Raw genomic sequence first — 134,999 nt, 5'->3', positions numbered from 1 at the left:
ACCAACGACGAATCTATTTTTAATATTACCAACCTTTTGTTGGTGAGGAAACTCTACGCTTATGATTTAACGCTACTACTTTGTGGTTCTTGGTGTAGTTGAAGATATTCGAAGAATCGTTTCACGTTCTAATTGTCTAAACTATCTTATTCTTTATTGTTTTCGTTATTTTACCCAAGTTTGCAAAAACAAAATAGAATTTTTCGGTGCATACCTACGTATACACGGTCTATTTATTTTGCCAAATTATAATTAACATTCGTTGTATGTAACTGGTTATCCGAAGAAGCAATTAGATTATTTGTTGTGCTTAATTATTATCCTGGTCAGTCCGGAAGCTTTCGTAATACTAGAAAAATCCAGGAAAGTGTTAAAAAATTTTTAGGATATCGGTATAATGTTCCTAAAATTGAATGTGAATAAATGAAAAATAATTATTCATAATTCAAGCCCTTTATCCAGTCAATGCTATTAAACGCTTGAAAGATGGGTTCAATACAGTTTTTGACTTCTAGGGCATTTAGGCTCGGGTTTTTTTCAATAAGGTAAATAGATATGGTGAATTTTTGTAAGTAGAGTCCACTTTTTGGTCATAGAAAATTGAAAATATATTTTCCCGCTTAGTTTAGTTTATCTCGCATTGTAGTATTTTTTTTTGGAAAGTACAGATAGAAACGAATAATTCGAAAAAAATATTGAACTGAATATTATAATTTTGAAAATTTTAATAGAAGAGCCAAAAATTACAATTCACAATATTTCAAAGTTTTTGAAAAGCCACACATTTTTTTTGCATTTCGTTCAATTTTTTGACGCACAAAAATTTAAACACTTTTATGGTTGAAAAAGAAAATAAAATCGTATTATTGATCATATTATTACTTCTATTAACAAAATACACTAATTAAATCATTGTTTAATTCAAACAACATTACAAAGATCACTGTTCAAATTTCAATAGTTGATTTATTTAATAATTAAAGTAAAATGCATTTCATCATCATCATCAAGCTTTTCAATCCTTTTGATTATGGCTATCGCTTATAGCGCTGCAAAATTCTTTTTTTGAGGTGGATTACTCCTCGTTTTCAATTTTTGTTTCCTTCATAGTTTATCGTTTGTCTTGGACTTCTATTTTGGATTTTTTACTAGCCAACAAAAATTGAAATATTTGTTTCAAATTCTCATTTTGATATTGAACGCACCGTATAAATAAAATCATCAAATTTTCGGTGTCTTATGACCAAAAATATTGTATTTGTAATTCCACGTTTTGCACATGTTCAGAAACAGGCATCAATTCTGAGACACCCTATGTTTTTTTACAATAAAATCCAATTTATGAAGTATTTTATTATTAACAATAGTTTATTTTGAAGTAATTAAGGGCATGTTGAGTTAACAAAGTAATGACCTTATTTCGCCGAACGTAAACACCTAATTCAATTATACAGGACAAAAATGGCGTACAAAAAATACAGATGTTGTAAAATTGTCGAGCTTTATTTATAACCATACTTTAGAAGACAATAATTATTGTTATGAAACATGTGTTTTTTTTAAAGCAGTCAAAATATTTGCAAACATCGGCAAGAACAAGTACCAATAAAAACCAGATGTGACAATTTTTTTTTAAAGTGATATTTCAGTTCTTTGTGATAAAATATAATTTGTCGTGCTTAAAAATTGAAGACGTGTGTCAAGGAAACAGGACTATTATAGTAATTTCATGGTTAATCAGAAACCGAAGGAAAAATTCAAATATTCCAATAAATAAGAATTATTTGTTCACCCTTGTGAGATTTATCAAAAATTTTTGTTAGAAAGCAGTGGCTACTCGTGGTAAAAGTACTTTGAAAATACGAAAATATTGTGCGCGTATTAAATTTAATTATTTCTCATTTGTCCGAGACTCAAAGAAAAGACATTTTGATTATAATTGGTTGTGGAAAAAACTCAAAGGAGGTTTGGGAAATTGTTTATAATAAATACCAGGTAGAAATGTTCAATATAGTGATGAAAAAAAGTCAGATGTACTTCTAGAGATTGAGGAAAGAGACAACTCGAGAACCTGCCACCGACAATGATGTAACTTGTAAATCATCTATTTTGAGAGTTTTATATAAAGAAAAATACCACCCTTACAAAGTCCAGTTGGTTCAGGAATTGAATGAAAATTATCCTGATAGAAGGCAAGAATTCTGTGAATTGATGATTTGCAGTTCATACAAAATAGTTTTTTCTGATGAAGCGACGTTTTATTTAAACGGTTAATAAACAGAACTGCAGATATTGGAGCAGAGAAAATCCTCACTGGATTTGTGAGATTGACACTCAATATCATAAAAATGTAAAGGTTTGGGCTGGTATCATTAATAATGAAATTATAGGCCCTTTTTTTTTGTAGGCACAGTTAATTATGAGATTTATCTAGATTTTATGATTAACTTCTTAGTGTCTACATTATATAGACTTTTTCCGGATTCCGGATTCCATTAATCATCCAAATGATCACTGCATTTTTCACGTACAGCTAGAAATTATTTAAATAAGGTTTTCCCAATAGGTTGATTGGAAGACGTGGAACGATCGAATGTCCAGCTAGATTCCCCGATTTAACTCCTGTCGATTTTTTCTATCTTTAAAATCTAAAGTATATTTTAATAGACTAGACAATATTGCTGATTTAAAATTAACTAAAGAACCCCCGAAGTTATATAAAATGTTGTACGGGAATTCCAAAATTGCCTCAATTATTGTCAAGTGAATGGTAGTAATTTTAATTTAATTGTAAAGTTTTGTGACATTATCGAAATTTTACATCTTAAAAATTAATTTTCTCAGTTATGATTGCACCACATTAAAAAAAAAACTTAATATTTCTGAACAGAGGACTAGAATTGCTAAAATTGAATTTATTCCATACATACTCGTATGGACTATATTGTATATCGTTGAAAATGAAAAAGTTCCATCTATCGTGTATTGTGAAGAGCTGTCTCGTTTACAAGGACGAGTTATTGTTGTTGGATTGAAACGTATGTAAAAACACAAAGTTTTGATGTTAGTACCAAATTCAAAGACAAAAATATTAAAGACTGCAATAATGTACTATTGTATGAATGTTTTTTTTGACTAATGCACTATTTTTTTCGGCTCCAATATAAAAACCTGGCCACAAATTGACCTATAGGGATTAAATTATGGTAACCAATTTACATGTCGGATTATTGGAGCTGGTAATCTTTGCGATGAGTTTACCACCGCAGATCATACTAAAAATTCAGATACAAAAAACTTGTTTCAACTTCACAATTCTGTATATAGTCGTGTGTCATAAAAAGTGTGCTATCATTCATTTTCAAATAAACTATAGACTAGATACTATCAAAGTACATACCAAACAGATTAGTCTTTCATGATGAATGATACATTGTGGGATACAAAAGCAATGAAGTTCTCTAGAGAATACAACAAACATTTCAACACTTTTCGCGGTATATTGTATTCATAATGATAAAAAAAATATATAAAGAATGTGAATCAAAATAAAAATTTTCCGTCAATAATAATATCCAATTGTTAATTTTTCTTTTGTGTATCAAGGTCTAATTTAATAATGAAATTTAACGATTTAGCACTTAATTCTTGTATATACAGAGACTAGTTGCTTTATTAGTTTTATCTTATCGTTCTATTAAGTGCTACATGGTAATTTAACGAAGGGTAAGTAAAGAGTAAAAGGGTGACGCCATGTAATTTGATATACAAGAGAATTATATGTCTAAGGACTGCAGGTATATATATTTTTGATGTACCAATTTGCTGTTACTGTATGTTGATCTTCAAGCTTAATAGTTTTCATTTATCTTGTACCCCGAAAGAAAACTGAAAGATCTTTGCTTTTTCGCTATTGTTGGCGAATTTTAGTTAATCTGCACAAGGCTCTCCTTGAGAGAATCATATTACGAAATGGTATGCATGTCGACTATTATTTAAAATTTCTAATGTTTCCTATCCCAAGATGATTATGCGAGATTGTTTATCCAATTGAGAATCCAATCGAGATTTGTCTTAATCGATTGATATATCTTATATCTTTTGACATTGACATTGACAGAGCCTACCAGCACGCTCCTATAGTTTCTTGGTACATCCAAAAACCCATGGTATTCCTAGTATTAAAAAAGATATCTTATAATCAATTTTTATTCATTTAATTAGTTAATTGAACCCAAAAAAACTGTGATACTAATATACTTAACGGCAACGGAAACCACAGATTATTTATACATTATGGAAGGTAACTGAAAATGTTTTCACAAGTTTATAGCCCTTCACGTCTGGTAGAAGATGGTACATGACAGATTAGTTGCGAGGAAGCTGCACAGCGAGGAAAGCATTTGGAGAGAGTTTTTCAGCCGTTTCCAATTATTACAAGCAATTTAGACGAGTTTTAGATAAGACTTTAAATTAAATGTATTAAATTTTTGGTGGTACTGAATAAGTCTAGCAACAAATTTACGGGCATCGATATTCGAAATTTCGAAACTCAATAAAATTTTGAAATGCGAATGACTCGAAATCTATGAGGGATTCGAAAAAAACTGATGTAACGAAAAATGTAGAGTACAAAATTCAATACAAAAAAGTATCTTAGATATTTGTTCCTAACCTCAAAATTTCCACCTTAAAATGGGTTTATACACTCAAAATTATTTTGGATCGCGAATAACTCGAAAACTACGAGAAATTTGAAAAAAAGTGCTGGAACAAAAAACATACTGCATAAAATTCTCTACAGATTGATCTGTAAAAGCTTTTTTTCCCAATCTCGAAATTTTCACCGTGAAATGGGCTCATGTACTCGAATTGCGGATAAGATAACTCGAAAACTATGAGGATTTCGATAAAAAATGTGGAGCATAACATTCTGCATAAAAAATGTTCCAATTTTTTCCTAATCACAAAATCAATTCTCTGTAACGTGCTTTCACTAATACAACTTGAAATTTTCGAATAAACTGACTCTGACTGATATTTAAGGACATATTTACGAAAAAACGGGACATTTTGAACTTTCTATGTATTTGTAAAATTGTAAGAATAAGGATACATCATCCTGAGATTGTTTTTCTATAAACTTGAAGATTCTAAGCTCCAGAATCAGTACCAACATTTTTGTGAAAGAGAAACTATTAAGAAGTCTGTAAATATTGAAATAATAATCAACCTAGAACGAAGATAGTATTCATGAACGCGTTTTTAAAAAGTTATTTCATTTGAAACCAAGAAGTAGTTCATGTATGTTTTATACATGAAAATATTGATAATAATACGAACGACAAATCTCTCTTGGATTTGCTTGTTTATATGGCGAGTAATGAAATATATCCATTGAAACTTTAGGTGCTTATGTGGTCAATATACGTCTTCAACTTAAGATTTTCGAAAATTAACCAAGTCGAATATTATGCTAGCTTACTCTAGTAGAAAATAGAGATCTTAATCATGATAATGCATACTGATGTAGAAGTAGTTTTCCAAGAGTTAGAGCAGTTTCCATATGCGCTTGGAACGTAAGCTGGCTTGAAATCGCACTGGCTGGAATACCCGAGCGGATGCTCCGGATTTCGGCGTTGAGGATTTACTCAAAAATAGTGACTCCACCGAAGAAATGACTGGAATCCTTTTTTGTAAGAAAATTTGGGCTCTACATATGTAACTGGGACTTTTTTTCGAGTTATTCGCGTTTCAAAATTTTTTTGAGTTATAAGTTCTAAAATTTTGCAAAACCCGTGCCCGAAAATCTCTGAGAATCTAAAAATCAGAAGCCCCCAATTCAATTTCGAGTTTAATCTTATTTTACCTTACTAAATGGACTCCGTCGAAAACAATGATGCTGAAATTATTGAATTCTTTTTAGCTAGAACTCATTTGAAAAAAATCATAAAAATTGAGGTACTAGAAGCGCTGAAAGGAAAATGACCAAATTTGATGAATAAATTCATAGTCAACTCTTGACTTTTTTGTCTTTTTAAATAAAATTGTTGAAAACATATCTTTGTTTATTCTTGTGAATGACAAAGTTTTATAAGAAATTACAAAGAGTAAAAAAAGTTTTGAATCAAATTATTCCTGGCATGAAAATAAAACTTTTCAAATAAACTGACAGATAAAAACTTCTGTGAATGGTTAGATCACCTACTTAACATTAATTACTTATTGCCCTTTAAGGGCTACAAAGAAATTCATTTTTTTCGATATTCTTGGCCCTAAATTGAGGCTCTATAACTCCACAGGGATGCAGCTTGGTATAAAGATTAATTGTTTCCAATTATTATATTTTTGACTTCTTTATACGTCTCTCCTCTGTGTCGATTCTTACGTAAGACAGTCTGTATAATAATAAAACGATAAGGGGACTTTGGAACTTTCGTATATGAAGTTTAACTTACTGACTTTCCTAATTTTATAACAAATGGTAATTTGGAGTTTGAAAAGATACCAAGAAGTCTGTCATTAGCTCATAAAATTGAAAGATATATTATTAAATTATCCGCATACATGATACATTTAACAAAATTTAAGTAGAGATGTCAGTTATATAATTTCCAATTATTCCGCTTTTCAAATGCAGAGAGATATTTTTTTATCAACTAAGGACTGACTCAGAGAAAGTAATTAACGAAATACTTGTTTGTAGCTTTATTTTCTTATACAAAATAAAAAATAAATCGAAATTGTTTCTCAAATTGAGATTATTATAATACAGAAGAGAAAAACTTCATCTTAATTCATCTGGTTGTTATTGTTGATGTCCTCAATTGGCCAACAAGAGAGCCACAGTGTGCGTGCACGTTCGCCACCAAAGTTAAAGTAGGAAGTGTGTCCGCATAACAACCGCGTTATGCCCCGAGCCCCCCGTCGGCCCCCTAAAATGCAAGTGGGCCGTGTGCCACTTTCTGATACGCGCTGCCGCCAGCTAATCGACACTATACGACCGAAACAGTGACGGAGGATTTTTATGCACTATGTCCACTCGAATTTTACAAAATCTTTCTTTTATTATTCGAAAAACTTCGCAAATATTTGAAACAAAAATTAATTGTGTAGTTCATTCAAAGATTACCTAAAAATCGACAATATTATCTGAAAGTTGTAAATAATACAGTGAACAATAACAGGGTCGAACTCTCAAAAAATTTTTTTAGTCTTTCTGTTGTATTTGGTTGGTTGTATTGAATCAACCAATTGTAGAGAGTTTTATAATTATTTACAGAAATATCTGTTGACGTCCATTTTATAACTATTTTAGCAAAGATGTCGTCCTCTCTTAGCTTATTAACCAAGCTTTTAACAACAACATGCAGATTTAGGTTAATGTAGATAAGATGTTTGAAGTATCTGAAGTTATACACATTGCCGTTTATCCAGATGTGATCTGGAGGGCTTAGTTGGTGCGAGCCCCGTGTCAGCTTCGCATATCCCAGCTGAAGGGATAGGCTGGTAGAGCTTTCTCAATCTTCCGGAAAAAGGTCTTACTCTAGATGATACCATAACTAATCCATTGAAGAGGAAGTTGTACTCTTTCATCCGTAGATTTAGCTGTAAAATACTTCAATTCTTATTTTATCAATTGGTTCTGTATTCATCAGTCGGCTGTAATTAGTTTATTGCAATGGAGTTACTGGCTAGGATGAAGACCATTCTCTTAGAGAGGAATGATGTAGTGAAATAAAACTTAAAAATTTGCAATAGCAAGTTTGAGTTCTACCTGAAGAAGTTTTGGTATGTTAACAAAGACTTCGTTCAGTACACATATCCATCGTAATCTCCTTCATATATAACAATAGTTTCAGCTACTGTGATAGTTTCATTGTTTAGAATAGTAATGGCGGTCGGTTGACGACAACGAGCTCTTGATGTATTACTTCATGTTTTTTAAACTGGAATTATAGACAATATTTTATAATTTAAGCGATATCGCAAATTCTTTTCCAACTACGAGCGTTTTTAAAAGATTTTTCTAGCCGTTATGACCTCGATTAAGTGGGTCTTTGCCTTATCTTTTCAGCATACCCCTAAAATTCATTTTAGTTTTTGTCCTTATATAAAATAATTTCAACATTGGATACTAAGAAGTTACAACGAGAAGACAAACTGTGAGGCTTCTCAAGTGTCTGAATCGCGCCTGTGTGAGTGTTGGGCACTCATAGATAACGTGGTCTGCTGTTTTTTTCTCTTGAATTCACCAGTGGAATTCCAGGTCGTCCGTGATGTCCATAGTCTGGAGACAAAAGTTCCATCTATGTTAACCTTATCTTATCTTATGCAAGGTATTTATATTTGAGAAATATATCGCTAGCTTACATCAGATCTATGTCTATCGGGTAGCCACACACCACCCCCTTCAAGCTATCAATTTTCATACTCAACTATTTCGCTACTAGTACTCATATTAACCTGGTTAGTTACTTTCATGTCTCCTCAAAATCATTAAATTATTCACTTCTTAATTGTGATGTAATTTCGTAATTCAGCCAAATTGTTAATAAACCTGATTAGAAGACAACGAAAAAATAAAGGTAACTTCAGAGCTAGGACACCAACACGAACCTTAGTTTGGGATATAACTTATTGTCTAGATAGATAATGGATGTTCATTTTTATACTTTTCTATGTCTAATATCCCACATTCCAGACTTTTTAAAAGGCTTTTGATTAATGGATCAGCTGTAAACACTGGGTTCTCTACTATCACATCAAGAAAGTAAGACACAGTAGATCCTTTGGGTCCTAGTATATACGATACACCAAAATCCATACATACATACATATATAAATGTCCAATATCCAAAAATAATATTATTTTCAAATTCATCTACGCCATTGACTATATGAGCATCACGAAAATATATTCTGATCAATTGGTAGATATCCAATTGTTTGTGTGTTTCTTACTAACTGAAGTTCAATATGCACGCTCATTGATTCACCTACTTTTGGTTTTGATGAAGTGCCGATATCTTCTAGCAATGTTTGATACTACGTTCACTAAAATCCCAAATATGTTCCATGCTTATCAAACCACTGATTTTCGATTGCTCGGAAATCGACGATCTTGTCGTTTTATGGCTGCTCTGAGACATCCTGAGCTCCTGGTTTCATAATCTCCTTGAACCCAAACCAAGTTAACACTACAACATAGATATGGTGAAAACTGTTATTATCGATACAGATAACTCAACCATCCCATTACTCCCAAAGTTGTTTTATTCAATTCACAATTTGAGGCTAGTTTTTCCAGCCTATTGGGACATCAATGACCAAAAATTTGAAGATTTGAAACATCATTTTATATTTAAAAGAGAAAATTTACTGCTATTATAACAAAATTATTGTATTTAGAAGCGTATCTAGAACTAGTGCTTATGTGTAACTGGGGCCATGAAATCATGCCCAATAGCTGCACTAGAAGAGATTCTAAATCTTCTACATCTCCACATAGTACTGGAGAGCGTGACAGGGAAAACATCACTTAGAATGTTGAGAGACGTAATCACCCAAGAAAAACTATCCCTAAATAATGACCAAACCTGGGACATGCCTCAGGATAATAACACCTTACAAGAAATGAACAAAAATGCCTTTAAATGATATAGGGACGGAACTAAAATAGCAGACAGAACTGGAATATGATCTCAGAACCAAACTCTCTAAAAGCCTAGGTAACTGTCTCGCTAAAGTAGGGGCCGACAAACCCTTTAAGGGAGCTGAACCCTTTTGTGGTATCAACTACAGAACAATAGGAAAAGCACTGGAAAAGAAGGTGGATAGGAGCAAAACAAATTACTGGGACAACCTACAGGGGTGAGACAGACAAAGACTCTTCTAGAAAACTATAACAATAGAAGATCTGCTGAATATATCAACCGAAGTAGGAGTAGTACAAACGGGAGTCGTATCGGGGCTCTGTCGCCTCAACAAATATCTGATGACACCAGACTTAGCAGATAATGCGGTATGCAGATTTTATTGCACAGGGATGAAATACTACGGAACTAAGCCCTACAACTGGGAGCGTATGAAATAGAAGACGAAGATCTTCTTCTTCTTCCTCTTTCAATAGGACCAGATCCTGTTCAATCCTGTACGTTTGGTCCTCTTCCTGGATGTAACTGAACTAAGCCATACACCTGGGAGCGTATGAAATAGAAGACGAAGATCTTCTTCTTCTTCTTCTTCCTCTTTCAATAGGACCAGATCCTGTTCAATCCTGTATTTTGAAGAAAAATTATATCATATCACACAAGATGTTTTTTAAGACGCGTTCTGTATACTTTTTTTTTATTATTCGCTCCTTTTTAGTTTTATTGCACTTAAAACAAACAATACAAATACGATGACTAGCTCCATTTTTTCTTCTTTCACGATGATATGAAGAGATATAGGCCAGCAACTAAAGATTGCTAAAAAGCTGAATCCGGTCCTGTTTATTATGAAGAGGAATATATGAAATAAAAGTGAGATATTTGTAAACTTTTATATTAAAGATAGAGGTGTTTATAATACAAAATCAACACAAAACAACAATAAAAGAATAACAATATACTTAAAGACTAAAAATGATTCATCTACCTATTTGCTAATTTGTACAGGACGTTAATTCAGCCAGGTCTTTTTAAAAAATGTACACAACAAAGAATAAACGTTATACATTTATTTTTATAAAATCAAACATTCACAACATAAATTTCGAAATATTACAAGAGTTTAATAAATAAGAATTTTTATTAATCGTGTAATCCCTTTTTAAAACTAAATTAAAAGTTTTTTAGGAATTAGTATTGAAATGATGTTTATAATTTCATTCAGAACCAGCGCAAACATTATATAAAAAAATATGAAAACCACTCTCTTTTTGTTTATATTTATTACTAGAAAAATATTATTTTTAAGACATGCGTTAAAATTTGAAATCTTTGGTGTTAAATCGGAGAATTGTGAGGTTAAACGCAGTGGATTTGTCTAGCATATTTTTATCGTTAAAAACATTTAAGATTACAAACAGAGGTATCAAGTATTACTCTGGAAGCTAAAAATGATATAAGCCCAACAAAAAATTGATGTTCTTATTTTGTAAAAAAATTAATAGTTATTTATGTATCAAGGGTACGATATTTCGCCGGTACGATAGCTTTTGGCCCGACGATTCATAAGTCTCCCGAGGGGATAAACCTATTAGTACCCGTGGTGTATTTACTAATTGATATCACAACAGTTCTTTCAAATAATAAATATTCTTTTGAAATATGAATTGGTTCAATAGGTTTTCTTTTTACTTGCGATATTACCTAGATATTATTGTCTCGATTTCAACGATGATGAGATATGTATTAAAATATTTAATGAAAAAATGAAACTAGATGTTGGAATAGTTGCAGAAATTTCAAAAAAAGCTTAAAGCGCAAAGCAAAACTTTTTTCGAGAAAATCTAGAAACTGATATAACAAATGGTATCGATTATTAACAAAACTGTGCTGTGGGTTATATATTTAATGGTATAGAAGACTAAAATGGCAAATAAAAATTTTGATATTGACAAAACAAAAAAAAGAGATTTTACCATGGCATAAAAATGAAATGAAGAATTTGAAACTGAAACTGAAAAGAGATTATATTTCTTTGTGGTCACATGGCTTAGGAAAAAAATTATTTTTACCCTACAAACAAGGTCACTGATCTTTACAACGTTACAACGTCTATATTATTGCAAAATTTTTATGTTTTAACTACCTCAAAAAGTACACTGTTCAATGTCGGACCCTTCTAGCAGAAGTTTGGAGCAAGTATGATTCCCCGAAGCATCATGGTAGATGAAAAAGTAACTCAGCTGCTGGTATTTAGAAAACATGATATATTTTACCTACTACACTTCAGAATTAGTTGAGGGCTCAATATTTTACAATGCAAAAAAATGTAAAATCACTTGCCAATTGAAATCAAATCGATATTATGTTTTTCCGCGTTCCGCAATAATTTGAGGACATATTTACTGGAAAGTGCCTTTGTAAACGACTTCTACTCTAATAATAATATTTAAATCAGGGCATGCTGTATACTGGTTTAATTTTGCTATGGACTCATATACTAATTATTACCTAACATTTTGTTATTAATTGTGATTTTCTTTTGTATATTGAAATTTTGTTTTATTTGTATCTTTATTTAGTTATTTTTATGTTTGTTTTTCAGTTTTTACAAGTTTCGTCTACAAATTGTAACAATTTTTGCTGCAGGAGATTTAATAATCTCCGTCTATGCTACCAAATCTATGTCGCTTTTAATATTTTGCAACTGGAAATTGATGAACAATAAATCCATTCAACTAATAAAGATCATTAATTTTTTTTGTTTAGTGATTGGTTTAATTCCAAAGATTGGCCAAAAATATATTTCAATCACAATTCTAATATTCGACTCAATTTCTTTGACTGGTGTACGACTCCCATCGATATCAGTTTGGTTTTGCAATTTAGGTGTGACATCTCTCGACTGTATCAATTGACTGATTGACGACTTGATAATAAATTTCTAAATAATTATATACTACACGAATACCGGACCAATCGTTATCGTTAATTGTGTTTTTCTCTAGTTGATTGATGAGTGAGAATTTGAAAACATGGTTATATTTATTAACATATAATTTCAAATTTCTGGACGTTCGATAATAGTTTCATAAGTTGAGTTCACACTTACAGATTATACTTTGTCGTCATCTCTCTTGTTACAATCGACTATTTCGAATGGCTGACACTTTATTAAGATAATTTATTTTGTAAATGAGATGGAGGTTATGTTAAATAGTGTTTCTGAAAGAATCTAAGCTGAGCTTTCTCCTTGTACTGCAATTTTCACGATAATAAGACCCCCATTAATGTTTCAACCGATAGAGATATGAAAAATATTCACACACCCTTTATATCGTTGGGTTGTTTTTTCCTCCAAGCATTAATTGAAGAAACAACAACAATTAATAGAAAAAAATGTGGAGAGCAACAAGCTCATAGTATTGGTATTCGTCGACTATGAAAAGGCATTTGACTCCATAAACCACCATGAATTTTTTAAACGTATCGCAAACTGCCGTATAGACCACCGCTATATTTCTATATTTTAATTTAATACTGAGTTTTGTCGAATGAATTTAGAAACATCCTGTATATAACAATAAAATGTATTTAATTAGCTCCCATTTTGCAACATTTTTTATGAAACAATGGTTTGGTTAAATAGACTTTTTATCAGCTCTGGAAATGATTCAGTTTTTAAAAAAGGTTACACATATATTTTATTAGTGCATCGAACACACCCTGTACATTTGTGTGAAAAAAAATCTAGAACGTACCTTTTTTACAATATTGCATAATTTATATCATTTCTATACATGATTATCACAATCGACAAACTAATTTAGTTAAATCAATTAATGGAAAACATCTAGAATAGTTTTGTGGACAAAAATATGGTGTGCCTTCAATTTAACCACATTTACCACTTTCAAAAATATATTTTCTGCACAAGTATAAAATTGATCCACATACTATAGACAGCAAAAATATATGTTTTAAGTTAAAGACAAGGCTTTCAAAAATTACTTATCTGGAAAAAACGTTGGTAATTGTAAAAGGAAGAAGAAAAAGCGATATGCAAGCTCTATGACAATTTAGATCCATGGAAGCTGATTCTAAAACAAAATATATACACTGGTCCAAATTTCCCATATAATTTTTCACACCATATCCTATATTTAGGAATATTTATTGAAAATTTGGTTAAACAAAGACATCAAAGACATTTTTTGCAGCGAAATATTAATCAAGGTGGGTAAATTATTGAAAATTGAAATAATATTTCTAAGATATTCAATTTATTCATGAAGAATTTCATTTTTTCGCAGCTATAAAACTTTGGCAAGTCATGAAATAAGTCAGAACCGAATGGTAATAACTAGTAGAAAGAGTGTTTAAACTACAGAGGGAAAAATAAACACTTGACATCATCTAGAGCTCCATATAATTAGGGAAACCAATTAAGTCAGCGATTCAAGATTCAAGGTTAATACTGAAATACGAAAGAAAATCATTGTATTTGAATGTGTAACATAAAAGATTCAGACTCCTCAAGCATCATCTTGCAAAAGCTTTTTCTATGCCTTGAAATCTTTTTATACGTCGGGCAGACTTAGAGATCTGTTAATGTTCAGTTTAAAGAGCACATAGCTCATTTAAAATATGGACGGATCACACAGCCGTAATCATGGAATAAATATAAGTAATGTGGAATATTTAAAAATTGTATACAATAATTTTTTGATGGATTTGAAAGCTTTGAAATTATTAAATGTAACAACAGTTTAAATAGGGACAAAGGGTCTATTCCTTACAGCCCACTTTATAGTTTAATAGTTAAGAAATAAAAGTGAAGATTCCCGTCAAAGAGATTTTCCGGCTGAAATTAATTATCGTGGGAGAAGGTTGATTAGTGGGAAAATTTAGTATAAAACAGGTAAGTCAAGTTAGTCTCTGAAGATGATAACTTGGTTATCGAAATGCGCGTCAGACAGTGTAATTATGAGTGTTGGTGTAGTGGTAGTGTAAACAGTGTGTTCAGAAAGAATATCACCAACGGTTCCGAAAATTCTTGATTTCTATATATGTAAAAAAAGAGAGTCTGTAGATTATCTCAGATCACACAGTCAACAAGAGCAACTATGTTTGAAATTGGTTACAGTAGATAATGTAAAGATAAAGATTGATTATTTTGGTGTGATTAATAGAAAAAAAATTCAGTTGGTGACATATGATCTATGATATTTGTACCAGTACTAGATTTCATTACTATCAAGCATCTTTTTGTCATCGAAACAAGTGTCCTTTGTACGACGTTTAATCTGAGAAACATTTTGAAGTCATGGGCTGTTGAAGCTGTACATTTGACGAATATGCTTATTGGAATGATAAAGCAACTAAATATCATTTGTCAAAGCTTCTTCTTACTACTTACGTAAATATTTGAAGATTCTAAATATATTCGAGATCGAGAAATATCCATAATCAAAATAACCTGTAAACACTGTCTTAACTTTGATGTGGCATGCTTCCACTGATCAAACTGTCAGTTTATTTCTAGACCGTATCATTACAAACAAGTTCCTGAAGATTTATTGGTGGCACTCATGTCCTACAGAGATCACTAGGAAGTATGAAGGAAGTTTTGGAAATAACCTTATTTCTTGCTCACCTAGGTAGATTGGGGAAAATTGAAGAACTTACCGACTTCACTATAAACACTTTTTGATCTATTTTTTGTCAATTTCTGATATCGTTCTGGAAGTGACTTTTTGACACCAGCTGGGAAAATTTTAAGCTTTGGGTACCAAATGATTTTCATGAACTTGGGAAATATAAATCGCGAATCTAGATAATCATTTGAAGAGAAAATATCACATCACCTTTGACATTAAATTTGTTAATTTTTGGGTCGCATTACGTCACGTTTTTGTTCCGTTCGCAATTTGTACGTACATGACTTGAAAATACGATGTATTGTTTATCAAAATGGAGGCCACAAGATGCAGTATTCAAAGACAATATAGAAATATGATGTTTAGCAGCGAAATTATTGATTTTATTTTTCCGAAAACTACATTTAAAGCTTAGTTTATGATATATAATTTGTTCGAAGTATAATAAACGAAAAGAGCTGAGTAGTGGCTATTTTTTGTGATGAATCGACACATTGAAAGCCAAAACCTTGTGGTACTACCATTGGCGAACAAAAGTATGGAATTGATAATAATTTCTTATCAAATAGTGAAATAAAATAGTTAACTAGTTTCTAATAGTATTGAAATTGACACACGCGAGAATTTTTTTCTTAAAAGTTTCAAATCAAATATTAAAAGGAACTAGTTGTTTTAAAAAGATATTTTGGAATTTAAGATTAGTCATAGAAAACACCACGTATTCTACAAAAATGAGTTTTAGATAAAACATTAAGTGAAGTTTTTTAAGGTAGAGTCAGACGATAGATATAAATTAAGAAAAGTATTTGTTTTTTTATATTTTATCTATAGTCTATTTTTATGAATGAGAGAGGAATAAAATGATGAAGCATTAATCATTTTCACAAGTTAAAACTTTTTTCCATAGTTCTGGACAGTTTATGATTATAAAAGACCAGTAAAAGTCCAATATAGACTATAGCTAGTTGCAAAATCCTACACCACAGTCACACGTGTAATAAGTCCACCATTTTTTGAATGTTTACCATAAAAAATCTAACAAGCTGCTTTATTCACTTTTGTCAAAGACATTAATAGTAGAAACAAAGTCCAAAAACAACTGAAACAATACACGATATGGTATTTACCCGTCGAAGATAAAAAATGCTGTAGATTATGGAAGTTCCATGTTTAAATAAAATAATTTAACAACTTTGAATTAATGTTTGACATTAATCAAGTATAATATGGTTGAGGTTCTGCGTCGTAAGCGTGGATCCGCCGCAATATATTAGAGATCTAACAGGAGGCTTCTCGAGGCGAGTTTGTGTTAAAGAAGACCAAGATATATGTTTCGGATGCATGTTGTATATCTACTTAACAGTAGTTGACCTCAAATAGAGAATATTTATATTGTACCGGGATAATGCAAGGAAGAATCCTTAGAAATAATACATAAATTGAAACACGGATAAGTACCTCCGGAGTTAAATTCCAGTATTTTTTTTTGTTTTTCACCTGAAGAACTAACCCGAAAATGGGTCTGATTCCTATAATGGAATCTTTTCATAAACAAATTCTTATTTTGGGGACATGAACAAAACGAACATAATAAAAAACTTGATGAATAGGTAGTTTCCCCAATAAGAAATGATATTTGAAGTATGTTAATATTGAATGATGCATTAATACCAAAGTAGATTAGAAACTTGACACTCGACAAGTGATAATGTTAGTTTCCAATGCTTACTTTATTTATTAGATAATTATACAGTCTTAAAAATTGTAGGAATGCCCATCGTAATCTAGGGCTTTAACCCAATCAATCAATAATCATTTCCTAATTATTTGTTTAGCGTTTATGCATATAATGTATTTATGATTGTAGTTTAGTCTTGGTTTTCAGAGGGGACTCGCAAAACCACAATCGCTGAAGGTAAACGAATTGTATTGATCAGTAAACGTGACCGAGGACTCACTAGCCCAGAGATATCAGTTAAGATCAATGAATCTAGGGATCTGTTTTTGAGTACTTCTACAGCGAAAAGGAGATTGAGAGAAATTTGTCTTTTTGGATGGGTGGCAGTGAAGAAGTCAAAATGAAATTAAGAGGTACTCTTTGGCTAAATAATATAAAAAAGCATGAAGAGTGGGTGAGAGTTTTATGGAGTGAAGAGCCAAAGCTTGAAGTTTTGTGTGTAAGAAAAGAGTGTGGGCAGACCAAAGAAATAATGTACAACACAGCGATGATGGTTTGGGGATATTTTGGAGGAAGGATAACTGGAAACCTGGTAAAATTTGTAGGGGTTTCGATTAAAGAACACTGTAAAAAATTTTAAAGGAAAATATAGTACGTTCTGTCAGCGCCGATCGGAAAAAAACTTCAGACAACGATCCCAAGCATTCCTCGAAGCTATGCGAAAGGTATTTTTAAGAATTGGATAGGAATAATGTACTGAAATTAATGATTTAGCCATCATAGTCGCCCGACCCCAACTCGATGGAATTGTGGGACAAATTGGTCAGGGAAGTTAGTGTATTTTTTTTACTTAACAATTTTCAATTTTGGAACCAAATAGATGACGATCATTTTTCCAAATTGTTATAGACAATGCCATTTGAAATCACGAGAGCAAAAAGAAAAGAACTTTTGTTTGTTTGTTGTTGTGTATTTAAGACCTTGATAAAACTATTCTTTGAGCTTAGATTCAAAATACTGTTGCACTGCACTTTCAATATATCATGCAAGAATCTCGCCATGAATCTAATAGTAATCTGACGGTGCAGATTCTCACATCAGTTGTCCACTATATACCTCGGCACTGATAGTTCGACCACATAATGCCAACAGACGTACAAGATTTTCGACCTCTTTTTTGACGAGTTCTGCTTTGTCCTTTGTCTAACCACTGATTTTCCATGATCGGGTTGTTAAGATAAATCCACTTTTCATTACAAGTAACAATCCATCTGATGAAACATACATTTTTCTGCAGGAGAAGGAGCTGTTTAGACACCTTCACTCGACGATTCGCTTGAATCTCCGTTAATTTGTGTGACAACATTATACATCTTACCTACTGATTTTAAACGGTTATGTATGGTATCTTTAGAAGATCTGAGGGAGTCTGATAATCGGCGAGTGTTGATACTAGGTTGATTTTTTGCTGCTTTTCTTGTAACCACAATATCCCACGTAAGTGGACGATAACTGTGTCTTCTCTTTTAATTTTACATATATTCCTTACTACTACGGCTGCTATAAACTTTAGTTTCCAATAATGTCTTAACTATTCAAGAATTTGATATTTATGGCACTCCACACTATTTATTATAAAAACGTATGCGTTGTCAGTAATTACTTATGAGACAACATCTGTATAATAATAATAACGAAAACGTCTGTGGTTTTAACATTGTTGGTTTCTTCAACTGATTTCTAACAGCAAAATTGAGACGAAATTCTTGTGGAAATTATCACCGAAGTAAGAATTCTTTGGTACGCTTGATGGTAAACGATTTTATTCATGTAATGTGCAGTGAACCACTAATTTTCTGAGGCTTTAGAATTAAAGCATTAATGGGGAAATTGTGTTAGCCTAAAAAGAGATTACCTTGTGATTGAATTTGACAAAAACATATTCATTAGTTGCAGTTCTGTTTCCAGATTCTACAATACTATCGTTTATTTCTTGTTCCAGATTTCCACCTTGTGTTGATGTTATGCCAAGATAACTTTTGACCTGCTCTATTTTTGATTCTTCTACTGTTATTTTGAGTTTCATTATCATCATCTTAGTCTTGTGCTCGTTCATTTTTATATTCTATATCTGTAGACAGTCATGGTATAGAAAAAAGTTGGAGTTAAAAATTTTCTCATCTATTACTATGTCATTTGCATATAGTAGTACAGAAATTTTAATGTTTTCCAGTTTACGACTCTACACTGTTTTATTTAACTTTTTGTTATTTTTATTGCCTCATCTTAAACTATGTTTAATGATAATGGGCTTAATTTACATCCGTGCTTAATTCCTTTTGTAGATTATTACTCCACATCAATTTTTCTTCCGTACAATACTTTTTTAGAATCTATAAAACGCTGATGAATCTCTCATAATTTAATTTCCATACACTTTTTGTGAGCTTCGGTTGGAATGACCTTCAGTACCTTACGTAATATACTTATTACAGTTTTAGTCGAATCATAGTGCGATTCCAGACGTAGAAAAGAGGAAAAGTCACAGAATGCTAAATCTGGAGAATACGGTGGCTAAGCGATTATTCTTCGTTTCGTATTGGGCTGAAAAAAATGTGTCACAATCTTGGCAATTTTTTCTTGTGTGTCAGGGGCGGGGTAAAAGGATTGGCCAGTACAGAATCAGGATCAAAAGTCATGAAAAATACGTGAAGAATACGTGTTTTAAAACGTGCAAGTAGAAAATCTAATTTTTGATTATTTTCTCTTGAATGTTGAAAATTGATCTAATCAGTTAACTTGTGTTGCAATTACATGATACAATTATTGTATTTAAATTGAGATCTATTCACCATAATTTCAATTAAATAGGCAGAAGATAATATAAAAACGCAAGAACAAAATAAATAACTAACACTAATATACAAACATTTACAAAAAGTACAAAAAATTCGTTGTTATAAAGATGAGAACTATGGAATACATAAAATATAGATTTCTCTGAATTGTCCTTTTTACATATTGTACACGTATAAAAATATGAACTTCATTAATAATTATATGTAAGCCGGTACTTTGGTATTTTGCTTTAAAATCGTTGAGAATAATATATGTAGAAAAATAATCATTTTTGTGTTGTTAAATTTCCTCAATTTTAAAGCACAATTTCCAAAATATACCATCTTAAGACTATATTTTATAGAATAATTTGATAGTTACATATTTCGGCATATTAATCAATAAGATTTTACGTTTAGGGAACTTTGTGAAAGCACAATTACTTTACTTAAATATTAAGTATGTCTATCACAAAACTGTGTGTCACAAAACCTGAGAAAAATAAACACTATTCCTTTTTTACATATTTTTCAAGATTAAAAGTTTAATAAATAATATATTTGGACAGTTGAAGCAGAGGTTATATAAATTAATGTTTAGGTTAGACCCAAATATTCAATTTTCCAAAAATGGTATACTAATTTTGCTCACCGCCTCAAAAATATTTTAATAAATAATAAAATTACATACTGGGAAAAAGAAATGGAATTGAATTCGAAAATTCATACCGTATATCAATAAGAATAGTGGGACAATATTTTAAAAAACAAGTAATGAATTTCAAATATATGTTAGGGCTAATCTAAACGAAATACAGCAAAAATTAATTGTTTCAATATTTTGTTATTTAATAAACAATAATTCAGTTTATATTTTATCTATTGTAAATGATATTCAAAATATTGAAACACCTTTTTTGTGGCAAGGTATAGATTTTATTGAAATATACAGTACTTTCATTTCAACTATTCGATATCGTATGAAATATTGACATCAGGCTGGAAATATAAAGCTGTGTCTACATTATGTCGATCGATATCACTCGACGTTGTCGAACAAGTTTGGACGTGTCGCTCGACTTTTTCGATCCATGTCGTGTCGAGTCGAACCCGACCCGAATCAGTGCGGTTCCGATCAAAGGGAGTCGAATCGAAAGCAGCAGTGTGAACGTGTCGCTTCGACCAACGCCAGTGATCCGAACTATAAAAATAAAAGACATGACGGATTTTTGGAGATAGCAGTGTCGTTCGGTATTGAAAAACACCAGTCGATCGACATAGTGTGGACACAGCTTAAGATTTTAATAGATACTAAATCTAAACAGGCAGTTTAATACACTTTCATAAGGAACCGAGAATGAAGGATATAAGATAAAACGAAATATATAGAGTTACAATATGAAATATGTTTAGACCAGAAAAAAAAAATAGTCTCGAAGATTATTAGACTTAGCAGTGAGTATAAAGTATCTTTTAGTGTCACGTGGAAGACAGCTAGAAAGCCTACAGCTACAGATTATCGCTAGATGTATTATATATTAATCAGAACAGAAGAAAATATGGAAAAATGGAGATAAAAGTTGTTAGACATTGCTTATGAAAACAAAAGAAATCTTACCAGAGCAATCGAAGGAAAAAATACCGATATACAAGTGGTTTCCAAAGTATGAGGATTGGACGTATATAAATATTTATAAATTTCTTATTTCTTTGACTTTTTGATGTATTAATGTATCTTAATGTTCTTAATTTTTCGACTCTTATGTTTTAGAATTAGTTTTTGGAAGATAAAATTATTAAAAAAGCTAATTTCAAAACAGACGAGACCTAAAATCAAGAACATAAGGATGCATTAAATATTTATATAGAAATGTTGGATCTTACTAGAATTCTCAAAGGAAACAAACAGGGAGAAAATCAATGGTGAAATAGAGGGAAATCACGAGAAACAGCCAAGGAATATTAGGAAGAAAATGGAACTCTGACCTGAAATTGGAGTAGTAAATTACAACCAATATTTCAAATTTGATTATTATAAATTCTTCTTGAGCGACTAGTGCTTGATTTAACTCCATTTTCAGTTTATTAAACTACACCATATTATACCGATAAGTATTAAATGACTATTTCTTACGTTTTTCTGGTCGCACAATTCATTATTAAAAATAATAACATCTTAAAAGTAAGTAATTATTCCTAATAGATGGAGGAGATATCATACTGGTTAGTATATTTAGGAATGAATTAGCAGCATGGAATCGATTCATGACGCAATCACAAGTGAATAATGGCTCAATCGTTACAGTAAGACAAATTGTAATAAAATCTTTAACTATATATGTATTGTGCTGTAGTTTTACTAATTGGAAAGTTGAAGATATACTTTAAGAATTAAATATATTGATCAAAAGCTAGATATTTGTCTTTTGCAAATAGCTTTGAAGTATATTTAGTGTTTCCCAAAGTATTTGTACACGAATACTGAAATGAAGCACTGTATTAATAAATTACTGGGTTAAAAAATTGATGCCATTGTAATATTTTAATCATAACTATACTGTTTTCTAGGAATTTCTATTTAAAATTTTGAACTTATGGGGACAATAAATTCATAGATATAGATAAAATTATTTATGAACCTGTCAGGTTTAGTTTTAAATAAAATTAACAAACAATATCTCGAAATCATCTGTTACTATTGAAGATTAAGTATAGTTTTTACAAAAGTGATAAACAGGTGATTTTCGATAAGAGTAAAATAAAATGAAAACTTTATTAAAATAAGCGGTAATAATAAAGTATTTGAATCCTAGTGACGAAGAATATAAAAGCGATAAACGTTGTAAAATTAAGAAATATACATATTTCTATCACCTAAAAAAGTATGTAATAAAATGTGTATTTCTTCTGTACGTTTTATCGCCATTTATTTGATTTAATTAAATTAACCAGAGCAAATTCAAGTTTTCATAGATAAAACCATTGTTTATTTTCTTGCACAGTTATGACTAGATATTACAATTGCTTTTTCAAAAAAGATTTGTTCATATGAAATATGTACATGCCTTTGTTAGAGATAATAATTGCACATTGTCCATAAATGGGATTCTTTTTTGAGATTCTCAATGAGGTACCTGTTTTTATAGCACGTTAGAAGACATTAGACCAAAAACAAAACATTTACAAGCTTTTTTTATATTTAGAATCAGTATAGTTGGTATTTTATTTTGAAAATTCAACAAATCATTATCCTTTCAGGACTCGTTCGATTTTATAAATGCAGTTTTATAAATAGTTTCTATACATATATATTTTCAAATAAATGAACAGTTTGTTGTTATTATCAATTAAATATGCAGAATAATTTACTAACAATCAATAGAATACCTGGGAGATTCCATTAGTTCTGAATTTGTATTAGAAAATTTAACTTTATCAATTTTGAAAGATCCAAGATGATAACTATACAAGTAAATTTGTAATAATTCAGAAAATTGGATATTGTTGTAATAGTTTATGTTCCTTCATTTATAACAATGAAATAATGGATAGCAGATTTATACAAGGCTCTATAGACTGCTAAAACAAGTATCGCAATGGTAGACGACTTTAGAAATGGCGAAGAAAATCCATGAGGCGATATTGGACTTCAAAACGTACAGTACATTGCACATTATCTCGAAATTTGGCTGTATGCAAGATGATTGTCACGTTTGCCGACCCACTGAATAAAACAGTGGCATGAAGATTTTTAAATTGAGTGTTTAGCAAAGTCTTACAGCAAAAGGTACTTTGTCATAAACATTGATTCATGAGATGATATAACAATCAACACAATACACTGATAAGAAAAAACGGCTCTAAAAAAGAAAGAAATCAATTGAAAACGATTGAGAAGATATTGCACAACCTGACGAGTCCTTCATTGCAGTTTCGTGTTTCCAAACTTACAAAAATATCTCGGTCTACAATGATGTTAGCAATTAACGGTTATTTTCAGTTTTAATAATAAAAAAAACAAGAACCTTGTTGAGAAAAGTGTTAATGTCTTGAACGAGATAATATTGAAAAATGGATATGTTTTTCCATAATAATTATACTTCAGTTGTCTACAAAACGTAGTTTCATATTTTTAGGATGAAAGGCAATACATTTGGGTTTTTTATTTAACATTTCTATCCACCGTATTACGTTGCAAGGTTCGTACACCACATCCTATATGAGAAAAATATTTTAAACGGTTGTTTCGGTGTAATTTTTGCTTGTTTTTTTTTAATTGAAACTAAAAATTGCTGGAAAACGATCAGGATCTCGAAAAAAATCTGTCATGCTCAGACGTTGTTAATATATTTATGTAGTATGTTTTTTTATTAACCTAAAAAAACCTTATATGCAACGAAAATTTCTAAAAACCACCACATACATTCAATATCACAGTGAAAAAGTATAATATGAAGATCTCAGAATAAAAACAGCAAAATACATGGTAATCAGTAAAAAATTAAAATAGAGAGGAAGATTTTAAAACATGTAATTACCTCTAACTACCTTGTTTTAAGCCTACAATCGACAACAATAGAAATTGAGTGGAGCACGAATTGTTTTTAGCATCTCACAGAAGAAGAAACCAAGTAAAAATATAACACAAATAAAAAGAAACTATAAATTCGTAATTCTAGCATGAAACAAATTATAGTTTGACTCACCTTGTATAGAATAACTATGTCTTAAATGATTTATTCCGGGTAATTCAGTAATTAATTAAATGTATCGGTTATAAGATTATCAGAAAAATTGTAAATTTCGTTTTTGGTCTGATCCAGCTTACTCAATATGTTTTGATCAATAAATTAAATGGAATTTTACTGATAACAAAGAGATCTTGAAGTGACAAATTTGATTTGGACGGATTATATTCATTATTTTGTACCAGTAAAGTTCCATTCAAATAATCGAATTTTATAACCTGCTATTTGTTCCATACAAACTGAACCTGTCTGTCTTCAATCTCGCCCGATTCTTTTATGGATCTGTTGATGTTTCAAAAGATGCGCCTTTTGTCTGAAAGCTTTCGCACACGTATCGCATCGGAAAGGTTTTTCCCCTGTATGGATCCTGACGTGAACTTTTATATTACTCTTATTTAAAAATCCGCGATTACAAATATTGCATCGATGTACCGGTTTTTCTTTACCCAAAAGACCTAAAGTCTGGTCTGTTTGAAAAACACTAGAAGTCGCTGGTTGCTGCTGCTTCTTCTGAGCTCTACTTCGGGATTTTTTAGGGGTATTAGGTGTGGTGGTTGTCGTATGAGGATAGTTTTGAAGCATATCAGGACTTGTTATCCTGTGGTCGTCGTTTAAACTGTGAATGTATTGTGGGAGGAACCTTCCATTGACAGTTACTAAGAGGTTATCCGTCGTAGATACTACGTTAGAAGGAGGACTGCTCGTTGATATCATATCGTTACCGTAATTCGTAGAACTGGGCATTTCTTGTTTAATAGGTGGACCGTTCTGTAGCCTATTTTGCAATAAAGGCATATATCCATGGGTTAGAAGAGTTTGTAACGTCGAACTAGATTGTTGTACTTGAACGTTGATTGGTTGAACGGATGGTATAACGAACTCAGATAAACCTTCTTGCGTTATCAATAAACCTTTTTGTTGGTCATCGATCCATGCGTCTAAATCCATCCAGCTACCTCTCGAACAAGTCGGACCTTCGCTGTCTGGATTATTATTATTAGGAACAGTAGTTGTATCAGCTATAGCTGAACTTATTATCGCCGCTATATCTTCCATATATTCTTCATTTTCTTCTTCTTCTTTCACAGTCGTTTCAGAATCTACGGCATTTTGACTGCAATCTTCATATTTTAAGGAAGATACTGAATCGGGATCGACACAATCCGTATAACTGTCACTAGAAAAAAATGCCTTAGTACTTTGTTCACTAGCTGAGTCTGCATTTGCGTTACACGTCGAACTAGATACTATGTTTTGTTCACTAAAATTATTGTAATTGTTGTTGGTCCCTTCGGGAATTCTTTGGGATATTGTATGATAATGGTGACCTGGTATACCGTTAATACTGAGATTAGCTGTGTAACCTGTGAAAGGTGGTAAAGGTTTCAATTCTGCCAGACTAGTATTTATATTTTGCGCGCTCAAAATAAGATTGTCCAACACTTCCATTGTATCTTTACTTTCTATTACGGCATCATCTTCGAGGGTGGTATCCAATAATAGTTTATCATTACCCAAGTTATTGATGTGACCGTCGAGGAGGAGCTTATGTGCGTCTATGAATTCAGGTTGTATATTGGAGCCCCAACAGGAGGAGATGAAAAGGGGGTCGACGTCGTCGACATGCGTGCCGTTATTGACTGCCATACTGGTACTTTGAGAGAAAGTGGGATATTTCATTGTTCCCATCAAGGAAGTACTCAGGAGGTGTGAGTTGTTGTTAAGGTAGCTGCATCTGGATTAAATGGGCTAGATTATTCTCCAAATCTGAAAAAAAAATAACAATAATTAATAAACGCAATAGTTCGTGAACATATGAGTTGTAATATATTACAGATAATTATAATGCAGTTTCATATATGCAGTGTGTTTAGTAAATTGAGTGTCGTGTCTTAAAAAGAGCTGTTAGAGAAGCAAAGATACCGTTAATTATGTCAAATTCTCATGAGCTAATGGTTTGGTATGATAGGTGGAGGTTTAGAAAAATAAGGTTCTCAATTCAACCCCCTAGAAGTTTTTTTCTCGCATTATTCAGTTTAAAAAACTGTACACTTATTTTCACGTAAAATATTAGCTCTAGAAATTAAATTTTATAAATCTGGATAACCTTACGTATACTCTTTGTTTGGGAAAATCAAATTGATAAAATGGAAAGATTAAAAGCACAAGTATTTTAACCTTAGATGGCTTGACAGGGGACATAGATATGTAAACATGGTCGAGACAGGGATACATTCAAATATTCGTGCAGTTAGTGGCATATAAGAAGTAAAAAGAAACAGAAGAGAGAGTACTCAAGATAATAGAGTAAAAATGAGGATTCGAAATGAACGAGAAGAAAAAAATAACAACTGTATGATAAACACAAGAAGGAAAATCAACGGATCATCATAAAAATAAGAAGTGGAGAGTTTCAAATAGGCATTTTTTTATGTAAAGAGCAAGCTCATTAGGATCCCTATTAAACTCGAGTAGTTCGAGATAACTGTGGATATTGATCTTGAGCTCATGGAGGTGGTATTGTTAGGAACAGACATACTTTGGTACTTGAATTCATAGGCTTGCCCTTCTTGGTGTTCATGAGCCGGATCTTGCAAATAATGCTCTAGGTGGGATTATGTTGGACGGCTCGGATTTCCGTGGTAATATCGGACCACATATGGACCAATCTAGGCCTTCTAGAGGATTAAAAGCTGTTGCGGAGGAAAGAGGCCTCCAATTTTTTGTGAAGCTGCCTCAGCTAATACGGTCACGTGACTATGCTCCCAACCTCAACACCCAACAAGCGAATTTGCTTAGATGGTGATATTTTATATCTTTTTAAAAAACAGCAGCCTGGGTTTTCGCTGCATTAAACTCAGATTGCTTCCACCCCACTCTAGAATGTTTTTTAGATCGGTATTGATGGTAATGATCTGTTGCTGCTTACGAAACTATTGATCGGGTTTGCCTCTTATTCATAGTTAATGAAAAAAACTAATCAGAAGAGTGAGTGATTGAGAAATGACTGCATAAAGTCATTGAAATTGAGTAGATTGCAATGTTAATAAGTCTATAAGAGACAAAACCAAAGAAAAATCTACTAAGTAGCGATTATTGTTAGCTATATCGTGGAATTTATGATCCTTACAAAGTAAAAAAATGCCGAAAGGATTTAAAAAAAAAATATTAGTGATAAAGAAAACCGATGAGAATTGATATAGAAGGATATGGAATAAGGAATTGAAAACAAATGGACCTCAGATGTAGAAATGGTATGGAAGCGAAGAGAGATAATAAAAAAGTGGGACTAATGGAAGGAAGACCATTAGGACTATGAAGATTGAGATGAGAAGACTAAGCGAGGGAAGACATGAAAAAGGAAATAATCAATACGTTGGATACAAGAATAATAGGAAAGGATGGACCAGATTAAGGCAAGAAATTAACAATCATAAACATTTGAAGAAAGAAAAAGGAATAAGAAATCATGTGCAGAGATTCACCGTAATCAAAGAATCATTTCAAAGAGTTTCAAAGAGTGACACTATTCTCCTGGGAATGTATCGGTTTTATATATAATGACTTGACTATGGACTTCTCCACTAATTCTGAACTGAGTTATTTATTGGTTCTTACATGTATTTAATTGAATCACACTGTATGTTAACAAAATGACGTCAATATCTAATTAGCCATCTAACGCCAGAAACAGGAGAGGAAATAAAATTTTTGAAAAATTTGCGACCAAGGGGAAATAATTTTCGTTTAAATCAACACATTTGATTCAGTATCTACAAAGCCACATTTCAAAATAGGGGATCACTTACACATCTTTCCTTAGAAAGAAATATATTGTGAATGATATTTACATAACTTTTCTCAAGTTTCTTCAATTACAGGTAAAATTAATGTTGAAGTAACACTCAAAATTATTTTTCTTCATATTTGTCCAGCAACGGAAACAGTTTTTAGTAGTAATAACCCAACGACATTGATAATTGTTCGAAAAAATCTTGTAACAGATTTCGAAAGTCTGTTGATTGAAAACAGACCGTCGCCGTATAAGTTATGAAATATGTTATAATTTAATTAAACGTGCAGTAAAGAAAAGAACAATTAGAAAAGTTTTGTGAAGATACAGACGTGTTAGTTTCTATAACTAATGAAGACATATTTCCAACACGCGTGCTGTTGATAATTTGATTATGATGTTCTTCGTAAATATTCAACTAGGGTTTTGAATCGTATTTCTACTAATGGGCATAGTATCATACCAATGATCATTTTCGGGTTTTCAGTGATGATCTATTTTAGGAATAATCTGTTGATTTTAATATTTGGTCCTCTTTTTGACATTAATTTTTCGAATAATCAACAAACGTTGCTGTCGTTATTTTCTATTAAAAATTTTCTTTCAGTACACATTCTTGAACTTCCTAGGCAACTCTTGCTGAATACCAGGGTAATATTCAACTCGATTTGTTAGAGAACCATCGTTTTGTGTGAGTAGGGATGGTCTCAGACTAGGCAAATGGCCACAGACATTTTTGTGTATCTGATCGATGTGCATGTTTTAAAGAACTATTGTTACTTCCTTAATAAAGTTTTTTATAGTATCTAAAATAGCTTTATTTGTGCTTGCCAGGAGAGAGCTAATATTTATTGAAAGAGGAAAGTTACGATTAATCAAAAAAATGTATAAATTAGATATAGCCGCTTCAATTTTCTACTTCAGAAAAGTATGATTAGTATCGCCCATCGATACGTTGTCATAGCTTTAAAATGGTAAAATACGCAATTTATAAAGTTCACCGGAAAACACCCATGATTTAATTAGTTATATGTGGAATTCTATTTGGTAGATTTGGGTGAATCTGAAAGTATAGATTTCATGATGTTTTGCTTAGGTTATTTAAAGCTTCTCTCGATCTGATTCCAATGAATTTCTTATGTTTGCTAATTACATCAGCATGACAGAAAAAATTTAACTCCTCTTTAAATTGCAAGCTTCTTTTGCCTCGTGATCGACCTTCTCGATACCTATAATGTCGCTTTGACTTTTTACTCATATGAGAATAGTTTATTATCAATTTTTAATTGATATAATGAGTTTTTTATTTCGAAAATAAGTTCTTGATTATAAATATTTGATGGAGACGCTTGGATAGTTGTGAAACTGATTTTGAGTCTGTCATTATAGCAACAGTTGAACCATCGATACAAAAAAGTCATTCAAGCATCAGCTTCCTTACCTCGCCTAGCTAATTCTACCACGATATACAAATTTTTGACTTTAAACGGTATTTTTTAGTATGTTTGATTCTATAATTTTCGTCAATACTACAACCGAATCGTGACATTTTGAAATATTGAATATTTGAAACTGTTTAGATTAATAAGTATCCATAGCATCGTGATAAAGTGGAAACAGCTCATGGAATCTTTTTTCATATTTTACTGATTGGTTGTCTTCAATCAGATGACTTCATTTTTACTGGAGCGAAAAAATTTCTTCTTAAAAGTATTAAAACTAATTTGTCTGTCAGATTTCTGTATAATTTTGATGTATGGTCTCAGGATTAAGGCAATTACAGAATTGCCCCTCTCTTTCGACAAACTACTCTGGTATTGAATGAAAAAATCAATCAAAACTTTGAATATCATGATACAATCAGTAGAATTAAGCTTTGAAATTCCAGTTATTTGAAGTGATAGTTCCTCATGGAAAGGGAATAATTTATTAACCCTAAAGAACGATGAATGTTTCTAAATGAATTAAAAAATGTTAAATACTTGTTATTTTGTTTTGAAATTTGATATCATGCAATGTTAAATTGATTGATAAAGCAATTCACGCTAAGATTTTCTATTCTTAAGAACCTTTTTGATCTTTGATATTTTGCAAATTGTACGTTTGTTTTAGTTAGATGTTAACAGGTCAACAGGTGGTTCCGTAGATAATATTATTTATTAGTTAATTGGGATTGAATCGTTCAGTGAATTAATCTTTTTATAAAACTTTTCATCAGTTGATTAGTAGATAGATTTTCAGACACAGATCTGCAACAACTTTGACAAAGACATAAATGGAATACAAGTTTTATCTTCAAATATAAGCCGTGAGTTACGAGGAAGAAAAACCCTTTTCCTTTGAACTAAAAACTTCTATCAGAGTGAATATTTCGAAGAGGTGGTCTGAATCCGGCCTACACAACTAATCCAAAGATTAACGCAAACCAAAAGAAAAACTTATGGTTATGCTAGATTAAAGAACTTTTAATTTAATTATTTAATTTTTTTTATATTTTTCTTTCTTACATTAAACGGAGATTTACTTAAGTTTAAACACAACTTTTGTAGGCGGGTTTTTTTGTTTAATCGTTTTTGGGGTTTTATATTGCGATCTTACATTAAATTAACATTCAAATAAAGTCATATTTCGTTTTATTCTCCCTAAGTCCTAACTCAACGAGTCTAAATAAAATCAACTGTTCAAATATAAAAGCCGTAAATTATAAGAAGTAAAAATCATTTTCCTTTGAAGTGAAAACCTCCTTTTAGAGTGAAGATTTCGAAGAGGTGGTCTGAATCTGACCTACACAACTAATCCAAAGATTAACGCAAACCAAAAGAAAAACTTATGGTTATGCTAGATTAAAGAACTTTTAATTTAATTATTTAATTTTTTTTATATTTTTCTTTCTTACATTAAACGGAGATTTACTTAAGTTTAAACAAAACTTTTGTAGGCGGGTTTTTTTGTTTAAACGTTTTTGGGGTTTTATATTGCGATCTTACATTAAATTAACATTCAAATAAAGTCATATTTCGTTTTATTCTCCCTAAGTCCTAACTCAACGAGTCTAAATAAATTCAACTGTTCAAATATAAAAGCCGTAAATTATAAGAAGTAAAAATCATTTTCCTTTGAAGTGAAAACCTCCTTTTAGAGTGAAGATTTCGAAGAGGTGGTCTGAATCTGACCTACACAACTAATCCAAAGAATGACGCAAACCAAAAGAAATACTTTTTTATCAGGCTATGCTAGATTAGAGATCTTTTATATTCGATTTTTTTGATATTTTTCTGTCTTGCATTAAACGGAGATTTGCTTAAGTTGGTACACAACTTTTGTGGGCGAGTTTTTATATAGTTTAAACATTTTTGGGTTTAATAAAGTCATATTTCGTTTTATTCGCCATAAGTCCTAACCCAACGAGTCAAAATAAAATCAACAGTAGTGCCATATCATTAAAAATTTTTTTTTAAGCTGTCTATAGATTTTACATTACATTGTACAATAAAGATATAATCAAATACGCCTAAGAACCGAATTAACTGATCTAGAAAACATTTCATTCACAATCGTTTTTGTTTTGTAAAATTAGCATTTAAGAGCTTATGGCACTATTGAAATAGGGGTGCGATATATCGAATAACTTCAGTCAGAATGAGTAAGCAATTATAAATGATTTATCAATTAATATAATTAAAAAACATTCAAAATAATTAATTAAATATGATAATAATTAAGAAACTCTATTGTATATTAAGGAATTTTTAATGATAATTAGTACAAGTGGATTCTTATTTACCGGACTAAAAAGTACCGTTATTTGTATATATATAAAAGTAAACTATGAATGCATAAACTCGCTTTGGTTGGATGAAAGATGTGGAGGCGATGGTGCGCGTTTCATTCCGCGCATAATATTCTAAATGTATGTGAGTGTTTTTCGTGTTTTTTTTCTTAATTCTTGATCTGACTGACTGCTCATGATCCTGCTGACACACTTATTTAAGCAGACAACGAGGAACTTCACAACGAGATTTTATTCTACGTACGACCGAAGAATTAATATTTGAAAATGATAATGAATTTGAATAGTTGTATTTTTTAATTAATTAGGAAATAAGAGATTGTTTTCACATGATACTGTGATAGATAGATTTATGTCTGAACTTAAAAACCTGTTTTGAAACATGTTTTATAGTTAGTGTTAATCAAAAAGAGATACGCTTTACAATTAATATAATTAATTAATATCTGCTAATCTTCAATTTATTTATTTATATTATTTCAGATATACCGTTTTTTTTAAAAAAAAAACATTATTGCTTATTGTATTTAAAATGTTTCCAAATAGCTGTCACGAAAATTTCAAAAATATATTTAATCATGAAGTAATGACGATTTAATTTTCTAAAAGCAAAAGGTATAAAAGAACACCCTGTATTAATGGACGAACATGGATATTGGGACTCATTTTTTAATAATACTTAGAATAAATTACCAGTGGAATGAAAAATGTTCGAAGTAACATCAAAATTTAATTAGTTATCTTTAAATGAATATATTTTTAAACGGATGCAATTTACATTCAATTAAATTGAATAGTAATATCAAAAATATCTACACCATTTACTTCGAGATATTTATTCTTGTTGTTGTGAGATAATTCTTTACATTCCTCATTGAATTATTTCTTTTTCAACGTAGTCGCAATAGTTCAGGCACAAAATTTAGGAGTTTAAAAATAGGTTGTAATAGCACAATAACAAAATGGCTTTGTAGCAAATTATTTTCTTGACATTAGTTAGACTTGTACTTTTTTATGTTAGTTGTATTGAAATGACTTATGAGATGGAATAAGAAGAAGCGTTTATAGTTTGTTTGGACAGATCCCTAATCCTGACATAGTTAACAATTTTTCAACACCAAAATATTTCATTCAGAAGCATATATAGTCGAATACGAAGATGGAATACTACGTTCTAATCTCCCAAAAAATAGAAAAACTTGGTTTAAAATTTTAATAAATATCTGAAAATTGTACAAATAAAACTTTTCGTTTTTTTTCCTTTTCCGAGACAATAATTCATAGTCATGGTAATATTCACACCATCAGGAAGAAAAGATTTCAACAAACAAAAATCTCACAGAATATAAAAAAACTAATATTCTGTTTAGTAAATTTTTGATTGAAAATTAGGGTGCGTTTTCAATATGAGGTCAAAATAAGGTTGAAAAATAATCTTTAAATCAAATAAATTATAGTGTATTTGGAACATAGAAATGTATGTTTTCATCAAAATTCGTGAAAAAAAAACCTTTCCATATAAATTTTGAGGTTATGTGGAAAATGTGTTGTAGACTTCTTCTCATTACCCATAACTTTATCATTTGATTTTTTTCCATAGCTTCGCTGGAGATATATTCTCATACTTTTCCAATGGATTTCACCCTACTATTATTTTTTTGTTTCGAAAATTATCGACCCTGGTCTATACATCTAGCTGGACGGTATGAGAATCAATGACTGGAGCTGGTACTGTTATTGACAATTGTAAAATTACGAATTTGCATGACATTATGGACGAAATCCCATAAATATGTGACGATCGGCGCAACAACATTAGCGCAGCGACCAGCTGGTTGATGTAACGTTTCAAATAACGATCAGAATTTAGCTCAACCATATAGTGGTTGATGCTCATTTGGTTTTTCTTGTCTTGACACTTTTTCACTTCAGAAAAACGACTAGATTTCATGACATACGGATATTTATATAAGGCACTAGAAGAACCAAACGAGCTGGTTTTCCTATTCTAAGTAATATTCTGTAGGAGACTGGCTACAGTCTAGTAGCTTTGTTCTCTTTCCGAAGATAGATAGTTACTGCACAAAAACCTAACATATGAATGAGTCAAAAATTTGCTATTTAATACAGTGGTATTGTCCCAAATAAAGAGAGACATTGGTGTTGCCCAAGATGGAGCCTCAAATAGAATACGATCTTTTTCCAACTTTGTATGGGCTTCTATGCATTTCAGACAAAATTGACCATCAAATGGGCTTTTAAAATTAATATCCAATATATCTTGGGCTGATATAATGGATGAACTCGGGCTTTTCATGGAGTCTGCTGGATTTTGGTACATGTCTCACAGCTTTAGTCTTAATGAGTCTTACTAAAGAAAGAGGAATGAGTCAAGAAGGTGGATTAAGGAAAACGTATGAATAATACGAGACACAAATAGAACTAAAAACTACGAACAAATATTTTAGATGAGAATTACGATGGGAAGTGGTAATTAGAGGAATATTGCGATAAAAAAAAACAAATGAATTAGTTAATGTGTACAAAAAATACTGATATTGAAGTTCAAAAAATAATTGCAAGATTAATAATGATTGAATAGCTGCTGTAATGTGCTAAATACATAAAAATAAATAAAAGGAAAAATACAAGAAGTCTCTTGTAATTGAAAAAACAACTTGAAAATGAATATCGATCACTACTTTTTCAAGGCACAAAGATTCATACAGGACAGTAAAAGCGCAGAGATTCTCATGAAGTAGCGACCAACAGAACTAAAAGAAAATATTAAAATACCAGAAGTACAAAATTTGGAGAAAATCAGGCGAAAGTTGAAAAGAATCGAGTATGATACATAAGTCTTCTTTCCCTGAATAATCATCCTTCAATTCAAGAAAATATCATTGCTATTGTTCAAGAAACTTTGATTGATCTCAACATGGAGTTGGTTTTTGGCCTATATAAGCTTAAAAGTAGCTAAAAGCTTCGTTTTCAAGCATTTAATATCCGTAAATTCTTATAACAGGAAACTATCTAAATCATGAAACCATTTTTATGGGTATAATTAGTTAGTTAGGGTATTTTGGATATTTATAATCATTCCAGGAGTGAAAATATTACGTTTCTTTTGGCTACAGACGTTAAAATTATATCAGATGGAGGTTTGTCCAGAATAACATAAATAAAAAAGAAGAAATTGTAACTGGAATGTTATTAAATTTTAAATTGAATTAACTGCTATCAAGAACTGTCTTTTTCCTCACGAATAATATATTCACAGTTGAAAAAGATCAATATACGAAGGTTGTTCACATATAAATCGGAATTTTTGATTAAACGCGTAAAAAATTTAGTGTCAGCGAAATGAGCGGAAAGGATGCACCAATGTCAGTTGCACAACGCATCATCATTGGTTTTTTGGTAAATTTATTGAAAATTATGTGAGCAATTCTGAGATGAGTGTTTCTAGGCTCAAGTGTATGAATGGTTTCCTGCATTCCGAAAAGGTCGAGAAGTGGTGACAAACTTGCCATGCGCGGCGCCCCAGAACAAGTGTTACCGATGTGAACGTCAACGATGTAGAAAAACTCTTTTTGGGAAACCGACGGAAACTAAGAAGAAACTTTTTTATAGCCAAATTCCGGCTTATATTTGAACCACCCTCGTACTTCTCAGTGGTTGTCTGAAAGGTTTGGCTTAGGAATGATTGAGTCTAATAGACCAAAAGTGCCTTAAAAGTATAAGAAACTATCCGGAAAAACTTTACAATTTAGTTATTAGATCATTTGAACATTAGGTTACATAAATAATTTTAACACCCTGTACATAAACAAAAGAAGAATAAAACGGGAGTAGGCCACCAGAGAATGAGACCATCGCATAGAACTTCACTTTCTGTGTAACGGTGTCGTCGGAGCGATTCGCGGCTAGCGCGATATGACGACACTGCAAAGTACCGCTAGGGAAGCAACGTTGCCACATTTACGTTAAACAGCGGGAGAAAGTATTTTAGAAGGCGACGGAATGAAGTCACGATCTTCGCGATGTGTATTTGTTTTTGAATTATTAGCGGGCGAACAAGGTCGGATAGCATATTGCGCGATGTGGTCACTTGACTAGATATTGCGGGTACTTCTTCTCGGTGCTTACGGAAAGAAATTTGCGGTTACTTTGATCTTATTTTCAAATTACTAATTGACACACTTGTGGTAAATCTGTTATTAGAATTCAAAGTTCTCTAGTATTTTGAATTTTCAGAACCAATTGATTATTACTGATTGGGGCAGTTTTCCCACTCGCTGACTCGAAGCAGTTACACAAACTGGTTGAATTTAGAACAGAAAAGAAGAAAATGGGAAACAGTGGACGAATATACAGGTTAATTATAACGGATAAGAGTGATCGATAATAATTCTTCCAAATTCTGTTTGCACAGCTTCGAGGAATGCTTGATATCGTTGTTATGCTGGAAGATAAATTTTCTGCCGATCAGGCGCTAGCCAGAACGTATTATATTTCCATCTCCAGTCGCCTTTCGTTAAAAACATCCTCAAATCATCACCGAGTCACTATACACTTTTCCCAGCGATACGCTTTTTAAGATAAGAATCGTCAAGCTTCTCAAAATAGCCATTAACTGCCGACATAGCCTCTTCATTGTTGAAAAATCTTTGACCACTGAGCCATTTTTTCAAGTCTGGGAATAGAAAATAACCTAATGGGGCTAAATCTAGTGAATCGGGTGCATGAGGTAGGTATTAATCACTTTTGGCCATTGCAATAACGGATGTGTGAGCTGGTGCATTGTCTTGATGAAACAACACTTTTTTCTTAACCAAATGCGCTCGTTTTTGCTTGATTCCTTCGCTCAAACGTTGCAAGAGTTAATGAAAATTATCCCACAAGCATCCCCAAAAACCGACGCTATAACCTTGACTGCAGATGGAATCGTCTTTGCCTTTTTGGAGCCGGTTCTCCCTTTTCAGTCCATTGTTTTGATTGTTCAGAATCAATTGCATCTTATACATTGCTCTTTAAAGTTGGTGATCGTATAGTTCGTTGTTGACCTTCGCCACCTTTTTTTGGTAGGACACTTGTCTACTTAATTTATGTAGACAAACCTGTTTAGACACGTAAGCTGCGATCAAACCTAACAAAAGTTCAACAAAAGAGTATAATTCAGTCCGAAAGCGCTCAGTATTTAACCTTCTGGCTTGTGAGGAGTTATCAGAACATATATCAAACGCATATAGACATTTTCACTAAATTTCAGTAAATTCTATCACATTGAAACTCCATATATGACGTGTTTTTAATATATAATTACAATTTATGATAATTTTTTTAAGAATGTCTCTTTATGGCGAATGGTTTCCTTGGCATGTACAACGATCTAAAAACCTCCATATTTTCTAAACCATAAATTTTATTGAGTCAAACAAAGAGTACCTTTTTGTTAAAAAACGGATTGGAAAATTCATTTTTGCTATTTTTAGATTGTATTGATTGTCCCTGTAAAAGTTACGGATTGTTAACCATTGGGTATGAGCCATCCCTGGCCTTTAGATAGTAGTGTATTGCCAAATTTTTTTGCAGTCCCGAAACACCCTGTATAAGTATTTCATATGGTTAATGTGAAATGTGAATTAGTCAAGCAATACAAATAACGAAAGAAACTCATTAGATACTTAACGGGATATTTACATAACTGAACATACAAAACGTTTAGACGAAACACGTTTTTTTAATTCATAATATACGCGAGGTGATATTATATTATAATGAGAGTAATATTTCTATTCCACTCTTTAGAAGTGGGCTAGAAGGTACGGTTTAACTGTTCAAAATCACAGCTTCAGTATTTTTTCTGCATTAGTCAAGCATACTCCGATTGTATGCTAATCCATACAGTCTTCAGTTGTTTTTTTTTAAGCAAAACAGTTAACCTCGATTCGAACATTGTCTTAAATCAATAGCTACGACGTACAATGGTATATAGATTTGAAGGCGGATTATTTTTTTGTTGTACTTCCGCGTGCATTTGATATTTTGATACACGTTTAATCAGATAAAGTTCAAGAAATTGATTGGTTATATCCCAGAAAATGTTTGATTGTATTCGAATTTGAAGTAGTAAGCTCAAAGGGGTACTCTCAATATGGATTTTCCTTACTTCAAACTTTTTAATAGTTTAATAATAAGCATATAAGTACATAAGTTGCGACAATAACATCATAATCAGTTACAGTAGGGTTCTTGCATACTTTTTTTATACCTTAAATACTTTTAGTATATCGGTCTTAATCACACTCTATTTTTTAATTTTTTTTAACGGTATATTATTTCATAAATGAATTTAAATACCTTAATGACGCGCCAAAACGCGTTGTCACATAACTGAGTGTGACGTTGTGTCACGTAGAAAGTAAGTAAACAGATAATTGCATGTGGACTAGTAAACCTACAAGGGCCTCTTATAAAATAAAAAAGTGTAGAAATAGAAGTTTTTAAAGTATGTTTTTTTAGTTTTAATTTATTTATATATGACATATTTTTAAAAATTGAAGGATCTTTATACAATTACTTCATGATTTATAGGAATTCAAAGGAATGATTGGAAAGTAATCTCATTTTGTGGGAATTACCTATAAAGCTGAATTACCTACAAATATATTAGTAATTTTATTCAATACTTGGATAGAAAACTCCAATTTTTTCAAATTTTCCAAATTTTCGTCAATATTTCATCATAATTTTGAATAAAAGTTGTATATTGACAGCTTGAATAATTTTATTTTAATAGTTATTTATTTAATGTTTTTCATGTCAATTGGGCTTTTTAATTGTCATGAGCTATGAGTCATGAGTTTAAAATCCGAGTAAGAAAGGATTTTAGCATTGCAAGCCGGAATAATAACAACTTTCGAAGCTATCATTTTTATGACTACATTTTAATAAAGTTCAAGCAAACAAATGAGAAAGTGTGATTAGTAGTACTTACTGATTTTACTCCACGTATTTCAGCCGAAGTAAATAATTGATTATTAGCAAAGAACCTAGCAGCCATGAAGGCATCTACCTTAAGTGTATTGTCCGATCTTGCTTTGATAAATCATTTCAATTAGGATAGTCTTTGAAACCCTTACAAAAACACACTAAACAACCAATTACCTCCACTCACAACAACAGAATGGCGTTTGAAAGGCGACACGCGGCGACCACGTTTCAATATTTACTTACTTTCTACGTCACATCCGCAGTAACCAATAGGAACATGTTTTCTGTCACGTGTTATTATTCAAATTATCATCAATTTATATTTTGATTTATAATATTTTAAGTTATAATACAATTCAACCTAAATTCATAAATAAGAAGTGATGTTAAATACCCAAATTACCGACCACTGCAAGAGTCCTATTGTTCAACACATGAACATAAATGTTTACAATTGATCAGAAGGAAATATTTTTGCATCGGTACAACATTGGGATTATTAATGGAGGAACGTCATTTTCACAGACAAGAAGGAATTTGGATGAATCCATTAAAAATCTGTCCAAGAAATTCACCCTTTTTGAGGAGGTATTTTGATAGCTATACTGAGTTCATTATATTCGATGGAAAGATTATGACAGAGGTGTATAGGGACCAAGTGGTGGCCAATTTCCTGCTTCTATAGACCCCAGATCATTTTATGCCTATGCAAGGACATATCGAACTGCGCAAAAAATATGAAGTCGAGGTATTCTTCCGTTTCCATTAAAATCGATTGATTTGAATCCCATAGAGCATAGTTGGGATCAGTTACAAAAAACCATTGTCCGTTAGCAGAAATCATACAGGGGATTAAAAATTTTCCACAACTTTGGGCAGAAATCGGACATAATTTATTGAACAACTTGGTTGAAAGCATTAAATAGTTACAAATAAAGGGTGTTCCAAAATTAATGCAAAATTTAAATTGAATAGAAGACAGTTTTTGGTCTTTTGATTGCAATTTTTATTGAATAAAGTACAGGGTGTAAAACATAAGTTGACCCATATACTTTTCTCAAAAAACTTTGATTACAAAAGTTCTTTGTATTTAAAGGAATTTTCATTTATTAATTTTTGAATTATACAGGGTATCCCAGAGACAGATCTATTTGATTTCCACACGGCTTAAGAAATATTTACGGTTATTTGAATTTTTATTGAAAAATCATTATATTTTGAAAGTTCCGCAATATAAAAATGAGGCTAACTGGCATCATTTGCAAAATGAATTTTTGAATACAAAACTCAAATATCTTTTTTTACTGTATGAGTTTCGAATTTTGTAAATAACAAAAACTCATTTCATACATACATATCCTATACCTATTATTTGACTTTTTCTCATTTTTTTTGACCCATTTTATATTGAAAAAAATGTAACACACTAAGTGTTGCATTTTCGAAAAAAACCAAATAGAGAATGTTTATTAAAAAACAAAAAGCTAAAGAAACATCGTACCCTTAAACAAATACTTTAATTTGGAACAATTCAAGGAAGATTAGCTTATTTGAAAACAATGCTACAGAAAAAAACAACCGTGTAAAAACCAAATAGGTTGTTCTTATGAAAGTTAGCTTTGTTTTTACCTCTAAATCAAAAAGCGTAATAAAATATAGGGTGTTCTATTTAAAATTCCATATTCTGAAGGGTTGGGATACCCTGTATAATCCAAAAATTACTTTAAATACAAAGAACTTTTGATAACTCTTACAGGTTTGGAGAAAATATATGGATGATCTTATGTTTCAAACCCTGTACATAGGATGTACTCGTTCGTCAAAATTTTCCATGACTATTCTGCATACATGTGGCTGAATTTCATTGGTGCAACGCTGAATCTCCTCTTTTAATGTACGCGTGGTTGTGGTCTTGTTGACGTAGATCTGCGATTTTAAATAACACCAATTCTGATCATCGAAAAGAAAGAGTACACGACCTGAAAATGTCTTAGTAACTGAAATATTTTATGGGCTGCATTGCATGTGGCACCGCCTTTTCGAAACCACATATAGGCCACATTAATATAATCGAACTTCGGCAAAGAGAACTTCATGATCATGTTATGATATCTAGCACCAGTAACAGTCACTGCTTGATCAGCCTCGTTTTTAAAAAAGTTTGGTTAAATTAGGACTCCAGCACAAAATGCACATCAAACAGTGACACATTGTGGATGCATTTGTTTTCCAACAATCACATTTTTGTTCTCAGAACCCCAAGAGTGGCAATTTTGGCGATTAACAAATTCATCAAGGTGGAAATGTACTTCCTCCATTCATCCAACATCCATTTGTTGAACCTCATTAATCCATTGATTAAATTTTCTTCGCTGTGCTTGGTCACTAGGCTTCATTTGTTGTATTAAATAAGCATAGAGACGCATATCTTTAGTGAGTATACACTATAGAAAGCTTTTTGAAATTTGAAATTCTTGCGCCCGACGCCGATATTGATATTTGAACGAATTGTTTTTACTCTACTAGAGTATTTAGCGATTTTTTTGAAATAATGAAGACACGTTCTTCTATAGTTTAACGTTTCATGTTTACTAACCCCAAAACTGTTAAATGTCGATTTGTTTTTTTAGGGTTGTTAACACACTAAAATTTATTCAATATCTTCAACTTTTGAGGACTATGAAGATATTATAGTTTATTAACGCTAGGTAATAAAGAGATTTCACATGAAATTCAAAATTTCCGAAGTATACTCGTGATTCAAAACCTTCTCTTGATCACAATTGACTGAGTCAAATAGAAGGCATTTCTTTCACTCATATTTCATCATTCTTCTCAATTACTTTTTTAGACGACGCCATCTGAAAGTTGTTCGTTCTGTATTCATTTACATATCGAAAGTTGCGTTTTGAGTGTTCCATGTAGTGAAAGTGACAGTTTCCTACTGCAAAACACTTTTTGGGACGCTCTGCCACTTCAATGTTGACAGTTTCACTTCGATGATTTTGCACAACCTTAAAGCTTATATAGACGACTCAGTAAAAAACAAGATTAAAATTGCTAACAGAATACTTTCTTCCACTACAAATACGAATCAATCAACAAATTCTATCAGAGACATAAACACATCTACAAATTGTATCGAAATCACAAACACATCTACAGAGATTCCATCAACATCTAATAGAGATATACATATTCCATTTGCATCCAATCCATTGCAAATATCATTAGGTACATCATATTGTTCAATAAATATAATGTTTATAATTCTTTATTATTTATTTTCTTTTCTCAGTGTAATTGAACAAGTTTTGGATCTTATGTGTCGTCTAAAAAATGTTGTGTACGCCGCGGCTTACGTGGCATACTTGTTGAGCATCCACTTTTTATGAGATAGGATATTCTCCATTCGTTGGGACCTTCTTTCGAATCCTCATTTAATCTTTTTCTTGCAATAAACGTTTTAGTTCTTCATGAAGCTTGTGGATCAACCAAGTAGGTGCTAACATCTGGTGGAAATAAGAATTTCTCGTTGTATCAGATATCTACTATTACATTGAGTTTAGGAGGAAGGGACATCCCGTATATTTCTTTTGAAGCTTAATTTATTACTGTTAGCTAATGCAATGTATCGCTAATGATTGACGGTCGTAAATTGATATGTATAAGTCGAAAAGCTCGTTGAGAATGTTTTATCAATGAGTCAACTAATCAAATATTACGAAATTTCTTGCGAATGAGAGAAACCGTTGAAATTCTGCGTTATTACTTAAGTATTTTGCAGAAGCATGAAATATCCAAAAATCTAATTCTATATTTATTTTATTACAATTAATTCGTGTTTGATAATGTTCTATTTAATGGTTTCTTTTTAATTGTTAACTAGTTGACCCGGTCAACGTTGTTCTGCCTTATAAATTATATCTACAAAATATTTTTCTAGTTCAATAAAAATAATTAACATACTATAAGGGTATAGGGATGTACTTATAATCGAAAGCGTCTTTAGATAATGGAAGTATGCTTCATTTAGGTTAAAATAAAGTATTATATATTAAAGTAACAAATATATTTCAAATTAAAATTCAAAAATAATTATTCATATTTTTACTATCAATGCGAGAATATGCCATACATAGTTGTCCAAAAACCACTTTGAAATGAGTCTAATATTCTACATCAGGTTCATACTGAAATGCTGGTCAAAGAAATAAATCTGATGTTATTGCTCGAGGAATTTTTGGCGTTGTTGATCAATTCCTCCACGTCTGTTTACTATAAATCTGCGCGTTTCTCTTCGTTCTAATTGTCTCTGTTGATTTCGTTCATCTCGTGGCTCTTGTGGCTGTGATTGACATGACTGCGGCGTGCTCATCTGCATTGTTTGGTTCGCCTGATCTTCGTGCTCTTATATCTTGCATGACTCTAGATTTGATTGTTCAACAACTCAAATTGGTCTCTTTAGGTCTTGCTGGCATTACTGATTGTACATGTAACTTATAAATAAATCAAGTTGAAATACTTATTTGTGAAAAACAGTGACTCAATATTGTATTCGTCTGCTTATTATTTGACTTATCTTTGACAATAATAAAACACGTATATTTATGAAACACGTACACGTTTCTGTTTGGATTTAAAACTATTTTCAAAAAATGATAAGTACAATATGTACAGGTACGATAATGTTTATTATTTTTATTATTGTGCACTCTGTTATTGAAATTTTTAGCCGACGGGGTACAATTTTCAACAAGTCTATACAATTCTGCACCTATGCTGATGAGATCTCATTGATAGTAAGAAGCAAAACTAGACTGGTTCGAGTCGTGGGAAGACATAAAACAGAAAGCTAGAGAGGTTGGAGTCATAATCAATGAAAATAAAGTATAGTATATGATATAATAAAGATAGAAATAAAATAAAATTGCAATATACAGAAGAAAACCACAATGAGTAACAAAATTATAGGTAATAGTAATAGTTAATAATTAGTATGGACACTGACAGAAAACCACAAAGAAATATTTAGAAGATATGGTAGAAGAGTCATCAGGGAAATAAATGGAGTGGTAGATGAATTAATATAACTCTGAGCTAAGCGGCATCCTACAAAACTAAGACATTGTCGGTTTATCAAAGATCGACGAAATCAATGGTTTGAACTTATACAACGGTATGGAAGATTTCCGAACACCGAAAAAAAATCTGAATGTTAACGTGTACAATACAAAAGAAGGAGTTTCTTGAATCGTGACACAGATCATCTCTGAGCTATGCGAATTACAAAATGATACTCCAAGAGAAACGATAAATACTTGACAAGGCCAAGGCTCACACAAAGCTGTAGTGCCACGTGGCAAGGTAATGTTTTATACACGAGGGTCGTTTTTTTTCAACCTACAGACGCTACACGGGCAGAAAAAAGGGGGCATGCGCTGTAGGAGACTACGAAGCTCTCGCACTACACACTCCGCCATTGTTGTGGTATTCGTTTTTTGGCTGAAGCTGAAGGACATAGTGCTGCAGAAATTCATCGGAGAATTCAGATGACTTGGTTTAACGAGTTGACAGAATGGTTAAAGAAAACCGCAGATTAACCATTACTGCTTTGTCTGCGGAATTTCCAGAAGTTTCAAGGTCTGTTTTGTACTCTATTGCTACTGAACGTTGGCGGCAACTTTCTTTGCAGAGGGTGTTGGAAAGCTTGTCCACAGATATGAAAAATGTCTCAAACTCTTGGTGATTATGTCGAAAAGTAACCGTAATCTTTTGGTAATAAAATTATCGTTTTATATGAACGTGTCTTTTATTTATAGCCTATCGGAGGTCGAAATAAAAAACGGCTCTCGTACAAAACATCAATGAATTTCATCACAAGTATTGAAAATACTAAACCTACTTTACTATCTATACATTACAATAGATTTACACAGAAACTGCATGAATAAAATATTTATTATTGATATAAAAACCATTGACAATAGAACTGAATAAATTCATTTCAATCAACTAACTAGACAGAGCTAGTGCCTATAAATAACTTTCCTTGGACAAGAAGAGATATTTTCAGACAGTGAATACGATGAACAATTTACACACAATGACCGAAATAATTTGTACTTGACTTACATAAATAATTCGCACAGTAACGGCAGTTAATCTGACAATAATTCCGAATCCGGAACAGTGAGCCGTTACGGAGATAACAAAAAATTGTCGGAAGAAAAATATTTATAAGGGTCTAGTATTGGTAATGCTAATTTTAATTATATGTTTTAATTGACAACCCGCATTTGTTGCGGTTTTCAAAAAATCGAGGTCGAATATATTCTTTTACTTGTATAGACAAAGATTGATTCAATACAAATATGAAATATATAAAAATTTTGTTTGTTTAACAAGTTCTTGATAAGCTGGTTGGCGAAAGACTAGATCTACTCTGAATAGCAATGAATTTCAGGGCGACCAGCCCACTCGTGGATTGAGGAACACTTCGTTTTAGACAGGTCAATACCTGTCCAATTTGTCCCACAACAACTTAATCAGCTTGAGATCGGGCGACTGTAACAGCCATTACATTACTTTCAGTACATTCCTCCTTTCCAATTCTCTCAAATATTGTACAAAGTTTCACTAAATTATTGGGATCGTTGTCATACTAGATGATGAATTTTATGCCCTCCCTTCAATTTTTACTAGGTTTCCAGTCGCCCCTTCTTCAAAACATCCCCAAACCATCACCGAGCCTTCACCGTGTCGTAGCATTCCTTCTTCTTCTTTTGGATCCTCGACACATCACTCCGTGAAACTCCATTTTGAAAGATGTTTCTTCATTGCATCCTCCTAGAAGACCAGCTTCTCTCAATTTCTTTTTTACTGTAGAAGTATTCTAAGACAGATCTAATGTTATATATCACCAAAACTCCTGGTGAATGTATATTGTCTCACGTTGTGGTCCACGGTTCGTCGAGGTATTTTTAATTCGCCGGCAATGGTACGTTTACTTTTGTATAGACTATGAAGATTTGTAAGTTTCAACCGATAGTTCGTTGGTTTTACCCATTTTAAAACTTATAAGTTTGAATTTTCGAAAATGAAATTAATTCATATAGGAACTGTCGTTTCCAAAAAGTATATATCGCAGCACGTTATGGAGTCTCACAGAGTTAACTGGAACTAAACTACAATCATAAACACCGGAGAAATTATCCACATTAGAAAAATAATAAAAAAACCAGTAGGTACTTGCACGTTTTAACTTGTGTGGCCCTTACCGACAATTATAAACATGCGCTCACATAAAGTAAACAAAAAACGGACACATATAAACAATACAAGTGTATAATTTTGAAATTTGATGAATGATTTATAGGGTGAGCAAAAAATTTTGACTGGTATTGTATATCCTGACTGAAAACAACCAGGGAAAACTTTTTCCTTTTGGTATTTAGGCAAGACCAAAACTTAGTATCACTTCCTACCTGTTTTTCTACAGTTCTCATGAAGTTATGATGACTCCGACGTACATATTTTTTAATTTTGGTTCGCAAAGTACAAAATTCCATGTAGTCATTATTATTATTGCGAATAATGTTGTTAAGTTATGAAGGGTATTGTTTTAAAGATCTGTATAGTGTTTTAGAGACGCTAGCAGAGATTGTATCTTGAGTTTTACTGTAAATATATTCGCAACATTGTTTTCAACCAATAATTGCTACCATTTGACTGAAATTAGCTTTTTTGGAAGTTATACCACGGACGTTTGCAATTTTAAGCATGGTAATGATTTCGAAGGAGGTTTGTAAGACACATAAATCAGACTAATATAATGCAACTGAAGACATTCTTACAAATTTTTTTGAGTTTTTAGACGTATACAATATGAAAGTGGCCACTAATCCGATCTTTCCGAGCCAAAAAATAGAAGATGAAAACTTTTCTCTATTAGTGTCAAGTTCTCAGTAACAAACGAAGGAAAATTCCAGGATTTGACCTACTGAAAAAGCTTTGTTTCAGAACCAGCTGACCCTGACCCAAGTTTAGCTAGTTTTCATGGGCTATTACGATGGCGATCAGGAATATTCTGGATAATAGTGATACTAAATGTATAGTTTGCCTTATCCACCTCTTCGGTTACTAGCAGCGATCACCAAGATCTTCCTAATAACTACTTCGTCGGCATTGATGATTCTCTTATCACCTTTATGTGAAACCAACATGTTAAATCCCACCTTCCTACTCATCGGTTTACGGATTTCTTGGGGTTTCCCTTTAACCTGGTGGACCCGTTTATATATGCAAAGCACTTTCATTTAAAACATCCCAATCCAAAGCTCTGCAAAGGAAAAGATTCCCTCAACAGGGCTGATCAAATTTTATTCAAATAGTGCGAAGCGAATAAAAGAAAATAATCCTAATTATCATTCATATTTTAGATCGGCAATAAAAAAGGATTTTTTTCTTAATTTAACAGCCAAATTTCACTTGCTATGAAACGTATATTTACATAAATCTAAAGAATATTAATAATATGCGCGGTCAACAAAAATAAAATAAATTGTAGTTAATGTGTAATAAACTTTTAGAAGTCAATGGCTAGTAAAATTTTCCACAAAACATCGACAGAACACTTTCTCTTTAAAGTATGCGTAAATGCCCGCTGCACTAGCTAGGCCGATTCAATGACGACGAAACGGCGAGGATGCCGTCGACCCGAGTGCACCAGGAAGCGGATCTACCCGCAGAAGTTGTTTAATATTGCAACATTTACTACGTACATGGTACGGATATAGCTGTAATCAGATGATGGGCTATTGCAGGCATGTACATTGTGTATGTATACGATAATCAAATTATCAAATTTATTGTTTGTTGATTATTTTTCAGAAAGAAAAAAATACTTAGCGCCTTCTGTAAATTGGAGAACAGCAATCGTGAGAGAGGGAGGCGTTTTTGGTCCTAGATATTTTCAAAATCACTTTAATCGTCCTCAACGTACCCCATGCTAGCTCTCCAAGATTTGAGAATCCTCTTGGTGTCACTGCTTTCAAAGCAAGGTTCTTTTAATAGGGAAAATCTTCAAATCTCCCACAGTGTGTACATTAGAGCTTCATTGCTACAGTTTCTAGGGGTGTTTCGGGACTTTATGAAAAAAATTCGGAAGTGGGTAGATGACATGAAAATAATGCTGTATCATGGAAACATTTTTCTAACTTTCTGAGTTAAACGCCTTTATAGTTGCGAAATCAGAACTTATAATTGACTATTTTATATATTTTCTAAATTATACATTCCGTAGCTTTTACAGGGTTAACCTGTACACTATAAAGATGGCAAAAATGAAATTTTCAATCGATTGTTTAAGAAAAAGGTACTTTTTGCTTAACTCGATAAAATTTATGGTTTAGGAGATATGAGGATTTTTAGATCGTTGTACTTACCAAGGAAACCGTTCGCCAGAGAGACATTCTGAAGAAAGTTATCATAAATTGTAATTATTTATTAAAAATACTTATTAAAACACAATCAAACATTTATAATTGAACTACATACTGTGGAACATCGTGTTATTTCCATAAGAAAAAAATTGAAATGTAGAAAAATTTAGATTATACAGATTGACCCTGTTAAATTCAGGAATTGTTAAACATTGGGTATGAGCCGCCTCCGACCTTCGGATATATTAAAAGTTCATAATGTTCGAATGTATAATTTGGAAAATTTATATAATTATAAAATCTGGGCTATAACTCAGAAACGATGCGTCGTATTAGAAAGTTTTTCGTATGTCTCAGCATTATTTTCACGATGTCTGTTTATTTATTTTCTTTTCGTCCAATTATGTCATCATTTCAGCGGTTATATCGTCCTGACGCTTTTCCTAGCTTTATAGCTCTAATTTATTCTACTACTTCATCTTCAATATCTGCATTTGTAAGCTCTCCGAAGTATTGCCTTCATCTGTTTATTACTTTATCTTCTTCCATGATTATATTTCTTTTTTTGTCTTTTATATTCATCATATTGGTGTCCTATAGAATGATAATTGACTTTTTTATTGATTTATTTTTCTCAGAATCGTCTTCAGAAAAATTGATGATACATATTATGTTCTTTTCTTGATAATTGTCGGGGGCAATTCGAAATAAAATTCATTTTAGTACGTCACTTTTCCTTGTTTTATTTAAACAATAAATTGTTATAAGTTTCCTTTACTCAATTAATTTTATCAAAACGATTTTTTTACTGTATAAAATTTATAACCTCTAAACATTTTGGTCAGTTCCGAAAGTGTGGCTTAACGGTCAATGCCAAACAAGGTCAGAGAGAAAGTGAGTGAAATAAAACTGTACATAATGACAAATTAAGATGCTGGTATAACTACCCGTGAAATTCATTCAAAAACTTTGTGCACATCAAGCAACGCAAGAAAGTTGTAAAAATTCATTAATTTTTACTATATTTTGAAATAGATCAAAGCAAACTCAACGAATACTGGAAATATATTAATTCCCACGAAACTAAAAAAAACATCGACAGGATAGCATGAATCAAATGATTTATTTATTATGAATATTTCTAAAAACACACGCCAAATTCCACTTTTTTGTATTTAGATGTTTCATTTCTATTTTTTGATACACCAATGAAATCTTCGATGCGCTTAGTTTAGCTAAAAATAATAAAGTACAAGGAGAATATAAAATACGTTTTATGCATTTTTTAATACTATCCTAGATGAACAAATTCCATCCAGCTGGTCAAATATTAAATTGATTTATTTTCATAAAAAGGTCCGATAGATGATCCTGATAATTATCGTAATATTGCACTAATAAATCGCATAACTAAAGTCTTTACGCAACTCATTAACACTCACAAATTATCACTGTGTGGCAAGTATTCAATATTACAATCTTCTGGATGTCGGCGAAGGTGTTTTTTGGTTGCTGACATAATATCTGGGACTATTTCCACATTTTCGCTGTGCCACCACATCTGTTTAATCTCAATTGCGAGATTCGCGTATTTGGCCAATTTCTTCTAGTGTTTCGGTAGAACTACATCGAGTGGATTGACTCTTCTATCAACCACCGCGATTTCAAGCATTTTATTCGTCACCTGTCTATCGGTGATAATCGACCTATCGTAGTAGAGTCTAAAATTGTCATTTTCGAGCACCTTCTGTGTCTGGTATTAAGAAGATCGAGATTGTTGAGCAGTTTTTGGTGGATGATGTTCCACACTTGGTTATGCCGGTGGAGATAGTCGGTATTAGTGTCTGATGTTTGTTGAAACTTTCTGTATTTGTCGGATTGACTGTTTGGAGCCTTGGTGACATTTTTCTTGTAGTTATTAGTATTCATAACTTGATCCAGGATAGCCATCATGAAGTTTTCGGTCTTTCGAAAGATATTTCCGATAGTAAATCATCTGTTTGATTCTTCTTTGTCAATATGCGGCTGGTTGAGGTCGTGATCACTGCTCCAGCTTCTCGGTGTCCTATACTATCAAGCCTCTTCCACCCACTTTTCGGGGTAAAGTTGTTCTAATAGAGGATGACTTCGGGTGGTGGTTGTTGTTCTTCGTCAACATTGAATGAATAGTCTCTAGCTCTGTACTCGTCCACTTCAGGATTGATTGCTTGGACTAAGTTGCCTGCAATTAATTCCGACTTCATAAGTAACTTTACTCTTTTAGTGTATTGATCCTGGATTCTAGCTTTTGCCTGCTTATGGTTCAGTAACTTAGCCTGTTGAAATCCTAGGTATTTGTAGGTTTCTCCGTTTACCATCGCCGGTGTGATATCTCCGTTGGGAAGTTGTACATTTCCGTTTATGTCAATGTATTTCTCGAATCAAAATTTTGATAGAGCTCACTATCATGAAATAAAAATATAAATATTTTCTTCATTTCTTCAATAAAAAAACACAAAGAAATATTAGAATATCGATGAATAGCAGCCAAAGCATCTCCGTATCTCCAAGTAATTCATAACATAGTGGGAAAGTGTATGATTATGGTGTTAAATGGTGCATTGCAAGCGCAAAAATTATAAAATTGAGATTTTGAAAGATGCAGAGTTTTTTCAGTCTCCGTCTTTCGAAAAATTTGGTGCATATACTACAAAGAATGTACTTTGTAAATACTTTTGAGTGCGTAGAACATTATTTTACGCACTAGTGAGTGAAGAAACATACAGGTACGGCAGGTCTGAGGCTCAAGTCACCCTCATTCCACTTTTTATTTTACTACTTATGTAATTATTTTTAGATGATATTTACGCCCGCCAAAGAGAAGAGTTGACGAATTTAATAACTGCATAATGTGTAGCTCTAATATTAGTAATGTTAATAATTGGATTCGTTTGTTGTTTTGTCAATTTGTTCCAATCTGGATTAAAATGTTTATAATATTAATAAACATATATCTTTCATAAGGAATTAATGAACGCGTTATAGTTTCTTCTAACGCACTAGTGCGTGAAGACAATTACCATAAAACTTCTATATCCTGATAAAAAATCCGCTAATAGAAAAAACATTGTATGTAATGTGTAACGGCCTTTTCTCGACTCATGTGATTGTGGATCGACAATATTCACTTTCGTCGAAAAATGGCTACTTTACACACTTATATAAATAACTATTTTGTTGAAAATAATTATTGTGAGTGTGGACGAATTATCTGACATTTTGCAATATAAAAATTTTATCTTTACAGGGTTTCGTTCATACTAAACTTTACAAAAGAATAATTTGATTTGCGTATGTTTAATTAAAAAGTTTTTCAAGCGTCCAGTTTGATTTGAATATCAAAATTTAATTTGTAACTTTGTTAATTAACTTATAAATAATCATTGTGTAGAACTGATAAGATGAAATTTGGAAATTACTAGGCAAGAAATATAAATAAATTCTAAAATAGAACAAAAAGCGGAGAAGTAAGTAAATTAGGTTTTAAAACTAATTGTGTGGTCTACTACTACATGAAAGCCTAAAATTGCGCCTAAATTATTGCTGATTTATATCAGATTCAATTTTTATAAAGAAAAAAATAAAATGGACGTGTGAAAAAGGCCAATAATTCATCCTCTCATGAACAATTGTCGACGTATTATTTTTTTAATGAAAATAATAATACAAAGACAACAATAAAAGTTCCATCAGAAGCAAGACAAGTTACCGGTTAAAGTAGGTCATTGGACTACTCACGTCAATCCCCTACTTTCAAGCCTCCGGGTCTCCCACCAAACCCCCTTCTACTAAAATCTCGCAGACGGAGAGACCGATTCTTCCGGATATTTCGGGTTCTTGTACATTTATGTTCGTAAAACTGACAACACCGCCGGAGGTGGGATGTGTATGCAAGAACAACAAGAATTCGGCTCGGTTTTGTCTCTAGAGGGTTCATTTCCGGGTTTAAGGTCATGAAGGACGCAGACCATACATACCTTGATGGGTTACAATTCATTTAAAATTTACGGAGTTATCCAATTAAGATATTTTTTATTTAAATTGAATTTAATATATACTAATAAGATGAATGAACGGCGGGGAAACGGATATATAGGAAGATTTTAGTACCCTTTTTGTCGACAAATTGTACCTTTTTATATATTTATAAGGTCGAACTGCGTCCCATGTTATTATTAGAAACCATGATTCTCGAATAATTCTCGACCGTAATATTGATACAACAAGAAAAAGTTTCAAAGTACCACACTATGTTAAAAATATGGTGTTTTAATTTAAATAAATCTCTAATATCAATATATTATCTGACAAAGTACTGGCCACTTATCGAGCCAATTCAAAACTGATTATATACTTCGCGGTACAAGAGCAGAAACGTCTGTAATAAATCTGGACAAGACAACAAAATATAACAAACTCTACGCAAGGAGCACGCTCGCCAAAAAGATGGCGATCCAATTAACAATTTACAAGAACCCAGAAGTACCTGGCCTGACCTAGAGATGGCGGTAATTGCTTGAAAAATTCCACTACATTAGAAATTACACAATCTATACAGCATAGATTTCAAGACGCCACATTGTTTGGTTTTGTTTGGCAGTTTGGTTTCCAGTGAATTTGTAAACATGGAAAAAATTGATTATCATTATGTGAAACTATACTTTCATTTATAAAATCTTAGCTCAACCAATATAAAGGTTGAACTAGATCCTACTTTGGGTGAGACTGTTCCTTCGTTATCAACAGTAAAGTATTGGATAGCACAGTTTAAACGAGACCGTACGATCCGTGAAGACCATCAACGCAGTGGTCGACCAAATTAGGCAACGACTCCAGACATGTTAAAGAAAATCTACAAAGTGCTACTGATGATCGTCGACTGAGGATACGTGAGCTAGAAGACAAACTTCAAAAAGTTCTGGACATCGCATATTAACTGAAAATTTGGACATAAGGAAGATAAAGCTGAAATTTTGCATTTCCTTACCATAGATGAAACGTGGATCCATCACTTCACACCCGAATCAAAAGAACAATCAAAACAATGGGCTGAAAAGGGAGAACCGGCTCCAAAGAAGGTAAAAACCGTTCCATCTGCAGGCAAGATCATGGCGTCGATTTTTTGAGATGCACATGGGATAATTTTCATTAACTATTTATTAAAAGGAAAAACTATCAACGGCAAGTATTATGCAAACTTGTTTCAATGTTTGAGCGAAAAAATCAAGCAAAAACAGCCACATTTGGCTAAGAAGAAAGTTTGGTTTCATCAAGACAATACACCCGCTCACACATCCATTATTAAAATGATTAAAAATAATGAATTGAAGTTTGAATTGCTACCTCATGCTCCCTATTCACCAGATTTAGTCCCCTTGGATTATCATTTGTTTCCAGACTTAAAAAAATGGCTCGATGGTCAAAGAGAAATTTATTTTTAGGAGTTATTGTCAAACTCCTAAAACTGCTTGTTATAATAAGCATATCGAACTTATTGAACATCGCTGGAAAAATCGTAAGGAGGTAAAAGGATTGCGTTGAAAAATAAATATATTTTTTCTTTTGTATTTTCTTTGTTGGGTCAAGTACTAGGACTATTTTCGTATATTACTGGAGACATCGAAATAAAATTGGATAGAGCAGGCGATTTGCCTCTTTAAAGAAAAAATGGTCTATATTAAATTTATTTGATTTTGACCGGAATGATACGCGATTGAATGTTATTCAGTTTTTTATATTTTTAGAAGAAATACCTCGAAAAAAATTATTTTTATTGAATTTTCAAAGATATTAGCTCTGAATAACAATAGATGATTTTGTTGATATTCTTATAATAATATTTCCAAAAAATAGACAATTTTGTGTGTCGAAAATAATTTGGAAAACCTCATTTTGATTTTAGCACGCTTTTTTTTGAGAAATGTTATATAGTAGTATAGAATTGGACTGTAAATTACTTTGAACAATTTTAGTTGTTTGGTTGAAGATTTCTTTTCTATTTATGAGCCACCTTCTGTGTTCTGTTGTTCAACTATAAAACCTGTTTCTTCCAACATAATTTCCAGGTATTGGAAGCAACCATCTTTGTCTATAAGTTCCTCCTCGACTCTCATTTCAATTTTTTCTTTCGAATTTGCCACTTTGGTGTTCTTTGTAAAATTGTTTAGGTCTTTTCTATGATTGACACCTTTTTCGTTCCATTACATGTAAATCATTTTTGAAAATTTTTTTCCCCTTTGTTTGATTCCGTTCCAAAAATTTTTATAATTGAATTTATGATTTATGATTTATCAACAAAAAATCGTAATTATACAAGAAAAGCTTCTAACGACATCTTATACCTCTTGAGATTATTACATTTTCTCTGTTATATTTTTAAAAACTTGGAGTCTTGCTAGGAATATGAATTTGATTGATACGAAATCCAATTCATTTGGGAAAAATAATCATTTCTCAATTATAATTTGATACATGATTTTACTTGCTTTTTTAAGACATTTTAAGGGCGTTGACTTGATAATTATAAATTAACAACCTGTTATTCGGCATAAGTCAATGAATGCTCAAGTAGCGGTATTCACTATTTTAATTCATTAAAAATTAGATTGGTTCCATTAGCGTTTGTCTGAATTGCTCCACAAAATATGCTACTAGTTATTAACGAAAAAATATACTTCCCAAGCACCTCATTCGTAAATCTACATAAAAAAAACGAAAATATCACGGAAGAAACTTATTGAACATTAAGTACACCGGATAAAAGATTTTGAAACGTTTAATTAGCTATAATTAGTGCTTCAGCAACACAAGAAATTGCATGCGGTTACCCAGAAAAAGATTATTTCCAGCATAGAGACCGAGCCCGTGTAATTTTGGAAACAAACATTTGAGAAAATTTCTTAAATTATTGCAAAATATTTGAGTTTCAACAAGTACATCAGTCATTGTTCTCGTCGAATGCTAACCACATTTTCAGCAGAAACAAAAGCAAGTATTACTATGCTGAACCGATATGATAGATGGACTAAGGATATTTCGGAAACAACATATTTTCAAATAATGAGGTTTCATTCATATCGTCAGGTATATCATCAAGATTTCGCATTTTCTAACAGAAACTAGAGGTACAGACAATGAATCAACAGACGAACTTTACTACAGGAAATTATCTAGTAGCGTATCCTTCCAGAATTGCTGCGAGGGGATAAAAATCTAAGGTATGAAAATAGAATAATTTATTGGCATGGCATAACAGTATATTTTGCATGAGGAGTGACAAGGCCTATAAATGTCTTCATCATCGTGGTGTATATACTATTTTTTTCATAGCATAGGTACGCAAGCTGAAGTTTATTGTACTCCTCCTGAAATGAGAGAGCTAGCAGCACAAGCTACTGAAGATCAACAGCATTAAAATTCAAAAGGTTTGTACCTTGTTACACTTTTGAAAACTGGTGCAAACGTACTTGTGAGATTTTTAAGAATATCCAGAAGAGAAAGCAGATTTCAGTTAGTAGACTCATTATTAAATGTTAAAGGTCACGCTTTTGCCGAGAGAGAACATCGACATACCTAAATTTTTCAAAATTTTAAGGAAGTTATCAGGCTACACGCTTAAAAAATGTTTTGTCTTCTCACAAGAGGATATAATAAAAGTTTCAGCACAAGCACCTGACGAATGTTATATTGCAATTAAAATAACTTTTTTCATTTTATAAAAAACTTAATTTCAATAATTTCAAGCTGTTTTGGCAATAGGAGTAGCCGGTGCTTGTCGTGGTGATGAACCATGCAACTTGCTGCATTCCGATGTGATATCAGAATATGACATTATTCGTATTGATATTAAAACAAGCAAAAATGGCCAATCACGGAAATTTGTGCTTAAAAACTATATAAATATATGTAAATTTATTTGTTTATTTGTATTGGAAACAAAAAGGTAAAATATTGGCCATCACACAAATCCACAAATGCCTAGTAACGTTGCAGGTAATTCGAAAACTGAAAATTCCACAATTTACACAAGTCACAGTTTTAGAAGGTCCTCTGCTAATATTTTAGCTGCTGGTGATGGAAATACTGTAACAACACGGGAGTTGAAAATCAGTAGTAGTACCGATTCATATGACATAACATAATTTTAGCATCAATTAGAGTTTCTATAAATAATAATTATTCGGTTGTGAATAATAATAAAAGTTTCTTATTCATACAGAGTATTTCTCCAACGTAATCTAACCTCAAAACGAGCATGATTTAAAAGAAGTTAAAAATCAAATAATGTGCGAATTTGGAGTGAGTAAATTAGTGCACTAAACACTAAACAAACTATTAACCACTAGTGGCGATGACGTGGTGAATGTAAACTTCACGGTTGTCCATGACATACTAAGAAAATGGCTTCTATGACTAGTAGTGGAAATCAAATCTCATTCGATTATTTTCCCTACCAAAAAAGTTTTTGAGGTGATCAGAACAAACATCGATCCGAAAAAAGACCTTGACTTTGATCTGAATAATGGCGAAGTTCTAAAATATAAGCCATATTAAAACTTACCAACATTATCAAAGCATCAATCAGATTGAAGTATGTTTCTAAGATGTGGATAGTTGCAGAGGTCATTATGATCCCCAAACCAGAAAAGCTTCCTCACGACTTACTGGTCGATTTCATTGCTGCCAGTTTTAGGGAAAACCACTCGACCATTGATAAAGTCCATATATTCAAGGATGGTACTGAGAAATCATTGGAAGAAAAGAAAGTCTGCTTCACTGTTTTCTTAGATGTGGCATAGGCCTTTTATGGAGTATGGCAGAAAGTATTACTGCACAAATTGGAAATGGTTCTGCCAAGACAATATTTCTAAATACTAAAGTCTTTCTTGTCAGATATTACAGAGTAAAGCAAAAGGAATCGTATTCTGATTTAAAAGAAATCAAGGCAAGCGTACCCCAGGGTCGCGTACACGGTCCAGTTCTCTATCTGTTGTACACTAGTGACATCCCTGAACTTGAAAACCACTAGATGATGAAATGGCAGTTATGGCCACGAAGAAGCTGCGAAAAGTTACTAACATCCATTGACCAAATTAGCAGCTGGACGGACCAAGAGATGGCCTATTAAGTTGAATGGAACTAAATCCATTCATATCAACTTCACGTATGAAAAAGATGGTAATTTAGCAAAATATCTGGAAATGACTCTCGACGGGAGACTGGAAAGTTTATATCAAAAAGAAACATGAAGAGCTTGATATCAAATGTGAAAAGATGTATTGACTACTAGGACGAAATTCTAAGTTATCCACGTACAATAAACTGTTTCTATCAAAGCAAATATTGAGACCTATTAGGAGTTATGCCATAAATCTCTGGGGTTTTCGCAGTAAGAGTAATATCGAAATTAATTCAAAGACATCTGAATAATATATCAAGGAACATCATCGATGCATCTCGGTAATGCGGAAACAGTGTCATCTATCGAGATCTTCAGACGGAGACTGTCAACCAAAGCACAACAAAATTTACCAGTAGACGTGAACATCTGCTGCTCCATCATGTGAACGTTTTAGGCGATCCAGCTCGTGGACAACACAAATATGACCAGAAGACTTAAGCCCTTCGAGTGCAATATCTATATAGTGAGAAAGCAGAGTATAGTGCTGATATGTGCTGGTTTTAGTGTTATTAAAACATTTAACTCTAAGGTCCGCCACTAATTAAGAACCTAGTTTTAAGTTTTGCAATCTTGGTAGTTTAGGTTATAATAATATAGATCATTGATCTCTTTCATCAGATTCATGACAAAACATTCCTCTCGGGGGACAAAAATAAAAGAAAATTGATTACTGCTTCGGACAACCTTCAGAAAATTTGAAGTGACGTTTTGATACGTGCATAACTCAAGCAATTAAACTCAATGTCTTTCGATATTTAGTAATTTTATGATCTGTTATCTTTTTCAAAAATTTCCAGAAAACTTTCTCAATCTGGAACCTGTTAAAAGGACGTAGCACATTTATGTTCTAAGGTATCAATATATCTGTGGTAGATATCAATAAGTGGCTAAGAAAGAAACTTTTTTTTATGTTTAGATTACTCAACAATAGTTTTTGTTTTGTATTTGCTGCAATTTGTTAATAATTATATCCATCAAATAGCGAAAAATATGATTATATTTTGAAACAAAATCTAGAGACTCTCCTACATCCAACTCTGGCAAGTTCAAATGGTTTTTCCATTTAAAAACAGTCATAAATTGTTTGATAACATTTTGTAGCCTTCAACTTTCTTCAATTAAATCTTTTAATTCGAATTAAAGCAAATCTATAGCGTTTCTATTTTGAAAATAGGCTAAAACTAAATAAAGAAACAGAATAAAAAACACGTCTGCTATGGTATACGTGTTTGGCTTGCCTGAGAGGCTGCTAGATCGTTATATTTCACTTTCTTCGCTTAGTATGTCAAACCTATCAAAAATATTTGATCGTACGTCACTGAATAATACGATGAATCGACGCGAGTTTAAGTAGAATCAAGAATCACCCAAAGAACTGTTCACAGCATGTACAGTTGTGCATGTATTTACGTAATTGACCCAATTTTTATAAAAAATAAAGAGCATTAAATCGTTCGGTCAAATTTGAATTAATCAAGGCACTTCTAGTTTAATTCGAGGATGGTTCCAGAAGTACCTGGTCCAACAAAGAAAATACGAAAATTCTGGAAAATAAATTATTTTTTCAACGTGATATCCTTTTAGCTCTATATACTGTTCTCAGCGATATTCAATAAGTTCGATACCCTTCTGATCGTGAAAATCTTAAGCTCCTCAAATTAGCCATTAACTCTCGACATCACCTCTTCATTGTTGAAAAATCTCCGAGCCATTTTTTCAAGTCAATTATCTGAGGGGGCTAAATCTGGCAAACAGGGTGCATGAGATAGCAATTCATCTTTCATTCATTAATTTTGTCTATTGCAATAAATGATGTATGAGCTGGTGCATTGTTTTGATAAAACACTACCGTTTTTGCTTGATTTCTTCACTCAAAATTTGCAATAAGTTTACATAATATTCGCTGTTGAGAGTTTTTCCTTTTACAAGACAGTAAATGCAAATTATCCCACACGTATCTCAAAAAACCGACGCCATTACCTTGCCTGCAGATGGAATGGTCTTTGTCTTCTTTGGAGCCTGTTCTCTCTCTTCAGTCCATTGATTGTTATTATATTTCGAGTGTCAAGTGATGATGGACTCACGCTTCAGCCATAGTTACGAAACGGCACAAAAATTTGGCTTTATTTCTGTGGAGCTTTGCCAAACATTCGATGGAAACATCTTCTCGACGCTGTTTTGTTCCATTGTGAGCAAACGCAGCACCCATCTTGTGCACAGCTCTTTCATGTTCAAATTTCCAGGTAATATACGATGTGCCGTACTTTTTGAAATGCAAACAATCAAAAAAAGTATGTTCCTCTCTGATAGTCAAAAGTATTCTTTTATGATACAAGCTAGTTGGGAAGGTAATCAAATGCCACACGAATGTACAAAAAACAACAGAAAAAACTGCATGAATTCATAATCAAACACTCTGAAATCTTTACTAGAATCGGCTGTAGGACAATAGAGTAGACACTAGAAAAGAAAAATAATCTACAACAGTTGAGACACTTCTTGGAACCTCTAATAAAAGATCTTTTGAATTTATAAATCTAAGTGAGGAGAATTGAGAATACTGATACTCTTTCCGGTACATTGCTGCTTCAAACTTCTATATACATTTTAATGAAGTGAGAGAGACCACGAAATTCCAGAGCATAACACTTAGGAGTGTATGAAATAGAAGGTGGAAATATTCTATCCTGAACTTTATGAGAGTGGTGATACTAAATCATCTGTCAACACTGAGCGTGAGAGGAAACTGGATTATTTGAATCGCGCTGTATATGACATACACACCTACACCGAAGATCTTCTCCTATTTTTTACGCATTGTTATCCAGTACCGCTTTTTGGATCTTCTTTAACATTTTTGGAGTCGTCATCATCACCTCATTTGTTCGACCACTTCGAAGCTGGTCTTCACAGGTCGTTAGGCCTCGTTTAAACTCTGCTACCCAATATTTTACTGCTGGTAACGACGTAGCAGTCTCGCCCAGAATAGAATCTAGTTCAACTTTGTTATTAGTATACAGTGGTAGTTTTCAAGCAACTACCGCCATCTTTAGGTCGGGCCAGGTACTTCTGGGACCATCCTCGTACCCTATTTTTTGGCATATAAACTATGTTTAATCATCCACCATTGATAATTGGCCGCCAATTTCGAAATATTCAACTTAATTTCTATTGCATTTAGACGATTCACTTTAAAAGTTTTTTGGAGAAATATTTTGCAAAGCAAGTTGGTTTCTTGGTTTAGCTAATTTTGAACAATCTTTTTATATCAGAAATTCTGCGAACATGCATGGAAACATCCGATAATTCGACTGGTGAATGGATTTCATTTATAGTTTTTATCATGATTCCACTCTTCTGAGTTCACTACTGGACATAGGCCTCCCATGATTGCATCCATTTGTGCCGGTTCTGTGCGGCAGTTTTATTGCATTCTTTAGTATCGTTAGAGCATTTCGTTCATGGATGTCGTCACCTACGGAGTATTTTTGAACGAGGTGTCTACTCCAAAATTTTTTTACCCAGTTTCTTCAAACGTCTCCAGATTACTCGACTTAAGCTCCCGTGACGCTAATTTCAATGTAGAAAACTCTGCTTGGTTTATCTACTACCCAAAGGAGCAAGAAGGCAAGAAATTATGTTGATGTTTTGCGGTATAATTGGGTTCCTTCATATTCCTGCTTTGTATCTTCATGCATTCCATAAGGCATATATCAATTTTCTAATTCATTCTGCTCTTTTTTGGACAGTATTTATCGGCAAATGATTAGAAAATAATGTAAACAATTGTAGGCATCAAATTTTGTGATAATTGGAATATTTGCTCTTCTATATCCCTGTTCAATCTACTCCTATTGAATGAGAAATATATTCCAAAGATGATTTTGTTGAAAATTATTTCCTTCCAAACTAAAATCTCGTTGATCTTTACTTTTAAACCGGCTTAATACCCAATTAAAAAGTCAGTTAATGACTTTTTACAAATGAAAATTTATTTAATTTTATTTTTTGAAAAACGAATAGATAGTTTGAAAATTTTATTTTTGAAATTTATATCGTACGTTGTTTATATGAAAATTGTTGATTTACTAAATTTGTAAGCCCGATTCGTTCATGACATAAAATGAAGTTAGTAGTCATGTAGTTTATTTAAAAATGAATAATATTAGAATTTTTAATGTGTATGAATATTCTAATACCAGGCCATAAAAAGTCTTAGAGTTTGTTCATTCACATCGCAAGATGAACCTTGTTGGTGGTTTTTCGGGCTGGTCACATTACTAAACATCCAGAAGAAGGTATCAATATATCTGCTCTACAGTTTCCGATAGAAATCTTACTATTTTCAAACAGATATAATCCATGATATTTGACTGGAATCCAATGAATAGTTTATGAGTTATGTTTCAATATAAGTTTGTATTTATACAGCTGGAAGGCCTACAACTTTATATATTTTTATAACAGAACTTAGATATCTTCTACTCATATCCGAAAGTTTGGTAACACATTTCTGGATAAGTTAGTTGCTTAGGAACAACTTAGTGATAATTCAATAGTGACAGGTCTTTACCAAAATATCACTTAAAGTTACCATCAACTTGCTAATGCATTTGGAGAAAATATAAGAAAATGCTGATTCTAGTAGCAATTAAATTTGCCAGGTATCTGGTACAAACAGAAATAAAAATAATTACTCATATTTTGAAGCTTAAATTGATTTTCAATAAAAAGCAGTCCACCGATTTGCTTCTATCTATGTGATGATACTTTTTTTGAATAATAATAATATATCAAAAGATGGTAGTTACATTAAAAATTAATTTTTCTCAGATTTGAATTGAATATTTTAATGAATAATAATCAATTTAAAAAATAGTGTCTTTTTTCAAGTAATTGTTTTATTCTACAGATTGAAATTTAATTTTTGTAACTCAATGAACTTAAACTTAAAATAACCACTTTCAGAATTTGTTTACATGCATTTAGAAGCGCCTTATATCATAATTTACATATATAAATATGAGTGTGAAATTGTTCATCTACCTTCATCAGTACCATACAAAGAATTATTTGGAAACTATATACTCACAAAAATGAAAATTTGGTTAATCATATTAGTTGCTTCGAATAAATCACCGAGTTTTTGCAATTGCACTGAATAAAAATGTTGAATTACAAGTCCTAGTAACTTTTTTCACCAAAACACACAGTTTGATTATAGTCATAAACAAATAAAGTCAAATTATTTACACAATACTACTTCACGACACTTTCAACACTTACTGGTATTAAGTAAAATTTTTAGCAGCATAGTAATTTGTACAAATCACCAATCACAAGAGAGGAAGAACACCATTAAATAATTTCTATATTCCCGGTATTAATTAACAATAAATATAACGATTTTGGGTGTTTTTAGGGTTACAAGTACGGTAAGATATCTATAAATAATTAAGTAAATATATTTGTTAATAATTTTGGAAAATTATTGAACAAAATTCTCACGCCGATGTTTTTTTTATGTTTTTATCTCAAAATGTAATCCATTATCTTATAAAACAATTTTTTTTGTGTTTATTGTGTATATTTTATCTATTCACTGTTTTTACATTTGCCTGCATACCGTATTTTAGTTACAATATATTTCAGATGGATTCAATAATACAAAACATTAGTTTTCTTATTTCTTCCGTTTATCGTTTACTTATTCCTTGTTCAAGAAGCAGATTATTTCCTTAAAGATATTCATGTTCATCAACGACTTGGATATAAATTTTATTTTTCCAATCAGAAGAAAATATTTTCGTTGTATTATTAAAATAGTGTCAGATTTAGCATGGACAAAAAATGTATTTTTTGGTTTTTGCGTTGCTTTTTAGGGTTTAGTCCGAGGATGTTAGGAAAACCACAACAAGATATCATGTCCCCGATCGAAAAAATAATAACCTCAAATTCTGAATGCGGAATTATTAAAATAAACTTACGACCCAACGAGAAAGCACAGCTTAGAGAACTCGAAATTTGAGACTATAGCCCTGATATTTATTTTATTTTTGCTCATGCGAAAAAAATTAAACATTAAATGGGTAGGAAACTAAATGTTTAAAAACAATTTTTTCGACCCCTAATTTTCAGAAATTAATGAGAAATATTGAGTCTTGTTTATTTCTACGACGGATGTTCTGAAAATGACAAAATCATTTTTATATTCTATGGAAATAGAGAGAAGGCGTCCGCCTTCGTAAAAGTTGTTGCAAGGTTAATTTTAGGACATTGCTTTCCAGGACTATTTGGCATGCTTTTATCATAATTCCGAAGTTCACGTAAATAAGATATGTACTTTATGATTGGTTTTGGAAACCAGTAGCCGTCATAAGAAAATAATCGTCTCACTAAATTGCATTGACAATTATTTATTAGTTTTTACAAAAATATTTCCTTCTATCAACATTTTTTTCGACCCTTATTTTTCAGAAATTGATAAAAAATGTTAAATCTTGTTTATTTTTAAAAAAGATATGCTGAAATTGGCAAAATTGTATTTATATTTTATGGAAATAGAGAGAAAATGTTCAAAAACTTTGGCGTCCACCTCCGCAAAAGTTGTTGCAAGGTTAATTCGCTTGCTTTCCAGGAATATAGAAATATCGAATCAGAGTCATTAGTATTCAATAAAATAAAACGCATACAGTAAAATCGATAATCAATGTGGATAATGGAGATAAACCAATGGAAACATAAAAACTTTTGACCTTAAGAGACAGAAAGGCATAAAAATGGGCTAAAAGGAAAAATTATGTTCCAGGTAAGTCATGACGGAAATATACAGGGAATAGATCTTTCTTCTATAAACGAAGAACAATAAAATAGATGGGAAAACAATAAATAAGAGAAAAGGAGAAAAACGAATTGAGCTATCGCTAGAAAACAAAATCAGAAGCTGATACGGCTTTTAAATCTATGTACAGAGTGCTACGTTTAAGATGAAGACGTCTCATCAACTGATTAATGTCATTATCGTTATTAAAAAACATCAGTATATTGATGATGAAGATATAATAACGGACGTTCCAGCGAATCTATCTATTGGACAGAAGAAATTACAAGATTGAACCTTATAAAACTTAGTTCAACGTTAATTAAGTGAAGGAGATAATTTTCAATAATTTGATCATTTCTTTACTAATAATTTAATTAATGAAGCAGAATTATATGAAACAAGTGGTAATATTTTTCTAAATGTGTGACAGGATATGTATTTTCAGCTAGATGTCGAACACATAATTTAAGCAACTTTTTCCGTTGATTACAACATTTCATATATGCAGTATAAAAATAAACAAAAGAAATCGAAATCCCCCGAATTTGAATATCTCAATTGTTATTTTAAGAAAAAATAAGTTTTATAAAATACACATCAGGACTTGAGAGGGACTTTGTGCCGGAAAAATTTTTGAAAAATACATTCAAATACGCGGAAAACAACTTTCTCACTTTTATGCCTGGTCAAATTATCAATAAATCTTTTTCTTTGTCCTCCGATAATCTTGAGATCTGAAGATGAGCAAATTTTAGAATCCATCAATATCTCTTTATCCGCATGTCCCTAGAAGTATTTTCGTATCATTTTAGCTGCATACGACATTAGTTTCCATGTCTTCATTTCATAAAAATTGTAGAATTTGCTTTTTATTATTTATTATTTGATAATTTATTCATAGACGTGGTATTTCTGGCCCTGCTCGCTAGGGTAAAACCATTTAAATCATTAAATTGTTTATAATAATTGAAAGAAATTTTTTTATTAAATAAATGTTTATATTAGTAACTGGCAAGTGAAAATACTCAGAAAAACTTGAATCTAATTATCCTGCGAAGTTGAGTAAGTCTATTTTTTTATTTCTCTAACTAGACGTGTCGAAAAACGCACGCGCTGCAAACTTCACGGAAATTGAAAAGTCGACATATCTTTTTCTAATAGAGATTAAGGTCTCGAATTTCATGAAATACTTCTTTAAATTATGTTCTTTTGAACTGTATGTGTGGTGATGGATAATTAAAACTTTGTCACCAAAATTTTCCATTTCAATATGCGAAAACATAATACCATCAAAAAAATTTTTTAATCATTTCTCGCTCGGCCGAAAAATGTTTTGGCAATTTCGAACCCTTTTTAATAGTTTATAAAATAGTTGAAGAATATGCTGTTATATTTTCATAGAGAAATATTGTATTTTAGCTGACATGTCGCGAGTTGAATGCAAGAAATGAGGACTCAATGTTTATCGAAAATTTTTCTTAAAATTCGATTTTCACAAGTTTCCCTCAAATTTAATTGAAAACAAACTTCATATTCGGATTCAGCGACCTCAAAAACATCAAGATATACCAATTTTATCCATTAGTACGAATCTGGTCACTTTTTCGTATTTCTTTTTGGGGGTTTGCCGCTGGCCTTTAAGACAGATAATTTAATATGCGCAATGAAGTTGTATGTAATTGTTGTATGTATTGTAATTGTTAGCTCTGTTCAAACCATGACCAGAGTTATTCTGTTTAATAATACAGAATCATCAATAAATTTTCTAGACAAACCTGTTTTATATAACTGTTGTATTGGAAAAACTAATGTTCACAAAATTTATTATTCAAATTTAAATAAAAATATTCAAAATACAAATTATATATGAATGAATTATCAATAATATCGCACAACAATAAAATTGCAAAATCTAGTAGCATCTTATGGTATAATCTCATTTAAATAAAAACAAACACCTACAACCGCTTATCCTATAAATCTTTAATAGAAACGGTACTTCGACAAAACCCAGTCGTCCTTCATTCACACTGTCAAGGAAAATCATTGCTCTCTCCAACATTTAGCTCTGATTATAATATAAACATAAAATTTTTATTTTCCTACCTGTTTAAATAGAATTGTGATTATCCAAATTCAATCTGTATAAAACATTAGATTATAAACAGGTCACTGTATCCTCAAATTGATATCACTGTAACACTTCCTGTTTGTATTGTTTATTGTTGTAACCGTTATAAATAAAACTAACAAAACCAACGAAAAATATCACACATCATCTATTAGGTTTAGTCCTCCTTTTGGCAAACATCACTAACATTCAAGATTTTTAAAAAGTATGTCACTGTGTCAAGTCACGAATGTTGTTCTTAATATCTCTCTTTATTAAAAAAAAAACGTCACTTTATCACGGATATAAAAACGAAACTGTCAATTTTAATTGATATTTCGGGTGAACTCCACAATTTATGAAACTACCCTTCAATAAATCACAACTGGAACAAACCTTTCAATATATTTTAATTTTATTTTGGTGCTAAAAAAATTATCGAAATTTTTTTATTTGCGTAAATTTTCGAGGGGTGATTTTAGGGTAATTTTGGGCGCGATGGACCTGCACAGAGTGCTTGGGGTCGTGAAACTAGCCATCAGGAGTCCAAACGAAGAACTCCGGGCCTAAAACCCCCTTCCATAACAAATATAACTGTACCTGTAGTAGATCTATACTGAGGTAACCTACTTTTGGCTACAGTGGGGGGGTCTCTTGAAGATGAGAGATTTCGGTGTCTCTGTGTGAAGTGCGACGATGCCGTTTTTTAAAGATATCGGTAATAATAAGAAACGATTGGATGATATCACTTGTTGAATTTCACTGTTGAAAATTTGTAATTCTTCAGTGAAAATGTTATATATTTGAAACTAACATATTTTGTTCGAATATTTATTGCTTTTATGGTAGTAATATAATAGAAAAAGTGAGAATAGGGAATGGAATTAGGAGGTACCAAAAAATTTATGATCTCTATATTATGGTTACTACATTTCAAAATTTTATTATTGTATCGTAAAAAAATTGAGGATGGTGTTATTTCGCTATGTGACATGATGATTGATTACACCAGTTTACAGGGTTTTTATACCTCAGTTGAAATTTATTAATTACTATTTAATTATTTAATGGTTAGCTATTAAGAATGAAACTGTTTTATCCCGTCTGGCAATAACAAATTTTTATTATTTATAATATGAACACTAACCAAATAATTGAAAATTACAACTTTTGGCCTTCTTTTGAGAGTTTTTAAGTCACTTTCTTCGAGAAAGAGAGAAAAAAATGCTTTATTGTCAAAAAATTGTTACAATTTGTAGAAAAAAGTTTGTAAAAACTCAAGAAACGGACAAAAAATTACTAAATAAAGATATAAATAAAATAAAAATTTCAATGTTCAGAATAAAACAGACAGAAGCTCTGCTAAAACTACGGGCATAATGAAGAAACTGTTAGTATTAGCATCAGGGAGATATGAAAGCGGATCATGAGAAGATTTTATAGAATTTTATATAGTAGGGATTATGCTCAATGAAGAATTCTCATTCATTCACGATGGACCATGTTTCTTTAGAAACATTACGAGAATTGGTAACTCTCCTATTATAAAAAATACCCTTGGCGATTTTTATTGTCTTATGATAAATTTTTCAGTATAGTTTCACGAAATTTTTGAAGAAGACACTATCCAAGAATTTCCTTAGTTGAGATAAAGATCCCATGCTCTTTGTAGATATACGTAAACCTTCAGTGGACTAAGGTTTATTTTTAATACGCCTGAGGGGAAAAGAGTCCCTTCTATCAGGGATCAACAGTAATTCCCTAATATATTTCCATCAAAATCCTTGTTAACGTTGCTTGAAACATTTATTACTTGATGAGAAAGCATTATTCATACTTCTTCAGTTGCCACTTCTTCAATTTCTTCTTTGTTAGAGCCTTTTATATGTTTCTGTTACTAAACCGTCTCAATTTTTAAGTTTTTTTAGATCTTTTCTGATAGAAAACTGAAAATTAGTTCTTAGGCTGAGTACAAATTAACGTTTCAACCTAATTCTCAAAGTATGACTCGATATTGAAAATTAGCGTAATTATATTAATCAGATTTTGTTATATCTCAAAAATAAACAGCATATGAAATATTCATAACTATCTATTGAACATTTTTCTGTCTAACACAACAATTTCAAACTTTTCACTGTTTTCATCTCCCAAAAATTCTTTGACATTTTTTTGAGTGAGTTCCAACCAGATTTTCAAACTGTAAAACTTAACGAGGAAATAAATATTTCCTCTTTTAATTTTTAATTTTCTTTTTGTAATATGTATTTGAAAATATTGTTTGCAAGTACCTGAAGTAATCATCATTTGTTAAGCGTATTCACAAAGTTTTTATAATTTTAGTTTGATTTGTAAATAGGATAAAATAATGTTTTTGTGATCTAACAACGATTTAAATTTTTTTCTGGAGTTTTATCATTTCGAATACACTATTCTTTTTTTATACAGTGTGGTTCATGAGGAAATTCACATACTTTTCCAAATGTAGAGCCCCGCAATGGGGATATCATGAGACTTCTATAAAGTGTCAACTTCTCTTCTATATCAATTCACAGGATGGTTTGTATAATTAGAATTTAAAAAAAACACCACTATCTATCATTGGACTGTATTAGCTAAGCCCAGATATTCTAGGACAGCCTTTGGAAACTTATTTAGGGATTTGTATTGAATATTGCACCTTGTATAAAATTTCTTTTTAAAATGCAATAAACTACACTTATAAGCAATTGAAACGATATATTTATGGAATGGGGGTGTATTATTGCGTTTTTATTTTATATATTCATTACACATGAACGTATTTATATTGATATGAATTTCTGTTTAATTGTATGAAAATATTGTAACTAGATGTACAAATTTCTGTACTGATAATAATGAAATTTTGTGTCCATTCAGTTTTCACTTCTATTCCTTCCAAAATATTTACCTGCGATTATAATATTTTCCTCTCATCAAACTATTTTGACAGGACCTATAATTTCTTTCTCAAAATGTAGTAATACTGTCAGTTTATGAATCATATGCCAATTCACCTGCACTTGGCACGTTTCTTTCGACATTAGAAGTCATTAAAAATATATTTAGGAATACAATGGATCCTAATGACCAGCCTTCAATGAAAATTTTCCAGAAATTTTATTTGATTAGTATGATGTTAGGTATTTCGACTAAAATGTGTTTAAGCTTGAATAAATTTTGTTCTTTATTTTTGAACTACCAACTTGCTTTTTTTTATTGAAAGGTCACTATACAGCCAAACCAACCTCGTATATACTTGAATCAATACCCAACCTAACCAAGTATTGAACATTGAAAATTATGTTTTATTCTACGAAATGTACTATTTTTTGCGCCAAAGCAACATATATAAGGTTATGATGAAGTAATGTACAAAATTCATAATTAGTACAGGCAAATTAGGTGATTTTGAGTTAAAAAATGTAGCTGTTCCTAACCTCAAAATGTTCACCTTAAAATGGATTTATACACTTAAAAATATATTGAATCCCGAATAACTCATAAACTACGAGGAATTCGAAAAAATGTGCTGGAACCAAGAATGTACAGCACGAAATTTTCTATAGATTGGTCACCAAGAATTTTTTCCTAACCTCAAAATTTCGACACAAATTGCCAGGACAAAACATGTGCATCTGTACATAAAGGTTCGAATTTGTTCATAACCTTAAAATTTCCATTAGAAAATGGGTTTGAACGCTCAAAAATTTTGAATCGCGAATAATTCGAAAACTACGTAGAACTCGAAAAAACGAAAAAAAAAATGCTGGAAACTGTCAAGAAGTCTGTGAATATTGAAATAATAATCAAACGAAAGCGAAGTGTTAAAAGTTCATGTGTGTTATACACATAAATATATTGATGATAACAAGAACGAGAAATCTATCGTTGGATTTGCTTGTTTATATGCCGAGTGTTGAATTATATTCATTGAAAATTATGCTAGTTTACCCGAGTCGAAAGTAGATATCTTAACCATCATTGATTTTTTGAAGTTTTTGAGTTAGAGAGTTATAACAGTTTCCATATGTGCTTGGAACGTTGATTGGCTCGAATTCGCTTTGGCGGGAATTCGGCGTTGAGGGGGATTTACTCAGAAATAGTGGCTCCAACGAAAAAAAGACTGAAGACCCCTTTTGTAAAAAATTTTGTGCTCTACATTTTTTGTTTGAGTAGTTTTTTTCGAATTCCTCTTAGTTCTCGACTTATTTGCGTTTCAAAAATTTTTTGAGTTACAAGTTCCAAAATTTCGAAAACTCGTGCCCGTAATTTTGTCAAGAGCTGCTGGGCTTTTCAGTAACCGAAAACCTCTGAGAATCTAGAAAATCAGTAGCACTCAATTTAATTTCGGGCTTAATGCCATTTTACCTGTACTATATAAGAAAAAGTTCATTTTTGAAAAAAAAAACTTATGAATCAAATGAACAGTCGATTGAACCGAAATCATTTCTTACAGGAATCGTTCAAACTGTGCTCCCTTCACTATCTGACATAGGCCAAGACAATGGTAGACCTGATCACAGATTTTTTGATCAACTATGCAATTAAACGTTCCATTGAGTTGTCTTAATTGTATGGTCGGTTTTTAAATATCCCCATGGAAACTGAAAAATTAGTTATCCTTCAGTATGCATAGTATACTATTAAAACTTAGCGTCCAGAAGCTTTAACCTCTTAGGTGAAAGTATACAACTATCTCTGCGCTACCGAAGTTATACTTACAAAGTGAAAAATAAATAAAAGTTGGAAAAAATTGAAAAACACCCTTTTTGCAACTATACATGGCTGAAATCCGTGTTGGTTAGGTTGATGTGATATTACGAAATATATGGAAATTTGGAATAATTTAAGGGGCCAAAAATTGTTCAAGGAGTAGTGGATACATTAATTTTCAATTCAATTGATATTATTATTCAAAATATTAAGAGAATTGAAATGAATTTGGTAAATGAGCGTGAATGTGGAGTTGCACAAGCATCGTTGGCGCGTGGATTCGGCACCATAATATCAGTGGTTGGTGTCGATATAGACTAAATTACTGAATACCTACGAAATGATTGTTCAAAAAACCGTAAACATAAAATGAAATATTGCTTTCAATTTCACAACGACCTTCTCCAACAATTCTATTACTTTGTTTTTCCTGAAGTTAATCAGTGGCGTACTTATCATTATAGAAATATAGCAGCAATGGTGTCATAACTAACTAAACGTATTATTGTATTAATTAATTATTGACGGTTATTGATATTTTCTGTGTAAACTAGTTGCTTCAATCACCCCTAAATATTGTAATCAAAGGGATTTAAATCAAAGGATCTTGAAGGCCATGTAATAGGACCTTCACGTCTGTTATTATAAACATTATTTAGATGTTGTTTCACAGCCAGTAAAAAGTGGGTGATGTCACATCATACTGAAAAGACATCCTTCATATAACAACTTCGCGTTTGCAAAATATTTTGTAGAAAATCCAAAAAAACCTGTCCTTTAGAAAGACAATCAAGAAAGTGAGGATCTACTACATGATAGTTAACTAAAAACCTTAAATGAGAACGTAAATTGGGTTTCACCTGTAAATAGTGTCGTGTACAGCGTTGGTCGATAATTGTTAATTCATCTACAAAATTCCAACCTATGGGTGTAGTCACTGACTGTTTTAAATGTGATCTAAGAAGAGATGATCTTTTAGATGACTCTACTTTTGATTTAGGAACATTAAGTACTCGACTTACTTATTCAGTGCTTATTGTGGAGTTCATAGCAACAGCGTTAAAGTTTCCACACGGAAAAGTGCCATTTTCTCTCAAATCATTTGAATTTGATCTAAATAGAGCAGCAGCTCAACCATTGCCATAACAGAACCCATAAACAAAAAATATGTCAGCATATCCTGTGTTCGAAATCTGATGACATCTGATGAAAGAAACTAATAAAAGCTTCACTAAAGCTAACACAATAACTAGGATACACACAGAAGGAATATTCTCTCTACTTCCCTCGCTTTTCCTCTTGCCTTCTGGTATTTTCCATGGAATTCGTTTCATCCTTCTGTCTCCGTCCATTCGTTTTAAGTGACCTAGTCATTGTAACCTTCTTGTCTTTATAAACGCGCTGATTGGTGACTCATTGAGAAGTGTGTAAATTTCCTAGTTTGATCTTCTCCCCCATCCTAACAGTCTCAAAACTGTTTTATAAATTCGAACTTTTGTGAATTTGGACATCTGTTTCGAAGTTAATATTCTTCTAAGGCTGCTACAGTTGTTACTTTTGGCAATTTTTAGTTCGATTTGTCTTGCTTCCATATTTTTTCCTCATTTCCATAAACATTTTTTTGTCATTATTGAAGTGTGAGCCTATCTCTTCTGCTGATGTTATTAGTTTGTTTTATGGTTTCTTCAAGCTTTCTTCTGTTTTTTGTTATCAACGTCACATCATCAGTATAAGCTAAGCATTGATGACTTCTGTTAAATACCTTTCTTCTTATTATGCCTTCCAAAGCTAGATTAAATAGCAAGGTTGATAAGAGGTGACTTTGTCTTTATCTTTGTTGTGTTTTGAGAGGATTTCTTTTCTTCTTATCAATTTTCACGTTTGCATTGGTTATTTATGTAGTTTGAAAGTAACTTATTCCATATAAATCTCTAAATTGATTGTCCTAAAGCCGGTCCTGGGCCAATACCAGTCGAGTATTTGATACTAAGCATATAGCATATATGGTGAATTCTATAGCCAATAAAAATTCTGAAAATTCATTGCTAATGCCACAACTCACTTTGTGAATTAATAAAAAATATTGTTTAGTAGCCACATGATATTCTTCTTGAGGGGCTCTACATATGGTAGAAGTATGTAAAGTTCCTCATGACTCAAACTGTATAATTTAAGTTGGAATAAGATAATGTCCTCTGACCTCCAAGGAAGTCCATCAAAGTCCTGGAAGGAGGGGATTGAACAGACCATGAAAGACATAGCTATCCAGGGAAACGAGTGGACTGGTAGAAAAGGGTAGCGTGCGAAATGCGGGAGGCGGCAAAGGAAGTTGGGAGACCCCACTATACATATAGTATCCTACCTAAAATGTATAGTTCCACAATTTGCTTAACACATTCATGACCATTTGTCATATATATGTGACGCATAGTTTTTCTCGGAAACTGCAGTCATATATGAGTGACATATAACCTAACCTAACTTAACCTAACCTAACCTAACCTAACCTAACCCAACCTAAACCTAACCTAACCCAACTTTTCTCGTATACTACAGTCACATATGAGTGCCATATAAGCACTAATATTATTTTAATAATATTTTACCTTAAACCAACGACACAAATTTGTGAGCTTATAAAATAACACAAATAAAATAGAGTAAAACCAAAAAATATTTTTGTCTAAACCTTTCTTTAGACGAGAAAAAAGTAGTTGGTTTATAGCATCGTCAAATTTAGGAATAGCGGTCGTAAACATGTTAAAAACTAGTTATTTTTATGCTTAGACCGCGAAATACCTTTTTAACGTACCGAAACAACAGTTTTCAAGATAACCTTGAGGTCGTTCAAAATTTGGAAGTGATATTCAAATTTGGAAGTGACGTTTGGTTTCGCGGCCGTTACCCATAGCAAATTAAATTTCGCGGACTGTGCTAAGAACGGGAAATACTAACTTCCCGTGCAATTGCACTAAAAAGTATTTTTGGTGAGGTTCAATCGTGAATAGCCATAAAAGAATTTTTTAAATTGACTCATTTATCGATTTCTGAGTTTGTTTGGATTTGTTGGTATCCATTTTCAAGGAGTGGCATTCAACTGTAGGCTAGAAGCAAAGAATACAACATTTGGTATTCACTAATTCCATACCGTATATCATGATATACGCTGTTAATAAATTGCAATCAAGAACCGTTGGCGACTGATCTATAAAGATCGTGTTTGATTTTCATAAGTTTAGCTCTTTTTTTGCAAGTACCGCTGCCACTGTTTCTGTCGAAATACTATAAAAAAACTGCAAAATTTAGAATATGATTGGTCATAGGCTAATGACCCTGCAACTAGTTCAGTGCTCACTGAAATGCACGCATGTACACGATCAACTAGATATTGCGAAATAATATGTTTTTATTTATTGAGAATCATCAGGGGTCTATTATCGTTTTAATTATTATAGTGTTATTTTATATGCAAATTTCAAGTTTTGCTACGATTAACATATTTTTTATGGTAATTTTAGCGTTCTGAAATTAGAGGTCGACTACTAATACGAGGGTTGCTACTTAAGTTTTGACAAATAGAGAAATAAAAACAAATCTTTCTAATTGGATGCGGCTTTGTTGTTTTTCAAAATATGAATCAATTGTCGAAACATTTTTGTTTTTCTGATTGAAGTATCTCCAAAACATGTGATTTGAACGCATCAACCGCTTCTTCGGGTGTACAAAAACGTTTTATTCTTGATCTGCGAGAATAAGAAGGAATCATTGGGTGCCAAACAAGGACTGTACAGCGGATGACCCAACAATCGATATTTTGACTGTTCAAAAACGTTTTGTTTGTGATTATGGGATTTTTCTAACACTTTAGACAAATAAATGCGGGTATACGATTTAGAATTAACCGTTCAACGATACTCTAATGGAAAGCGACATGTTCAGTTATTACGAATAAACAAATGATCGTTTGCTTCGATTTGCTTCTTGCGCGAACAACTTTTGTTGGATTTGGCTCGTCTTGAGTAACACATACAGCCGATCCATGATATATTGTCTGTCACGATATTATAGACGTGCTTTGAAGCACCACGATTGAGTTTTTTAAGCATTTTTTCTTTGAACCAATCGACACAAGCTTTTTTTAACGATTGTCAAATTATAGGGTTTCCAAATCTTTTTGTTCAGGCAATATTGAATGACAATCTTGCAATATCAGCTTACGCACAGCACTGATGGCTCGAGATGGTGCTTCATCTCCAAAATTCGAAGCGAGTTCATCGGCATACTGCTGTTGGCTTAATCCACGTCAAAACTCTTAGAAAATGCTCGTGATATAATTAATTTAATTTTTTTTTCATCAAGATGAATATTTCAAGTATCTGTAAACGTATCAAACAGCACTCGTCTGACAACACGTTCTGAGTATGTTCATTATATATATGAAAAGTCAAACTTCAGATTTGACATCAGGATTGCTATATATCTCAAAACTTAAATAGCAATATTACATTCTTGTTTAAATGTGAAATATCTGGTGAAAAGTACTTCCACACTCATAGTTGCCGGGGAATGTACGAGTAAATTCAGCCAATACACAAGGATATACATTCTATTAAAAATTGTAGCTGCTCATATTGAGCTCTTTTGACCTTGTGTTGTGTGAGAGGTTAGTCTACATTTCACAATTACTCAATTACTCAATTAGACATGTTTTTGAAGCAACGACTATTGTTCTCCATTTTATTCTGTCCTGCATCTGTTTGATCCAGTCGCGTACTCCTAGACTTTGCATATCTTGTACAACCTAATATTCCCATATATTTTCGGGTCTTTATGTTCATCTTTTCTCTTTCGGTCTTCGTGCTGGAAGCTGGAAATTTCCTCATCCCCTTCCATTCTTTTAATGTGCCCATACCATCGTAATATTTTTACTTTACTTTTGATAACTATATCCTCATTTTCTAATATAGGTATTCTTAATTTTATAGTTCTCAATATTCATTATTTTCAACTTCCACTGGTCCACGAATTTTCCTATTTATTCTCCTCTGGTTTTATCGCAATCGTTCGGCTTATGCTCTGCATTATCATTTTGTACTCATCATTTGCCCTATATCCTGTATGAATTATTTGTCTTGTCTCATTCTTTTGTATATTTTTTGTTGCTTACCGTTGCTTCTAGGTTCTTAAAGTTGTCGAATACTTTGGGATTATCCATCTTTAATGTTCCTGGCTTGCGAACTTCCTTCCTACTTCCAATTTCCATATACATAATTTTTTATTGGAATATGTGGTGGAAAGTACTGCTACACTCAGAAGAAAAATTGTGTGGGACGTAAATTAGGCCAAAATAATTACCTCACGTACGGTTTTGAAAATGTCTTTTTCTAAATTCATTAGAACAGATTTTGTCACAGTTTACTTGAGTACTGGAGGCAAAAATGTATTTGAAAAATGGAGAGGGACAATTGTTTTCATTAAATTGGTACACTAATTTATATTTTAATACAGTAATATACTTAACATTCCCAAATTATGTATTAGGTAGTTGTATTCATATGAATTTGTATATTTTTGAAAATATAAACTCACATATATCTATTTGACAATATACTTCAATGTTTGTTACCCAATTGGAATATTTTTATAACATCTAATTCAGTTTTTTGGTTTTAAAATAGCAACGTAAAATCTGACACACTTTAAATATTGCATTCCAAATTCCTGTGGCCGAATTTATCACACCAAAAGATCATCTACCCGCCCAAAAAGTTTCCTACCAATTGCACAACATAATTTTCGAATCTACTTTTTTGTTTACGCCTTTAAGCTACTTCCAAAAAATATGTACACGTTCCTAATTGGATCAATTTAATGAAATTAAGTGATTTAAAACAAATAAAATTCAAACAAAAATTCCATTTCATTTATAATAGAATCTTTAAATGAGGCATTCATTCTTTTAGTCATAGATGTTCTTACAGGAATTACCTGAACTAATGTGATTTTAATTGATGTACTTTCAACTGCTCACACAGAAAAATGTGACAAGCTAATGGAAATTTTACTCAAACATACTTTTCAATTACTGTCTGGATTACATCGATATAATATTAAGGGATAACTGCCAAATATATGTAATAATATATTACAGTGTTGCCGGGTTTAGAATGATAGATAGGTATGAAAATAGAAATTTAATAACCAAGAAAACTCAAATATGTAAATGGAAAATACAAAATATGCTAATCATTCAGTCTAACGTCGTTTCTTCGTAGTGTTGATTTACCTGGTAAATTGAATTTGCAATAATTTTTCTTCTTCTTCTCCTTTAGTCTTTAATTAGAATCACGTGTACTCGTACTCGTTACTCAATTTTTTCACGAATAGAAATTTGTAAAAGTACTCATTTCTTCGAGTACTCATGATTATTTGAGCACCGTCAGTCCAATTGGCTAACTTAGTTAATAAATCAAAAGCAAATGATTTGTCTTGATTTTACCAGTCTTGTATAAAAATAATTTTAAAATAGCATTTAAAAATTTGACGATTTAACCTACTTAGGTCTTTATCAAAATAAAGAGATGTAAAATCAAGACAAATCCTCACGAAAAAACATATAAAAAACTTTAAGATGTAAAAAGTTAAAGTAAATTATTTTATATTGATAAAAGTTTATATTTTATTGTAAAATTTCTCTGTAGGTTGAACGAATGGACTATAACAAATTTCAACTAATCAAGTAAATTTATCAGCTTATAGAGGCATAAGAAAATATTCGAAACACTAGAAAAAAGAATCAAAATAAACGAAAATTAAGCCTTTCAACAAATTGAAATGTCTGTATTGCAATTGGAAAGTACTTTTTCAAACTTCGGAGTTTTTATTGTCGATGTTTGTATTGCAAGAAATCCGTCGTGTATTGACTACTTCTCCTTTTATAGTAGATCGTGAAACAAAGTAGAATAGAAAATGTAATACATGTATGCATCAAACAACAGCTGAGTTGTGTCGGAGTTGATTGCTGTTTCGTACCCGTTGGTACCAATGTGTAACACTTCATGGTGGTTAGGTACTTGCACTTGCGTGAGTCAATTTATCTTAAATTGGACTAACTTAGTGCGTAATAAAACATCGTTAGTGAATACAGTGTGAGAACAAAATCAAATATAATATACATATAGAGATTGAACGAAAATGAATTCCTTTGAACAAATATTAATAATTCTAAAACTGAATTCATAGAATCGGATCTATTATTTTCGTGTATAGGTATGGTTAATAACAATAAACACTGCAGATAGAGAAAATATAATTTGGAATGGTATGGTTTACGAGCAAATAGAAGTCTTAATATAATAATAAGCCAGAACGTAGAGAAGAAAACCAGACAAAGGAAACGAGTGGACAATAAACGGTAACGTTTCTATGAATACTCTGAAAAACTAAGTGACGAAATAAGAGAGAATAGAGAAACTCATACAGGAATTGTTGAGATGATCTAGATTATATAATGTGTTTAAGGAACTGAGAGAACCTCTTGAATTAGCTCAAACTAATTTGCTGAATCATTTGGAAGTTAATTATAATTTATCTCGATATCAACTGTTCATTGAATTAGCTGTTATATGTCAATCCACAAATCGAAAACTAAACGAAGTCGCGCATGCAAAATCTCTAGAAGCATTCGAGATATGCTCGATTCGTTATCTCGAGAGAGAATGAGCTTCTCCTCGATTCAAAACGTCTCACCTGGGTTTCTGTGTGTTGGTTTTTCCTAAAACGTGTACCAGGTATATCGGAGAGGATTAAATTCATTATATACCGTTAGTACATTAAGAATGTTATATAAAAAAGAAGATTTGGAATTCCCAAAAGAAGGTAACTTGGAATTCCTTAGGTTAGGTATCGATAAGTCAGAGGTGGAAAGATTATTGTTTTATTAAAGAATTTATTCAAGGAATTACGTAATTGTATTAAGTATTTTTAAATGCGAGGCTCCTGACTTGGTTGGCACGAGCTAAACCATTAGATGGCGCTTCAGATTTACAGACTTAGGTTAAAAGGAATTCTTACGCTACAAGTATCATTTTTAAATAAGAACCGCTTTGTTATGAAGTAAAATGAAATGTGGTTATTAAAAGTTCTCAAATCGTTGCACTAGGTTTTGCATCCTATCATCAAAAAACTTTCCCTACGGACTAAATAACTATAAGTAATTATTTATTTTAACTTGTCGTTATTTTCCGAGCGATTTGGATTTGGAAACCGCTGAAAATAGAATGTGGCTGAATTAAGTTTTTACTCATTAAACTAGACTATTCAAATTCCTCATCATGAATATCATGAATGGATTTCCTGTAGGATGATTTTTTTTTGCTTTTGAAAATCGATTAATTGATCACAATCCTCTGGATTATTGATTGACATGGTGACAAACGAAGCATTTAAAACATAAAAGCAATATCGACATACGTGAAAGGTACTAGCGGTGTTGAGAGAGACTCAAAGAGTAGAAGACCTTGAACTTACGACAAGATACTCAGAAACGCAATGGTTTATTATTTTGAAGATAACCCTTGTGGTTAGTTGTCTTGTCTATATAATCGCGAGGAATTTGTCGGTATTGATATAAAAGTTCCGTTAACAATATGAAGAAATGAGTTTGTTTGATATAATAATAATGATTTTTCCATGTTCATTGATAACAGATGAATTTCTTGAGATTTACTACAATTTTTTTGTTAGTTATCTTTTGAAATAAGACAATAAACTCTTGAAATGGATAATGACGTTTATTCTACTCTTAATCTCTTTCTGTTGTCCATCTTTTTTTATTCCTGATTCATTTTATCTTTTCTCATATGTTTCAGTTAATTTGATTTCTTGTCTTTCAATGTTCTGCCCTCTTCTAGACCGATTGATTGTATGCATTTCCAGTTAATTTGTTTACAGTTTACAGGTCAAAAACAATCATTATAGGTTTTTAAAATTTATGGTTGCTGGATATCCAAGTGATTTCTATTTCTTTCAGTTAAATTAGCAAAAATATACTATACTTCTAATATGGTATTTTTAAATTTATTTTTATTGGTTCAGTTCAAAATGTACCGTATTTAGTCTGGCTACCAAAGCTAGCAATTTAACTAAAAACACCCTATTGTATAATTTTTATCTGGTCATACATTAGAGAATTATCAGTGGTTAGACGTATTACTGACAATAGTTTACACCTGGTGGTTTTATTGAAGCACTTTATTATACCTTCATAAAGTGAACCTATATTGAATAAGTAAATCTTCAAACGTTATTTATTACCTTATAGAATTGACAGGTAGAGCTACCATAAAACCGAAAAATGTCAAAACATAATAGAATTTTTTTCTTCAGTTACTTTTGATCTTGGAATCCTTTCCGCAAAGTTAATTTTGCAGGTTGATTTATTTTATTGGTTCGTTCTCAAGAAATTTCTACCGAAAATTCTTTTGAGTAACTAAAAACTAAGAATTTGATGCATATTGAAGGTCAGCTGCGTTGTTATATAATTCTGTGGACTTTACATAGTATTTTTTGTTTATGGATTCAAAATTTGTGTAGTTATAGTTTATTTCAGAAAGGTATAGAGTAATAAAATCTCATTAGGTATGCAAAGGGACCACAGAGTGACCAAACTAATATTTAAGACACTTTCATAGTTTGGCATTGATTTCATTGTAAAATTCTATCTTTTAATCAAGTGCAGGTAGTACCACCAGGGTTGGGGTCAATTTATGGGTTTAGCCTATTATTATCCATTCACAAACACTGAAAATAGTGTGCCAAAGGCGTGCCAGTAGAATATTCGTAAAAAGGAGAGCCGAATCTGAAATAGGGTTGGAATTAGGCAGAGGCACTAAATAGAAGGTTAAACGGTACCTATTAAACGCAAAACGTAACTGTATAATCTACTACCTAAGTAATCCCTACCCAATATTTCGATATTGACACAGGCCAGAAAACATACTTTTCCTAATTCTTTTACACAATTTCTTGAAATTTCAATATTACAAACAATTCTATTTCAAGACCTATGGCCGACACCGAAATTGAGCCGAACTGGACGGAATTTCCTATTTTATTACTCTATATTTTTCTCAAATCGAACTCCATTTTAAAGTCGTAGAAATATTATTATATATCTTAGGTCGAGCTGAATTGTTTCTATTATCCATATACATGTTAATGACAGATGTTGTAACTATTGTTTTTTATAGAGCCTAAAATGTAAATTGAAACACATATAGAGCCATAGAGCACTTAATGTGCCTTTCTTCAAGATTCTTTGTTCTATTGACATCTTGTTAATGGTTGTGATTTGTATTTTTTCTGCTTGCACGGGGATGTTACTATTTAATTACGATTTGAACAAAATTATATGAGAATTTTGTTGTATTTTATAGTTTTCAAGTTAATATATGCAAAGGAAATGTTCCGAAACTGCTCAATTAGTTTTTGATGGATTACTGCATCTTCTGTAAGTCGTTCTTAACAGCCTTGACTGTTTTTTATTATTATTATTATCATTATTACTATAGTATGACAGTAAACGCAATATATTAATTAAAATAACTTTTGCATATTCTGATACGGCATATGATTTTACTTTTACTTGTGCTCTGAATTGTTATAATAATTAAATAATTAACAGTATCTAGGATTTCACTTTGATTATTAATTTGATAAGACAAATACAGGGCCATCCATTTATCATTTTTATTATCGTTAGTCTAATTCGAATTATTCGAATTCCTTCACGGTTTTTAATTTTGCATATATGTTGGTTCTGTACGCTTAACAGTACCTTTATTTTCTTGCTGCTGAGGCCTCCAACATTAGGTAGGATTTTGCTAACCATGGAGACTTTCATTCTTTCTGATACTCACTATATATACACCTAATTACTTCATACATCTGACTGGTATGTATCATTTCGGTGTCGCCGATCTCAAACCTCACGCGCTCTCTCCCTTTATCTGCTTACTTTCAACACTATCTTGTAACATCTAATGCATGTTTTTTATACATCTATGATCGCATCATTCCTTTCATTCATTAGTCCATACGGGTTTTCATTCTCCAGATATATGAACAGACCTAGCATAGCCTAGCCCAGGATTATTATGAGGAAAGTTGCAGTCATTTGCATGAGCATTTGACTATAAAAAAGCTACTTTCTGAACCTAGAGTCACCACTATACATTTGTATTGAAACAGAACTCCTCTGAATGGATTTAACTTGATGAGAACCGACACCAAAGTGAGCAGAAATGTCAATATTTCATGATATACAGGATGTATTGTTAATCGAATTTTGTGGAAAGAAGAATAACAATGAGCAGTGATTCATTCTGTTTATTATTGAAGAAGTAAATCCAAGATTACGCGCTGACGGAGATATAGCCACTATAACTTTGCGACTACATTCTGAATCAGAAAAGATATATCAATCGAAAAAATCCGAAGCCTATTTTTAATTTAAAAAAAAAAATCGTTGTACAAAACTTGGAAAGCGTTAAGTTTTCAGATTGTAACATTTCAACAACCTTGGTTAATATTACTTAGATCAGGGATATGTCTTTTGATAAATCATTTAAGAGAGAATTTATTGGATCATTGAGAAAGGTTTCTTCCTACTTTGAAGGGCTCTATTAATATAGGCAGGATCTTGTCACATAGACAAATTGGCCTATCAAAAGAAGTGTGGTGGTTATTCGTTCATTCCTTGGTCTCAATTTGCCTACTCCATGCAACGAATCACCCATTTTCCTGGCTGCTTCCTAGGCCTGAATCTGCCTGCTTCTTGAAAAAATGATTAAAATAGAAAATAAAAAAAATATTCTCACCATCAAGAGCATTGTTGACACTAACTTACTCAATTCTGGTCTTGAGCTAACTAGGGAGCTAGTCGATTGCTCCCGTTCCTATATTAGCCAGACAAATCGTATTTCCGTCAGAGCCAAGAAACACTTGTTGTCTGTCACTATTGTCTGATATTTCCTCCACCATTGCCCAACATCGTATCCATACCGGACACACAATTGATTTCAATAGAACCAAAACTATCGCCCAGCTCTGCACCTTCAAGTCCAGGATTATCCGAGAAGCTATCGAAATAGAGAAACGTCCAATCTCTCTGAACACAAGGGACGACAGCCAGAAATTGCCTGCAACTTGAAAACACCTTCTTCATCAACTTCGATCCACTACCACTCCATCTAACAAGAAAATTTCCTCTTAAGCCCCCCCGAAAAGATGATCTCTTCACATTTAGTACCCCTCCCACCAATGATATACTTCCTACGCGCACAAAAGCCATAAAACTCGCCAATAGGGCCCCTATAATTACAAGGTCCAGGCAACTAGATCCCCAGTTTCAAGCTCAAGACCAGCAGTGAGTGTGTTAGTTTCAACAGTGCTCCTGATGGTGAGCCTATTATTTTCTACTTTAATTATTTTTTTTGTTCCAGCTTTTTATTTCCTCGGTAAAATTCCAAGGAGTAGGCAGATTGAGGTCTTGGTATCAACCAAGGAAAAGGGGAAATTCGTTGCATAGAGTAGGCAGATTGATACCACGGAATCGGATCACTTCTTACCAATGAATAAATAAACATCCTATCTCCACTCTTCTCTTGATAATGGCTTCAAAGTGGGAGCCGAAACGTCGAGAATTTTTAAAATTCCAATGCGGCTTAACTTAGTTCTTTTGTTCATATATATATATATATATATATATATATACATATAAATATATAAGCGATATATTATTGGGAACGTGGCAATGAAACACCAAAGTGGACTACTTACTATATTTTCCGAGCTTTCGAATACTTATGTATTCATCATCTGGGAAATAATTTCTTGTATACTTTTTCTTTTGGTTCAGTCTCAAACTCAACCAAAACTATTTTTCATTTTTTATTCCCGGTGTCTCAACATAAACATTGAGGAACAATAAATTCCAGTTTGCCCCTCGTATTTGAATTCAAACGTGATCGCTTCCGCAATCATCTCGCAGTTTTTATAAATACTGCGTGAGTATATATCGCCAAAAAAAGTTGATGATGCCTTTCGGCATTTTACTAATTTTATATGTAACTGTTCTTATGTGGAAGTAAGCTAAAGATTCCACACGATCTGAAACATTTCATCTTGTAGATCTTTAACGTATTGGTGGTGTAATGTAAATGTGATTTTTCATTATATGAAAATTAAATAACAAAGAAGTAGTGCTTGTGATATAAAATGATGTGAGTAATATTCATTTTCTATAATTAAAGGGCTTGTTTGATCCGAAAACGTGATATGATATACTGCGATGAAAGTAAATATATTTTTCAGCAAAGTCAAGTTCTGTGTATTGCTTTTCTCGCAATTATTGACATCCACAACAGCCTTCGATAATCATGAAGATCAAACTAAAAACATTTCAATCGATTCTCATGAATTTGAATTTAATAAAAAGCATATAAATACAAAACGAAAGGTTACAATAAATGAACAAAATATTGATGAAGCTATTAAATATGGTTTTGATGTAACTGAATATCTAATAACAGTCAAAGAGCCTCTTTGGTATAAAATGGGTGAGTATACAATTAAACCTATTCACTTATTTTGCAAATTAAAAGTATAAAAGTGAATATTTACGAGAAAAATTTACGAAAATTGTACTGTCGTTTTTATTTTATTACCTTTTGTAATTCTGAAAACAAATATTTTATCTGTAATTGTGACTCACTTTCAGTACTCTAAAATACTACGGGAAATGTTCTAGAAAGACACCGTGCAACCGATGATTGTGTAGTAGTGTTGGGATTTATTTACCTCTTCAATTTCATTTTGCGACTAAATCTACATGTAACGTTTTTTCTTTTTCTTTGCTGTTAACACTTCTCGCACAAACTCTATTATGGTTCGTCAATGGTTACCAACATCTACCATGCGGTTTTGTAGATACTCCGCTTCCATTTTACCCTCATTTTGGCCACTTAAAAAGTTGTACATTCTCAAGACCTGTGCAGTACACTCAATCAAGATCTTATTATATCCTTATACGGTATCGATAGGCGTTGAATTATTCGTGTCGAGTAGTGACGTAGGAGCTATAATACTCATCCAAAATACTCAAAGTTTTGTCTTACTCGCACCACAGCGTCACTGAGTGAGTGGGTCATCTCGCTTTCACGTTTCAGCGCATCCTCCTTCGTTTACCAATATTTCCAGCTTTTTTTCGTAACGCAACAGATCGATTGGGATCGTTACCGCTTCGGATACTGTATGGTATGCAAATACACGTTGTATTTTGAGAATTTTTTTTCATATTTTCACTACATACTCATGATTTAGTTTGAGATTCTTATGAGCGTCAGCCAATGGTTCTTTCGATGTTTGCGATTGTTTGCAGAACGGATAATCTACTCCGAAATATCAGTTTCACGAGATATTTTAAAGATCCTCGTCTTTCTACTTGCCCTGAGTACGCAAAGGTTCTGAGAACCATCCTGTGATATAAGAACCACACGTTTTGTTCAATTCAATATTATGTTCTTCTAGCCATGTGTTAATTTCTGAATATGGGTTAGACGAATTTAGAAAATTATCACATAATTTAAAATGCTCAGCATATATTCAAAATAATTCAATTTGCATATTGCGAGTTTGGTTTATGTCGAAGTTCGATATTTTATTTAATATTTATACTAATATTAATAAATGAGAAAGTTGCATCTGTTGTATGAAATGCTTATAAATAGCTGTTTAATTATACTAATCACAATCAAAAATATTATTTCAATAAACTAATTCGTGAAAGTCGAAAAGATTTAACTCTTTGATGAAGGTTTATTGTGATGTATAATGTTTTAGTAATAGAATATTTTTTTGTTAATATTCACGTATGCATTATTGAGATTTTTCTTCTTCTTCTTCTTTCTTTAATGTAAGCAAAATGCTTGTTTTTCCTCGTATTCTTTGCCGTTTAATTATTAGAGAGTTTGTCGCTCTATCTCTTGTGGGACTTCCAACGCTTCGGCGCCATAAGACCGACTTGACTCCTGCTATTTTGACCATTCTGCCGTCATCGCTTTTCTCTCTGGTAAAAAGTGTTTTTCCAACGATCCTGCGCACTATTTCCATTTCGGTGTTTCTAATATTTCCTTTGTGTTCGATGTGTCTGGTCTGATATTTTTTTAATTAAAATATCTATTTTTTCACCTGATTTTAATGTGATATCGAAAAATCGAAGTTCGAACACAAAGAAATCCATAAAGGAACATGGTTAGCACCAAACAGGATCTTTTTATTATTATAAAAAAAAGAGCCGCGTCAACCATGAAAGGTTATTCGCGGCGGGACAATGTGAGTAAAGTCTTAATCTAAGTTTACAAAAACAATTAAGCACTACATTAATTTGTACAGGCTAGTCAATTTTAGAAACTTAATAATTTTATCACTGTACAATAGGTACTCATAGATTAACTTGGTGTGTCCTATTCTCATGCGATGCTGTATCACTTGATGCCGTCATCGATGTGATATTTTCCTTTTTGGTAGTAGATTTGGGTTGATATGTTGAAGTTTATTGTAAAAATGTGGAACGTTTCACGATTTTGCGTGTCATCCTTGCGCAGGGGCCATGCTGATCTTCTCTGTATCGTTCCAATTTTAGTATATGTACTGCCGAAACAAGTACCCAAACCTAATCAAATTGATCATTTATTAATAGAAAAACTATTACTAAAAATGTGGACAGAAGAAGAACTGGAGAGGGCCTTAGCAGAATTGCAGAGCTATAATATTAATGAAGAATGGAAACATTTAGAGGAAACCAGAAAGAAGACGGCAAGTAAAATAATACCACAGAAAATAAAGCAGGAGCCAAACAGAAAATGTTACAGACCGGAAAAGATAAAGAATGTATAGAGAGAAAAGAAGAACAATAAAGAAGATATGCAGAGCAGAGGGAGAGAAGGAACGGAGAGCAGAATTGAAGACAGTTTTCTAGAAAAAGAAATGAAGAATTTCTATAAAGAAATAAAATACAGTAAAAGGCAAGCCGAGCAGAACACTATGTATACAAAAAATAAGAAAGAGGAAATAATAATAGATGAGACCTAAATGATTCAAAGTTAGAAAGAGCGTTTCAAAGAAACATTAAACGCAGAAAACGAAGGTGGACAATGTGAGGAGCAACCAATATCGAAAATATATTGCCACGAACCAAGGAGGAAATTCTAGACGGTAAGTTCCCGGGAGAGGACCAAATTTAATCAAGTATGGTGCAACTGCACTGAAGATGAGAATATATCAAATAATAAGCAGTATATGGGAATAAGAGACAATACGAGAAGCGTGAAAAATGGCAATAATGGTACCAATACACAAAAAAGTAGAAAGAAATGAATGCAGAAACTACAGACGCACATCTACAGTGACTTCAGAGCGTTATGTGCAGTTTCTAGAAGACTTCTTCGTGCCTGAACTGCAAAAATTTGATAGTTATTACCTAAGAACATGGTTCCAGTAGGACGGAGTAACTTCACACACGTCCAATAGATCTCTGTCATGAGTTCATGAAATTTTTTCTGGCAAATTGATCTATAGTTGGCCTCCACGCTGTTATTCGACGACCGTAGAAATTCTACAGTATTTGCAATATTCGTGACTTAAATTATGTACCAGGAGCCTGACTTGTCTATTCGGAAGCGTGGTGTTGATTATAACGTTCATAGATCAACATTATTTCATATTTTATAAAAAGATTTGGGACTGCGCCCTTACAAAAGGCAGTTTGTATAAGAATTCAAGACTCAGGATACTGGTCAGAAGCTCATTTTTATCTTAATGAACACATCAAAAAACTACTGGAGTGCAACCAATCTAAAACAAGAACATCAGAAACCCCAACATCCACCTAAAGTGACCATATGGACAGCGATATCAGTACGAGGACCCTTACTTTTCTGAAGATAAAGTCTAGATGTCCCGATATATTTTATACCGCCCGGAATCCAAGGTACTACGTCATTAGCGCCGATTGTGTAGGAGAGCAGCTGGACTGATTAACAAAATGCTACTGGGTAGAGTGACGACAAAGACTTGATTGTAAAAATAAAGCAGGGGTTTCTTCGTGATTCTTTAGACAACTTGCCCCAAGTAGATTCTCTTGCAATATTTCTTTTGAACCTTTGTCGATTCATGCTTCGAAATTCTGACAAAATAAACGAATAATACGTCACAAAGCGATAGGATGGTAAAACAAAACAACGTGATGTTGCTGCTGTAGCTTGGCGGGCTAAACTCGATCGGCGCTGGTGACGTAGGCAAACGATTAACGTGTTACAAGAAGAAAGGAAGATGGGGTAACAATATTCCACTTTTACATAATATATGTTCCGGGTGTGCCTAATCATTTGAACATATAAACCCGATATCGTTTTCAGACCGATTGTCAATACTGTCAATTGAAAAGATAATCTATTTGTAATAAATGTAGATAAAAACTTCCATTAAACATCTTTTTGTGATCAGAAATCGAAATATTACCAAGTTTTGTTAGTTTTATGACAGCGTTGCATGAATAGCAAACCGAAATAGAATAAAGTTATAAGATCACGATTAATACATATTTCTAGGATTAGTATTAGATAAGAGTCATCCTGCTAGTAAAGTAGCAGAGTTTGGGAGACCGAATGAGAAGGCTTTGAAATTATCACATTTCGGCATGGCTGCATTGGAAACAACTAAAAAAATTATCGATAAGTGAGTATCAAACTACTATCATACTCAAACGTCAATTATCAGTTTATAACATTTTTAATGAAATAAAATTTCTCTTCGACGTTCCGTCTAATGAACGATTTTGTTCACTGCTGTAATTGAACTACTCTTATGGAAATTTTAACATACGCGTCGAATACTTTTCAGTCTTCCGGAAAATATGAGCCGTGAAATTGCTAGCTTTCCTCTTTCGTTTAAATCCAAAATTTTAGTTGACGATTGTCCTTTAAATCAAAAGCCGAGATGTCCCATATCATCTAGAAAATATAGAACATTCGACGGTTCATGTAATAACATTTTAAATCCATGGAGAGGCTCATCTATGTTACCAATGCAACGATTTTTACCCCCAATCTACGAAGATGGTAAGTTTTTTTATTAAAAAATACACATATGCTCATTATTATCAACAAACTACACCCTTTTATTTTTTATATGGTATATACTTCGAGGGTTGCTACTTAAGTTTTGACAAATAGAGAAATAAAAACCAATATTTATAATTGGATGTGGCTCCATTGTTTTTCAAAATATTCTTCATCAAGATCTATACAATTTTGCATGCGTTTGAACCAATTATCGAAGCATTTTTTCTATTTCGTTTGAGGTACCTCCAAAACATGTAATTTGAACAAATAAACAGCTTCTCCAGGTGTAGAAAATCGCAATTTATTTTCGATCTGAGGAAATAAGAAGACATCATTGGGTGCCAAACAAGATCAGTAAGTGAATTTGTTTTAAAATCGATGTTTTGACTGTTTAATACATTTTATTTGAAATAATGTGTGAGAGCTCACATTGTCATGGTGAACCTAGGTCTTCTGCAATTAGTTTTCCTTCGTCTTGAAAGACTCGGTCGGTTGGTGTTTAGTGTCGGTGATCTTACATACTTTTTTTGAGGCAATTCTTTGCACCAATCGATACGAGTTTTTGATGAATTGAAATGACCTTTATAGTATTCTGTAGCGAAGTGCGACAATGATTGAATTCAGCAAACCAGCAAGACATGGTAACTCGAGAGGGTGTTTCATCACCAAAAGTCGAGTCGACTTGATCTGCACCCTGATGTTGATTTTATTCAATAATCGCACGACAATTTTCCTGATTTAATCCCATATTTTTGACCTAGATAAATGTTTCAAGCATCTGTGAGCAACTCAAACGATGTCAAACTTCTTGTTGGACATGTCAGATTTGACAAATTCACATCAGGGTTGCCATATCTCAAAATTTTAATAGCAGCCCTCGAGTTATTGAATATTCACATCCCTCAAATTATTTTCTTGTTTATCTTCTAATTGTTAAGGTATTCAGAGTGTTAGAAGATCTGTACTAGGAACAAGACTTGCGTCAGCTAGAGAAATAAGTTCCAAAATTCATAAGGATAAAAACCAAGAACATAATTTGCTTACTTTAATGTTCATGCAGTGGGGACAATTTATTGATCATGACGTAACTTCCGTCGTCAAATCTAGAGGTTTTAACGGCTCAGTCCCTAGATGCTGCAATAGTGATGGAAGAAAATTGTTACCTAAGGAACTTTCAGTTAGTTTCATTAATAATTTTATGCACGACGTTTTCTTAACACCAATTTTTCAGCATCCTTCATGTTTACCTATAGAAATTCCCGAGAATGATTGGTTCTTTAGTAAATTTGATATTAGTTGTATGGAATTTCTGAGAAGCGCTCCTTCTACAAGAATAAACTGTGATTTGGGATGGAGAGAACAAATTAATCAAGCTACTTCTTTTATAGACGCGTCGACAATTTATGGTAATGATCTTGAAACAGCGGATTCTATAAGAACATTTAGGCGCGGTAATTTTTCCTCAAATTAACGCGGAAACGAATTCACTGTGGCATTTTTTTATGTTTTAGGTAAGATTTTTTATGGTAGACCTCTTGGAGATCGACCACTACAACCACCTGACCCCCCAGGAGGTGAATTGTGCAATGCTGGGGCATTAACAACTGATTGCTTTGAAACAGGAGACACTAGAGTAATAGAGCAACCTGGTTTAACGGCAATACATACAGTTTGGATTAGATATCATAATAAAATAGCTACTCAATTGTCTCGAATGAATCCCCATTGGACAGATGAAAAGGTATACTGAATTATAATATTTACGAATAATTAATTATTTTATTTCAAGGTATATCAAGAAACAAGAAGGATTGTTTATTCTCTCATTCAACATATTACTTATAAAGAATTTCTTCCTGTATTATTGGGACGAGAAGTAATACAACTTTTTGACTTAGATTTGATCAGTAGAGGATATTATGTTGATTACAATCCCAAAATAGATCCTATGGTAGCTAATGCTTTTAGTACAGCAGCTTATAGATTTGGACACAGTATGGTACAAAATTCTTATGTAAGATTTGATGGGCAGCATCGTCCTATTTTCAACAGTAAGTGTCGAAATCATATTTATATTCTTTCCCGCGAGAAGATTCACAATATTTAGAATTTGAAGATTAAACTTTTTCATTGTATTTATATTTTAGTCAATTGACAACTTCTCTATTGGAACACAATTATGAAACGTTTTTTAATCCGCATTTGATTAGTTCCTATGTATTAATTCCTTCTTGTCTTCTTGATTTGTTTCTCTATTGATATAGCTTTTTTGGATTTCTCCAGCTGGTATAGAACTTTTCTGATGATTTTATATACATATATTCCTCCTGATACTTCTATGAATTACAAATGCGTTATTATTTTAATATTCTTCCATTGGTAATAATAAACTATAAATCCTGATATCGAGAGTACAAGGTTTTGGTTTTGGAGATATCAAGGTTGATTTCCGACGAAATTCTCAATCATTATCATACCAACAACTCACCCTCTATAATTTCAGTTATTGTGAATTTACAGATGTATCTCTTCACGACGAGTTTACAAACTTTGAAAATATCTGGAGTTTTGGTTCGGTCGACAGGACATTATTAGGTTTCTGTAATCAACCATCTCAACGTAGAGACGAATTTATCTGTGATGAATTATCTAATCATCTGTTTCAATCGAATGATATGCCTTTCGGTTTGGATTTAGCTGCAATTAATATTCAAAGAGGTCGAGATCATGGAATCCCACCTTATACGTCATGGAGAGAACCTTGCGGACTAACACCAGTACGAACATGGGATGATTTAAATAAGGTAATTAGAGATACTTGCTTATATCGTTATATTCAGATTTATAGTTGTTATCTGGCTTTTATCGATGAAGAATATCTCCAATCGAGAGTCTAAATTTTGGCATAATCGATACAACATGATCGATTTTCGTGAAGAAGAATGCCACCATTTGCTTTTTAATTAAAAGATTTTTGGCTTATTTGAAGCCAAATCATCATGGATTCATCGTTTTTACCATGGATGTATGACATCAACTTACAAAAGTTGATGACAGATTTGAAATAGAATTTCATTATTTGATTTTGATTAAAGAGAATTAACACATTTTCGTAATGACAGTTTCTTAAGCTTGGAGTATATTTTATACATATAAATCTGAAACAAACAATTGTGATAAAAATCATATTGAACATCCATACATAAACTACGAGTACTTAACATAATTCAAAGAATTGGAATGTAACAAATACGAATATTATTTTTTCAAATTAGATTTTCAGTTTGGAGACAGTAAATAAATTTAGAAGTGTCTATAGTCACGTGGACGACATTGACCTTTTCAGTGCTGGATTGGCTGAAAAACCTGTCAAGGGTGCAGTGGTTGGACCCACGTTTGCTTGTATTATCGCACAACAATTTGTTAATTTGAGAAAAGGAGATCGGTAAGTTGATATATTCTTATTTTCAGTATTTTTTCCTGCAAATGCTTTCTTTTATTGCAACAGTCTACAAACAGAATTGCGAAGCAGAAAAAAAGTTATATTCATAGCTTATCTGAATTTAAAATTTCAAAAAAACGATTCACACCGATCTTAGGAAGGTACAAATAGACATCGTTTCGACAAGAGAAGTTCTCCTAAAATTCTATCTTGAGTTCGTTCTTTGAAAAAACTGAGCACTCAAGCTCACGTAGCAGAGAACCCAAATACCTGTGGAGCTACATTGAAGCTACTCACGCTTAAAGTTGCTGTGCCAATGTAGGCAACGTTAAACCAATAGTTTATGATGATACCAGATCACTTCAAATAATCTATAGTAAAATTGAAAGATCATAGTACTGCGATCCAGATCATTCAACTCGGATATATCATTCCTTTCAATGCTTCTTCTTTCAGGTTTCAGGTTTTTCTTTCGCGTTTTGCGATTCTCTTGTTTCAACTATACCATATTAACACCTTGTCCAGTTCAATGTTTTTAACTACGTAGATGGAGGCTCAAATTTTTTTATCATAACAATCAGTGATTTTTTAAGAGGTATAGAATTGTATTTTGGAAAAATTTGGAAAAATTGATGAGATCTTTATTGTAATCGATAGTACGATCAGTATAATTTAATGTTCGAAGATGATTTCAAGTAAATATTGACTGCGGCTCCGCTTTAGATAGCCCATGCGCAAGGTCCATTTCAAGAATAAATGCTTCAATATCGCCTTCCAGTGCGTCAATAGTTGCTAGTTTATCCCTGTAGATATTAGCCTTAACATAGACCCACAAGAAATAGTCCAAAGGTGTTAAATCACACGATCTAGGCGGCCAATTGACGGACCCCAAACGTGAGACGAACTGTTCACCGAAGACAGCTCTCAATTTGGCCATTGTTTCGCGTGCCGTGTGGCATGTTGCACCGTCTTGTTGAAACCACATGTCAGGCATGTCCAATTTTTCCATTTGGGCAAAAAATCGTCAATAATTACACGGTAGCGGTCGCCATTCACAGTAACGTTCCGGCTATCGTCGATTTTGAAGAAGTACGGCCCGATGATGCCACTGGCCCATAATCCACAGCAAACAGCGCCTTTTTCGGAATGCATTGGTAACTCTTGCAATGCTTCTGGATAGTCTTCACTCCAGATATGGCAATTTTGCTTCTCGATTTATCCATTCAATCAGAAATGAGCTTCGTCGCTGAACACAATTTTTCTATAAAAAAAAGGGGTCTACCTCCAGGTTTGCCAGCGCCCATTATCCAAACGTTAGATGTGTTGGGAGATCCTGTAGCTTTAATTCTTGCACCAGCCGTATTTTATAAGGTTTTACACCCAAATCTTTTCGCAAAATTTTCCACGTAGTGGAGTAACAGAGGCCCAATTGCTGCGAACGGTGGCGAATCGACATTCCATGGTCATCAATAACACTGGCGGATACAACCGTAGAATTTTCTACAGTCCTCACTGTAGTGGTTCAATATCCAATAGTGTAAACTGGGTTCCAAATTTAGTCGCAAGCTTCCGAACAGTTCCCTCAGTAGAAGGACCAAACTTCCCATATATTGGAAGAAGTGCGCGATGTACTCTCTTAACGAACATCAATTTTGATAGTAAAATTCACTAATTTTCGTTGTTCGATCGTAAGACGATTCATCATCAATTTATAGTCCAAACTGAACAAGGTTGACATTGACACAAGACACAATTCACGCGTTATCTGTCAAAAAAATCATTCGATCACTCGAGCACTTGAAAGTGTTTTTCCATGTTTTTCTTATCATGAGATCTACTGTATTGTGGTTGGTTTACTCACTTTTCACTTGTACAGCTCAGTTCATAGTTTTTTCAAGTAGTTCAGATTCAAAGCGACTTATCATATTCCATAGATAAATTTTTTGTTAATGCGGCTATTTCAGATTTTGGTACGAGAATGGTAACTTCGCTTCCTCTTTTACACCAGCTCAGTTACAGCAAATCAGGCGAGCAACCTTCTCCAGTGTACTATGTCAGACTTTAGACGAGGTAGAAACAATACAACCTTTCGTATTTTTGGCGGCCAACAGGGAAAAAAATAGCAGGCTCTCTTGTGAAGATCCTCTATTAAAAAATTTCGATCTGTTTCCATGGAAAGAAACTGACCCTAATAGAGAGGATATTAGGTCATTTTCAAGAGAAGGATCTTATAGCTTATCAGAAACGAGACGAAACACCATATTAAAAAATAGAAAGAAGGAAAAACCTTCTTCTACGATTACTACCAGTCATACTATTGTAATTCAAAATAGTGGAGATTCTTTGAAGACTAAAAAAACTGAAAAACCTCTACAAGTTAATATCAAGATTGAATATTATCCTCCTTCTAACCAGCTGAATACTAAAAAAGTGACAGCAGTTACTCCAGCAGGTAAATAGCTCATAGTTCCAAAATTCAATATCTTATGAAATTATAATTGATATTATTAGCTCAAATTTAGAAACGTGTCGACAATTGACCACTCTTTTATTAATTTAGCATCAATTTCTGATAAAAATATTTTCAGGGTTCTCCACAGTTTTATAGCCTATGTTGGTTCTTATAGCTACTATTTTATATAATATCTTCTGTATCAATCTATAATGGAGATTTATAATTGTAATAATTTGTTTAAATGGAATTTATACTATATTTTAATGTAGTATGGGTCTGATTATGCCGTTGAAGGGTGTCTACTGCAGAAGCCTGGAACCGAACTAGATCGTATTGAGCAAAGCTCGGTGACTCAATACTTGCGTTTAAAATAGTCGATCCTAATGCAAATTAATACAGATTTGATCGATAAAATCTGCAGTATCATATGTTATGAAACTATGTTGTAGTCAGTCATACATAGACATACACACACATGAATGAACTAAAATTAAGAATAAGGATTGGCAATAGTAAGTTTCACCACCAATGAGAGAAATCAAAATTCAAATTTCATCGGGGTCACGCTAAATGTATTTGAGGATGGTCAAGGAGAAGTAACTGTAAAAACTAATATTGAAGATATTTATTATACCAAAAGTATAAAGGATAACGCTGTAGCCCAATCAATGAAGACTTTAACAGTGACAGCAACTGCCGCACGTTACGTCGAACCTTTTTGCTTTTTCACTCTTATACAGCGATTAGTGAGAAACATATGTAGAGAAATTGTATATTATATAAAGTATCTTGTCTCATTGTAACAAATCAAAAATATTGTAATAGTTTTCTTAATTATTTAAACAAACTATCTCTTATCGTAGGGTGAATTTATACACACTGTCTCTTACTTACTTCCAATTATAAACTAGCTTTCGAATTTATGTTAGAACTGACTTTCTAGAATCCTGGATAGTAAAGAAACAAACGAATAAATAACAAAGCTTTCCTAGGAACTGATTAAAAGATAAAACGATATAAAGAAATCATCGCTATGATGAAAATATATAACAAACACCAAATGAACTCTGGGAACCGGCGTGCTCGTCAAATTTTAGAATTTTTAGTGTAACCGCACAGTTTTGGCTTCATGGTCTATTTCGTGGACGAGTGCGTAACAATATATTTTGAAAAAATTAAAGTTTTATTTAAAATTTCTAATTTTCGGATATTTTTTCAAATTGAACAAGTTTCGTTAAAAATATTGTTAAAATTAAAAAAGAAAAAAACAGTAAAATAGCCAGCAGTCATCTTGCAAAACGTGTTTAATCGATATTATTATAAAGGTAATAAATTTACACTTTTGTAAAATATTTCTTAAAGTTCATTTTCAAAATTTCAGCAAACAAAAATTTCAAAAAATCATTTACCTTGAGTCTTTCATCAACTTAACAAATCTAAAGTATACGTAAAGTTTTCGTGAATGTTAGCATTCTGAACCTTTGAGGGAGCCTGGGTAGGAGCTCCAGTGGAATCTTTAAGGAGTTTTGTAAAAATGTTGCTCTAGTGATATTATATCAAGAGGGGAAAATTCAGCTTTAGCCTAATTTTTTTGCCATCAAAGTTCTTTATTGACTGGGCTACTAGGAATAAGACATGGTAATAAGAGTGAAGAAGAAGCAAAAAACAATCAACACACTACAGGTAGGTAGGGGATTGGAATATGGAGATCAAAGTATTGAAAATAGCCTATGCAGATGATTTGTTACCAATCGCTGAAGATACAAGAGCTATGAATTGAAATTTAGGATCGACCAGAAGTACATGAAATATACTCAATTGTTACGAAGCTGGAACAGGAGAATAGCTAAAATATCTAGGACCAGAAATAATGCAAGAATTGAGGAGGATGAAATCAAGGCAAAAACAGAAGAAGCAAGAAGACTTTTTAGATGTATCAAAAATACCTTACTGGTTAAAAAAGAGATATCAATGTATATAAAAACATAAAACTTTATTCTAGAATAAATCTCATCTTTTAGTATTTTATTGATAATTGCAGTTCAACAATCCCACACTGTGCTCTAATATACTGGAGGTGAGGACGTTTTGTTTCAGATATTTACATACATATTGATTTTATTTTGGAATTCTTTGCCAATTAAGTTTTTGTAACAACGTTTCAGTTCTCGTTAAAGTTGTGTATTTTGGAGTTTTAAATATTATTCGTTGAGTGTTTAAGCTAGTTACTAGGATTCTATTAATTTGAAGATCATTAACTTTGAATGTACCTTAATTTTAATTGAACACACAATTTTTTTAACCAGGCACTTTTGCTTCTAATTACTTCGACCAGCAACCCATATCGTATCCAGTTTTTCTACAATTGCCACCAGTACAGAATGCGTACAACTATCCTTCTAATAAACCAAGTTTCTCACAAACCAAACCCATATTCACATCCGCTGGTTCCAGTAATAAAGTTAATTATGGGTCAGACAACTACAGACCTCTACAAATATATAATAAACCCAAGGACGAAGCTTACAATCATCCTGTAAATTACATACCTGGTGATGATTATGGTGATGAAGTAATATTTGAGGACACACCCTTCGTAACATCCAACAAACCTACAACATACAAACCAATAACGAATCATTTTTTATATAACGACGTCTACGTATCAAAGAAACCAATCAAAACTAGTTACGACGCCAATATTCATGAATATTTCCATAAAAATAAATATCAGAAAGTTGATTCTCCTGTGAAGATTTATTCCAAAGGCTACGTTCAGAAGGTAGATGCTAGTAATATCGACGAAAAATTAGATTTCAAAACGCGATTAGTGGATAAAACCAAACAAGAGAATAAAGATAAGAGGTTTGTCAAAATTTCATCTATAAAGTTACAATCTCAAGTCTCGGGTAATGTTGCGATAATAGATACTGCTTTCCAAAGAGAAGGAGAAATCGAAATAGCCGAAGGAAATGACAATGAGATGCGACTGGTGGAAATGGACGTGGCTCCTACTGAAAATGAGTAAGTAATTTTCATTATTATGATTTTCCCTATACTGAAACATTTATTGATAAATTGAGTCATTGTTTCTAAGATCAATAATCAGTTTTGATATTCATTATGTTGCCTCAAAAACATCTAATGGTTCATAATCGATGCCAGTATTGTTGGGCTCAGTAAAATTACAAAGGAACACATACCACTCACACCCTCTTGCGTTTGCTGCTTAGTAGATTAAATAAGATTTGTGGTGTTATGTATCTTCAGCAAAGGATTTACATCAAATTTTGAAATTAAAAAAACTTCGCATACGAATCGCTTTCGTTCTCGAAAATTTAGACTTCGACCAAGGAACTATCGATTGACACTCGTGCATTAATTGCAAGTCTTCATAATCTAAACAACATCAGGAATATCATTGCCGCCGAATTAAACATACCTAGACGTACCATGGACTACAACAAGAAAAAATATGCATCTACCGGGAGTTTTGGCGATTCACGTCGGCGTCGAAAACGTGATCGACGACTCACGGACTCAGAGATAGCATCTCAGATCAATGAATCTAGGTATTTGATTATTTTTAAAGTGAAAAGGTGATCGAGAGAATATGCGTTATCTATGGTTTGGGGAAATTTTGGAGGAAGGGCGACTGAAGACATGGTAAAAATTGAAGAAGAAAGAAGGTTCGTGGACGAGTTCGTAACAAGGTTTGGAAAAAATTTTTATTTAATACTCAAATTTTCGAATATCGTTTCAAATTAAACAAGGTCGATATCTAAAGTAAACATTTATTAAATAAGATTGAAGCCCATTCAATAACAAATAAAACAAAAAAATGCACGATCTTATCGGACTATTTTTAAGGGAGATATTCGAGTTTCGTGAATGTTAGCATTCTGAACCTTTGAGGGAGCTGGGGGAAGAGCTCCAGTGGGATCGTTGAGGATTTTTGTAAAAATGTTCCTGTAGTGATATTCTATCAACTAGGCAAAATCAGAAAGTAATGATTTGGTCGTCAGAATCGCCCGACCTCAACTCGATAGAGGTTTATCATTGCAGACACGTCGTCTGATAATTTTCATTGTATATTTTATTAATAAACTATACTGAATAGCATACAAATTTATTTTGCTGTAACATGATTATAACTCGAAAAAAAGTGCTCACATTTCCGTGTGACTGTAGCTCAATATAAGTTTAATTTGTGATCAGTGAAGTATCAGCCGTATGTTGACAAAAATGTATGTTTTCTAGCGATAATAACTGGTTGGTTTATAATGAAACCGAAGAAGTGATATCAATATTAGATGTACCAAATATGAATACTCAAACAGACAGTACAGAAGATCTACCTCAACCTATTGAACATTGGAGAAAAAGTAGATTGGAGTAATCGAACACAAATTAGGACGATTACAAATAATCAAAAATAAAATTATAAGAAATAAATTGGAAAAGATGAAAAATTGTTTTTTATTACCTCAACATAAAAATAGAAATCTTCCTTAAAATATTTGCGATTCAGATACGAAGTATAAACAATGAATTTAGTTTGGAAACTTTTTTTTTATTTATATCAATCCAATCAATAAATCAGGCGAGTTAGAGCGATGGACTAACTGTGTTTTCCCACCCATCATGAAAAAAGCTATTCATAAATCCTTTCTCAACCATGGAACCTCTATTTAACTATTCAATGCTGGGTTTTATAGAACAGAACTGTTTCTTATTTGTGGAGGGAAAACTGTAACAATACGGGGTATCGGTATTAAATAACGGGACTGATAGTACTGCAGAACAAGGGCGAGAGCACCAGTTGTTTCCGGAAATTTCTACTTACGAATGCAGTGCCTCTCGCTACTGTAAACAAATCATCATAACTATAGACTTCACATAAATTTGGGACCTTTTTTGTTTGTTTCGATGAAAAAATGTTAAGTATAACAATATATTAACGAATGGTAATAGGCTTCGAAGTAAAACATTGTAATACCTCATCTGAATTTTATTATTATTGACATATTTTTATTACGTGCACATGTTTTTGAGTAGTTTCAATCTTATTATGATGGTGGAGAGCACGTTTGTTATTAATTCTTTACCAAGTCCAAAACTATCGATATGATTGCATGTGTGATTACTGAAGCTACAGGATAAAGAATTTCGACATTTACAAAGTGATATCCCTCAACATGTTTTTAGCCACGTCCAGCATCTCAGTGTTTAACCGTCCACCTTCACAGGATGGTACTCTGCCTGTTTTCCAAGGTGTAATCTATATTAAAAGGTAGGCCTGTGGTTAAAGGATACCCTCCAATGGTTTTCTGGACCCAATAAAGTAGAGGGAAATGGAATGGTAGATAAAGACGTTAACCCTTCTATTGAATAGGTTACAAGACAATAAAATAACACCAGAAAAGGAAGTAGCGAAGAAAAAGGTAGAGGACGCAACCTCTCATTCACATTTTATCGAAGTGTGGAATATCACAGAGCTCCACAACATTACACCTGGGAGCGTAAAGGAAATGAAAATATTTGGCAGCTAGAACATCCAATCTCCTGAAATTTCTGAAATAACAAGAATTGATAGATCAGCTGAAAATACTGAGCAATATTTGGCAGCTAGAACATCCAACCTCCTGAAATTTCTGAAATAACAGGAATTGATAGATCAGCTGAAAATACTGAGCAATATTTGGAAGCTAGAACATCCAACCTCCTGAAATTTCTGAAATAACAGGAATTGATAGATCAGCTGAAAATACTGAGCAATATTTGGCAGCTAGAACATCCAACCTCCTGAAATTTCTGAAATAACAGGAATTGATAGATCAGCTGAAAATACTGAGCGATATTTGGCAGCTAGAACATCCAACCTCCTGAAATTTCTGAAATAACAGGAATTGATAGATCAGCTGAAAATACTGAGCGATATTTGGAAGCTAGAACATCCAACCTCCTGAAATTTCTGAAATAATAGGAATTGATAGATCAGCTGAAAATACTGAGCATCCCTGGGCTACAGCAAGAGAAGTGAACAAGAGCATTGATTCTTTACGCGGAAGTGTATGTACTTTGAACTATATCTAAATAGGTTTTGATCAGTATTTTATAAAATCATGCAGGACTACTGGTCTTTAATTAGAGACACTCCGGACTCCGAATATAGGAGACATGTGAAAGGATTTAAGAAAACATGTTTATGTGTTTTAAATCCACTCGATTTTAGAATTAATATTATATATCAAGTGCCCTATACTGATTGTGACGCTGACCACATAGGCCACAAAACATAAACTGCAATAACGAACCACGAAATAAAGAAAGAACATTAATTCAATTATAAAGATTCAAAAATTATTGGACCGGAATCTAATACACGAAAAAGAATTTGTTGAAATGGTTTACATACATAAGAGCGAAAAAGCTATAAATGATAAAAAAACTGAATAATTTAAGTAAAATTTATAGATCTATTGTGTGAATTTTAATACAACTACAAATAATTTGATTGATGACTGCTACAGATTTTTGAGTTGTGAAAATTAAGGAAAAATCAATTTTTCCTGCTAAAACAAATTTTTATTTTATTATATGATTACATAAATATATGAATACCCAAATTGTCAATGTCAAATTATATTTTGATAGAGACTGAAAGTAGTCGAAAAGTCAAATTTTTATCCGTCTCTCAAAAATTAAGAAAAAAACTAATTTTAAAACAAGACGATTTAGAAAAATATATAAAAGGTGCAAGAAATTTAAGGAAAACATGTTTTTTTATTGCTGATAATAAAACTGTAGTTTCATAAATACTTTATTTAAAACAATAAATCTTTTTCTCACAAAAAATGTGACGTGACGTGAAATTTTTTTATTAGAATCAAATAAACTTATCCACAAGAAAAAAGTTGATAATTTTTTTGTTGCCCAGTGGTAGATATAGACAACTATTGGAGTATCAAAAAAATATTTAGAAATTTGCACAAATTTCTGTTAAATTGGTACATGCGATGTCAATTATAATACAATTTCGTAACAATTTAAATATTGGGTGCCACACATCTGCTATATATCATGTCACATAAAAGTAACCGGTTGATTTAATGCACAATTGTCAGCAATGCCTTTTGGAAAACCAGTGATATGGCGAGAATCTACCAATCACATACGCAACTATTATTATTGCTTGACCAATATCATATGGTAAAATACGCGGAGATGTCCTCTGTAACATAAACAATCCCTCATTTGGAGGAAGTTCCTGTGAAACAGAATTTACAGCTCTTGTCAATTCTCAAGCACCGCATTTGATCAACTTAATGATCTCATAAGAGAATAAGATCGGAGAATAGAGTACAGTGGAGTATTTTCTGACGAAGCGAAGAGAAATATTCTTTAGGATATTTCTATTTTTAATAATTTTAAGAAATGTACGGTTACTTTAAATGTTACATTAATATTTTGTAAAATAAGGTTTAACGAAATTGTTTTATTGCGGTAGGCTTAGGCCTGGGTAGACACATGGTTGTCAACGTAGTCGGGATCCCAGGACGATGGGGGTATCATAAAATTAATAAGGAAAAGAGAAATGTGCAGCAGGCAGACTATTCGAGAATAGTTTTGAAAAAGACAGTCTTGCTTTGAGATTGAGATCGAACGGACGTGGTGATCGCGAATTCGTTATTTCCTAAGTCTCGGTCTGTCGCAAGATATTATTAATATTGTTTGTATTCTAAATTAAGTTAACCTTGTACGAGTTTATTTATTTATTCTCAATAATTGATCTTGTTGTAATCGCTACGATTAATTAATTGTATTAATAAAAATGAGTAAATCACAAGATACTGAATCACCAGCAGAAGCCCCTGCCTTCGTTACAATTAAACCATAAACCAATAAATTCCTATTCTCTAGTCTCATAGTTATTGTTACAAACTCCCTGGGGTTGGATATTCTTGTATTTACCTGTAGAATTTATCAACAGGGGTGCACCTGATGCATTTACTCCCCGTTGTTAGATGTGGTAACAAATACTATTGTGTATTACTTCTGTATCGGTTTGATATACCCATTATTCTCCACACACAAATAATATATTTGTACCTTGACTAAATTGGTACCTGGTTTCTAAGTAAATTGCGATGACAAGTGCGTTGTAAATTCTGTTTTGGGTATTTTGACGGTGCGTGACGTTTTCGTTGTTCGGTTGAGATAGCAAACGGTAGCTAAATTGTTGTGTTAAGATTAGGTACAGTTTTTGAAGGTCTTCGAAAACAATCTTTGTCCATTCTTGCACGGAAAATTTATTTCAATGTGACCAAATACAGAGCCGACGAATTTTTACAATTTTGAAATTTCTGTCACACAAAATTAGCGTCTGCAGAAAAGAATGAAATTAGGGTGTATCTTATATCAATTTGGAATAAAATTTTTGCTAACAATTTATTTTGAACAACAATTAAAAAATCGTGCGTTAGCACTCAGCACTTAGACCTTTTGATATGTTTATGCTTCTAAATGCTCTTGATTTTAGGTTTATTCTGTTGTAAAATTAGTTTTTTTTTTTAATAATTTGGTAAAAGTCACCCTATGACGATTATAATGAAACTCTATATATAGTCTATTGATAAATCGATTTACCGACTATCCGAAGAGGATAGAAACCCCTAAAGTCCCCCAGAAAACTGCCCCAGCTACCCTGGAAAAACCCCAAACTCCCTACGATCTTTTAAACGACACCAAAATCCTTATTGAAATCCTGGCAATTACCTTAATGAATGCCCACTTCTTGCTTGCTAGTAGTCGAAACGCTACAACGCCTCATTCCCCTCTTTTAGGGATACAACTGTATCGTCACTAGTGGCGCGAGCAAACGCATCCACTCCTCTTTTACCCAAAACCCTCCCACTACATCAGATAAAACCCTACCTCCCACACCCACCCTACACACTATTCGTCGATCGTCGGAGTTGCGGTTTCCCTGCAACCTAGTGAACCGGCAGGTGTAGCTGGTTGACCTCTTATAAATTTAAAATACAAAAATAATTTTAAAATCAAGAATTTAAAAAAAAATCCAAGCCGAGAGGAACAGTTTTTGCTTGCAAACTCTCTTTTCGACCAAAACTCCTAAATCTTCGCTTTTCCCACTTCCAGAAAATTTGGCAAAAACACCCCCGCAACCACCACAGCCCCGACCCTGCAGAGGATCAATTCCTATATCGGGACCTACAACAAACCCTTCTATTAAAATTTTCCTCATCCTACCAAATTATATCCAACGAATCTCTCTCTTTCTCTTGAGAACCGACCACATAACGTTGAGATTTCATATTCTTGGCTTTTTCGACACAATGAACTAGAATAATATTATTACTTACAGCTGCAACTTTTTTGATATCTTGCCATTCCATAAAAAGTTGATACTGGTTTTCATATCTTGACCTAGATTTTGCTGGTAACAAATCAGCACTGGCTTCTGTCGCTAGCTCTAATAAGATCTTATGAAAATCTAGATCTTCCGAGTACACATTTTAAAACTAAACTGAATAAACAGACGCCCCTAGGGGAAATTTTTTCACCTAAAATAATCCCAGAAATCGAAAGATCAGCAAATTTGAAGTAAAAAATGTCATACAATGGTTTTTACCAGATTAATAGTTTTTGAGTTGTTCGCAATTAAAAGTACGATTTTTCGTAAAAAAACCGCATTTTTTCCAATAGTTTTTTTCGTATAACTCTGTAATGATGCATTTTATGGAAAACAGTGTAGTGAACAAAAATGAAGCTTATAAAAAATCAAAGAAATTAAGCTACATTTTAAGATCTTAATGTTCTACCTAAAGCAAGTTATAGATACTTGAATTGTATTTGTTTTACTCAATTAATACCAAAAAGAATGCAAAATCTAAAAGTCGACAGTCATTAGATTTATTTTCATTTCATTCTCTGCCAAGGGGTAGTTTTTAAGGGTTGAGTAATATAAATTAATAACCAATTAAATTTTATCGAAATGCTATGAGTTTTTCATAGTAAAAATGGAATTGCAATGTTTTAAATCGTTAAAAGATGTTTACCTATATTATTTTCATCAGAAGGGAATATTTTTAAGGGTTGATACTTCAAAATATAAATATAAATTTTCTATTATACAATATGTTAAGATATTTATGCTACATGTACGAAAAACATTTCAATTTAAAAAAAGTAGGAAAAACTATAATATTGCTATTTTTCGGTAAGGGGGGGTGGTGTTCACCCCTTAAAAACAATTTTCACACATTGAGACCATGTAGATCTTGATATGGACGGTAAGAAGAGTTTGATTCTAAATTTTCAGGAAAATCGTAGCTGCATTAAAGAATTCGGAGATTTGAGCTTGAATGCTTGTACTATTGGCACTATTACAACGTATTATGTTTTAAATTTAAACCTCATCCTTTTTTGCGTTGTTTTCACACATTGAGACCATGTAGATCTTGATATGGAGGGTAAGAAGAGTTTATTTCTAAATTTTCAGGAAAATCGTAGCTGCATTTAAGAATTCGGAGATTTGAGCTTGAATGCTTGTACTATTGGCACTATTACAACGTATTATGTTTTAAATTTAAACCTCATCCTTTTTTGCGTTGTTTTCACACATTGAGACCATGTAGATCTTGATATGGAGGGTAAGAAGAGTTTATTTCTAAATTTTCAGGAAAATCGTAGCTGCATTAAAGAATTCGGAGATTTGAGCTTGAATGCTTGTACTATTGGCACTATTACAACGTATTATGTTTTAAATTTAAACCTCATCCTTTTTTGCGTTGTTTTCACACATTGAGACCATGTAGATCTTGATATGGAGGGTAAGAAGAGTTTGATTCTAAATTTTCAGGAAAATCGTAGCTGCCTTAAAGAATTCAGAGATTTGAGCTTGAATGCTTGTACTATTGGCACTATTACAACGTATTATGTTTTAAATTTAAACCTCATCCTTTTTTGCGTTGTTTTCACACATTGAGACCATGTAGATCTTGATATGGAGGGTAAGAAGAGTTTATTTCTAAATTTTCAGGAAAATCGTAGCTGCATTAAAGAATTCGGAGATTTGAGCTTGAATGCTTGTACTATTGGCACTATTACAACGTATTATGTTTTAAATTTAAACCTCATCCTTTTTTGCGTTATTTTCACACATTGAGACCATGTAGATCTTGATATGGAGGGTAAGAAGAGTTTATTTCTAAATTTTCAGGAAAATCGTAGCTGCATTAAAGAATTCAGAGATTTGAGCTTGAATGCTTGTACTATTGGCACTATTACAACGTATTATGTTTTAAATTTAAACCTCATCCTTTTTTGCGTTATTTTCACACATTGAGACCATGTAGATCTTGATATGGAGGGTAAGAAGAGTTTATTTCTAAATTTTCAGGAAAATCGTAGCTGCATTAAAGAATTCGGAGATTTGAGCTTGAATGCTTGTACTATTGGCACTATTACAACGTATTATGTTTTAAATTTAAACCTCATCCTTTTTTGCGTTGTTTTCACACATTGAGACCATGTAGATCTTGATATGGAGGGTAAGAAGAGTTTATTTCTAAATTTTCAGGAAAATCGTAGCTGCATTAAAGAATTCAGAGATTTGAGCTTGAATGCTTGTACTATTGGCACTATTACAACGTATTATGTTTTAAATTTAAACCTCATCCTTTTTTGCGTTATTTTCACACATTGAGACCATGTAGATCTTGATATGGAGGGTAAGAAGAGTTTATTTCTAAATTTTCAGGAAAATCGTAGCTGCATTAAAGAATTCGGAGATTTGAGCTTGAATGCTTGTACTATTGGCACTATTACAACGTATTATGTTTTAAATTTAAACCTCATCCTTTTTTGCGTTGTTTTCGGATGAATATAATAAAAAGTATCGTTCATTAAACGTCCAAAAATGGATTTTTCCGGGGTTGCATAACTTTCATGATTTACCACGCGAGCATTGAAAGAATCCTTATCTCCAGACTCCTTATCATAATCACTTTAGAATTCACAATAGATGGCACACTGAAAGAATACACAACTTGGACCTCCTTACTATTTGGAAAAACGGCGAAATTTGTAGAAAAAAAAATTTCTAGCTTTGTAATATGCCATTCGGCGTGTTACGTTTTTCTTCAAACATTTTGAATATTCCTTTGTTCACGTATTGTGGCACAGTAGTCACGGATTTATTTAAGGAGAGGGATTCAAGGCTCGCGTTGGCAGGATCGCATTACCTTAGTGATTCTTGCTGGGGACAAGGGGTGGCAAAGAATAAACCCGCTACCAAGGCCTACCCTTGTTATGTTTCCATTTTTTTTATCTTTCTTTATATACCTAGTGTAAGCGCACATATTTTTTTAGTCACGTAAGAAATGATTTTATGTTAAGACACCATTCGCGAGGCTGTTCTAGTACAGTTAATGGTCTCATCTATTTGCCACACTTAGTGATTTTTTTTAGAATTATTATAGATTTTCTCTTATCTCATCTTATTGTTTCACATACCATATATTTACCACCCAAATTGTTTTGTTTTATAACTCAGTAATGGTACTGAAATTTTTCTATTAACCTTATGGTTAATATTTAATTTATGGTAATGGGTATAAACTCCCATTATAAATATTCTTATACTATTTACTGCATTTTCCTGTCAATTGATCAACATTTAGAATATTATTATATCGATAACTCTAAAGTTAGAAAAGCAGCTACTAGTTAACATCTATGCTTTTTTGTTTTCACTGCTCTTTCACTGTTACGTTTTCCTTTAAACATTTTGAATTTGTAGGTACTCAATCCAGGACAGTAGTCAACTCGTATTTTGGAATAAATAAATCCGAAGTGACTACTGTGCCACAATACGTGAACAAAGGAATATTCAAAATATTTGAAGAGAAACGTAACAAGCCGAACGGCATGTTACAAATAGGTTAATACAAAGCCTGTCCAAACTTATTTCTATTTTTCTGCTGAGTTTATGGTACACTGATAAAAGTTACGTATTAGGTTAGGAAGCTTCATAAAAATTTTCAGATTATTTCGTATTAATATCTAGAATGACGCTTTTAACTTTTGGATTAGTAATTAAGTTTTATTACTCCGTCGTTCATAAAAATAGATTATAGCTTTGGTGTGGATAAAGTCAGCTTTAAACTTGAGCTTGAAAGAATAACATGTCTTTTGTTTCTTTGTCTCCTAAATAATGACTTATGTTTTATCACCAATAAATTGTTTTTCTTTTCGATAAATGATTGATGTGATGTGTGAAATGTGAAAAACATTGATGTGATTTTGATATAGGAACGTATATAAATAAAAATAGTTCTTTGTTTTCCGTTCAATCTATTTGTTCATACCTCGCAATAACTTTAGTAACTTTGCAGGTAGTCAAGCAATAAATTTCGCAATCGTAAGTGCAAGAAACTAACTACTAGTAACTATCGTGACCGTCAGCATTAGACCATCTAATATTTATATTAGAAGCCGTTATTATTTAAAAAAAAAACAGAACCGTAACCTGTTTTTTTTTCTATAAATATCATTCGCTTACTATTTGTTTTACTCGCTTGACCGTAACAATGGAATGCAAAATTTTTGTTAATACCAGTTGATTAACCTATTTATCGCTATCAAACCGAATAGAATTGACAAAACGTTCCGTTCTCATCGTAATACACTGCTCAAAAAAAATTTTAAACTTATAGTTGAAATAATTTTTTTGTACAGCTGACATTTCTCTATTGATGCCTCGATTATTAATTTATTATTCATCATAAAACAATTCGGTAATTTTATACTTTCCCGGTCCCCTCGATTTTTGGCTCTAGAAAATCGAAAAATCATCCGATTTCGATGAATTTTTTTAATCTTCGTTTCTACGGCGGATATACAAAAAAATTGTGATAATAAAAAGAATGAGAATTTATATTGGTTTCAGTGCTTGAAATGTTTATGAAAATGCATTCACTCACGTATAATTTTTTTCCAAATAATCAAATGGAGTTGTTATATTTTTTTTCATAATCTACACAAAAAAAACGAACAAATTGGGAAAAAATATATACAAAAATGTTGATTTATCATGTTTTTACAATTAAAAATAATAACAATTTCTTTTAAAATTGACCTTTTCTCACATATAATCGTTTGTACCTTTTCTATAATGTAATCATTAAAGTTATATGAACAAAAACATTCCTAAAATCACTTATTGTACTCAAGTGTACAATATTGAAAGTTAACTGTGAAAAATTGAAAATTTTCACTATTAAAAAAATGGTATCTTACTAAGGTTGATTGTTAGAGATGAAAAATGAATAAACAAACATTTCTTAATTTTTTTTCCAAAATGTCCGTTTTTTGTGTAGATTAACAAAAAAAATATATGGACTGCGTTTGATGCTTTGTAAAAAAAGTTATGAACGATTATATGCGAAGAAGTGCGTTTATGATCACATTTAAAGTCATAAAACTATATAAAATCTTCAGGTGAGATATTTTCCATATTTTTTTCATAAATCAGCCGTAAAAAACGAAGATTTAAAAAATAATTAATCGAAATCGGACGATTTTTCGATTTTTTAGAGCCAAAAAATGAGGGGGCCGCGAAAGTATAAAATTACCCTTATTTATTATTCATCATAAAACAATTCCATTTATTGGAACAATAATTGATTGTAAAGTTTGACAATTACTTGCAACATAAATTTGAGAAGCTGCTGATCAGAAACGTTAGATATTTCTCTGAGAATTGATTCCACAATTTTATCAGATACTTCAATTTGTTTGGAAGAAGATGGATATTCCAATATTTTGTTACAAATATCAATTTTGTTATTGAAACTACCTTTGGTATTGGTAATAACTTATCGAGGCAAAAAACACGTCAAGATGTGTTGGAAGTATGGATTTTCAATATATTTCAGACGATGTAGATAAACATTTAAATTAGTAGAAAGAAATGTTTGTATTTCGTGTATAAAATTCATGCTTTCATGACACATTCATGAGAATTTTGAGCATCAGCATGCGGTCTCAGCGAAAAATTAAAACTCTGTGTCATTGGGAAAACATTAGTTTCACGAAATTAATACAAAAATAACTATCATTAATCCATTAGACAAGAAACTGATTCTAAATGTCAGTTTTTTAATCTTTTTTGTAGTTCATTTTTATTTCCACGTATCTTTCCTAACAATCAATGGATCTAAACAATAAAAATTCGTATATTTAAACTGACTGCTTCAAAATTTAACTTTTCCCACAACCCTACAAAAAAGTTTCAATACTCATTCTATGTAGTTTGCGATTTCAAACGTACGGTGTTAATTCACACATATGTTTATGCCTAGTTTATACGAGGCCATCGCTCGCTTGGAATTTGAATTCAGTAAACAGTTTTTCAAGCCTGAGTTGGGGACGCGTATAGACGCATCCTGGGATTATTTTCTGTTCCCAGACTTGAAAAAATAGCTCTGTGGTCAATTATTTTCCAGCAATGAAGAGTTGATGTCGGCAGTTAAGGTTATCAAACTTATTGAACATCGCTGGGAAAAGTGTAGGGAGATTACGTTGAAAAATAAATATAATTTATTGCAAAATTTTTATGTTTTCTTTATTGGTCCAGTTACTTCTAGAACTATTCTCGTATAGGCAGAGAGGTTATCGAAATCCGTTATATGGTCAATTCCTTCAACGATAGTAAACAACACGACACGGATGGAAGGAATCAGTCAAAATGGTTGAAAGATAAATCTGCGTGATATTTCATCAGAACCTGGACTGTATCAGACCTTAGACTGTACGTGCAGATAATTACTTATGATTTTGTTCAACTGATAAGTACATAATATGCAGCATCTCAATTTGTCTGCCATTTCGTGATAAAAATCCCTTTAATTGATTAATAATTTTTTTTAAAGCCCCAGTTAGGAATGTAGGTTAGTGAAAAATTGATTATCATAACTAATTAAATCCGTTTTCATTCAACGTATTTCTATGTACTATGCCGACTGTAGTAAAGAGAATTACAAATGGAGAGCGTATACGACGTTGAAGTAGATAAATATGTTTAGCACGTTTGAGGAGCATATGTTCTCCGGCAAAAAGTTTATTTCATGAATAAAAATTAGTGTGTGCGTGATTTTTAAACGGGGTAATTGTTTACATATTTTCTCTTTTTGGTGAATAGATTCTTGATTTATATTCAATACATTTGCTTTAACGAAAAAAACTCGTTTATTTTTATGTGTTTGGTAGTATAATTGAGAACAAGATAGGATTATTTTATGTATAGCCACTTATATCTGTAATTTAGTTGAAGAACTTTTACAATTTATTGAAGTGGCATTCACTTAAACTCTTATTATTGACAACGAAAGAAAAAGTTCAATTAAAGACAATGAGGTAGCTTTGTGACCATTGAAGACTTGAACAAGGTTTATTCTTTAAAACCACATGGTGGCAAAAATTGAAGATAGGACAAAAACCTCCAATAATAGATAATGGATAAAGGAAAACTCGAAGTAGAAAGTGCACAGAAGTCACTAAAAATGGAACAAAAACTTAAACAAAGATACAAGATATTTTTTTTTCATAATCTTTTGTATTTTCATAGCAACGAAAACTTGACGATCCCTATTTGTAGTACATTTTGATTCACACGTGTCTATCTTAACAATCAATGGATCTAAACAATAAAAATTCGTATATTTAAAGTGACTGATTCAAAATTTAACTTTTCCCACGATCCTTTAAGAAAGTTTCAATTTTCATTCGATGTAGTTGGCGATTTCAAACGTACGGTTTTAATTCCTGCCGCACACACATGCTTATGCCTAGTTTATACGAGGCCATCGCTCGCTTGGAATTTGCCTTCTGTAAACAGTTTTCAAACCAAACCAGCGATGCGGACGCGTGTAGACCCATCACGCAAGTACGTACGGTATGTGTGGCTTGGTTTGAAATTTCTGTTTCTGAGTTTCTTGGCGCTGAATCGAGCTCTGTATAAGTGTAAGTAACTCATTAAAATTTTCAGCAGTAACCAGCAAAGTCAACCTATACTCAGAAGGATCTTCGAATCTTAGTTATTTCAGCAACAAAGCTGAAGCTTCAGTTATAGGTCTATCGCTTTACAATTTTCTTATCCAAAGTACATTTGCTTCAACGAAAAAAACTCGTTTATTTTTATGAGTTTGGTAGTATAATTAAGAACAAGATAGGATTATTTCATGTATAGCCACTTTTATCTGTACTGTTAGTAGAAGAAGTTTACAATTGATGGCAGATTTATTTAAACTCTTATTATTGCCAACGAAAAAAAAGTACAATTAAAGACAATGAGGTAGCTTTGCCTTGAACTGACTGACTTGAACAAGGTTTGTTCTTTTAGAACCACATTGTAGCAATAATTGAAGATAGGACAAAAACCTCCAATAATAGATAATCATTAAAGGAAAACTCGAAGTAAGAAGTGCACAGAAGTCACTAAATTTGGAACAAAAACTTAAACAGAGAATAATGTATACTACGAGGGTTGTCTTAACAGTTTCCGAGCTAACAAATGAACTAAACATTTTTTTCTTCGTAATCTTTTGTATTTTCCAAACTTTGATAATAGGGATCGTCAGGGGAAGATTTAATGGATCTAATTTTTTTCACGAGATTTTTAGTTGACCGATTTTTAGAACATCTTCGTATAGTAGTAAACCCGGACCTAGCTACAGCATTTCCTGATGCAAATAATATAGAAACTTTGGATTGCAGCAGTATTTGGATCGAATTTATCACGAAATAACTCGTATAACTCCGCAGATGATCGAAATCTGTGTAAATCACATCTACGACAGTATGTACAATTCCTACAAGAAGTAATTTTGGTTCAACAAGCTATTTAATTTAAAGATTATAACTAAAAAGACACGGAAGATAATAAAATGATCACTGTACGTTTAATATAATTTGTTCATTATTTTATCATAAACAATTATAGTTTTCCAAAATTTTATGTATACAAGTGATGTACCACTGACTAAAAAAAGATCGATTTTTTTTTCATTATGTGATACTTTACTAATCGCTTCATCTAAGAGAGATAAGATACACTCTTATAAACTGGTTTTTAATGTTCAACCGAGAGTTAAATATGGCAATCCACTTGACATCCGGCTGACATACATCCGGAAACATTTTTTATACCGAGCATACGACAGATTGTTCATGTATAACTTATCTATTCCAAATCTTTTTTGAATACAATTGCTTATTTATAAGAAGATTTATTAGATTTTTATTGAATTTGAAATAATATATAAATGGTATAGTTTAATACATAAATAAAGTAGAAGAACAAATTATTCAATCACACATCAACTCTACTCAATAGATTTCAGGACTTTCAAGGGTAACTGAGTGAATGTATATGTGCTTTTTGGAGAGGTTTCTATTCAAGAACTTCTGAGCACCACCTAAAAAATGGTTACAGATGTTTCTAGAGGTATGGAGAGTCTTCATTTTGGTCTAACTTCGACCCGTCTAGGTACCAGAGACTTACATTTTGATCTTGGGGAAGATTTTGTTAACCCATGATTGGCGATCATTAATTATCACTTCGAATGCGGTATATTTCTTTAAAATGCTACGCATTCGATTCATTGGTTTATCACGACTTTCTAGCTTTATTAGCTCTAGAATCCTTAGCTAACCTATCAGATTTCCTGGCTTCAGTTTTACTGTCTAGATTAGCCTATGGACGTCGCTAAATGTCTCTTTCTTCATTATGAAGTGAAGAGGAGCAGGTTCGGTAGCACCTCTTAGGCTGTAGTAGAGGTAGAAGGGCAGGTTGACATTGCCCCCTGTAATACCTAGAAAGATTAGCCTTTGAATCTAGTTTAGTTCTTTCTTTTAACCACTGAACAAGCTCTGCATATTTGATCATGGGTTTGATGACTGTGTTGTGGTATATTCAGAATATCATTCTTAGCTCTAGTCCCCATGTTTTGACAATATGCTTGGGGCAAGTTCACATAGTTGCAGTGGCTTTCCCAATTACCTTGTCGAGACGATTGTTCTAAATGTTTTATCCAGGATGTCCCTTATTACCACTACTACATCATCCGTGTAATCTAGAACTGTAAATCCAGCGCTACTAAGTCTAGTGAGGATTTTGTCCACTACCAATGACTACAATTGGACTTCGCCTTACGGATAGCCCTTTACTGTAGTAGCAGTGGAAATACTATATGATGTAGCATCGCCTCGGTCTCAGAGGGGGATCTCCACTTCCCGTTCTTCTAACGCCCTTCTGATGAACTGATGTGGGGGTCTTATCAATAGTACCTGTTATATTGATGAAGTCTGTTAGAACAATATATTTGCTACCAAGAGGGGTGGGGCAAATCGGGTGATTTGACTCAAATTTCTGGTTATTTTAAAATATGAATTTATATTTTTTGTAGCTACTTAATACTTAATCTATTTAATTCAAATTAGATAGCTTGCTGAAAATTGAAAATTATCCGACAATATAATCAAAATAAATACAAACTAAATTATTGATGTAATAAATAAAATAATTTTGTCTAATTAAAATTGAGCATATCGAGTATTAATAAATTGATAACTAGCATAGATTAATTATATCTCAATTAGGTTCGCCTACTTTTTAATCGCAGTAACATAATTAATGTTTAATGTAGCATCATCGTATACAATCCGACCGCTAAATGTTCAGAAAGAATCAAAGTAAAATATAATTAGATACATACTTATATGAACCAATTAAAATGTGCAAATTAGGAATAATAATTAACATTTATGAATAGTACCTTATGCTTGCTGATTCTATTTAATGTATTTAACTGTTTGTCAAATTCTAGCACGATGGTCCAATTAAAAGAATACCGAGCAGAATATTTGAGTTCTCTTAGAGTTAATTGACGTTGATCATCATCACCAACAGTTCATAAACTTTTAATTTTTTTTTAATTATATAGACGGTGTCTTATAAATAATGTCAATTTCCAATGTTGACTTTGCTTATTGAATAATCAAACTAAAAAAGCCTAAATATTTAAAACTTAGTCCATTTATTCTACGGCTTTAACTCGATGTTTGAGACGTTGATAATACCATTCTTTGGGGTAAGTTGCAAAAAATTGTCACACCATAATTTCAACATTTTATTTTTTCCATGCAAGAATCTCCCCATAAATCTAAATAAATAGTAATTTGATGGTGCAAGGACCGGACTAAATACTGGATGTTATAGGAGTTCAATTCAATATCTAATAAGAATATATTGTTATGATACATGTTATTGAAATCTATGACTGTATTTGTTAATAATATGATCTATTTACATTATACAGAGTGAGTTTTATATATTTTTGTGCACAAGGGGCTTGTGATACGGTGGTATTAGAGTGGTATTTACATTGTTGTCAGATCTTTTCATTTTCCGGAAAAATGATGAACTTTGTTATTTCAAATGGATCACCCTATATATTTCGTGTTTTCAGAAGTATCTCTACCAAAGTTACAATAAATATTGTACATTTAGATGGCTGCGAATATTCTTTAATAATTTATATCCTAACCGAAATCCCATAACAAGATCTACTGTCACTAAATTAGTAAAAAGTTTAACAAACCTGGTGCAGTAGAAGATTTATCCAAATCATGGCGCAGAAAACTTACAACTGAAGACAAATCTTTAAATGTTGGTGGCATGTTAGAAGTAGATCCAAATTTTTGAAGTAGAAAAATTACGAATTCTAGAAAACATACTGTTAAGGAAATTACTGCAGATGCTTAAAATGTCCACTTGAATACAACTGGCCATGCGATTTTTAAAACTTTGCAGTACATTTTTCAACATACCTGACTGCTCAATTCTTCTTATAGCTATGGTAACCTCTATCTTTTAATTCCTGAATATTGGCAGGTATTCTATTATAAACGATGTTTTTCAAGTGACCACACAGAAAATATTATAGAGGGTTCATGTCGGGTGATCACGAAGACCATTCGATAAAACCACGTTTTCCAATCCATCTTCTGGAAAACACATTATTTAGGTTGTGCCTCACCACAAATACATAGTAAGGTGGTGCACCATCTTGTTGTAGCCAAATATTGTCGTTTGGGATATTGCTATTGACTGCAAATTTTTAATAATGAAGTTTTTTCAAAATGTAATTGGAAATACTGGGATTTGAAAATAACCGAGCCAAGTCAGGTATAATACTATTTTCCAATAAATCTATATACGCCGAACCATTCAATGAAAAAGGTGCCAATTATTTTCGGGATATTGGGTGTGGGATTCACGCATCCCACGAGGATTGATACGTGACCAGTATCTACAATCATGCCGATTTACGTTTTCATTAATACAAAAAGTGGCCTCATCACAAAACATAACTTTACTTAAAAAAATTTGGATCGTTTTGATTGTAACATTTTTAAAAGTTAAATTAAGTTTAAATTAAAAGTTTTTAATTACTCTTAAAAGATTCAACTTATATTAAATATCAAAAACAGTTCGCTATTAAAGTGTATGATTTCCTAGAGAGATAAAAAAATCAATAGCGACATGAACATTGTATGTATATCTGTTAATGAAGAAATTAATTTCCTACGATTTCGTTGCTTTTTTACTAGAACACCCTGTACAATTACAAAAGCTTAGCCGTTTTTATTTCAAACTAGCAGCCTTGCTAATTATTTCAAATTATTAATCGCAGATGGAAGGTCAAAGTGTTAAATTCTTTTTGGCACAGTTCAAGACCCCGATATTGACAGTTATTCGCAGCCTTCGAAATTATCCAAGACGATACGTGTGTTTTTTTATTGTATCTATCTATTTGTCTTTGTTATTTATAGAGTTATTTACAAACGTATTCATTAAATTCATCTTAATTTTATTATACCAACGCCTATCTACCTAATTTATTTTAGTATGAGTCACGGCATGGCCTACTTGTATAATAACACTGTATATCGAGTAGGGTCCGCTACGATTTGATTAGTTAGGTGGCAAATTGAACGAAATTAGGTTTGTTCCAACCTGCTAGTCGGGACCGTTCTTGAAACGGTTATCGGAAGCGTTTATAAATATTTTCTGCGCGATCTCCGGCTATGCACGGTTCTTGTAACAGCACTTGCTATCAACCAAGTATCGAAAAGACAGTCCCTGGGAACGGCATTGATGTACTCATCATCATAGAATTCTGTCACATGTATTATTAACTATAACGAGTTCCTGATTGCAGTTTATTGCATAATGAAGGTTTCCCAAACTTTGACATCTTGTTTAACAAGATGTCCTTGGTTACTAGGTTTGTAAATATAATCACCCACTTCATGGACAGCAATTTACAATGATTTTGAAGAATGTAAAGGAGTGGATGCTAAAAACTAAACTGTCTAACCTGCAGTTAAACTCTGTCTGAATGCTTGGCTGTTGAAATCTAGCTGTTTCGATATTTTATGCTTTCGAATCACTTGTACGCGGCTCAAGTATTTCCAAACACTTTTAATACTCTCTCTCAAAAATGCTCAAGATTCCACTTCATCGTTTTAATGAGGAGCACTGCTAACATGAATAAAATACACAGCTGAAAGAGCAGGGTTGCCACATTATGAAGTTGATGATCCTTTAATCCATGGGCACCGCAATTACGTCTCATTATTGAATTATCAGACTTCGAACGTATATTTGCTGATATATCCCCAGGTTTCAATTTTTTGCCAACCAAAATCGTACTGCACATGATGTCTTAAGTCTAGTGGACGTTTTAACTGCAGATCATATTTCAAATTTCAATATTGAAAGAAAAAAGAACCTCGCTTAAGTGCAAGCAGACATCAAAATGTATATACCACAGCATTTTTATATGACGATCATGAATACTCTTCAAATTAAAATTGTAGAGTATTATCATGATATTGGAATGAAAAATTATTCAATTCAGAGCAGCTCCGGTATGTAATAAAATTTTAATCCGGGTTACTGTAAGGGTCGTATATGAATTGCCTCTCAAAGACCTTCCAAAAAATGTGGTCCCAAACACCTCTGTACACTGATTATACTTTCCAGGATTATCGATATCTAAATATTGAATTCTGGTTAACAATTTTCTTACCTGGAGCTTAAGTGGAACACATATTACCAACTTATTAATCAATACACCCCCTCTCAAGTTGTGATAACTACCCTATATGGGAATAAAGTAATTGATTAAAATGCTATGACCAAATATATTATCAATAATTTCATTTTAGTATTCGATTTAATTTTGGAAAGTTTTAATTGTATTGTAAAAATTAAGTCAGAGTCCGTTGTTATAATCTAGAAGTGTTCGAAATGTTAAGTGAAAAAAGGAAATGTCTTGTATTAAATTCAGATTTCAAAAAAATTAAATAGTAAAGTGCAACGAAGGACATGTACAAAAAAAGTGTGTGTGAAGCTTATATTAAAAAACAAAATTAGATGATTGTAGACGCCGTTTCAGAATACAATCCTAGCCTAACCTAACCAACCCAATCAACCCGAACGCAACTAGTATAGATGGTTACGGGTCCGGTTGGCCGCAGGACACAAATAATGCGCGGCGGCCTCCGTACTATAAATTTTATTTCAAGAACGCCGTTTCAAGGACACTCCATTTTTGAGGTTATGTGCTACGGATACAATGACTACAATAGCATTTATCAACGGTCGACAAAAAATAAGATGAATACAAAGCAGATGAACTTAATCCGAAAACTGCAATTTTTTTGTAAATAAGAAGGAAAAAGAATTTTATATACAGAATTTCTCATTATTAAATTGGATGAAAGATCTTATAATCAGTTTTATTATTTTTTCTGTAATATACGAGTATCAACGAAAACACCTATCCACGACATAATTAGATTATTATTTCCAATTTATTTAATTACAAATTGTCATGGGAATGAATCCTATGAACCTTTTTCCAAGAAAACGTTCCCCATGTCTCATGGAAATATAATATAATTATACAGATAAGCCTTAATATTCAAAGTATAGTTTTAACTCAACGCTCTTTGAGACGTTGGTGAAACCTGTCTTTGGGCGTGAATGCAAAAAACTATCGCGTTAAATTTCCAGCATTTTCTTTTGAATCAAATTTGTTCCCAAGAGAAAATTTCACCATTGTTTTGAACAACTAGTAATCTGACAGTGCAAGGTTCGGACTAAATGCTGGATGTGGTAGGAGATCAATACCAGCAAGTTCATCGATCTTATTTCGCTTTACTTTCGAAGTAAATGGTGTAGTATTTTTTCGTTCTATGAGAACTTGGTTTCGGTTAATTGAACTTGGATATTTCTCCGCTAAAACCACATTTAATCGCATTAGCTATCTATCTAAACCTTCATGACTCCACCAGACACGCAACAAGATTTTCCGCTCTTTCCGACGGGCTCTCGTACTTTTCCTTTGTCTAGTCACTGATTTTCAGGTTGCTTAAATGAATACATTCACTCTACTGATGCCTGTATGCAAAAAGGGTTTGGGCAACCCCTTAAGGGTTAAAGAAAAACTAGAGAAATACCAAAAATACCATAAATATTGCCTAATATCTACCAGGTACCAGAGAAAAATAAAAAATAGCTATTGTAATAGCGATATTTTCAGAGACTACATATAATATTTGTTGAAGCACTGTCGATCTCAAATAATTTTTAATGATTTTTAACTTTGAAAAAGATCGCTCGTCAGAAGCTACAGATACAGGTAATGTCCACTATCTATTCTCTCTTCTCAGAATTGAATTCAGTGGGTTATTATTTTCAATTCCACTGTGAACTGTTTTGAGATGACGCTCAACATTTCCTTTCTTTCCAACAAAGACGCTCACATTTATCTTTAACTTTAACATAAAAGTAATCGGTTTTTCATTCTGCTGATAGTGATAGGTTTTCGGCTTTTTGCTTGAACTAGCCATAGTAAAAAAAACAAGGAAATAGCTTAAACGTGTACACGTGTATTAAACACATACGGCACAGACATAACCTCACTCTGGCTACCCGAGTGACAATAACAGTCTGCAAAACAAAAAAATGTAATGACTATGACTAATCGGCTGACACTCAGTGTTACCAACCCGCTAAGCGTCATCGCGAGCTACCCAAAATTACCCTAATCGACTGTTTGGTGACCACTGATGTAGGTAATATTTTTGTTTTTTAAATTTAATTTTTAGGAATCGGTGATAGGAGCATGTTTTTAAGTCTAAACGGTTTTTGTGCTCTTCTAAGGATCCTATTCTTTTTGCACCAATGAATGCTTCTAGATCTACTCTTCCGTTCTTACATCACCTCAACATTTTTAGGCTTTCATCTCTTTCTGTCTTATTTTTTGTGTACCAAACTTATAAACTTATTAATCGAACTATAAATGTGCAGTACACCGCCTTGGTCAAAAAAATTGCTACTCTATACACAAATCATATAATACTTTGAAACGATAGTTTCTAATTAATTTTATTAGCAGTAAATTTCAATTTTTTGATACCTATAATTTTGCTCGCTACGCTTATGTAGTTAAATAAAATATTCTTTATACGCGTCCAAATTCACATTCAGCAGCATCCTGAATAAAGCATTCGAAGCGATAAAATTACCGTTAGCTAATTTTTGGCGATACACCTTCTGAGAATAATTGGTCTGTTTTCTAGGTTAATTCTCGCGATAATTAAGGATCCAAGATTGCACAATTTCGGCTAATTCATCTGACACGGATATCCATAAATTTATGATTCTAAAATATTAATATGAGTCAATACTATCACGTATTAGTTTGATTTTTTTTTAACTAAATAATCGATCAAGTATTAAAGTATTAAACATTTGGTTAAATGTTTGAAATTATTTGAATTCTACACACGTTAAGACCTAATAAAAAACTATTAGTGTGATTTAGACAGATTTTTATTGTGATATTCCTGTTGTAGATGATCTATTGATTAATATAATTATACAAGGAGGAATATGTATGAAGGGTAGAAAGAAAAAAAAATATCTGTGTACATGAAAAAGTGTTTGTCGAAATGTGTTAAATAAGGTTAAAGTTTAAAGAAAGTGCCAAATATTATTTACTCCTTGGACTTCTTTACAACGAAAGTTGTTGAAATTTCCAAAATTGAACTATGAGATTAAATTTATGAATGAGGCATATTCATACCATACCGTTTGTCTACATCAGCTCCATTCTGGAAGGTTTTTATCGTATACCGCTTGACTTCTTTACAATTTTTCTTTCATACGAGATACTACTCTTCCTCTGTATTCTCCATACTTACGAGGATGGTCCTAGAATTACCTGGCCTGACCTAGATATTGCATGATAAATACTTCTTTATTAGAAAGTACACAATCTACACATCGTATGTTTCAAGTTTGAAGTATTTGTTTGGCGGCCATGAATAGTGAACGTTTTCAGGGAATATGTAAACATGGAAAAAATTGGTCAGCGTTATTTGAAAAGCCTTAGCCCAACCAATATATAAGCTGAACTAAATTCTGCTCCAGGTGAGACTGCTTCTTCATTATCAAGAGTAAAATATTGGGTAGCAGAGTATAAACGAGGCCGTACGACCTGCAAGGACCAGCATCGAATTGATCGATCTAATGAGGTGACGACTCCAGAAATGTTGAAGGAAATCCACAAAGCTGTACTGTATGATAGTCGACTGAAAATGCGCGAGCTAGCAGACAAAGTAGGCATTTCAAAAAGTGACTTAAGAAAGCTGTATGCAAGATAGGTGCCGCATTTTCTCACAATGGAACAAAAACACTTTATTGTCTAAAAATTGTTACAATATGTAGACAAAAACTTGTAAAAACTAAAAAACAAATAAATGACTGAATAAACACACAAATAAAATAAAATTTCAATATATAGGAAAAAACCACAATGATTAAGAAAATTATAAGTAATAGTAATATATTACTAGTAATCGATTTCAATTGGCAAGTGATTGTACATTTTTTTGCTTTGTAAAATATTGAGCTCTAAGTGGATAGCCGTGCAACGACCTTTCTGTAATTGGAGAAGCGTGCTTACGAATTAAGCGAACGGATTCAAATATGAATAAGTAAGAAGAGTCATAATTTTTAATCTAAAGAAGTCCTTGCAGTGAGCCGTGCTATTTAGTCCGAGTAAATCTCTGACAGCTTTGTTTTGTAGTTTGAAGATTAGCTCAAATTGAGTCGCACCTCACGTACCCCAGAAGGGAAGGGCATATCGGAGATTTGACTCAATGAGGGCATAATAGAACGGTTAAGGAGGTGGATGAGTTCAGTTCTTTGGAAACTGATTTTAGAGCAAAGCAGGAGAAACTTGATTTTTTAGATAAGGTGGCAATATGCAGCTCCCATTCCAAGGAATTGTCCAAATAAGCCCTAACAATTTTACAGACTCAACGGTGATGTTATTTAATACGAAAGGCTTTTTATATGATAAAATGTTTGGCAATGTTTCACATAAATAAAGCCCAATTTTTGAAAAAGTGGAAACTATGAACGGCGAATTTTATATCAACTTAATACAACGTTTGAGCGAAGAAATCAAGCAAATACAGCCGCATTTGACTAAGAAGAATTTGAAGATATGACCGGAGCAGAAACTTCTGCATTGGAGGAGCCAGAGCCCAAATCGATACGTGTCAATTTTCTGGATACTGGAGCACCTTCAGCCTGCAAAATAGACACTAAAACGTCACAATGTTTGAGTAGCAAGGTTACAGTGGAAGAAAAACTTACCAAATTGTTGTGACTCTCATGGTGAAAGCAGTATTATCGTGAAATTAGAACAGTAATAAGATGATACCGACTTTTTTATTACTTCGCTTTTATTGAACCTTGCGTCAGATATAAAAAAAACTACTGTCAATAAAGTCAGTGGTCATCCAAATCACAAATATAATCATTAATAATATAAACAATTGACCAAATTTCACTGTAAATATTAATTTGAGTAATTGAAATCAGTTTTCATGTTTTATTATGTAATTTAAGTTATGACATCATGTCAAAAATATATGTTTATAATTCTTGTTTTAACAAATTACTTTCTGCTCTTTTCATTCAAGTATTGGATTCACAAAATGTCCTTTTCAGTATCAGTTTTATATCATTTTCCAGCTCTTCTGTGGAATTTTCTATTTGTATTTTACGCGGCTCTAGAATTAAGAATACAGTCAAACCTAGATAAGTGAAAATTGGATAAGTGAGAAAACTCTATAAGTGAGAGTAATAGCCAGGACCCGTCATTTTAAGCTCCCAAAACCTCTATTAGCGAGAAACAGAAACCTCTGTAAGAGAGTCATATCGAAAATTGCCTTTTGGAATGGATAAAACAAACTCTTGATACGAAAATTCCCATATATGGACCCGTGTTGAAAGAAAAATCAAAAGAGTTTGCTACAAAACTGGGAATCCAGAACTTTTCTGCTAGCAACGGCTGGTTAGAGGGTTTTAAAAGACGTCATGACATAGCTTCCAAAAAAGCAGCTGGAGAAAGTAAATCTGTGGACCAAGGTGTGTGCAACCACTGGAATGAAGATCTGCCAAATCTTTTAGAAGGATATGAACCAGACGATATTTACAACGCGGATGAAATTGCTTTGTTTTTTAAATGCCTTCCGGATAAAACATTTACGTTTAAAGGCGAAAAATGCCATGGAGGAAAACAAAGCAAGAAACGCCTCACACTTCTCCAGTGTGTAAATATGAGTGGTACGGACAAACTCCCACTTCTCATCATCGGGAAATCAAAGCGACCTAGACTCTACCCGTTGATTATGCCAATAATACAAAGGCTTGGATGACCAAGATATTATTTAAAGATTGGTTGAAGAAAGTTGACAAACAAATGAAGATAAACCGAGAAAAAATTCTACTATTCATCAACTGTGCTTCCCATACGGACTTACCAACACTTGCAAACATAAAAGTAATGTTTTTACCTGCTAACACCACTAGTAAACTTCAACCATATATCAAGGCATCATTTTTTATCGCAGAGAAGTCGTTAAACATATTCTTACGAGTCTGGAAGAAAACAGTAGCCCTGACATTAACATACTTCTAGCTATGAAATTTGCTAGAAAAGCATGGTACTTACTCAGTGACGTTACTATCAAAAACTGCTTCAAGAAAGCTGGGTTTTCGAAAAGTACAGATGAGCAAAACCTGCCAAAGGAAAATGATGTTGAAGTTGGACCTTGCAACGAGGAATGGACTAAGCTTGTGTCTCACGAATCCAATATGTCAATGCCGCGCTTCGAAGATTTCGTTCAAATTGACGACGACGTAACTACCGCTGGAAAACAAACCGACGACGATATCGTTAAGAATTATGTGAACACCTGTATTGCTGGAAATGTCGGTGAGGACGAGGCACAGATTCCGGAAACAGAAATAAAGATCATTCCAATGAAGCTATCAAATGCGTTGGAGACGGCGCATCAGTACTTTAAATACGTCGCGGTTGTTAATCAAGCAATATTCGACAAAATTTATAAGTTAGAGAAAAACCTGCATTAGCGAGAAACTCCGGTTAGTGAGAAGCCTCTATAGCGAGAATGAGATTGTGCTCCCTTAAACTCTCGCTTATCCAGGTTTAACTGTATATAATTAAGAAATATATTTTGTAATGTAGTTGTAGATGAAATATTGTATGATACTCGTGCGCCAAAGTATCACTTCATGCACTTGTCTCATCAATAATTATTACTGTACTATTTATTCATAAATTATAACTAAGGTGATTTGTTTTTTATCTGACAATCTAGACAAGTCAAAGTTTTGCTAGATCGGTTTTGTTTCAGAAAAGTTCGTTTCTCGGACTAGGATAATTATGATATTTTGAGATTTGAAGTTAAAAACTTGACAATTTTTAAACTGTATTCTGTACCATTCTCATAAAAATGTTTTTGCATTTAAGTGAGGTAAAGAAATAAATTATTCAGAAAATAACGTGGTAGGACTAATTCGTTCACTATTACATTGAATTTACTCAAACACCTACACGTAATGGTACTTTCGAACGACAGTTAAGTACTTGTCAATAAAAAATTACCAAGTACACCTAATATGGGACGGATTTCATTAGTACAAGGTTAATATAAACGCTCTGTGTTGTGTCTGTAGTAAAATGTATCGTAACTTTGACATTCATTCAATTATGAAGCTTCTATAAGCATTCATTCACAGAATTCAAGGTTCTCAACTCTTCATATTGTTATATAGTTATTATCAAAGTCTAATTTGAGAATTGCAACTGCAGAAATTCCATCGATCTTTATGAAGATCGTTAGTTCGTTATTTTTACATAATGTGTCTCAATTATTTTTATAAACAGACTATAAGATTAGAAATACTAGAAATTGTATTTTCAATTGCAATACATGTATAAAGAGAACTTTGGAAACTTATATCGTTTTTGTACTTGTCATTATGTACCTCAAAGTTATGTCGAAGATATTGTTCACTTATGTGCAGTTAAATATTAGATTTTTTTGCAATTTTTGGTGAAATGGCCATCCAAATACCAAAAGAGCATATCTTGCATTGTATGTATGAAGGTATAACAAAAAAAAATGGTTTTTGAATACACAATACTGGTTTAACCCTTATTTCTTATAAACCAGATTGTCCACAATACTGTTATTACCGTTTTTTATAAATATTTCGGCCCGTTTGACATATGCCAAAGATATCGAACCCTTTTTTTCGATAGTACAATAAAACGATTTAAGAAAATGGTTTTAATAAGAAATTGAACGGTATATTTACCAGTCAATAAAAGGGCGTGTATAATGAAGGGTTTTTATATAATAGGCTTTAGTTCCGTCTGGATTTAAGTGGGTCAAACGTTGGTGTCTGTTCGTTTTGGTAATTTGTAACTTAATATATACTATATTAAATCTAAAGGAAATAGGTAATTTCGTTATAAAAAAGTGCGTAAAAAAATCGAAAACTCATATATTTCACTAGAGCTTAAATATTCATTAGCTACAGCTACAGCGTTTCATTGGTTTAGTAAGTGTTAAAACAATATCCGTATGTCGCAGAAACACAAAATTTGTTAAAAACTTCGAGACTGTTCTTGAGAGTATGCAAGAAAATACAAGAATATCAATTTCAACTTGGCAAAGTTTACATAGGTCTGTACCCTCAACTTCGACCGTTTCGCTGGACTTCAATACTGACTCTAATTTGAATAAAAGCCATATTTCATGGATGGGTACGTATGAAATCATACAAACTTATATAATATGGGATGATATCAAGATAAATGAGATTTAAAACCATCATATACATTCTGAAACGATTATTCGATGTGGATTTTGAATTGGTGAGGTATTTCTTTGACAACAACATTGGCCAGGCCATAGCCGTTAACGACGACCGTTGAAAGTCGATGATTAACAATTTGTTTACATCTGATTTGGATGATATGGACACCAACAACAGGAGAGCGCTTTATGTAATATGAACTGGCCACCGAGATTGTGCGATACGACGCCGTTTGATTTTTTCTTGTGGGATTTTCATAAGGAGCAGATCTATTTAAATTATCCATGAACCTCAGCGGTACTTAGAAACAACTTAACCAATGCTCTATACTAAATTCTGCTGATCTATACGGGGTAGATTTGAATAAAGCACAGCTCATGTAATATTAGGCATTTTGTACAAGAGATTTTAGGCCATGGTTATTTCACGGGAAAGTAATATCAACTGGCCACCAAGTTTGTGTGATACGACGCTGTTTGATTTTTTCTTGTGGGATTTTCATAAGGAGCAGATCTATTTAAATTATCCATTAACCTCATTGGTGTCAACTTAATCAATGCTATATACTAAATTCTTCTGATTTATACGCGATAGATTTTGAAAAAAACATAGCTCACGTAACATTGGGCATTCTGTATAAGAGATTTTGGGACATGGTCATCAAAAACAACATAACTCATGCTATCTGTTAAATTTTGCCTAATTTATACGTAAGACACATGAAAAATAATGTATGCCTTACATAAAACATTAAAGTGTATGAAAAAGTTCGATAACATATTTCACACACTCCGTTTTATTTAAATTAGACAACAGGAAGTGCTATTTGAAACATCCTATATAAATATCCACCTCTATGCTGAGCAATTATTAGAGATAGGCCAAGGAAGAATCAAAAGATGGTAAACTCATCGCTAAGTTGCTCCGTGCTCCAGTAAATATGTAAATTAGCCAGGTTTTCCTATCGAAGCTAGAAACAAGAAATGGTTAGGTTAGTATTTACTTCCTTTTTGGATGCAATATAATTTGGCGCTTCTGCTCTTCTGAATATCAGATTCCCATTTTCAATAGTGTGAAGTCTTATTTTACAATGCAATACCACCATGATGTTTCTCCATTTTTCAACATCTTGTTTTTGGAAAACGTAAAATTGAACTTTTTCAACATTCACTTTCAATAACCGACGACATTTTTCACTATTATTCACTTCGCTAGAAGTTACAAATAGCAATAAAGGAGAACAAATTGACAAAAAACTGTTTATTGCAAATTTATCTACTGAACTAGTTTTATTTGACTGATCGGTATGAATATTAAATAAAAAGAAGAAAATCTATCATTCAATATGTCTATAATAAGATTTTTTGAGTTGATTGGTTTAAATATCGAAGAAATAGTACATTAAACAAAGAAATGACAGTTATTCTAATATTAGTGGGACCGCAGAGTCATTGGTCAGCTCGTCGTGTATGTCAAAGTTGTGTCCAAGACATTGTGAGGTTCTTATGACTTGTTTCCTTCTAAATAATTGAATTTACATCCATCCGTGGTTAAAAACTAGTCGTCATGAGAGTTGTCCATCCGAAATTAAGGATTCATGTCATATCTATAGGTAAGTTGTCGTCGGGCTTTTATACCGGAACCAAAACGAAAGACAAAGGGTTAGGTTAGGTTAGGTCCATTTATTAAGTCAAGAAGGTTCATATGTTTATTGTCAGAACCATATGATTTTGAAAATATGTAAATGCCATTAAATTTTAGGTCTATCAACACACAAAGTACTCTATTGGTTGTAATCTCGGAACTAGATTGAATATTTTATTATAAAACTAGTTAAACTACTAAAAATGGAATGGAACAATTTAGAAATAAATGTAACTCATTTCAAATTGATTTGTCACCGTATTACTCAATGAAGTTTGGAACATGGTGTCAAGATATTTGAAATGCCATTATTTTTCCCGATGTAACTGTTTAAATCAGTGTAGGAAATTAATTAGATTCACCGAAGTAAACTCGTCAAACTTTATACATCGAAGAAAACAGAACTTTTCAACGGAAAATATCAAAAATACACAAAAATCCGATTTAACTTTGAACATTATAAAAATATTATCCTCAGTGTTTAGTATATCCTTAACTTGCATTTGCACTTATGTGATTTATACATTCGGAAAACCCGAAGAAGATACGGACGGTAATCTAATTAAAGATGGTTTAGAAAAGGATCCAATCATTTTACAATATTTACTAAGAACTTATAGAGAAATATTATATATGAAGAAGCTAGTACAACAACCATTAAGGGATAAACTATTACCTGATCCTTTAGGACCACCGTATTCACAACCCAAGTATACGTTGGTATTGGAGTTAACAGACGTTTTAGTTCATCCAGAGTGGACATATCATACAGGTTAGTGCAGATATAAAAGGTTTTATACACCTAAATCGTTGAATTTTTACCTAAAATTGATATTTATAACGTACTTATATGTCAAAACCTAGCTTAACCTAACCAAAAAAGTTTAGTTTCCTCAAGTCCACTGATTATCTCATTTAGTTTCTGATCTGGATGATGTATAATCTTTTATCTAGCTCTCCATTTTTCAGCCTTTTTGTGTTTTTTTTTTGATGAATCGTGTTGATTCTAGGTCTCTTATGAAAGAAAATTAGTTTCAGGAAACAGATAAATATTGACGTTCCGATCTTTTTATCAAAATATTTTGATTAAGAACTGAATTACATTGAAATATTTTGACCGAAATACGAGGTCTGGTTATTAAATAACGACACTGGTTACGAAAAAGGGTTTTATTATGAAAATTATTCTACATTCGAGTCGATAGTCTACATTTTTTGCTTTACCGCTTCCAGTTGACGTAAGACCTTTTGGCCAGGATCAGATTTTTTGGCACCAGCTTCGCACAGACTTCGTCATGTGCAATTACTCGTGTAAAATTTTTTTAACCGTTCCTCTATCGGCGTTTAGAGCCTCGGTAATCATCAGGATGCTAATTCGACGATCTGCACGCGCAATTTGGTTGATTTTAGTCACTGTTTCCGGAGTTGGAACAGCGATAGGGCGACCTGGGCACTCGTCATCTCCAGTGCTCTCTCGGCCCTCACTAAAGCGCTTGACCACTCAAAAACACGCGCACGAGATGGATAATTGTCCCCATAGGACTCTTGCAATAATTTATAGCACTCGGTCGGAGTTTTTTTCAATTTAACGAGACATTTGAGATTCATACGATGCTCCTGTTTTTCGTCACACATGATTTTCGGCGCGATAAAAAAATACGTTGATGGGGTTGAAGAGATTGGAAAATGAAGGTCAAAAACCTGAAATAAGTGAGATAAAAAGAAGGAGAAGAAGAAAACAAAAATTCAATTTTGTAAACATCGATTCCAATTTAATTAATACTAATACTTTTGCATTACAATTATGAAAAAAGAATAGAATCATGATGAATTCTCTTTCTTTTTTGTTTTCTCGATGCCTTAAAAAAAGAAACCATTTCTAATTCTTCTAAATCAATCAAAATTGTTTAATTTTGAGTTATCAGAAGCAGCCATAACGTTTTAACGTGAAGTTCTTTCTCGACCGGATCTAAAGTTTTGACGCATACCGCTTTTTATAAAGAATTTAATTTGGTTACATATCCGCCTATTTTCAGCTTTTTCGGTATAGTAATACTTTATTTTTTAGGTTTGAGGTTCAAGAAACGACCTTTTTTGGCGTATTTTCTAGAAACAATGAAAGAATCATACGAGATAGTAATTTATACAGCTGAACAAGGAGTTACTGTTTTTCCCCTAATTGAAGCCATAGATCCGGAAAATATCATAGCTTATAAGTTGGTAATTTATCGTTTTTTGCAATTTGTCGTTTGTCACTTTCACTGAAAATGATTCTGAAATCACTGAGTGATTATTACGGTACAGATATTTTGAATATAGCGATAAATCAACATAAACTTACAACAAAATGATATTTTTGATCCTCCAGACCAGGGTTTCTAAACCTTAGGTTGGACATTTGACATTTGAAAATTTTTCATTTTTAAGGTAAGAGACGCAACAAAATTCGTTGGCGGCTATTACATCAAACGTCTTGAAAATATCAACAGAGATCTAAGAAAAGTCATTTGTATAGATTGGAACCTCAACTGTGTCAGATTGAATTGTGCTAACTTACTAAAAGTCAAAAGATGGAATGGAAACGACGACGATACCGCTTTAGTAGATTTAGCGTCGTTGTTGAAAGCAATCGCAGACAACGGTATAGAAGATGTGCGAGAAGTTTTGATATACTATAGTAAGTATGACGACCCCGTTGGAGCGTTTAGAGAAAAAGAGAAGCGACTCATTGAAGAACTAGAGGCGCACGCAGCTGCGAATAGGAATAGACGTCGTGTACCTAGATTTTGGATAGCGAGATTGTTTAGTAAAAGACCCGTTCAATCCTAATTGTCGATTTATTTTGTTTTATAAGGAAGTGAATCCCTAATTTACTCACAATATTACAATAAAACATTTTTTCGTCGGTGGTAATCCTCGACTTCTTATTCTGCATTTTCGTTTCTAAATTCATTCTCATTAAAATTTTCTTCGTCTTGTCTATACTGGATCACAGTAAGATTTCAGATATGTTTTCTTTGCTAGTGAGCATATATTAAGATTCGTGATACTAATTAGGATACTATCAGTTTCACCTGTATGTGTGTAACTGACTCTTCGGCTTAGATTTCGCCCTACTTTGAGCGATCAGGTTTGATCAAACTCTATACTTGTCAAAAACTGACGATGAAATAATTTGACAAATTATTCTGATTAGATTCATTAATTTCTTCTCATGTCCTTTACATTAGAGAAAAAAATAGAACTAGTGGTCGAGGTACGTAAGTACGCAGTCCCAGATTTACAAAATAAAGATGCAACCATCAACATATCTATACTAAAGACGCATTTAAAATAAGAAACAAATAAATACAGTTTAAGAGCACTGGGAGAGAGCTTTTAGAATTATACTAAAGATTCAAAAAAAGGATGTTTTACTTAGTACTGACGAGTGAAACTATGAAAATAAACACCGAGTCCTAAATTTCGATATCATCTTTTTGAACAAGTTGGATGAATAGGGAGAAGGAGTATGAAGGAAAAGGGAGACCTAACCCGGACTAGGAATCTGCCAAGAATTATTTTCTTTTTAGTTTGATTATTGCTAAATACATGCTTTTCAGTTTTTTCAAACTACAATTTATTTTATCAAAAATTTTAATCTGGGTACACCGTCTGCATGTTCTACTGTAGACCAGTGTGTTTTACATTTAAGTTCACGTCACGAACTATTCCGTATGTCAGATGATACTGCAGAATCAGCAAATGCATCCACCAAATTCCAAATTGTTATGAATTTGCCTTGGGGTCAACTCTTTTAAGTCCAAGTGTAAATACACCAGAGATAGTACAAAGGAATCAGCCTAGGTATTCTGACAAGATTAAGACTCTGAAAGTCTAATGGGTCCTTTTTTATTTTTTATTTTATAATCTATTCTTTTCAACTTACAAATTCTAATAAACTCTTCAAGCTATGAATGTTCTAAACCATCAAAATTGTAGTTTTTATAGCTTTTCAATGTGGTTATGTACCGGAAACTAACTTCTCTAATTTTATAGTACAGTGAATATGATTCAATTCAATCTTAGACGAAATTATTATATATACAGGGTGTCCCACGACAAGTTAAAACTATCTGTATATGGAAAAATACTTATAGTAAAATCATGAAAATTTCTACGTTTGGGTTTTCGAATACGATCTTTTTAACTAAAATATTGCCATATACAGATAGTTTTAACACGCCCTGGGTCACTCTCTATAGTTCAACTTTTAATCGAAGACATCAAGTGGGGATGTGGAACTATTCATTTGAAATCATTTGTTTCGACTTTTTGGTGTGTTCATAAATTTTGTGTCTGTTGGAGGATGACCCAAAGGTATGTAATGGTCGCTTTAATGGTGGTAAACATTATTCTCCTGGATGATATTGAAGAACTGAAATAACTCATCAATTATCCCCCAAATACTGAAGAGAAAACAATTGGATCACAAAGAATTTTAACAGATTGAAAAATGGGATATCAATACTGGATTATGACAGTAACCTGAACAGTTTAAATAAGAGACAACAACATACGATCACAATTCAAACCCAAGACTTTAACTTGGAGACTTGGAGATACAAGTAGTTGATAAGAGCAGTAACCCAAAAATTTGACAAAAGAAGAATAAAAAACTATGAACTAAGCTTTCAATATATTCACAGTACCTTAGCATGATAATGTGTATTCTAATTTTTCACAAAAGCTTCTGCCCACCCTATAATCTATTAATTAAATTTCAAAATAATACACTTTAGCAAGCGAGGGTCGAAACTTTGTTACAAACAAAAAATAATAGTGTCCGTTATTTGTTTACTTTATACGAGTGCGTCTATATATTTTATCGGTGCTACAAGTTGAAACTTGCAAGTACCGGTTGATTTATTAATTTTTCTTTAACTTTGAATTATCTTTTCGGTGTTTATGATTGTGGTTTAGTACCAATCAGCACTGTGAGATGCAATAACGTACTGTGATTTATACTTTTTGTACCAAGACATCTGTTTGTGAAGTTGGTATTCGCAAGTCTTCATAGTCTAGGCAGAAGTAGCTATACCATTGCCGTCGAATTGAAAAATACATCGATGTACCGTGGACTCCAACGTGAATAAATATACATCCACCAGGTGCTTTATGAGCCATCATGGCAACCTCAAAAAATCACAACCGCTGAAGATAAACGTATTGTATTGATCAGTGAACGTGATTGACAACTCAAAGACCTAGAGATATCAGCACGGAACAATGAATCTAGAAATCTAACTTTGAGTAATTTTACAGTGAAAAGTAGATTGAGAGAAGTTGGCCTTTTTGGAAGTTTGAATGTTTGTACGCAGGACTAAGCAAGACGGTTGTTAGATCCAGGTGTAATCCCCACTGTAAAACACGGCAGAGACTCGATTATAATTTGGGGAGAGCTGATAAAAATTGCAGGGATTTTGAAGAAACACGGCTATAAAAAATACTGAAGAAAAATGTAGAATGTCCTTATCAGCGCCTGATCGTCAGAAAATTTGGGTTACAATGTGCTAGATCATAAAAATTGGACGAATGTAGAGTGGAAGGGAGTTTTATGGAGTGATGAGTCAAAGTTTGAGGTTTATGGATCGAAGAGAAGAGTGCCTGCCCAGGTCAAAGGAAAAACGGATGTTAGATTCATGTGTAATCTGATTGTCAAACAAATCAGAGATTTGGTGCTGAATTGGGAATGTTTTGAAGAAATGAGGCTATAAAAATATTTAAGGAAAATGTAGGACGTTTGGGCCAGCTCCTGATCGGCAGAACATTTATCTTCCAACATTACAACGAATCCAAGCATTCATTGAAGCTGTGTATAGACTAAGTAATCATTTGGCCATCAAAGTTGTCCGACCACAACCCGATTGAGTTGCTATGATACAAATGGGAAGGATGAGGTCAAAAAGCAATATCCTACTCTGACGTCACATTTTTGGAATATCCTGAAAAACGAATGAAGCCAAATAGACGACGATTATTTGTGAAAATTGTTACAGAGAATACCAATATACTGCTTCGAAATAATACATCGATGAATTAAAAATTTCAATAATCAACAGTCACAGACTGTACTTTTATTATTACTATATTCTTATCTATATATTTCTTAAAATATGAATATCAAAATCGATCGTATTGTTTTTATTGTTGTATCACGCAAACAAAAGGGTGGGCAAAAACATTTGTCCTTTAGTGTATATAATAATAGAATACAAATGCAAATATTGAAATTAGTTTTCCAATAAATATAATTTATATCTATTACATTTGTAACTGAGATTTGTTCAGTCAATCATTAGCCCTTAGCCCTTAAAAGCAATTTTTTCCCAATACGTTTTCTCTGTCACACAGACCTGGGTATAACAAACCCAACCGTT

General features: G+C 32.4%; 3 protein-coding genes and 1 non-coding gene across 4 annotated transcripts; 2 read left to right on the top strand and 2 right to left on the bottom strand.

Moving 5' to 3' along the window:
* Window positions 1–21,543: 21,543 nt before the first annotated feature.
* LOC130443542 (ichor) lies at window positions 21,544–63,111 on the bottom strand. Its single transcript, XM_056778260.1, has 2 exons — window positions 62,911–63,111; window positions 21,544–26,343 (listed from the first exon to the last, which is right to left on the bottom strand). Exon 2 carries the CDS (start codon window positions 26,263–26,265, stop codon window positions 24,832–24,834), a length of 1,434 nt encoding a protein of 477 aa, XP_056634238.1. The 5' UTR covers window positions 26,266–26,343; window positions 62,911–63,111; the 3' UTR covers window positions 21,544–24,831.
* Window positions 63,112–84,766: 21,655 nt separating this feature from the next.
* On the top strand, window positions 84,767–125,181 carry LOC130451146 (heme peroxidase 2-like). Its single transcript, XM_056789974.1, has 14 exons — window positions 84,767–84,771; window positions 84,863–85,107; window positions 89,158–89,284; window positions 89,450–89,667; window positions 90,609–90,847; window positions 90,902–91,121; window positions 91,182–91,411; window positions 91,460–91,721; window positions 92,191–92,474; window positions 92,946–93,115; window positions 95,077–95,564; window positions 97,874–98,591; window positions 99,828–99,962; window positions 124,659–125,181. Exons 1-14 carry the CDS (start codon window positions 84,767–84,769, stop codon window positions 125,179–125,181), a joined length of 3,864 nt encoding a protein of 1,287 aa, XP_056645952.1.
* Window positions 87,109–87,215, bottom strand: LOC130452570 (U6 spliceosomal RNA). The gene has a single exon (XR_008910983.1). It is a non-coding gene; the product is annotated as a U6 spliceosomal RNA (small nuclear RNA).
* Window positions 125,182–128,502: 3,321 nt separating the features above from the next.
* On the top strand, window positions 128,503–131,409 carry LOC130451139 (mitochondrial import inner membrane translocase subunit TIM50-C-like). The gene is made up of 4 exons (XM_056789961.1): window positions 128,503–128,548; window positions 129,059–129,352; window positions 130,649–130,800; window positions 131,008–131,409. The coding sequence occupies exons 1-4, from the start codon at window positions 128,503–128,505 to the stop codon at window positions 131,407–131,409; spliced, it is 894 nt and encodes a 297-aa protein (XP_056645939.1).
* Window positions 131,410–134,999: the final 3,590 nt, after the last annotated feature.

The sequence above is a fragment of the Diorhabda sublineata genome, chromosome 1, assembly GCF_026230105.1.
Source record: "Diorhabda sublineata isolate icDioSubl1.1 chromosome 1, icDioSubl1.1, whole genome shotgun sequence".
In the NCBI taxonomy this organism is placed as follows: Eukaryota; Metazoa; Arthropoda; class Insecta; order Coleoptera; family Chrysomelidae; genus Diorhabda; species Diorhabda sublineata.
This window is presented reverse-complemented; position numbering and strand designations above follow the sequence as displayed.

Bases quoted from the DNA above. Each gene is read 5' to 3' on its own strand.
- LOC130443542 (XM_056778260.1), bottom strand. From the start codon at position 26,265: ATGGGAACAATGAAATATCCCACTTTCTCTCAAAGTACCAGTATGGCA.
- LOC130451146 (XM_056789974.1), top strand. The intron at 91,722-92,190 runs GTAAGTGTCGAA...GTGAATTTACAG, and splicing joins GCATCGTCCTATTTTCAACA to ATGTATCTCTTCACGACGAG. The intron at 98,592-99,827 runs GTAAGTAATTTT...TATGTTTTCTAG, and splicing joins GTGGCTCCTACTGAAAATGA to CGATAATAACTGGTTGGTTT.
- LOC130451139 (XM_056789961.1), top strand. From the start codon at position 128,503: ATGAGAGTTGTCCATCCGAAATTAAGGATTCATGTCATATCTATAG. The intron at 128,549-129,058 runs GTAAGTTGTCGT...TATTATCCTCAG, and splicing joins GATTCATGTCATATCTATAG to TGTTTAGTATATCCTTAACT. The intron at 130,801-131,007 runs GTAATTTATCGT...TTCATTTTTAAG, and splicing joins ATATCATAGCTTATAAGTTG to GTAAGAGACGCAACAAAATT.